The sequence below is a fragment of the Pseudophryne corroboree genome, chromosome 3 (genome assembly GCF_028390025.1).
Source record: "Pseudophryne corroboree isolate aPseCor3 chromosome 3, aPseCor3.hap2, whole genome shotgun sequence".
Taxonomy (NCBI): domain Eukaryota; kingdom Metazoa; phylum Chordata; class Amphibia; order Anura; family Myobatrachidae; genus Pseudophryne; species Pseudophryne corroboree.
In genome coordinates, this window is record NC_086446.1 from 535757967 (window position 1) to 535864508 (window position 106542).

The window sequence follows — 106542 nt, forward strand, 5'->3', positions numbered from 1 at the left end:
GGGCAACTGACTCCACGTTATCTCTCTCCCTTCCCTTGTCTCAAGTGAGTTGGATTTCTGTATGGTGATCAGCCCGAAGTCTGTGCTCCAGAAACTCTCAGCTTCTTACAGCCACACTGACTCTCGTCCCTGGTCACTTGTGACTTTACACTTCATTGCAGTTCGGCCTATGGCTAGCTGATGCCCCAAGTGCAAATGTCAGCCCCATGATTGAAGTATGGATGGCTATCGACCGTCGATGACTCAGAATCATCGATGGTTTATGGCCGATATAGAATACGTTTGCCATCGATGGGGAAGAATCAGATGGTTTCCCTCCATCGATGGAAAGGTATAACCAAATATTTCATTTTATTTTTTAATGTGGTGCCGGGACACAGAGCATAGCTCCACCCCTGACACATGTGACACCACGCTCCTGTATTCTGATTGGCTCATGAACGTCAGTGAAAAAACAGGGATGACCATCGATAGTGGTAACCATCAATAGTTATCTACTTCATACTTGGCAGCCATCGATGGTTACTTTCCATATCGCCATCTATGGTTACCATCGATGACAAACACACCAATGGCCATCCCTAGATTGAAGGAAGTGAGGGGAGGAGCATAAGTCACAAGGCAGGAGTAGAGGTCAGGGGGCGACTGCTTTCGTGCAGTTCTACCTGGGACTGCAGGAACAAGTCAAGTTGGCATCTTTAAGATTTTGGATAAACAATGTCTGAGCCACCACAGCTGGTGACTGTTCCCAATAGGAGCTGGCACCTGAAGCAGAAACTCAACCTGCTCCATCCACACTATGCCCCTTCCTATAACTAATAAAGTAATATATGTTGCCCCTATGTAGAAAAAAATAATAGTGTCCTCTTCTCAAAATATGGTGTTTCCATAGTAAATAGCTTTTCTTGATCCAATGTATTTAACATTGTGAATAAAATAAAATGTAGACAAGATGGATTACACGCTAGTGATTCTCAGCACAAAACAAGTGAGTAATCCAATGTCACCTGTTGTGATCATCTGTTATGTCACACATAGTGACATCATAAGGCATGTAACCTATTATGTAGTCACCAGGATGTTGCCTATTGTGATACATTTTGATTTTAAACATAGTGATGTCACCTATGGTTAACTCATCAGTTGTGTTACTAATTGTCATATAGTCAGTGATATCACTCATTGTGGTTATGGCCAAGGTGATAGTTATGTCAATCTTTGTGATATCACAATGTCCTTTATTGTGATGCTGGCTGTGTCCCAATTGTGATGTCAACCACTGTGATTTATTCTGTAATGTCACTCATTTTCATACCCTGTGATGTCATCGGTGATTTCACCTATTATGATGTCAAGTGTGATGCCAGTCATTATATTGTCACTATTACTATATCCAGTATTGTGAGGTCACCTTTGGTAATGTCACCCATTGTGAGGTCATCCATATTGTCAGTTATGCCAGTCTGTCAATGTGATGTAAAAGCGATGTACTCATCGTTATGATGCACAGATTGCAATGTCATCCATTTTGAGGTCATCAGTAGTGACATCTATTGTGATATCACCAATTGTAGAGTCAGTCATTGTGACGTGTGTAAATTCACCCATTGTGATTTAATCAGTGGTGCCACACACTATGATGTTTATGAACACTGCCTGGTATGTGCAGTGTAATCAGTGGGATGATGCAATTGCAAGTGTAAAATATAGTCCCCAAAAAGCTGCAGTTTCAGTCAAATGCAAATAGCTCAATTATAGCAAGATGCCTGCAGGTTGGCACCCGGTTTCTGCATTGTCTGAATAGTGGAGCAGGGAGTCTGTGGTAATCAGGGTCGGATTGGGATCGAAAACCAGCCCAGGAAATTTATGAAAGCAGCCCTAATAGGGGTGGGGGTCTGTTGAGGGGGTGGAGTCTGAAGTGGGCGGGATTACTGCTCAGAAGGCATGATTACATGCAGGTATGAATGTGCGCGCTGCAAAATGTTAGGGGTGTGGCTTAATGGGGAAGGGGCGTGGCCACATAATAGTGCCAATTCACTTTACACCACACAGCAGTGCCGCTTATACACATTGCACCAGGTAGAACCCTTTATACACACTGTGCCAGGTAGAGCATGTTATACATATTGCGCCAGATAGAGCATGTCTACACTTTGCGCCAGGCAGAGCAAATTATACACATTGCACCAGGTAAAGCACATTATACACATTGCACCAGGTAGAGCACATTATACATATTGCAACAGGTTAAGCACATTATACATATTGCACCAGGTAGAGCACGTTATACACATTGCACCAGGTAAAGCACATTATACATATTGCACCAGTCAGAGCGTGTTATACACATTGCACCAGGTAGAGCGCGTTATATACTTATACATATATATGTAACTGCAGCAGAGCCCGGCACTTCTGATAGACGTTACAACGGCCCCGGTGCCATCCTAAAGTTAGATAGGCAATTTGTTAGAGGCAGCACCACTCACTGGACTTATACATACAAATAAAGACACTGCACAACCACCAGACAACCATTGCGGAGTTTAATCCTTCATCAGAGTACTCTGATGAAGGATTAGACTCCGAGACATTAGTACTGTGCTGGTGGTAGTGCAGTGTCTTTATTTGTATGTGTAAGTCCAGTGAGTGCCGCCACTAACAAATATATATATATATATATGTGTGTGTATATATATATATATATATATATATAGAAAAATCCACAAAAGAAGCCGCTTCACACTTTCTATTATAATCGATGCTGGTGCTCGGTCAGTGTAATAATGTAGAAAGTTCCAAGAGTAGCCACCAGAGGGATCAAACTCAGATAGACCAGCACACTGCTTATTGCATTAAAGCAGTGTGCTGGTCTATCTGAGTTTGATCCCTCTGGTGGTTACTCTTGGAACTTTCTATATATATATATATATATATATATATATATATATCTCCTATATATTAGCCCAACTCTGTGATTCTGTGCCTGGCCGTAACGCTGGGCGGAGTCACAGGCACAGATCTGGGCAGGAACAGTCCCCTCCCTCTCTCCACCCAGTCCCCTCCCCATCTCCGCCCAGTCCCCTGTCTCCCTTCTCCCCGTACACTCTCTGCCCCTGGTGACATCGCAGCCGCTGACTGTGAGCGGAACTCACACTACCCGCCTCACAGTTTTGCGGCTGCCGCTGAGTCAGGGGGACATGCTGAGCACTCGCAGCCGCACTCGCCCCCCCTCCCACCCGCTGCAACCACCCGCATCTGCCCCCCACCCGCGGCACTCCCTCCCTCTCCCCCTCCCGCAGCACCAACATCCGCGGCATCCACCCGTCACTTACTTTTATAAGACCCGGTGCGGTCGCGGGTAAAAAGGGGGCGTGGCTTCGCGTCCCGACCCCCCGTTTTCGGCACATTGTGGGTCGGGGGATACGGCCTTCACCCGGACACTGCTGAATCTGCAGTGCTGGCTTCTGCACTGTGACAGGAGCCGGCACTTTGGTGTCACCCCTCAGAGGGTAACACCCGGGTGCGGCCCGCACCCCCCGCACCCACGTTGTGGCGCCACTGCTCCTGCCCCCTCCCACACCCGTAGCATAAACACCCGCCGCATCCACCCACCACCCGTGGCACTCCCGTCCCCTCCCCCACCCAGAGCACAAACACCCGCGCCACCCACCCGCGGAACTCCCGCCCCCTCCCCCACCCATAGCACCAACACCCGCGGAAACCAACCGCATTCGCCCCCCACCCGCGGCACTCCCACCATCTCCCCCACCCGCAGCACCAACACCCGCGACACCTACCCGCGGTACCCACTGCATCCACCCACCACCCGTGGCACTCCACCCCCTCCCCCACCCGCAGCACCAACACCCGCACCACCCGTGGCACTCTGCCCCCTCACCCACCCACAGCACCAACACCCGCTGCCCCCCCCTGCGGCACCCAACGCATCCCCCACATCCGCTCCCACCTGCGGCACTCACGCCCCCACCCGTAGCTCCCACACCTGCAGCACCCCCCGCCCCACCCCCCGCCCCTCCCCCACCCACTGCAACCCTGCCCCTCCCCCATACCCACCTCTCCCCCCCGCTGCACTCTTCACCCAACCCGCACCACCACCGCATCTGCCCCTCCTGCACCCACCCCTCCCCCACCCGCACCACCGCCCCAATCCTCGGAACCCCAGCAGCAGCCTCCCACCACCCAACTGCACCACCACTGCTCCAGCCCCTGCCCCCTCTCCGCACCTGTCCCCCCTCCCCCATCCACGGCACTCCCACACCAGCTTCTCCCACCGCCCTCCCACACCCACATCACCCCTGCTCCCAACCCCCCACCGATGGCACCCCCGCCCCTCTCCTATGCACAGCACCGCTGCTCCCGCACCCCCACCCCTCCCCTACCTGTAGCACCCGCCCCTGCAACCGTGGCACCCTCAAACACCCCCCCCCCCAAATGCACCACACCGGCAAACCGCCCCCTCCCCCACTCGTGGCACCCCCCCACTCCACCACCATACCCACCTCTCCCCCCGCTACACCCCTGCATCCTCCACTCCACCACCGCATCTGCCCCTCCTGCACCCACCCCTCCCCCATCCGCAACACCCCTGCTCCTGCACCCCCTCCCCCACCCACGCCACCCCCCCAACCCTCGGAACCCCCGCAGCCGCCTTCCACCCCCCATCCGCACCACCACTGCACCCGCCACTGCCCCCCCACACCTGTCCCCCACCCATGGCACAACGCCCCCACGCCCAGAACCCACCCCCTCCCCTACCCACGGCACTCCCACACCAGCTTCTCCCACAGCCCCCCCAACCCTCCCAAACCCACATCACCCCTGCTCCCAACTCCCCACCCATGGCGCCCCGACCCTCCACTACGCACAGCACCCCTGCTCCCGCACCCAAACCCCTCCCCTACCTGCAGCACCACCCACCCGCCCCTGCAACCATAGCACCCTCACACCCACCCACCCCCAACCGCACCAACCCGGCAAACTGCTACCTGTGGGCACTGTGTATAAGCGCCTCTGCTACCTGGGGGTATTGTGTGTATAAGCGGCTCTGCTAGCTGTGGGCACTGTGTGTATAAGCGTCTCTGCCCCCTGTGGGTATTGTGTGTATAAGCGGTTCTGCTACCTGTGGGTAATGTGTGTACATGTGGCTCTGCTACCTGTGCCCATTGTGTGTTTAAGCCACTCTGCTACATGTGGGCACTGTGTGTATAAGCGCCTCTGCCCCCTGTGGGTATTGTGTGTATAAGCGGTTCTGCTACCTGTGGGTAATGTGTGTATAAGCGGCTCTGCTACCTGTTGGTATTGTGTGTATAAGCGGTTCTGCTACCTGTGGGTATTGTATGTATAAGCGGCTCTGCTACCTGTGGGCATTGTGTGTATAAGCGGCTCTGCTACCTGTGGCCACTGTGTGTATAAGCGCCTCTGCTACCTGTGGGTAATGTGTGTATAAGCGGCTCTGCTGCCTGTGGCCATTGTGTGTATAAGCGGCTCTACTACCTGTGGGTATTGTGTGTATAAGCGGCTCTGCTACCTGTGGGCACTGTGTGTATAAGCGCCTCTGCCCCCTGTGGGCACTGTGTGTATAAGCGGCTCTGCTACCTGTGGCCATTGTGTGTATAAGCAGTTCTGCTACCTGTGGCCATTGTGTGTATAAGCGGCTCTGCTACCATTGGGTATTGTGTGTATAAGCTGCCCTGCTACCTCTGGCCACTGTGGATACGTGGCTCTGATACCTGTGGCCACTGTGTGTATAAGCTGCGCTGCTACCTGTGGGCGCTGTGTGTATAAGCTGCGCTGCTACCTGTGGGTATTGTGTGTATAAGCGGTTCTGCTACCTGTGGGTATTGAGTGTATAAGCGGCTCTGCTACCTGTGGCCATTGTGTGTATAAGCGGCTCTGCTACCTGTGGCCACAGCACTTTGGTATCTTATCTACAGTGCATTGCTGTTACTCATCTGGTACTTCATAATGCAGACACTAGCAATATATACTACACTCTACACTATGTTATTCATTGTGCCCTGCGGCCACTCTGCACGCCCTCACAAAGGCCTACGCCCCCTTACAATATTTACCCACTGCCATAAAAAAAAAAAAATCAGGTAATACTCCATCTAAAAACAATTATAGCACAGCTGAAGCCCGTGCAGGGGATAACGGGTCGTAGCCTCTTGCAACGGTATTTTCTCTCTAACCCCTTGCCTCTCTTTGTCCTCTCCCTACCACCCTGACTCTCCCTATCCTTTACCCATCGCACAGCGTTTCTGCACATTCCCTTTCTCCCCCCCTACACATCTCTATCTTATCTCAACTGGACACCATTTCTGTATGCCCTCTATACTGCCCTGCGTTTCTGATTCTGTTATCTACCGCCCTGCGTATGTTCAAAGGCGTGCAGAGGTTAACGGGGCGTAGCCCCTAACGACGGTGTGAAGAGCGCCGGTAGGGCGCGATGAATCACCTAGTATATATATATTATACATACAGAAAATTCAGCACTCACTATAGCAAGCTCACTTATCCTCACAACATCAATAAATAAATGATGGGGGTTTAGCTAGTGAATTGGCTAACTCTTATTAACTAATTTATCTATTAACTATTTATTAATTAATAAGCGTTAACCAAAGATTAACCCTGTAAACTCAACTGTCCTAAACCTGTGTCAGCTGTTTCTTAGTAATTTATCAGCCAGTGTCAGGTTACTAGTGTACCTTTAAAAGCCATAAGGTATGTGGCAGGTGCACATTAAACCTAGTGGGCATATTTGCAGTTATATTATGTGTGATACAGTTGCCAGGTTTTAATTTTTAAGACTCTGTGATAGTGTAGGACCTGCAAGAAGGTGGGGTACCTTGGCGATCGGTTTGCAGGCTTCCGTGCATTGGCCAATTCACTAACTAAACCCCCATCATTTATTTATTGATGTGAGGATAACTGAGCTTGCTATATTGAGTGCTGAATTTTCTGTTTGTATATATTTAAGTTGGTGGCCATGGGCTACATGCACCCCACCCTATGAGTGGTGAGTGCAGACATTGCACCCCGCTTCTGGGGTGGCGAGTGCTGTGGTTTTATATGTGTGTGTGTGTGTGTGTGTGTGTGTGTGTGTGTGTGTGTGTGTGTGTATATATATGTATATATAATATATATATATATATATATATAATTAGATCTAAGGACAGGCAGCACTCATGGGTCTTGTGATAGAAAAGTGTGTATTTCAAATCACATAGAAAAGTCCAACGTTTCGGGGGTCAGCGCGTGTGACAAAGGGGTTGCTGAGCACCGAAACGTTGGACTTTTCTATGTGATTTGAAATACACGCTTTTCTACCACAAGACCCTTGAGTGCCGCCTGTCCATTGATCCATGTTTGATTATCCAGCACGGAGGGCACATAGCATTTTCACGGAGTGCCGGACACCGCTTGTTTTATTTTATATATATATATATATATATATATATATATATATATATATAAAATGCAGCTACTTATTTTAAATATGGCAGGCAGACTATATAATTATTAAATGTGGTGCAGACAGTACTTACTGACTGTCACACAACTGGTGTGTGACGCTGTCAGAATTGGCTGTTTGCCGCCTCCAGCTTTGCCTGCTAGCAGCAGCCGCTCCTTTACACAGTGTGACGGGGAGGCGAAACACGCAATGCCACTGGACGAGAGGCGGATCTCTGCACTGCAAAGTATTATGGTGAGGAGGGGCTGCTGCGCATGCGCAGTATCTCTGACTGTGGTCATTTTTTAAATGCTTCACTGACCTACTGCGCATGCGCAGAAGCTTCAGTTAACGCCACCTCGCTGGTGGCTTGCATGAGTGGTGACGGCCAGCCAGTGAGGGGACGACCGGACCGGCCAAACGGAATCTGGTCCGGCGTCCGGCATACCAATCCGCCCCTGATCTTAACTATATTGTGTACAATCTAGTACATAGTATAGTCAAAATCTCACATAGTCAAAATCTCAAGTAAAGATAGTCAATGTTGGTGGTTCAGGGCTCCGGGGAGTTCAGTGGAAATCGCAAAGTGAAAATCAAAGATAGTCAAAATCTCACCGTGTGTATTAGAAAAAATTTTTTTGTTTGTTTTTATATTCTGTACTCTTTGGTGAAATCTAAGCAGCATTGTCCTGCCAGAAACACTACAGTCTTCAATAGATTGAGTCTTCAGAGTCCATGTCTTTACTGGATATAATGTACACCGAAAACTTAATAGCTTCTGCTTTAAAAAAATTATTTTGGCATTTAGAGAATGGGTTTTAAGGAATAGAAAACTGGCAACATTTATGAATATATTAGAATATCATCCACATAAATGATCACACAATAGTCCAAGTTAAAGCGAAAAATGTAACTGACAGAGGGGGTAATTCCAAGTTGATCGCAGCAGGAAATTTTTTAGCAGTTGGGCAAAACCATGTGCACTGCAGGGGGGCAGATATAACGTGCAGAGAGAGATAGATTTGGGTGTGGTGAGTTCAATCTGCAATCTAAATTGCAGTGTAAAAATAAAGCAGCCAGTATTTACCCTGCACAGAAACAAAATAACCCACCCAAATCTAACTCTCTCTGCAAATGTTATATCTGCCCCCCCCCTGCAGTGCACATGGTTTTGCCAAACTGCTAAAAAATATCCTGTTGCGATCAACTTGGAATTACCCCCAATATTCTGGAAAGTGGAAACAAAGAAAATAAGCTGGAGCAGTGAGCTCCAGTGAAGAAAACCCCCATAACAAATAGCAGGCGTTATTATCTTAATGGTAAAGACCAAATAGGAGGAGCTATTATCTAAACGTGAAATATCAAATGGGAGGAGTTATTATCTGAACGGGAAAGACCAAATAGGAGGAGTTATTATATAAATGGGTGAGGTCCTCAGGTCGCCAAATTGGTGTATATGGGAATTAAGAAAAAGGAACAAATATCATGTGTATTATCTTCTAAACAGTATGAGACCTAGAGGATGAAAGATAGTGGAGCAGTGATATAATGGATGGGGAACAAAGTCCCTCCAATTCAAAGCTAACTTGAATTGATAACCAGGGAGAATTTAGAATGCGGTATACTCTAAGTGTCTGAAAACCTAGGACAAGGGGGGGGGGTCATTCAGACTTATTGGCACACTGCCTTTTTTCGCAGCCGTGCAATTGGGTCTGAACAGCACATGCACCGCAATGCGCAGGCGCATCTGCTGCCGGCGACGGGGATCGCCAGGTAGTGACAGAACTTACGAAGAAAGCGATCGCAAGAAGATTGACAGGAAGAAGGCGTTCATGGGCGGCAACTTACCATTTTCAGGAAGTGTCCAGGAAAACGCAGATGTGCCTGGCTGTTACCAGGGAGGGTTCCTGACGTCAGCTCTGTCCAGGATCATCGCAGCGGCTGAGTAAGTCCTGAGCTGGGCAGAGACTGCACAAATTTTAGTTTATGCAGAGCGTTCGTACCACTGCACAGCAATTACCCCCTCCCATGTAGGCGGCGACTACCTGATCGCTGCGGTGCAAACAATAGCGTGAGAGTGATCAGGTCTGAATGACCCCCATGGTATATATTATTTGGGTGTACTTTTAAATAATCAATGTAACATTTAAAAAGTATTTCATAATCAAATATAATTATTTTCCCAGCATTACTGCCTTAGTCAGCTGTGCCAAAGGTATTGTGTCCACCTCTGTGATTTACTGCCCAATAACATTCAGTTTCTCTTATATACAGTACGGATGGTGTAATGGTTAGCATTACTGCCTCACAGCGCTGAGGTCATGGAATCGATTCCCACCATGGCCATAACTGTGGGGAGTTTGTATATTCTCCCCGTACTTGAGTGGGTTTCCTCCGGGTAAAACAGTTTCCTCCCACAACCCAAAAATATACTGATAGGTTAATAGGCTTCAAACAAAAATTAACCCTAGTGTGAATGTGTCTGTGTGTACATGTGATAGGGAATATAGATTGTAAGCTCCACTGGGGCAGGGACTGATGTGAATGAGCAAATATTCTCTGTAAAGCGCTGTGGAATATGTGTGCGCTATATAAATAACTGGTAATAAATAAATAAAATAAATATACACTCTTGCTTAGTATAAGTGATGGTGAATCACCTCTCTGACAGAGTGTATTTATATGCAGGATGGGAAACAGACCTCTGGGAAATGTTGTGTCATTGTACTGCAAAAGTTATTTCCAAGAAGTGTGTTCTCCTGAATCATAGTAGCTTCATATTGTCCCTTAGGCAGAACTGACAGAACTTCCTGTTTGACAACACAAAGTCGTAACCCGCAGCCAGAAAACATAACCGCCCACTGTCCCTAGTTTCCAGAAACTGTCCCAGGTTTTAAAGTTTTGTCCATGAAAATGTATGTATGAATCAGTACCGAATCAACTACACACTAGAATTTCTCTTTTTCTATAAGATATAGGGGGTAATTCAGACTAGGCAGCGATCGCAGTCTGAAGCCCTTTACGCGAGCGCACCCCATGTAGCCCAGTGAGATGCGAAAACATCTCACGGCTGTGATCGCCTCTGCCTGATTGACAAGCAGAGGCTGTCGCGTGGCGGGAGGGGGTTTGCCAATGGCGTTAGAATGCAGGCGTGTCCGGACCGTTGTGGTGGTGGTGGTCACACATAGCTGCTGCGACCCAGGATGCAGCGGGTAGCTGCCTGCCAGCGCAGCTAGTCTGCGCAGGCATGGAGCTACTCGCCAGGAGCAAAAGCATTGCCGCCGTGCAATGCTTTTGCACCCATGCGGGGGTAGGGGGGGCAGGGCCTAACATGCGGGGCGGACTAGCCCTGTGCTGGATGTCCCCCCGCATGTCTGAGTACCTGATTGTAGATGTGCTAAATTTAGCACATCTACGATCAGATTCCAAAGACCGCCATAATTCTCAGCTATTTTCATTCTATAGGGTCTGCAAGGTAATATTTAACTACAGTATTATAATTACTAAAAAGAACTTGGATCTCCTATCCACTGCGCTTTCTCGCTATACAAACTCAAAAAGAAAGGGATAAACCTCTACTTATCTGAAGGGGTTGGTATTTTTCCATGCATCCCACCTTCTTCTTGTTAGAATATAATACGAGTATTAGTAGACGGTATTATTCCGATGATCCCAATAAAACCATGTAAGAGAAAATAAAACACAATCTAGTGTAATACCATCACATATATCCCTTCATCGGATAAAAATACAGTATGGATCCAAATATTCCAATCTATAAAAAGTAGGGTCCACACACATATATATATATATAAAATACAGTTATTTAATACTAAAAAGATTCCAATTATGCAGTGTGCTTCAGTCACATAGATATATGACACATGTCCACTTTAACATCCAGTAATATGTGAGGGTGGCTTCCTACCAGATTTGGGAATTTTGAAGTGCTTATAAAAAAGCTGTGCAGATGTTACAGCAGTCCCATGGAAAGTCAGCCTCAGTGGTCAGCACCTCGTCCTTTCCTCGTCTGGTATGTCCGTCACTGGTCCTCACCATCAGCCAACGCGTTTCGATCAGATCCGCTGATCTTTGTCAAGGCATATCCTGGTGGCCTCCTTTCCCAGCCTTTTATACCCATCCTAACTAGAGGTTCCTAATTACTGGGAGGAGCCACTCTCACTTACAATTAACAAAGTTTTTACATCCATTCAATTGTCAAATCCTAATCTAACATCCAGACACTACTCTAGGGAATAATGCAATATCTCTTTATTTCATAATAAGTATTAAAAAAGTCCACATAAAACGAGTTATAAACATTAAATATAAATTTGCGATGACCGGAAGTGCCCTGTGCAACCAGGAACAACTTCCGTCTATACTCTAACATAAGTTCCACACCGCAGGAAGACGGTATCCTATCCTTCCGCATTCACGTCACATCACATCACGTGACCGTTTCGTCACGTGATCGGGACCGTCCGTGTTAGTGTAGTACTATCTCGTCTCAAAGTATATCCGATCACGTGGTGCGCCATAGCCGGAAGTCCCGCGGCCGCCATTTTAGAAAGTCTCGAGGAGGTTTTCACAAATTATTATCTCATCACTATAATTCCACCAGCGTAAACGGGCGGAAATACATATGTCGCCATATTCCTTCCTGGAAAAACGGGATTTTGCTTTAAGTATCAAAACAATGATCATAGATATACATGAGATCTTATTTACATGAATTTTCCAATGCCCACGGTTCACATCCCCATAGTTGGTATGGGAACACGTTCTAAAAGATATTAATACATAATTCCAATACAGTACCATTTACTTTAGGACGGAACTCAATTAAGGAACCATTTGACCTCAAAATCTTTATTCAGGCCCCCCGGGATTAGGGTCTTCAATGAATATATGTATTGCATTTCTGTTTTCGCCAGAATTGCAGCTACATTGTTACACCTCCAGTTCCCCTTTATTTGTTTTAGTGCTCCAAATACCTTTAACTGTTTAATATCCTGGCCATGAACATATTTAAAATGGGATGAAAGTGCATGTGTTTCAACACCATTTCTGATGTTGCGCAAATGCTCTGTAAATCTTGTTTTTAAATTCCTGCTAGTTCTACCAATGTAAAACAGGTCACAGTTGCACCCCAAATAATAGATCACATTCTTTGAGGTGCAAGTTATAAATTCATTAATTTTATTAACTTGCCCGTTTATTTCGATTTCCATACATTTTGCTGTCCCTCTAACCTCCTTGCACATACAGCAAACCCCACACCTAAAAAAACCTTTTGATAGAGTGCGGGTATTTGCTTTCGGAGGTGACATAGCACTCCTAACCAGCTTATCTTTAATGTTCCTGGCTTTCCGATAAATAAATTTAGGTTTATCAGGCAACAGTTTTTCCAATAGAGGGTCACCCTTCAAGATCATCCAATGATCCTTAATTATTTTCTCTATCTGTTTGTGTTGGGTATTATAACTTGTAATAAATGCCAAGGAATGGTTCTTATTTCCATCCAATACCAATGTTTTCCTTGATGGAAGTAATAGATCCTTTCTATCAATACTTTCACATTTAGTGATAGCTTTTTCAATGCTCTTATCACTGTAACCACTGTTCTTAAATTTCTTAACCATTACATCGGCCTGTTCCCTATAGACCTCATTATCCGTGCAATTCCTCTTTAATCTTTGTAGTTAGATTTACTAAATGTTTATGTGGAAAATGGACAACTTAAAACCCGTAACTATACAAAGTCAACTGATTCGGGAACATATATCCACACTAATAGCTGCCACCATGTCAATTGGTTAGAGTCTATACCCCACAGCCAGCTACAAAGATTAAAGAGGAATTGCACGGATAATGAGGTCTATAGGGAACAGGCCGATGTAATGGTTAAGAAATTTAAGAACAGTGGTTACAGTGATAAGAGCATTGAAAAAGCTATCACTAAATGTGAAAGTATTGATAGAAAGGATCTATTACTTCCATCAAGGAAAACATTGGTATTGGATGGAAATAAGAACCATTCCTTGGCATTTATTACAAGTTATAATACCCAACACAAACAGATAGAGAAAATAATTAAGGATCATTGGATGATCTTGAAGGGTGACCCTCTATTGGAAAAACTGTTGCCTGATAAACCTAAATTTATTTATCGGAAAGCCAGGAACATTAAAGATAAGCTGGTTAGGAGTGCTATGTCACCTCCGAAAGCAAATACCCGCACTCTATCAAAAGGTTTTTTTAGGTGTGGGGTTTGCTGTATGTGCAAGGAGGTTAGAGGGACAGCAAAATGTATGGAAATCGAAATAAACGGGCAAGTTAATAAAATTAATGAATTTATAACTTGCACCTCAAAGAATGTGATCTATTATTTGGGGTGCAACTGTGACCTGTTTTACATTGGTAGAACTAGCAGGAATTTAAAAACAAGATTTACAGAGCATTTGCGCAACATCAGAAATGGTGTTGAAACACATGCACTTTCATCCCATTTTAAATATGTTCATGGCCAGGATATTAAACAGTTAAAGGTATTTGGAGCACTAAAACAAATAAAGGGGAACTGGAGGTGTAACAATGTAGCTGCAATTCTGGCGAAAACAGAAATGCAATACATATATTCATTGAAGACCCTAATCCCGGGGGGCCTGAATAAAGATTTTGAGGTCAAATGGTTCCTTAATTGAGTTCCGTCCTAAAGTAAATGGTACTGTATTGGAATTATGTATTAATATCTTTTAGAACGTGTTCCCATACCAACTATGGGGATGTGAACCGTGGGCATTGGAAAGTTCATGTAAATAAGATCTCATGTATATCTATGATCATTGTTTTGATACTTAAAGCAAAATCCCGTTTTTCCAGGAAGGAATATGGCGACATATGTATTTCCGCCCGTTTACGCTGGTGGAATTATAGTGATGAGATAATAATTTGTGAAAACCTCCTCGAGACTTTCTAAAATGGCGGCCGCGGGACTTCCGGCTATGGCGCACCACGTGATCGGATATACTTTGAGACGAGATAGTACTACACTAACACGGACGGTCCCGATCACGTGACGAAACGGTCACGTGATGTGATGTGACGTGAATGCGGAAGGATAGGATACCGTCTTCCTGCGGTGTGGAACTTATGTTAGAGTATAGACGGAAGTTGTTCCTGGTTGCACAGGGCACTTCCGGTCATCGCAAATTTATATTTAATGTTTATAACTCGTTTTATGTGGACTTTTTTAATACTTATTATGAAATAAAGAGATATTGCATTATTCCCTAGAGTAGTGTCTGGATGTTAGATTAGGATTTGACAATTGAATGGATGTAAAAACTTTGTTAATTGTAAGTGAGAGTGGCTCCTCCCAGTAATTAGGAACCTCTAGTTAGGATGGGTATAAAAGGCTGGGAAAGGAGGCCACCAGGATATGCCTTGACAAAGATCAGCGGATCTGATCGAAACGCGTTGGCTGATGGTGAGGACCAGTGACGGACATACCAGACGAGGAAAGGACGAGGTGCTGACCACTGAGGCTGACTTTCCATGGGACTGCTGTAACATCTGCACAGCTTTTTTATAAGCACTTCAAAATTCCCAAATCTGGTAGGAAGCCACCCTCACATATTACTGGATGTTAAAGTGGACATGTGTCATATATCTATGTGACTGAAGCACACTGCATAATTGGAATCTTTTTAGTATTAAATAACTGTATTTTATATATATATATATATGTGTGGACCCTACTTTTTATAGATTGGAATATTTGGATCCATACTGTATTTTTATCCGATGAAGGGATATATGTGATGGTATTACACTAGATTGTGTTTTATTTTCTCTTACATGGTTTTATTGGGATCATCGGAATAATACCGTCTACTAATACTCGTATTATATTCTAACAAGAAGAAGGTGGGATGCATGGAAAAATACCAACCCCTTCAGATAAGTAGAGGTTTATCCCTTTCTTTTTGAGTTTGTATAGCGAGAAAGCGCAGTGGATAGGAGATCCAAGTTCTTTTTAGTATTTGGATAACGCATTTGGGGTGAGGGTAGCACCCCTTTTTTGGATCACCATTCGCCTGCTGCTGGAGAAGCGCTTTTTCTATAGGTGTACTCTTTACCATTGTTGTAGTATTATAATTAATTTCAAGATACATGACATTAGTGTTCATAGTAGCAACAGGCACCTGTCACAACCTGTTTAGTTTCTCTTTCCTGCCTGGGGTGTCGCTCCCTGCTCTGGTGCTTCTAGCACACAGTGGTTTGTATCTCACCAGAGTGTGCTAAAAAAAAACAGAGCAGAGAGTGACACCCCAGGCAGGAAAGAGGAACTGCATGGGCTGTGAAAGGTGCAGGGTGCTAGAATGATAACTATGACATAATGGATTTTGGGATACATAGATGCACTGGATCAACAGCATAGTGATCTGATAAATGGTATTAAAATGTTGGAAACTATGTAATCAGATACCTGCCTTTATTTAGGCTGCATTGGTCTAAGAGTTAAATAGTACTGGACTGATTACTGTGGACTGTAGTAAATATCTGTTATCTAATGTTTCACCGTGTCTTTAAGTAAACTCTGACTCCTTATAACTGCTGCCAGTTCAACACAGTTTAACTTGGGTGCTAAACTACACAGAGACCATTAATTCCTACACTCATCTGTGACACCATGTACAGACTTACAGCTGGGCATATGGATCAGTGATCACTTTGTGACATTCAGAAAACCGCTATGCAGCAAGTAGAGATCTAACAGAGATAATAATAAAAATAATGCCTGTGTCAGTATACTAGCAGAGTTATCTAAACCTGGTCGCAGCAGCAAATTTGTTAGCTAATAGACAAAACCATGTGCCCTGCAGGTGGGCAGATTCATACCTCCCAACATTGGGACCAGCGGAAGAGGGACACTTTTTGTGCGCAGCGGAGCTGTGCCCACCTGAAAAGGGGCGTGGCTTTGTGGGAGTGCCGCGATCGCGAGCTACGCCCCTGTTTTTCGTCACTATAGGGGCATGGCCAGCGCTCTGTGAGATGCTGGCATGCCCCTTGTCCCTCCGTCTCTAGTGAAAAGACTATTCACTGCTGCTCTGCTAGACTGTCCCATGAAAATCGTGACAATTGGGACTTGCAGAGAAAGTTATATTTGGGTGGGTTATTTTGTTTCTGTGCAGGATAAATACTGGCTGCTTTATTTTTACACTGCAATTTAGATTTCAGTTAGAACACACCCCACCCAAATCTAACTCTCTCTGCACATTATATCTGCATCCCCATAGCCCCTTCTGCAGTCCACATGGTGTTGCCCGGGTGGTCTTCATGTTGCCGGCAGCCGGGCTTTCGGCGACCACCATATCGGCGCTGGAATCCCAACTGCCGGCATACCAACATCTTTTCTCCCTCTTGGGGTCATTTGCGCTCGCCCAGCTGTCGGTATTCCGGCGCCGGTATGCTGGTTGCCGGGACCCCGACCGCTGGCAAACCATACTACACCCGGTGTTGCCCATTAGCTAACAAATTGCTGCTGCTATCAGATCTGTATTAGGCCCTAAATCTTAATGCAGATCACAGGCTCTGGCAGTTAGAAGCTCCCTCATCCTCCCTGTACATCACATGACCATAGGGAAAAACAAAGGCTTAGTGTATCACTGAAATAGAGGGGACACACAGCACTGACATGTGACAGGAGCCAGACTCGCTTTCTGAAGATGCTTTGTACTAAGGAAACGAGACTGAACTTCAATCTTCTAAAAGTATCTACAGCTGAAATAATGCAGTAATAACGTTCACACTGTCTCACAGTTACATGCTTCCACACCTTCCGTTCAGTATCCCATCACTCTTTCAGCTAATGTAATGTTATGGGATGGTTTGTGATGTATTTAATGTTCATCATGGTATCACTGATCTCAGGAATATGAGTTTACCCTTCAAATATTATAGATTTATTAGTCAATGTTAGATATTTCTGAAAGTATTGCCAATGCCATTATACGTTTAAGAGTCAGTAAAAAGTAGTGTCGGACGCTTTGTGTGCATGGAAACATACATGGATGTACAAGAGGAAATGCAGAACTGCACTTATCTATAGGGGGAATTCCAAGTTGATCGCAGCAGGAATTCTGTTAGCAACTGGGCAAAACCATGTGCACTGCAGGGGAGGCAGATATAACATGTGCAGAGAGAGTTAGATTTGGGTGTGGTGTGTTCAATCTGCAATCTAATTTGCAGTGTAAAAATAAAGCAGCCAGTATTTACCCTGCACAGAAATAAAATAACCCACCCAAATCTAACTCTCTCTGCAAATGTTATATCTGCCCCCCCTGCAGTGCACATGGTTTTGCCCAACTGCTAAAAAATTTCCTGCTGCGATCAACTTGGAATTACCCCCTATGGCAGCTGCAACACTCCTATCAGCTTGTGACGTAGCAGTCACCACTATCACATGCAGCCCTATACCTGGTGCTGAAACACTCCATCTATCAGCTTGTGACGTAGCAGTCACCACTATCACATGCAGTCCTATACCTGGTGCTGGAACACTCCGTCTATCAGCTTGTCACGTAGCAGTCATCCCTATCACATGCAGCCCTATACCTGGTGCTGGAACACTCCATCTATCAGCTTGTGACGTAGCAGTCATCACGATCACATGCAGCCCTAGCTGCAACACTCTGTCTATCAGCTTGTGACGTAGCTGTCACCACTATCACATGCAGTCCTATACCTGGTGCTGGAACACTCCCGTCTATCAGCTTGTGACGTAGCAGTCATCCCTATCACATGCAGCCCTATACCTGGTGCTGCAACACTCTGTCTATCAGCTTGTGACGTAGCAGTCATCCCTATCACATGCAGCCCTATACCTGGTGCTGCAGCACTCCGTCTATCAGCTTGTGACGTAGCTGTCACCACTATCACATGCAGCCCTATACCTGGTGCTGCAACACTCTGTCTATCAGCTTGTGACGTAGCAGTCATCCCTATCACATGCAGCCCTATACCTGGTGCTGCAACACTCTGTCTATCAGCTTGTGACGTAGCAGTCATCACGATCACATGCAGCCCTAGCTGCAACACTCTGTCTATCAGCTTGTGACGTAGCTGTCACCACTATCACATGCAGTCCTAGACCTGGTGCTGCAACACTCTGTCTATCAGCTTGTGACGTAGCAGTCATCACGATCACATGCAGCCCTAGCTGCAACACTCTGTCTATCAGCTTGTGACGTAGCTGTCACCACTATTACATGCAGTCCTAGACCTGGTGCTGCAACACTCTGTCTATCAGCTTGTGACGTAGCAGTCATCACGATCACATGCAGCCCTATACCTGGTGCTGCAACACTCTGTCTATCAGCTTGTGACGTAGCTGTCACCACTATCACATGCAGTCCTATACCTGGTGCTGCAGCACTCCGTCTATCAGCTTGTGACGTAGCTGTCACCACTATCACATGCAGTCCTAGACCTGGTGCTGCAACACTCCGTCTATCAGCTTGTGACGTAGCAGTCATCCCTATCACATGCAGCCCTAGACCTGGTGCTGCAACACTCTGTCTATCAGCTTGTGACGTAGCAGTCATCCCTATCACATGCAGCCCTATACCTGGTGCTGCAACACTCGGTCTATCAGCTTGTGACGTAGCAGTCATCACGATCACATGCAGCCCTAGCTGCAACACTCTGTCTATCAGCTTGTGACGTAGCAGTCATCCCTATCACATGCAGCCCTATACCTGGTGCTGCAACACTCGGTCTATCAGCTTGTGACGTAGCAGTCATCACGATCACATGCAGTCCTATACCTGGTGCGGCAACACTCTGTCTATCAGCTTGTGACGTAGCAGTCATCCCTATCACATGCAGCCCTATACCTGGTGCTGCAGCACTCCGTCTATCAGCTTGTGACGTAGCAGTCATCCCTATCACATGCAGCCCTAGACCTGGTGCTGCAACACTCTGTCTATCAGCTTGTGACGTAGCAGTCATCCCGATCACATGCAGCCCTATACCTATCACATGCAGCCCAGTGCCTAACCCTGACCCTCCGCTCCCTGCAAAATGCCAGCATGTCAACATCGTAACTGTTAGCTCTGTAAACCTCGATACGGTGACACATATCCCTAATTATAGGTTACTATGTACTGCTTTGTAAAGAATCCATAAGGGCTGCTTCTCTACGCATCACCAATATATATGCTAAGTGCCAAACAGATATCGCACCAGCTGAATGAAAAGGTATATGCAACTGCGATCTTGCATAAAGTGTTATTTCCCATGCGTTTCATTGCATAAAGTGATTTCCTATGAGGGATTTCATAATATCTATTTAGTTTTGTTTTTACTTTGTGTTTTGCTGCAGTGGTGCATCAGTTGGGTTCTGTGTATTTTATATTATTATTATTATTATTATTATTACTAGCTGGGATACCCGACCTTGCCCGGGTTGAAGAATGGACCTTGAAGTACATCTTCAGCCTTCAGTTTTGTTTACATTGTCCTCGCCTATAACTCCATTCCATTGATCCTGAAAAGGACGCCACTGTTTTCCAACATGGTTTTAGCTGTGAAAAGGCCCCATCTAGCCATTTCTACAGAGTATTTACACACTTACCTCAACACTATGTGGAAATCAATGGCAGAAATATTCATCCTGTAAAGTATATTTGAAGGAACTGACGACTCTCACTGGAAAGTGGCAGCATTGATCCTACTCGATGCTTGGCTTGACCCTGACCTCTACATTTTTTTTCATGCATGTATGTTGGATCATCCACTGGACTTGTTGTCCGAAGGATGTCATTTGGAGAGCAGAGTTATATTTTTGAATGTCTGAGCAAAACACTTTTGATTTATTGTGTGTTCCAGCAACCAGAGACTTCAGTGGCCCAGGTGGTCCAAGAGTGGTGGTGGTTTCACCTTGCCCCCACAGCAACACATACCGAGTGCTTCTCTGCCCCATGTCTTAGCACTGCAGTGCTTGCATTGCCTGGACATATTCCCCATATTTACCCCCATATCATGCTGGATATTTGCATTATAGTAAAAATGCAGCATGTTTCAAGTCTTGCCATGGTTATAACTGCAGTTAAACTGCAGAGAACGGCAGTTTTTTCAGCATTAGCAGATTGTTGAATTTGTGTTGCAACTGGAGACCCATGGCTCTCAAGGCTGCAGTTTGTACCGCATTGGCTGACTGGTGGGTTTATCTTGCAGCTGATGACTTCAGGGCCCTGGATTTAGCAGTTTGTACAGCCTTGATTGACTGATGTGTTTGTCTGGAAGCTGCTGACTCCATGTCCCTTGAGGCTGCATGTCTAGCAGCATCAACTGACTGCTGTGTTTATCTTGCAGCTGGGGACTCCATGACCTTGGATGCTGTATGTCTAGCAGCATCAGCAGATTGCCGAGCTAGCCTTGCATTGAGGTATTCTCTGAAGTGGCTGCTTGTCTCTCCTGTTGAGCTGCCAAGCGTGCTTGTACTTCCTCTGAAGTCTCCTCACATCTTGCCACTCTTACTTTTAGCAGCTGAGGAGCTGTGACTCAGACGGGATAAAAAAAAATTCTGGTGGCATGGCTATTCTGGAACATAGGGCCTACTTCAGATCTGATCGCAGCAGCAAACTTTTTCTTTAATGGACAAAACCATGGGGGTAATTCCAAGTTGATCGCAGCAGGACATTTGGGCAAAACCATGTGCACTGCAGGGGAGGCAGAGGTAACATGTGCAGAGAGAGTTAGATTTGGGTGTGGTGAGTTCAATCTGCAATCTAAATTGCAGTGTAAAAATAAAGCAGCCAGTATTTACCCTGCACAGAAACAAAATAACCCACCCAAATCTAACTCTTGCTGCAAATGTTATATCTGCCCCCCCTGCAGTGCACATGGTTTTGCCCAACTGCTAAAAAATTTCCTGCTGCGATCAACTTGGAATTACCCCCTATGGCAGCTGCAACACTCCTATCAGCTTGTGACGTAGCAGTCACCACTATCACATGCAGTCCTATACCTGGTGCTGGAACACTCCGTCTATCAGCTTGTGACGTAGCAGTCATCCCTATCACATGCAGCCCTATACCTGGTGCTGGAACACTCCATCTATCAGCTTGTGACGTAGCAGTCATCCCTATCACATGCAGTCCTATACCTGGTGCTGGAACACTCCGTCTATCAGCTTGTGACGTAGCAGTCATCCCTATCACATGCAGCCCTATACCTGGTGCTGGAACACTCCATCTATCAGCTTGTGACGTAGCAGTCATCCCTATCACATGCAGCCCTATACCTGGTGCTGGAACACTCCATCTATCAGCTTGTGACGTAGCAGTCATCCCTATCACATGCAGCCCTATACCTGGTGCTGGAACACTCAATCTATCAGCTTGTGACGTAGCAGTCATCACGATCACATGCAGCCCTAGCTGCAACACTCTGTCTATCAGCTTGGGACGTAGCAGTCATCCCTATCACATGCAGCCCTATACAGTACCTGGTGCTGGAACACTCCATCTATCAGCTTGTGACGTAGCAGTCATCACGATCACATGCAGCCCTAGACCTGGTGCTGCAGCACTCCGTCTATCAGCTTGTGACGTAGCAGTCATCCCTATCACATGCAGCCCTATACCTGGTGCTGCAACACTCTGTCTATCAGCTTGTGACGTAGCAGTCACCACTATCACATGCAGTCCTAGGCCTGGTGCTGCAGCACTCCGTCTATCAGCTTGTGACGTAGCAGTCATCCCTATCACATGCAGTCCTAGACCTGGTGCTGCAACACTCTGTCTATCAGCTTGTGACGTAGCAGTCACCACTATCACATGCAGTCCTAGGCCTGGTGCTGCAGCACTCCGTCTATCAGCTTGTGACGTAGCAGTCATCCTTATCACATGCAGTCCTAGACCTGGTGCTGCAACACTCCGTCTATCAGCTTGTGACGTAGCAGTCATCCCGATCACATGCAGCCCTATACCTATCACATGCAGCCCAGTGCCTAACCCTGACCCTCCGCTCCCTGCAAAATGCCAGCATGTCAACATCGTAACTGTTAGCTCTGTATACCTCGATATGGTGACACATATCCCTAATTATAGGTTACTATGTACTGCTTTGTAAAGAATCCATAAGGGCTGCTTCTCTACGCATCACCAATATATATGCTAAGTGCCAAACAGATATCGCACCAGCTGAATGAAAAGGTATATGCAACTGCGATCTTGCATAAAGTGTTATTTCTCATGCGTTTCATTGCATAAAGCGATTTCCTATGAGGGATTTCATAATATCTATTTAGTTTTGTTTTTACTTTGTGTTTTGCTGCAGTGGTGCATCAGTTGGGTTCTGTGTATTTTATATTATTATTACTGGCTGGGATACCCGACCTTGCCCGGGTTGAAGAATGGACCTAGAAGTACATCTTCAGCTTTCAGTTTTTTTTACATTGTCCTCGCCTATAACTCCATTCCATTGATCCTGAAAAGGACGCCACTGTTTGCCAACATGGTTTTAGCTGTGAAAAGGCCCCATCTAGCCATTTCTACAGAGTATTTACACACTTACCTCAACACTATGTGGAAATCAATGGCAGAAATATTCATGCTGTAAAGTAAATTTGAAGGAACTGATGACTCTCACTGGAAAGTGGCAGCATTGATCCTACTCGATGCTTGGCTTGACCCTGACCTCTACATTTTTTTTCATGCATGTATGTTGGATCATCCACTGGACCTGTTGCCCGATGGATGTCATTTGGAGAGCAGAGTTATATTTTTGAATGTATGAGCAAAACACTTTTGATTTATTGTGTGTTCCAGCAACCAGAGACTTCAGTGGCTCAGGTGGTCCAAGAGTGGTGGTGGTTTCACCTTGCCCCCACAGCAACACATACCGAGTGCTTCTCTGCCCCATGTCTTAGCACTGCAGTGCTTGCATTGCCTGGACATATTCCCCATATTTACCCCCATATCATGCTGGATATTTGCATTATAGTAAAAATGCAGCATGTTTCAAGTCTTGCCATGGTTATAACTGCAGTTAAACTGCAGAGAACGGCAGTTTTTTCAGCATTAGCAGATTGTTGAATTTGTGTTGCAACTGGAGACCCATGGCTCTCAAGGCTGCAGTTTGTACCGCATTGGCTGACTGGTGGGTTTATCTTGCAGCTGATGACTTCAGGGCCCTGGATGTAGCAGTTTGTACAGCCTTGATTGACTGATGTGTTTGTCTGGAAGCTGCTGACTCCATGTCCCTTGAGGCTGCATGTCTAGCAGCATCAACTGACTGCTGTGTTTATCTTGCAGCTGGGGACTCCATGACCTTGGATGCTGTATGTCTAGCAGCATCAGCAGATTGCCGAGCTAGCCTTGCATTGAGGTATTCTCTGAAGTGGCTGCTTGTTTCTCCTGTTGAGCTGCCAAGCGTGCTTGTACTTCCTCTGAAGTCTCCTCAGATCTTGCCACTCTTGCTTCTAGCAGCTGAGGAGCTGTGACTCAGACGGGATAAAAAAAATTTCTGGTGGCATGGCTATTCTGGAACATAGGGCCTACTTCAGATCTGATTGCAGCACCAAACTTTTTCTTTAATGGACAAACCAATTTTTTAGTAGTTGGGCAAAACCATGTGCACTGCAGGGGAGGCAGAGGTAACATGTGCAGAGAGAGTTAGATTTGGGTGTGGTGAGTTCAATCTGCAATCTAAATTGCAGTGTAAAAATAAAGCAGCCAGTATTTACCTTGCACAGAAACAAAATAACCCACCCAAATCTAACTCTCTCTGCACATGTTATATCTGCCTCCCCTGCAGTGCACATAGTTTTGCCCAACTGCTAAAAAATTTCCTGCTGCGATCAACTTGGAATTACCCCTCATGTCCAGTGCAGGTGGGGCAGATGTAACATGTGCAGAGAGAGAGATAGATTTGGGAGGGTTATATTGTTTCTGTGCAGGGTAAATACTGGCTGCTTTATTCTTATACTGCCATTTAGATTTCAGTTTGAACACACTGCACATGTCACTCTGCACATGTCATATCTGCCCCACCTGCAGTTCACATGGTTTTGACCATTACAGAAAAAGTTTGCTGCTGCAATCAGGTGTGAATTAAGCCCTAAGGGGTCTATTTACTAAGCCTTGGATGGAGATAAAGTACCAGCCAATCGGCTCCTGTTATTTTTCAAACACAGCCTGTGACATGACAGTTAGGAGCCAATTGGCTGGTACTTTATCTCTATCCACTTTTTCTCCATTCATGGCTTAGTAAATAGACCCCAATGTCTGCTGTTGTGCTTTAACAGTGAATGGTCCTGAAAAGGCTGAGATGTGAAAAGAAGTAAACTTAATTTGAATGTGTTTTTTTTAAAGGGGGAAAGGTTTGTTGAAAAAAAACCACAGAAGTCATTCACACTTGGATAACTTGGACAACAATGCATATTAGGAGTAAATGACAGACATGCATATTCTCTGACTGTTTAGAATGGGGTATATCAGGAGCAGACTGACTTAGAGAAAAGAAATCGGTATTGCTTCCAAAATCACTGTGGTTTCAAAAATCACTGCAGAACAGAAATCTTTGCAGACCAACATTGGAGACCATGGCTAGTAACTGTCAGTGCAGGTGCAGTATGATCCTCCGACTCGCTGCTCCGATGGAGCTCTGCCTGCCTCTCAAAGGTACATATAGGCCTGTGTCTTCAGAACAGTGCATTTTTTGGCACTTGGAGATATCCTGAGCGAAGTTGCTTAAATGAATATTTAAATTCAGTGACTCCAGTACCTAGTTGGTGGCCACCATGTAGACCTGACAAAGTTCAAACCCAGGCAAAAACCTAATCCTGGTCAAACTTCAGCACCATGCCAAGAACTACTATAAGGGCCTGAGCCCCTTTTTCTTGCGTTTGGTATCTCATTTTACGACGGTTGTAACAGTGGCTGTAGATATACAAAGACTCCCAATCCTGTGTTCATTTTCGGCAGTGTTTCCTCAACAATGTTCTGGGTCTCATATATACAAAACGCTATATTCATCCATTATTTCAGTTTAATACATAAACTTTCATCGGGCTATATATCCCTGATGAAAGTTTATGTATTATACTGAAGCATTGGAGCAAAACTAGCTTTTTTGAATCCTGTGTAGCTATACACACACACACACACACACACGCACGCACGCACGCACGCACGCACGCACGCACACACACACACACACACACACACACACACACACACAGTACTTGTTAATTGTAGGCCTCTTTTGACAAGGCGTAAAGATGCCAGATTGCAGCTAAACTGTACTGGGGTTTTTTTTCTGTTTGTTTTTTTACAGTATAATTAACAATTACTAGGTTTGTAGCAGACTCCATATGCCCAATCAGTCTGGAGCTGCGGGTCATAGTGGCCCTCATTCCGAGTTGTTCGCTCGCAAGCTGCTTTTAGCAGCTTTGCACACGCTAAGCCGCCGCCTACTGGGAGTGAATCTTAGCATCTTAAAATTGCGAACGAAAGATTCGCAATATTGCGATAAGACATCTCTGTGCAGTTTCTGAGTAACTCGAGACTTACTCGGCATCTGCGATCAGTTCAGTGCTTGTCGTTCCTGGTTTGACGTCACAAACACACCCAGCGTTCGCCCAGACACTCCTCCGTTTCTCCGGCCACTCCCGCGTTTTTCCCAGAAACGGTAGCGTTTTTTCACACACTCCCATAAAACGGTCAGTTTCCGCCCAGAAACACCCACTTCCTGTCAATCGCATTACGATCACCAGAACGATGAAAAAGCCGTGAGTAAAATTCCTAACTGCATAGCAAATTTACTTGGCGCAGTGCGAACATTGCGCATGCGCACTAAGCGGAAAAACGCTGCGATGCGAAGAAATTTACCGAGCGAACAACTCGGAATGACCCCCATAGTCGGAGGGGGCAATGACCTGAGGTACACGGATTATTGGGGAGAGGGTTATTGTGGTCAGCCCAGACCCATCAGGACAAATGATTTAATGAGTGGATAAGATCTGAGTTTCTGAGCCTTACTTACTGACAGATTTAAAGTATGGGTGTGGCCGGAGACTCTGGCTGCCACATGGTTAATGGCGGCCACGACACGTAAGGGGTTAAACCCCAAGTGCCCAGCGCTATTCTGAGGACAATAGGCGCTTGGCGCCACTTTTAAACTATGCACTGGCGCTAGGCGCCATCTTTAAATGTATTGTGGGTGCTAGGCACCGGGTATTTAAAATATGTTTAATAATGTGTCATATGATATATCGCTACGCAGTGCGCAGTTGGAGAATGATGGACAGTTATAGAACTGCATGGACAGGGCACTTATGAGAAAAGTACAAGGTATTTTGTTTCTAAAAGACCTTGACGATTGTTGTTCAGCAATTTGTACATAGGAAGTCATATGTTAATTGTCCTAGCTAAAGCAGGATGTGGATTAGCAGGCATTTTGGTGGGTAAACATTCTCTTTCATGTACAAACGAAGGGTTGGAAAGAAGACTGTGCTTTCAGCATCCCCTTTGGTGTGATAACTCAAAACTGGTTTTGCATGGAGACACAAGTGGCTGCTAAGTCAGATTGTGTTTTACAAATGCAAACTAGTGGGTTTCGTGTAACAACAGTTTGATGTAATATTTCCTAGGCTGTATTATGTAGGATGCAGATTATGTTTAATTTATAAGAATGTTGTCTTTGTGTGAGAGGATGAATGCAATTGAAATTAAAGTTATATTTACATTTGTGAAAGAGACAGGAACATGATAATCAGATTGTGTTTGGGAAAGCCACTGGTTTGGTTATATATGAAGAGGAGCAGAAATGTGCTTTATCTAATTCTTAACTTTTGAAATGTAACTTGTATTTATTTATATTTTGTGCTATAACCTGATTGGTTGGAGAAGACAGGGAGGGCTTACCCCCCCTGTGGTACTGTGTGTAGAACTGAGATAAAAAGAGGAGGCCTGAGAGCCTCCAGTGTGTATTATACCAGTTTCATTTTGCTGTAACAGCTTGCTGTATTGCTGAGTTCTTTTCAGAACTATTTGTTGGCATTAAAACATCATCTGCCTCAAGAGGATTGCGTCATCTTGTGACCTACAGGGCTATGCGAAACCTAGCCCCGTTCACCGGCTGTCCAGGGTGAACCAGCGTCTTCTAGTTCCACTTTCCGCCAGCTACCGGTAGAGGCCTAGTCAAGCGACTAGTGGGGATTCGTCAACACAACACAGGTGTGGTAAGGCAGCGTGTCGGCACATACAGAGCAGAACCGTGGTTCCAAACGCCACGGCAGGTTAGGAGTTTGGTGGTGGCAGCATAAACCCACCCATGGCGCAGTGGGTGGAGTCAGTAACAGGCGGTTACTGACGGTAAGCGGGAATCCCCTATGTGGCCAGGTCCCGTGTGACCTAAACATCCATTCTGTGCACTGGGGCGGGACGCGAAAGCGGTGAGGGCTTTTCGTACGGGACCGTCTGGTCACAATGGGAATAGCCGGTAATATTTGTGTTTTCTTCTCTTCCTTCTCTTTCTCCCTATAGTATTAGAATTTATTTGGCATAATGTAATTATATTAGTAGAGGCTCTCCCAAATTGGTTGCACTGAAGCCCACAAACCTTAACCCAGCCCTGCCCGCACATAACCACAAGAATGTCATACAGGGCTTGGAGTACAATATTTCTTGTCTTTGTTCCAGTCCACACACACCTTCCTTACCAGCAACTACAATTGTTATTCTGTATCAAGAGCTCTACACGGCTCTTAAATTGTAATCTGGACAGTGAGATTTTTACTTTCTGTGTCATGTTCTTTTACGCAATTTGTTTGTATTAAGATCCACTCGATGCTATATAAATATAAAATAATAATACCCTATACAGAGTGTCTGGATTAACTGTGTGTTTGCACAACAAGCATGAGGATTTGTAAGCAGGTTTTTCCAGCTTGTTATAAGAGGTTTTTTTTCCTTTTACATTCATAATGTTTTATCTGAATGTCCGAACGGATATAACTTCAATTTTATATACTGAATGCCCATTTAATGTGTTCCTTTTTATGCTATAATATTATATATATCTTATACTAAAATGCAATGAATTCACATATAAATGACTTTGTGATCAGTTATAAACAAATTCTCAATTTTCTGTTGGGAGAATATGTAAATGTTTGCTTTATTTTCCCTAGTACAGGGAAAACTGTAAAGGTGCATACACACGGAGCGATATAACTGAGCGATTTTGACTATATAGTCAAAATCGCTCAGAAAGTTAGTGCAGATCGCTCCGTGTGTACACAGCCAGCGATAGCGATGCGCGTCCCCGCTAGGTCGCTATCGCTGGGAAAAATAGTCAGTGCAGGCAAGTCAATTTTGGCTATGTCGCTGCAAAAGTTAGTCAAAATCGCTAACACTTTAAGAGGCCAGCGATTTTTCCCAGCGATAGCGATGTGCAGGCGGCGGTGGTGCGGGCGGCGGCGGGTTGTGACGGCGGGTTGCGGCGGCGGCGGTGGGTTGCGGTGGCGGTGTGGGCGGCGGCGGGTTGCGGCAGCGGTGCGGGCGGGGGAAATTTACCTTTCTATTGCAGAGTTTGGCAGCGGAGCGGTACCAGTTTCAAAAATGGCGCCTCAGCGTCATTTTTGAAATTCAAGATGGCCGCCGCGAGCCAATCACGGCTCGCCGCGTCATCGCCCCGCCCCCTCCCGCTGACTTATATAAGTCAGCGCGAGGCAGCGGCTGTCAGTCCGACGGCGGAGGAGGAGCGGAGAAGAGCTCCTGAAGACGCCGTGGAAGTCCTGGATGGGCGGCGGCTATGCAAAAGAGCTTAGCAGCCGCCGCCCACCAGGTGAAGATGCTGGAAGTCCTGGGAAGGCGGCGGCCATGCAAAAGAGCTTAAAGGCCGCCGCCTCCCAGGTGAAGACGTCGTGGAAGTCCTGGATGGGCGGCGGCTATGCAAAAGAGCTTAGCAGCCGCCGCCCACCAGGTGAAGACGCCGGAGCAAGACCCCAGAAGCCCTGGGGAGGTGGCGCCCCCCCAGGTGAAGACGCCGGAAGCCCTGGGAAGGCGGCGGCCATGCAAAAGAGCTTAAAGGCCGCCGCCCCCAGGTGAAGACCCAGTTTAATAAAGGATTTTTAAAAGAATGTGTTGTGTGTTTTTTTTAATATTTTCTTTACAGGTGGACTACAGGTGCCAGCGGGCCCTTTATGTCCGGGCATGCTGGCACTTGTGGTTCTCCAAGTGCCAACATGCTGGGGCAGGCTTGCTGGGACCTGTAGGCCTCCTGTAAAGAACAATATTACTATTGAAAGGCTATCAGCCTCCCATCCACCGGGCCACGGATGGGGGGGACAGCCTCGGGCTTCACCCCTGGCCCTTGGGTGGCTGGAGGGGGGGACTCCTTGATTTAAGGGGTCCTCACTCCTCCAGTGTACCCCGGCCAGGGGTGACTAGTTTGGGGGGTAATGGCACGGCCGCAGGGACCAATATAAAAGTGTCCCCCGGCTGTGGCATTATCTCCCTGGCTAGTGGAGCCCGGTGCTGGTTTGGAAAATACGGGGGGACCCCTATGTCTTTTGTCCCCCGTATTTTTTAAACCAGGACCGGACGCAGAGCCCGGTGCTGGTTGTCTAAATATGGGGGAACCCTACTCATTTTTTCCTCTGTATTTTAACAACCAGGACTGGCTCAAAGAGCCCGAGGCTGGTTTTACATAGGAGGGGGGACCCCACGCAAATTTTTTTTTTAACTTTCAGCTATTTAAATACCAGCCACCCTGTAAAATCGTCCTATATATGACACTCATCCCCTTATTTAAATGAGATAGTCAAAATCTCCCATAGCCAAAATCTCCCATAGCCAAAATCTCTTGCATAGTTAGACAAAATCTCTGGTAAAGTTAGTCAAAATCTCCTACTGCCAGTTCAAGGGAAAAGTTAGTCAAAATCTCTCATAGCCAAAATCTCTCCGTGTGTATGCACCTTAAGACAGATTTTTTTTGTTGGTTTATGAGTCATATGAATAGTTTATGACTGTATAACCTTTGTCTGATCTTGTTCAGATTTTGAGACTGAGCAAAAACTCAAATTACATCATACCTTCTGTAAGTAATCCATGCTATTCTATTGTGAGGTGATGACACACAAATAAGACTGACATGATGGCCTTTTAAATGTAATTATTAGAGGGGGAAGTCATCAGAATACCGCCAGTCAAAATACCGATGCTAGGATCCCGACTTGCAGCCTAACGTCAGAATGCAGATGAGCCTGGGAATCCCGGCGTCAAAATACCAACGCCGGGAATCCCGATCATCTGCCTGGGTCTTCAGCCGCGGGGTGTGTGTGTGTGTGTGTTTGAGTTTAGGCATTGGAAGGGGGGTTAGGGTGTAGGGACGGGAAGGTTAGGGTTAGGTACCAGGGAGGGTTAGGTTTAGGCACCTACAAGGAAGGGTTAGGGTAGGGGGCAGGGGTGGATTAGTAGCTTAACTACGGGGCTGTCGGGATTTTGATGGCAGGGATGCCGTTGTCGGTATTCTGACCGACGGAATCTCGTCCATTGGAATTACATACTGAACCCATTAGAGTTGGTACAGACAATGGTACTAGGCCAGGGGTGGGCAATTAATTTCTATAGTGGGCCACATGAAAATTCTGAACTGTGTTGGAGGGCCGAACCAATGATGCTGATGTTTCTTGCGGTGGTTTATACCGCCACTGTTAGTACGTGATTCTATACTTAATTGTATGTGGTTGTCCTAATATATTTGTGGTTTTATGCACTGTGGCGCACACCCCTTCTTTTTAATTGAGTTGCACACATTACCTGACGGTGGATACGGGAATATGGGGAAGACGCCAACCTAATTAAGAAGGTCTTAAGTGCACCAGATCCAGCGCTGGGTATTTATAGGAGAAAATTAAGAGACAATCGAACCTGGGACTTGTAGTTCCACAAGCAGTACTTGTTGTGCTGACTGAGCGGCGCGCTGTCAGGCAAGGGAGGATGACGGAGGTATCAGGAGGCGCCTTGAGAACATGCTGGCGGTGACTGACAGGGGAGGCGGCCAATAAGGAACGATTGTGTCCTGCAGGATGCACTGTGAGTCACTCGTCCTGTGTGCACCTCAGCCAATAGCATTTCAGTATTGGCTGAGGCACACACAGGACTGTGATTCACAGCGCGTCCTGCAGGACCCGAGCATCCATGGTGCAGGGAGCCTGTGGGAGGAGAGGGGCCGGACAGGGATTGCCAAAGGGCCGCATGTGGCCCGCGGGCCGTATTTTGCCCAGGTCTGTACTAGGCCTATACAGAAATCTTAACTCATGTGAGAGTACGTAACCGACAACTTAAGATGAATATTTGCTTCCTTAACAATTATATTAAATCACACAAGAAAAAAAAATAAAATAACAAAAGGAACACATTTAGGATTAGTGTGACTTAAGCTTCTTTGTCTCCTAATATTGAATACATAAATCGTCAGCAAGGAGTCCTCTAAACGGCAATGCTCCATAGAAGAATAACGGAGGTTAAGCAACACGGTTATTATAAGCAGAATAGTTGTGAATAAGACAAATGTTATGTTATGGCTCTTATACTGGGTACACACTAGACGATATTCTGAACAATATGCCCGATTCCGACATTTCGGAACTACCTATCGTTCATATCATCCAGTGTGTACCCACTATGTCATTGACGATGTGTGCTCCAGCGGATTGCCAACGGCATCCCATCGTCCGTACATCCAGGTCAATCTGGGGATGTCGTTGACAATATCATGCATTTGCCTCTGCTCCCCCTCGTGCCATCATTCGTGGCATCAGCAAGTGTGTGTGCTGCCCGTCGGGACACACCGCACCCGATATCACTGGGTACATACTATCATCTAGTACGTACCCAGCTTGACTCTGTAAAGTGAAACTGAGGTTAATTAGACTGTGTACTTGTGCTGAGCATAAAAAAAACCAATGATTAACTCATGGGTACATTTTACTGTAAAAAATAATTTATTTTTTATAAAGAGTTTTGCCAATGCATGGAGAGTTATTAAAATTAGTGAAATGTGCAATATTTTGTTTAAGATCAACTTGGATTTTTACTAGAATGTAGCAGTAAACGCAGCATAAATTACTATGAGCCAAAGTTTTGCTCAATTAAGATCTTCCCTTTAAGTAACCCATACAGAGGTACCATATTGATCATGAGACTTGCAGCTATTCCAAAAAATATGAGAACCCTTTTCTATTGTACTATTACTGTTTACATATAACATGTTGTTATTTACTGCTGTTGTACAAAAATAAATAAATGATATACTGTATTCCGCAAATGCAAAGTCTTCTAATAAAAAAAAACAAGGTATGATTTGTGTGATATTGATGTCTCAATTGGATAAGCCCAAAAGCGTCAAATCGGGGTGAAAAATGCTTAAGCAGCAAAGAGTTAAATGCATCCAAATCCTTCATGAAAGATATTCTAAACAATAGATGACTTACTGTAATGTAAATAACATATAAAAGAATGGGCACAGAAGACGTTAATAGTACTGATATTTTGGATGACCGATCAGGCAAAAATTTTGCCATATACTACAAGACAGCCATGTCTAATACAGTGCACAGTAAGATGGATAGTGTCATTTTTATTTTACTATGAGTACCATAAATAATAACAAGAATACAAAAAATATCTTCTCATACACAAGAAGGTTTAAGGGATAGAAGTTCCTCTAAAGATTAGCATTACTCCCACAGGAAAATAAGCAATCTCTGCTGATAAAGGAGAAGTTGGTATACAGTTTACTGGGAATGTAAAGGTTAATAGTTGTCAAATAATCTAGAAATGACATCACATGGAGTTCTGTTACCACTGCTCAACATATTATTTAGTTCTAAAGCTTTGGCTTTATTAGAATTGTTTTTGCTTTTCAACAGACACTAAGCGGCCATAACTTAATTGTATCATGTGATCATTGTTAATTCTCCTCCTGCCAAAGCTCAGTCTAGTAATATCTGATTGTCAGTGTATTTGTGCATCACGGGTAATGCGGACACTTAAAAATCAGTGTGACTTTTGATCACTGGAAAACAGTTGATTCGGCAACGGCTGGTTTCTGGAATGCACTGTACAGGCACAGCTGACTGAAAGATCTAGTTTTATCCCGTTTTTGTATTTCGGCTTGCAAAGACTTTACCAACAATGTTTGGGGGCAACTTGCAAAGGAAGAAAACAGGAGTGGGACATATAGAACAGTTAATAGAAACACTGCACAATGTTTAGGTAAATGCAGTACAGGTATGCAGAGAATCAATTCCAGGGTAAACAAGCTGACAAGGCTTGTAGTGATAAATTCCTGCAATGTATGTCTCTGGAGTATTTTACAGCCTATAATCGCACTTCTGAGTCACCTCTATGTGGCAATGTTCCTCATAAGACTGCTAGACTTTAGTGTTGTGCAATAAAGCAAGGTTCTAACATTAGTGAATATTGACACCTTTATAGGATCCACGTGGTCAACCCTTGACCTTTTTGAAACCTCATCAATTTTCTATTTGTATCCTGTTGCTGGAGTACCTTATTGCTATTAAATGTACTTTTGTATAGCTTACAAACTCCATCCACGGTTCCATGAAGAGCGTTTATAGAGCTCATAGATAAAAGGGTTATTGCCAGAATAGCCCCACTTTTCCACTCTATGCATGGTTAGCTTTTCAGCTGAATAATAAGACACAGTCCTCTTACAGTCCTTCCTACACCCTTATCTCATCCTCCTCCCCTTCTTCATCCATAAAGGAAAAGTCTCTTGCTCTTCTTGGTTTCTCCTCTGGGATTCCTGTTGTACCCCTGGAAACTGAATGGCTCTCTTTGGTGGTGGGCTTACTTTTGTGGCTTCCGCTAGACATGGAACCACTTTCTTGGTCAGGGACCAGTGTTGCAGGAATTACTGAAGAAGGACCTGTCTGTCTAGATGAATTAGAACTTTGGCTATAGTTTGTCCCATGTCCATCCAGCTCATCAAGGCTGCAATCAAGATCTTGCTCCCACTGACCCTTTTCCATGACGCTCAATATGTCCCCCAACATAGATGGGCCCAAGTCAATGTGAAATGACATGATGGACTCTGCATGTTTCATGCCATGGCTACTTTTAGGGGCTGTCTCTCGCAGCTCTGTTATTTCTCCAAATTCTACCTCTGTTAAAGTGGGGTCTTGAATGGGTACTGGGCTGCTAGCAGAAGCCCCATTTATGTGTTGTTGCTCCTCAGGCATCTTCTTGACTGGGCTGGAGGACAGACTCTTGGGCATCTTTTTTCTGGATGAACTCTTTTCTGATTCCTTTTCAGTCAGCTGTGGCAACGAAACAGCATTCTTCACAAAGAGGGCAGAGTCTCTGAGTGACCCTAACATGTCTCTGCGATCAGTTCGTGTCACTGAAAGAGAGCGCTTGCTACTCCTGAAGTGTCGGGATAACAGCCCTGGTTTGGAGGTCGATTCTTCTGGCTCTGTCTGCTCATCTCCTTTGCTCAGAAATGATGTGTCTCCAAAAGCATCTCCTGCTCTTCCTATGTGCATGGTGTGACGGAAATCTCCCATGGGTGCACTAATCATTTCCGCCGTGAGGTCAGCCCGCGAGCGCCTCTTGGATGCATTGGGGTTTGTGACCAGCTGCTTCAGAATTGGCATCTTGGCTATTTAAACAACCCAATATTAATTTATTGTAAAAAAAAAATCTGTTGTAATTTCCTCAATACACTTAGCAGTCAATGGGTATAGTGTTCTCATGCAGATAATGAGTTAGGACTGAAGCAAATTTCCTTGAGAAACTTTAAGGGAGTTCCCAAGAAGGCAATATGTTATTCTTGTAGAGGCAAGATTACTGTGAATCACGATCATCCAACATATCCTGTGATAGAAAACAGCAAAGAAAGAATGTCAGCTTCTGATATAACTACAAAATACATAACAACAATTTACACAGAACAGTACAGTATAATATACAATAACCTACATAACGAAGGACATCTGTGTAAATTAGGCCAGATTTAACAACAAGTGATATTCTAGTTGTCGCTTGTTACTAATTTTAAATGGTGCTCAAACCAATCAGCTCCTAACCATCATTTTTCAAACACATGACCGTTATGAGCTGACTGATTGTAAAATCAACCCCTAAATATAATATATTAAAGTGTCCTGTTTTGAAACTGGCCCAGTTGCAATGCAGATACAGAACAGTCTCTCTGCTGACATAACAGTGTGAGAAGAATGGGAAACAGGCTGATGTTAGGAAAAACAAATCACAGAATGGACAAAGAGCAGATAGTGGAGCAAAACAAATAGGTAGAGGAAAGTTATAATGGAAGGGCAAATACTGCAGTAGAATAGGGAAGGCTACAGTGACTTGGAGAAAGTCCTTTGTGGTGACAATAGAAGTGGCATAATAGCAGTATCAGCCAATGTGGATGCTACAGGCCTCTGAATCTCACTGAGGCCTGTAGCATCCACTTAGTATATTGGGCCTAATTCAGACCCTGTCGCTGATGTGCTAAAATCGCGATTTTTGCACATCTGCAAGGTCCTAAACTGCGACCTGGAGGGGGGCGGGAACGTAGGCAGTGGGCTACTTGAAACATGCGAAAGCATCACCACCTTTTCGCATGTCTGCGTGTGTGTGTTTCCAGATATATTGTTTCCTCAATCCACCTTAAGGGCCCTACACACCTAGCGACCTACCGCTGAGCTGCCCGACGGACAATATGGCAGACGGGCGACCCGGCGGCGGGGGGAGTGAAGTTTCTTCACTCCACCCATCACCCGGCTCCACAGCACTGCATGCTAATATGGACAAAATTGTCCATATTGGCCTGCATGTTTAAACGAGCACCAGCAATGACGAGCACCGGCACCAGCAATGACGAGCGCGGGGCCGTACATCGTTCATCACTGGTGCATACACACTGAGAGATATGAACGAGATCGTTTATATCTTTCACTGGTATCGACTGTGTAGGGCCCATAACTTTGCCCATACATTACAGATATATTTCAATGATTTGCAGATTATTTTCAGTTAAACAAATCTGCAAATCTTGAAAGACTCATCAGTCCACTTGATCTGTGAAATTAAACATGTTGAAAAACCTGATCTAATAATTCCAATCGATTTGTGGCCGAAACATTGCAGATTTATTGACACAATCTGTCAGACTGTCCCAATTTATTACTGATGTATGGGCCCCTTAAGATAAAAAACCAACCAACTAGCTTCTGTCACTTTTCAAACACAGGCTGTAGCATGGCAGTTAGGGGCTGATTGGCTGGTACTTTATCCACTTTATCTCTCTCCAAGGCTTAGTACATAGACCCTATTCGGGGAAATGTATTATAGTGGCATATATTGTGCCGCTATAGCTCTTCTTGTTTCTCCTCTTTACCGAGGCATATTAACATCTCGTTTGCCGGAGTGGGGGAGACAGATAAAGTAACAGCCAATCAGCTCCTAACTATCATGATACAGGATGTGTTTGAAAAATGACAGGAACTGGTTGGTTGGTACTTTATCTCCGTCCACTTTGTCTCTCTCTGAGGTTAGTACATAGCTCTTTTAGACCTTACACTGCTTGCCAAGTACTGCAAAATTGCATATAAGTGCAGAGATGCCTAAGCCAAGTGTTTCACAAATCTGGTTGTTGTGGATCTCTGTCTTTTTTTTCCAATCCTCTAGCTGGAGCCCAGGGACGCTAATTATTGGCTGACACATTTTAAAAGATCCACAGATGGTACTAATTATTTTGATTAGTTGTTCTTGAGGAGACCATAAAAATATGCAAGTGAGTGTCGCTTGAGCCTGGATTTGAGAAACACTAGTCTAGGCTAATGAATGTGCCATTAGCCTACTAACAAAGCGGTGTTGCATGAAGACAGATCAAAGTCCCTTCAAAATACTGCTATGGGGTCTTGTCTTGACTCGTTATACCGTTGTATGCTGGTACATGGTTTGTACTGTCCATGGGTGGGCACAGCAGTAACAATTTTGTAGAGTTTAAGGTTTCAGCATAAGGCTTATATTGTAAGTATAAAATTACAGGTACTGTACAGTTGCAGAAGAAAATGAATTTAACAGCCTTGGTGAGTACATGGAGTGTTGCTACTGGGAAAATAACAGAGGTGTAATGTTATGTGAAAGAATAAAAGGTTGATGACCAAACTTTCATATCTGCCCATAAACAGATTGTCCAGAAGATAATTTCTGGGGCTGCATAAATAAATATATATTGTTTATCGGTCTAACATAGTACAATAGCTTACTTTATATTTATATATTCCTAGCAGTTGCCCTGGTAATACTTTAAGGTCTGACAGGGTTGCCCAGAATCTCTAGGAACAATCAACCTAGATTAACCCAGAGGTCCCAAAAAACTGTTATCTCATTTTTCCTTAGCGCTACTTTGCCCTGCAAATCAAACCCTAATAAAATTCTGCCATAATAAAACAAATATATATGTTTGCTCCATAGACTCAAAATATCATGTGGAATATTATGACTACAGAAAGAGAGCATGTGCCTGGAGAATGAGAGCTTGGAGTCAGGGCCGTAACTAGGTGTGTGCGGAGGCGACACCGCACATAGCGCTGCAGGGTAGGGGGTGCTGTTGGCAGCAGTTGTCAATTATTATCTGTTTTAATTACTTTCACTTGCAGCTTCCCCACTTTTTGAAGTCCAGCATCTTCTGACCACCGCTGTCTCCTTCCCTGACCCCTTCTGTCACTAATACCTATACAACAGACATGAACTCAACTTGAGATTTCTTTGTTATTCAGTCACACTGTCCATTACATTTCAAGATACTGACATACCCAGGATTCGAACACATTGCCTGTGGCATTGCAGTCAGACAATCTATTCATTGAGCTACTTGCCCTTGCATAGAAAGGTAGATAATTCTAAGCTGGAGAATTCTGTAAAAAATTGGATGAGTGGCTACACACTATGGGAAGCAATCACAAGATCGCTTGTTGGGATCCAGGTGGTCACAATGCCGACACCGGAATACCGACAGGCGGTGAAATGCCACCACCGGAATACCCGCGCCTCAGGCTTTTCTCCCTCTGTGAGTGTCCACGACACCCATAGAGGGATAATAAATCCTGTGGTGAACGCAGCGAGCCACCGTGCCCGCAGCGCAGCGAGACGCATGGGGCTTTCTAGCGCTTGCCCCGCTGCCGGCATATTGGTGGCCGGGATCCCGCTGTTGGTATCCTGACATCCAGGATACCGGCTGCCGGTCATAGGTATGTATTTCGCACACTACATACATTAGATCAGCTCAATTGCAATGCTGATTAATTTTTTACAAAGCACTAGTAGCTTCATATAGTGTTCATAATTTTTATGCCGGATCAAGTAGCTAGATAAGTAGGGTGTTTCATTAGAATTCAACAGGCAATGGGTTTGAATCCTGCATATGGCAGTATATTGAAATGTTATACTTAACAAAGGGTATTATAACTGAATAACAAGCTCTCAAGTTAAGTGCACAAATGTGGTATAAAGAGGATTGTGTCCAAATCCATTTTCTTGTAGTGGTCTATAAATGAGTGTTATTTATATATATATATATATATATATATATATATATATATATATATTATATACATATATAATTTCCTTATTGAAACAATTGCACATAATTAATGGTGCTCCCTTAAAGCTGTTCCACAAAGGTCCAGGATAAACAAAACTCCGTAAAAAAGGGCACTCACAGTTACAAATAAACACATGAAATTTTATTTTCACCCAAGTTGGGCACTTTGTAATAAAAATCTCAAAGCATGGTGGCTCAGCTTCAATATCAAATAGATCCACTGTCCTATTATGCTGCAATTTCATAGATGTCACCGCTATTTAATGCATCGTTGCATGAGCTTTCTCTGGGATCAGTCGTCCTTATTGGAAAAAATGGGGGAGGGGGGGGATGGGGTGCGCCAATTCTCTCTCTGGCACAGGGCACAAAAAAGTCTAGTTATGGCTCTGCTTGGAGTGTTGTTACTGGATATAGGAAACAAGGAGTGATGTGACTGGGGAATGGGAGCAGACAGGAGTGTTGTGACTGGGGAAAGGGAGGGTGGAATGCTGTGACTGAGAAATATAAGGTGAGAGAAGTTTTGTCATTGGGGAAATGAGGGTGGAGTGTGACAGCTGAACTGGAGGGTGGAGTGATGTGACTGGGAAATATAAGCTGAGAGAAGTTTTGTCATTGGGTAAAGGAGGGTGGAGATTGACAGCTGAACTGGAGGGTGGAGTTATGTGACTGGGAAAAAGGCGCAGAGAGTTGTGTTGTGATTGGGGAAAGGAAGAGTGGAGTGCTGTGACTGGGAAATGGGAGCCCAGAGCAGAGTGGAGTTTGTGATTGGGGAAAGGGAGGGTGCAGTGTTGTGACTAGTGAAAGGGAAAGTAAAATGCTGTGACTAGGAAATAAGAGCAGAGAGGAGTTTTGTAATTGGGGACATGGATGAAGTGTTGTGACTGGGCAAAGGGAGAATTGAGTATTGTGAATTGGGAATAGGAGCAAAGAAGAGTGCTGTGATTGGGAAAATAGGATTTTAATTACCTACCGGTAAATCATTTTCTCGTAGTCCGTAGAGGATACTGGGGATCCATTTAGTACAATGGGGTATAGACGGGTCCACTAGGAGCCATGGGCACTTTAAGAATTTGATAGTGTGGGCTGGCTCCTCCCTCTATGCCCCTCCTACCAGACTCAGTCTAGGAAACTGTGCCAGAGGAGACGGACATACTTTGAGAGAAGGATAAAGGATCGTGCTGAGATTTTGAACCAGCACACACAAAAAAGAGGAAAGTGTTGCTAGCCAAACTTGAAACAGGAACAGCAACAGCTGAACAAACCAGAATACTTAACCAAATAACAGTGCAGGAGGAACGAAGCACTGGGCGGGCGCCCAGTATCCTCTACGGACTACGATAAAAGGATTTACCGGTAGGTAATTAAAATCCTGTTTTCTCTTACGTTCTAGAGGATACTGGGGATCCATTTAGTACCATGGGGAAGTACCAAAGCTCCCAAACCGGGTGGGAGAGTGCTGAGGTACCTGCAGAACTGATTGACCAAATTGAAGGTCCTCAGAGGCCAAAGTATCGAACGTGTAGAACTTTGCAAACGTGTTCGAACCTGACCAAGTAGGTGCTCGGCAAAGCTGTAAGGCCGAGGTCCCCCGGGCAGCCGCCCCAGAAGAACCCACCGACCTAGTCGAGTGGGCCTGTACAGATTTAGGAACTGGCAATCCTGCCGTGGAATAAGCATGCTGGATAGTGAGCCTGATCCAGCACGCAATTGACTGCTTCGAAGCAGGACACCCAATCTTTTTGGGATCGTAAAGAACAAACAGCGAATCCGATTTCCTGTGACGAGCTGTTCTCTTCACCTACACCGTCAAAGCCCTCACAACATCCAAAGACTTTGAAGTAACAAAGGTGTCGGTAACCACCGGAACCACAATGGTTGATTGATGTGAAACGCAGACACCACCTTAAGAAGAAATTGCTGACGAGTCCTGAGTTCAGCTCTGTCCTCATGGAAAATTAAATATGGGCTCTTGTGAGACAACGCCCCCAGCTCCGACACACGTCTTGCTGAAGCCAAGGCCAACAGTGTGACGGTCTTCCACATAAGATATTTTACGTCTACCTCTTGTAATGGTTCAAACCAGTCTGATTGGAGGAACTGCAGTACTAAATTGGAGATCCCAAGGTGCTGTGGGAGGCACAAAGGGAGGTTGGATGTGCAGAACCTCTTTCAAAAATGTCTGGACCTCAGGGAGAGAAGTCAATTGTTTCTGAAATAAAATGGACAATGCCGAAATCTGGACTTTTATGGAGCCCAGACGTAGGCCCACATCCACACCCGACTGCAGAAAACGCAGGAAACATCCCAGATGACATTCTACCGCAGAATATTTTCTGCTCTCACACCAAGAGACGTATTTCTTCCAAACATGATGGTAATGTTTATACATAACCCCCTTCCTGGCTTGGATCATAGTTGGGATGACCTTGTCAGGGATGGCTCTCCTGGCTAGAATCAGCCATTCAACTTCCATGCCGTCAAACGTAGCTGTGTTAAGTCTTGATAGACGAACGGGCCCTGTTGCAGAAGATACTCGCAAAGAGGTAGAGGCCACGGATCTTCGAGGAGCATCTCCATAGGGTCCGCATACCAGGCCCTTCTTGGCCAGTCCGGAGCAATGAGAATTGCTTGAACCTTTTCCATTTTTATTCTTTTCAGAATTCTTGGGATCAGCGGAAGTCGCGGAGACGCGTACACCATCTGATAGACCCATGGAGTTGTCAGAGTGTCCACCGCCACTGCCTGTGGATCTCTTGACCTGGAACCGTTGGTTGGAAGGTTGACAAGGAACCGCTTGAGCTTCTTGTGGAGACGAGAGGCCATCATGTCAATTCGTGGATATCCCCACCGTCGTGTCAAGCACCTGAACACTTCCGCGTGAAGGCTCCACTCTCCCGGCTGCAGGTCGTGTCTGCTGAGGAAGTCTGCTTCCACAGCGTATTTTTCTGCCCAGAGGAGAATTTTTGACACCTCTGACATTGCTGCTCTGCCTTTCGTTCCGTCCTGTCGGTTTATGTACGTCACTGCTGTCACACTGTCCAACAGAACCTGAATGGCCCGATCTTGAAGAAGATAAGAGGCCTGCAGAAGTGCGTTGTATATAGCCCTGAGTTCCAGAATGTTGATTGGAAGGACGACTTCCTGACTTGACCATCTTCCTTGAAACTGCACCCCCTGGTTGACTGTTCCCCAACCTCTGAGGCTTGCGTCTGTGGTTAACAGTATCGAATTCTGAATCCTGAACCGTCAGCCCTTGATTAGGTGAGAAGTCTGTAGCCACCACAGAAAGGAGATCCTGGCCTTTGGCGACAGACGGATCCTCTGGTGCACGTGAAGATGCAATCCGGACCATTTTTCAAACAGATCGAGCTGGAAGGGTCTTGCATGAAACCTGCCGTACTGAAGCGCCTCGTAAGAGGCCACCAATTCCCCCAGATGGCGAATGCATAGATGCACCAATAACTGGGTTGGTTTCAGGACATCCCAAACCATCGACTGGATTACCAATGCCTGTGTCCAGTATCATTCCCAGAAATGGGAGCCTCCGAGTTGGCTCTAAGTGAGATTTCGGAAGATGTAGAATCCACCCGTGATCCAGGAGTAGTTTGGTTTTGAGGCCAATGCTGTCCAACAACCTTTCCCTGGACAGTGCCTTTATCAGAAGATCGTCCAGGTACTGAATTATGTTCACTTCCTGCTTGCGAAGGAGAAACATCATCTCTGCCATCACCTTGGTGAACACCCACGGTGCCGTGAGGAGACCAAATGGCAAAGCCTGGAACTAGTAGTGACAGTTCTGCAGTGCAAACCGTAGACAAGCCTGGTGAAGTGGCCAGATCGGAATGTGAAGGTACGCATCCTTGATATCCAGAGACACTAGGAATTCCCTCTCCTCCAGACCTGAGATCACCGCTCTCAGAGACCCCATCTTGAATTTGAACACTCGTGTTGTGAGCCACGGCTGTGGCTCATTCCTGTTTTGCATGTCAGTTAGGTATTTTATGTTATTCTTCTGTTCATGTTCCCCGTGGGTGTCATGGGGTGCTCGGAGCTCACCCTTAAGGAGGGGATACTGTTATGAACCACAGGTAGTGGTTCATTCCTATTTTATGTTTATAAGTAGTCTTGCAGGCCAGGATTTCCCGTTGCTCTGTTTAAGAATACTCTTGGTTGCTGCCGCTGGTTAGTCTGCAGCTTGTTCCCATGTGTTCAGCCTCACCTGGCTGCTAATTGCATCTTGTCAGTTTGGAGTCATGCAACAGGGCAGCTGCATGATATTATTAATTAGGCCTCTCTGTTATAGGCTGGCTCAGTGCAATTCACAGACGCTGGTGATATTTCTAGGTTTCCAGTCTGCTTGAGTTCTGAGCTTGTTCCTGCCAGTTCCTGAGCTCCTGTGTAGCAGTGTCTGTCGGGCTGCTTCCTGTGTCGATTCCTGTGTCAGTCCCTGTGTCGATTCCTGTGTCTGATCCCGTGTCCTGCTGTTAAACGTTCCTGTCCTGAAGTCCAGTGGCTTTGCCTGTGCCTGGTCAAGTTTCTGGCTTCTTGGTGTCCACCGGTCTGTCGTTTGGGATTCTGCCTGTCCTCCAGTTCTGAGAGTCTGTGTCGGCAGCATTGGGGGTTCCTGTCCGTTTGCCAGTATTCGTACCGGTTCCGTGAGTAGCGGCTCTGCCGCGTCCGTCGGCCTAGGCCGCTGTATTCCGTTATTATTTCTGTCACTGGTGTTTTGCAGAGGGTTCTGCTTATGCTGTCACCGCCGGTCCACAAAAGTATTGTGTCGGCGTGTGGTCAGCATTTCCTTTGTTGTTCTCTTCCTTTGGCGGCAAGCCGCACATAATTTGGTTTTAGGTTTGTTAGTAGCCCCTGGCCTTGTTGTTTAGTTAGAGGGCCCCTTGTTATCACCCTGTCTCGGTTCACTCTTTGTCTCTCATTAAGACCTGAGGGGGCATCGAAGTTGGGCAGACGTAATCCGCCCTTCAAACGCGGCTGCCATGGGCTCAAGCAACCATAGTCTCGCAAGAGTGTACTGACAGCACGGGCGAGACAACGGAGATAGGGCGCCAGGGGCTATTCCCTTTCCATTCCCCTTTCCCAGCATTACGTCCTGGTGCTCTGGACTCACTTCATAACATCTCCCTTGTTCTGAGCACCAGGAACCTAACACTCGTAAGTACGGGTTCAACGATTTTAGATTTAAAATCGGCCTTACTGAACCGTCCGGTTTCGGTTCTACAAACAAGTTGGAATAACATCCCTTGTTTTGGAGATGCGGTGAAACTGGAACAAAGACCTGAGTCTGTACCAGTTTTTGAATGGCATCCTGTAAGGTTATACTTGCCTATTGTGAAACGTGTAAGCCTGATTTGAAGAATCTGTCAGTTGGGAGTTCCTGAAACTGTAGTCTGTAGCCCTGGGAAATAAGATCTATGACCCAGGGAGCCTGGCATGTTATCCAGATGTGACTGAAAAACTTTAGTCGGGCTCCCACCTGCCAGTCCTCCAGGCATCGCGGTCCACTGTCATGCTGAAAGCTTTAAGGAAGCAGAGCAAGAGCTCTGTTCCTGAGAACCGGCAGCTGCTGGTTTACGTGGTTTACCTCTAGCGCCTCTGGTGGCTGTAGAAGAACCTCTGATAGCTTCTATAAGAGCCTCTATTCCCTGTGACAGAGCAGCATCCCCCCTTCTGAGTCCCCCTCCCCCTCCTCCATGTCTGACCCTTGATCATCCGAGACTGCAGGATATGGGAGAGAACGTTTTTGCGGATAAATGGTAGGGGTCTGAGACGCTGGTTTGGGGACTGAGTCTCTTCATAAACTCATCCACAGACTGTCTTAAGTATTGCGTCTCTTTCTCATTGCGGGACAATTTAGTAGAAATATGGGAAATCATTCCTTTAATAGAATCCAGCCATGCTGGTTCAGCCCTGCTAGCCTGGGAAGGTGCACTACACTAAGTACACAGTAGTGAGCCCCTTGGGGAAGAGGAACACTCTGCCGTACATGAAACGCACACTTTGCCTGACATATTGTAAATGTGACAGCACACACACACACACACGAGAAAAGGTCAACAGCACAATTAACCCACAAATTGTCCTTCCAGGGGGACACAGAGATATTATGGAGCCAGCACACCGTACCCTTATCGCCAAGCCAAGCTTAGCCGGGTTGAAGACTTAGTACCCAGATTGGGGACTTAGTACACTAACAATCGCTACCCCCCTGCTATGACCCCCTGGTACCGCTAAGGTAATATGGAGTCACTCCGGAGGAGCTGCGCGTCCCTGTCCGTCAGCGTCTGTGCCCACTGCAGAGGAAAAAATAGGATTTTAATACCTACCGGTAAATCCTTTTCTCTTAGTCCGTAGAGGATGCTGGGGATGCTTCAAGAACCATGGGGTATAGACGGGATCAGCAGGAGACATGGGCACTTTAAGACTTTGAATGGGTGTGAACTGGCTCCTCCCTCTATGCCCCTCCTCCAGACACCAGTTTAAGGAACTGTGCCCAGGGAGACGGACATTTCGAGGAAATAATTTATTGTTAAACCACGGTGAGCGTCTTAACCAGCTCACACTTCAAGCATGCCGCAGAACATGGCACTAAACAGAACAACAGCCAACGGCATTAAGAATATGCAGCAATATGCTGACATAAAACATAACACAACCTGTGTGTAAACACAACCAATAACAGCAGAACGCATGCCACGGCATGAATAACGTCAGCATCAGACTGACTTAAACGCAACACAACATGTGTGTAACCATAACCCAATAACTGCAGATACAGTACGCACTGGGATGGGCGCCCAGCATCCTCTACGGACTAAGAGAAAAGGATTTACCGGTAGGTATTAAAATCCTATTTTCTCATACGTCCTAGAGGATGCTGGGGATGCTTCAAGAACCATGGGGTTTATACCAAAGCTCTAGAACGGGCGGGAGAGTGCGGATGACTCTGCAGCACCGATTGACCAAACAAGAGGTCCTCATTAGCCAGGGTATCAAACTTGTAAAACTTTGCAAAAGTGTTTGAACCCGATCAAGCAGCTGCTTGGCAAAGCTGCAATGCAGAGACCCCTCGTTCAACCGCCCAGGATGAGCGCACATTTCTGGTAGAATGGGCCTACACCGATATCGGTAACGGCAATATCAGCCGTAGAATGAGCATGCTTAATCGTATTACCGATCCAGCGTGCAACAGTCTGCTTGGAAGCAGGAGCCCCAATCTTGTTGGGAGCATACAGGATAAACAGATCCTCCGTTATCCTAATCTGAGCTATACTGGCGACCTAAATTTTCAAAACTCTGACCACATCGAGAGACTTCAATTCCACCAAGGCTTCGGTAGCCTCCGGTACCACAATAGGTTGGTTTATGTGAAATGATGAAACCACTTTTGGCAGAAATTGCTGACGAGTTCTCAACTCCACTCCATCTTCATGGAAGATTAAACGGGGCTCTTGTGAGTCAAAGCCGCTAATTCAGACACCCGCCTTGCGGCTGTCAAGGCCAACCGCATGACCACTTTCCAAGTGAGGAATTTCAACTCAACCTTATGTAAAGGTTCAACCAATGAGATTGCAGGAACTGCAACACCACGGTAAGATCCCATGGTGCCACAGGGGGCACAACGGGAAGTTGGATGTGTAACACTCCTTTTACGAAAGTTTGAACCTCTGGAAAGGAGGCCAATTGTTTTTGGAAGAAAACCGACAAGGCTGAAATCTGAACCTTAATCAAGCCCAACTTAAGACTCGCATCCACACGATCTTGTAAGAAAAATGGAGAAAATGACCCAACTGGAATTCTTCCGTAGGAGCCTTCTTGGATTCACACCAAGACACATACTTTCTCCAAATACTGTGGTAATGTTTTGACGGTACTCCTTTTCCGCCTGAAGAAGAGTAGGATGACTTCACTGGGAATACCCTTTCGGGCTAGAGTCCGGCGTTCAACCTCCAAGCCGTCAAATTAAGCCGCGGTAAGTCTTGGTACACGGACGGCCCCTGCTGTAACAGATCCTCTCGCAGAGGAAGAGGCCAGGGATCTCCTATGAGTAATTCCTGAAGATCTGGATACCAGCCCTCCTTGACCAGTCTGGAACAATGGGGAACACCTGAACCTTTGTTCGCCTTATGATCTTTAGCATCTTGGAAAGAGTGGAAGTGGAAGGAACACATAGACCAACTGAAACACCCCCGGTGTCACTAGGGCGTCCACCGCTATTGCTTGAGGGTCCCTCGACCTGGAACAATGTCTCTGAAGTTTCTTGTTGAGGCGAGACGCCATCATGTCTATTTGAGGAATTCCCCAACGACTTGTCCCTTCTGTGAAAAACTCTTGATGAAGACTCCACTCTTCTGGATGGAGAACGTGTCTGCCGAGGAAGTCTGCTTCCCAGTTGTTCAAACTTTGAACGCTCATCGCTGACAGAGCATGTATATGTTTCGTCGCCCAGCGGAAAATCTTTCTGGCTTCTGCCATTTCTTGCTCCGTTCTAAACGGCCCTTAACTCTAGACCGGGAATGTGGTGACAAGTATCCCAACTTGACCCTCTTCCTTGAAAGTTTTTCTCCTGTGTGACAGCTCCCACGCCTCGAAGGCATGCATCCGTGGTCACTAGGATCCAGTCCTGGAACCCGAACCTGTGCTTAGGAAATGAGAACTGCGCCGCCACCACAGGAGTGAAATTCTGGTCGTGAAAACAGGATCATCCCAGGTGGGAACCGGACCGCTTGTCCACTGGTCCCGCTAAAAACACCCTGGCATGTAACCTGCCCACTGAAAAGCCTCGTAGGCCGCAACCATCTTTTTTAGCAACTGAATGTATTGATGGATGGACACTGTTGCAGGTCTGACCAGACTCTGGATCCTCAGAGCCTTTTCCACTGGAAGAGAACAACCACTTGGTTACTTGACCTCGCCGTAATCAGGAGAGCATCTCAGTATAGAATAATAATAACAACTCCTTACTATCGAAGGACAACCATCGTACCGCCCTCACCTTGGTGAAATTGGTAATGACAATCCTGAATTGCAAATCCCAGGTAAGCCTAATGCGGAAGAAACCGTAATTAGACCTCCTGTCTCCTTTTTCAGATTGGAGTTCCCTGCCATGAGAGATCCCATCTTGGATTTTAATTTCTTTAAGTAGAAATTTTGGGATTTCAGATATAGTATTAGTTTGACCGAGCCGTCCGGCCTCGGGAGCACGAAAAAACTTGAATATCAGCCTCCCTTTTTTTTTTTTGTGACCGGGAGAGCAGGACAATGACTTGATCCTGACACAACTCTATTGCGTCGCATACTACCTCCCCGTCCAGAGGAGAATCGGTAAGCTCTATTTGAAAAATCAGTGAGGGGAAAGTCTGGAAACTCCAGTATGTCCCCCTTGGGACTCTATTCTTAAACCCCACTGGTCCATGTCCGTTCCAGGACTGACTGAAGAGTTTTAGACGTGGTCTCACCATTTTGGGCTCCCTCAAGATAGACCCAGCATCATGTGGTGGATGTGGCAGAACAGAGGATGATTTCTGCTTCCACGAACTTGAAAAGGACGCTGACCTCTTACCTTTTCACCTTCCTCTACCTGCAAAGAAAGGGAAATCCGTATCTATTCGGCCGAAATGACTGCATCCTACAATAATGCATCACCAACCGTTGTGAGGGAACATAGGGCAAGAAGGTAGACTTACCAGTGGCATCTGCCGAGATCAACTTAACAAGGCCATCACCAAACCAGGCTTCACCTTCATAGGGCAGAGACTCTAGTTCTTCTCGGAGTCAGCATCAGCATTCCATTGGTGAATCCACACCGCCCTCCTAGCCGAGACCACCATGGAATTGGCCCGCAAACCCAAGAGTCCTATATCCATTGTGGTCGCACGGCAGTATGCTGCAATGTTATAGATATGACGCAACTTAAGGAGTACCCAATCTCTCCCCAGGGTAACTATCTGGGATGACATGGTAACCGACCATTTCTGCATACAACTACTCCCCCATGCGCATGTAATGCAAGTATATTCAACGTACACGCGGACACATAATTAGAGTATCACATAGCTTCCTGCATACGATCCTTTGTGACAGGGCCCTGTGCAGAACAGGGGGTGACTCTCACTTTATTCTATCCACGGCGGGAAAAGAATAAACACTCGGAATCCTCATGAGGATTTGAAACCATCTTGTCACGGCTGACCCATAGTTCTTTCAACAGAGTGCTCAGCACATGAGAAGGAATAACTTTACCTCAGCATTCATTATAACATTTTTTATATATATATTTATATATATATCTATATACTTTTAAATACACATACACACACACACACATATATATATATATATATATACATACAGAAAAAAGAGGCGGCACTCCCAGCGTTTTTAAAGTGCAAAAAATATCTTTTTAGTCAAGAACGACGTTTCGGGGGGTCTCACCCCGTCATCAGGATAACATGTGCATCTTACAAGAACAAACATTTATACTTACATGCCGCCCGTTCCCCGCCCGCCACCGGCCGCAGTCCACGGACGCCAACAGCTACTTCCGGGTTCAAGACCCTGACGTCACCGGAAACAGTGAGATCACGTGAGTCTGCGCCGGGAGGTCTGAGGGAGACGAGCAGCACGTGTTTACATGTCACCATAGTAACAATACACAAACATGTGAACACACAGATAATAAGAATTTACTTACCGATAATTCTATTTCTCGGAGTCCGTCGTGGATGCTGGGGTTCCTGAAAGGACCATGGGGAATAGCGGCTCCGCAGGAGACAGGGCACAAAAAGTAAAGCTTTAGGATCAGGTGGTGTGCACTGGCTCCTCCCCCTATGACCCTCCTCCAAGCCAGTTAGGTACTGTGCCCGGACGAGCGTACACAATAAGGGAGGAATTTTGAATCCCGGGTAAGACTCATACCAGCCACACCAATCACACCGTACAACTTGTGATCTAAACCCAGTTAACAGTATGATAACAGCGGAGCCTCTGAAAAGATGGCTCACAACAATAATAACCCGATTTTTGTAACTATGTACAAGTATTGCAGATAATCCGCACTTGGGATGGGCGCCCAGCATCCACTACGGACTCCGAGAAATAGAATTATCGGTAAGTAAATTCTTATTTTCTCTATCGTCCTAGTGGATGCTGGGGTTCCTGAAAGGACCATGGGGATTATACCAAAGCTCCCAAACGGGCGGGAGAGTGCGGATGACTCTGCAGCACCGAATGAGAGAACTCCAGGTCCTCTTTTGCCAGGATATCAAATTTGTAGAATTTTACAAACGTGTTCTCCCCTGACCACGTAGCTGCTCGGCAGAGTTGTAATGCCGAGACCTCTCGGGCAGCCGCCCAAGATGAGCCCACCTTCCTTGTGGAGTGGGCATTTAAAGATTTTTGGCTGTGGCAGGCCTGCCACAGAATGTGCAAGCTGAATTGTACTACAAATCCAACGAGCAATAGTCTGCTTAGTAGCAGGAGCACCCAACTTGTTGGGTGCATACAGGATAAACAGCGAGTCAGATTTTCTGACTCCAGCCGTCCTGGAAACATATATTTTCAGGGCCCTGACAACGTCTAGCAACTTGGAGTCCTCCAAGTCCCTAGTAGCCGCAGGCACCACAATAGGTTGGGTCAGGTGAAAACGCTGAAACCACCTTAGGGAGAGAACTGGGGACGAGTCCGCAGCTCTGCCCTGTCCGAATGGACAAACAGATATGGGCTTTTTTGAGAAAAAACCACCAATTTGACACTCGCCTGGTCCAGGCCAGGGCCAAGAGCATGGTCACTTTTTATGTGAGATGCTGCAAATCCACATATTTGACTGGTTTTAAACCAATGTGATTTGAGAAATCCCAGAACTACGTTGAGATCCCACAGTGCCACTGGAAGCACAAAAAAGGGGTTTGTATATGCAATACTCCCTTGACAAACTTCTGGACTTCAGGAACTGAAGCCAATTCTTTCTGGAAGAAAATTTACAGGGCCGAATTTGAACCTTAATGGACCCCAATTTGAGGTCCATAGACACTCCTGTTTGCAGGAAATGCAGGAAACGACCGAGTTGAAATTTCTTTGTGGGGCCTTCCTGGCCTCACACCACGCAACATATTTTCGCCACACGTGGTGATAATGTTGTGCGGTCACCTCCTTTCTGGCTTTGACCAGGGTAGGAATGACCTCTTCCGGAATGCCTTTTTTCCCTTAGGATCCGGCTTTCCATCTCCATGCCGACAAACGCAGCTGCGGTAAGTCTTGGAACAGACATGGTACTTGCTGAAGCAAGTCCCTTCTTAGCGGCAGAGGCCATAAGACCTCTGTAAGCATCTCTTGAAGTTCCGGGTACCAAGTCCTCCTTGGCTAATCCGGAGCCATGAGTATAGTTCTTACTCCTCTACGTCTTATAATTCTCAGCACCTTAGGTATGAGAAGCAGAGGAGGGAACACATACACCGACTGGTACACCCACGGTGTTACCAGAACGTCCACATCTATTGCCTGAGGGTCTCTTGACCTGGCGCAATACCTGTCCCGTTTTTTTTGTTCAGACGGGACGCCATCATGTCCACCTTTGGTATTTTCCAACGGTTTACAATCATGTGGAAAAAACTTCTCAATGAAGTTTCCACTCTCCCGGGTGGAGGTCGTGCTGAGGAAGTCTGCTTCCCAGTTTCCATTCCCGGGATGAAAAACTGCTGACAGTGTTATCACATGATTTTCCGCCCAGCGAAAAGTACTTGCAGTTTCTGCCATTGCCCTCCTGCTTCTTGTGTCGCCCTGTCTGTTTACGTGGGCGACTGCCGTGATGTTTTTCCCACTGGATCAATACCGGCTGACCTTGAAGCAGAGGTCTTGCTAAGCTTAGAGCATTATAAATTTACCCTTAGCTCCAGTATATTTATGTGGAGAAAAGTCTCCATACTTGATCACACTCCCTGGAAATTTTTCCCTTGTGTGACTGCTCCCCAGCCTCTCAGGCTGGGCTCCGTGGTTACCAGCATCCAATCCTGAATGCCGAATCTGCGGCCCTCTAGAAGATGAGCACTCTATAACCACCACAGGAGAGACACCCTTGTCCTTGGATATTGGGTTATCCGCTGATGCATCTGAAGATGCGATCCGGACCATTTGTCCAGCAGATCCCACTGAAAAGTTCTTACGTGAAATCTGCCGAATGGAATTGCTTCGTAGGAAGCCACCATTTTTACCAGGACCCTTGTGCAATGATGCACTGTTTTTAGGAGGTTCCTGACTTGCTCGGATAACTCCCTGGCTTTCTCTTCCGGGAGAAACACCTTTTTCTGGACTGTGTCCAGAATCATCCCTAGGCACAGCAGACGTGTCGTCGGGATCAGCTGCGATTTTGGAATATTTAGAATCCACCCGTGCTGATTGTAGCAGTATCCGAGATAGTGCTACTCCGACCTCCAACTGTTCCCTGGACTATGCCCCTATCAGGAGATCGTCCAAGTAAGGGATAATTTAGACGCCTTTTCTTCGAAGAAGAATCATCAATTCGGCCATTACCTTGGTAAAGACCCCGGGGTGCCGTGGACAATCCAAACGGCAGCGTCTGAAACTGATAGTGACAGTTCTGCACCACGAACCTGAGGTACCCTTAGTGAGAAGGGCAAATTTGGGACATAGAGGTAAGCATCCCTGATGTCCCGGGACACTATATAGTCCCCTTCTTCCTGGTTCGTTATCACTGCTCTGAGTGACTTCATCTTAATTTGAACCTTTGTAAGTGTTCAAAAAAAATTTTTTAGAATAAGTCTCACCTAGCCTTCTGGCTTCAGTACCACAATATAGTGTGGAATAATACCCCTTTTCTGTAGTAGGAGGGGTAATTTAATTGTCACCTGCTGGGAATACAGCTTGTGAATTTTTTCCCATACTACCTCCTTGTCGGAGGGAGACTTGGTAAAGCAGACTTCAGGAGCCTGCGAAGGGGAAACGTCTCGACATTCCCATCTGTACCCCCGGGATACTACTTGTAGGATCCAGGGGTCCTGTACGGTCTCAGCGCCATGCTGAGAACTTGTCAGACGCGGTGAAACGCTTCTGTTCCTGGGAATAGGCTGCCTGCTGCAGTCTTCTTCCCTTTCCTCTATCCCTGGGCAGATATGATCTTATAGGGACGAGAGGACTGAGGCTGAAAAGACGGTGTCTTTTTCTGCAGAGATGTGACTTAGGGTAAAAAACGGTGGATTTTCCAGCAGTTGCCGTGACCACCAGGTCCGAAGGACCGACCCCAAACAAGTCCTCTTCCTTTATACGGCCATACTGTGCCGTTTGGAATCTGCATCACCTGACCACTGTCGTGTCCATAACATCTTCTGGCAGTTATGGACATCGCGTTTATTCATGATGCCAGAGTGCAAATATCCCTCTGTGCATCTCGCATATATAGAAATGCTCTATAGTCAATAAAATACTGTCCCTGTCAAGGGTATCAATATTTTTAGTCAGGGAATCCGACCAAGCCACCCTAGCTCTGCACATCCAGGCTGAGGCGATCGCTGGCCGCAGTATAACACCAGTATGTGTGTATATACTTTTTATTATATTTTCCAGCCTTGTCAGCTGGTCCTTGAGGACGGCCCTATCTATAGACGGTACCGCCACTTGTTTTGATAAGCGTGTGAGCGCCTTATCCACCTTAAGGGGTGTTTCCCAACGCGCCCTAACTTCTGGCGGGAAAGGGTATACCGCCCATAATTTTCTATCGGGGGGAACCCACGCATCATCACACACTTTATTTAATTTATCTGATTCAGGAAAAACTATGGTAGTTTTTTCACATCCCACATAATACCCTCTTTTGTGGTACTTGTAGTATCAGAAATACGTAACACCTCCTTCATTGCCTTTAACGTGTGGCCCTAATAAGGAATACGTTTGTTTATTCACCGTCGACACTGGATTCAGTGTCCCTGTCTGTGTCTGTGTCGACCGACTAAAGTAAACGGGCGTTTTAAAACCCTTGACGGTGTTTTTGAGACGTCTGGACCGTACTAATTGTTTGTCGGCCGTCTCATGTCGTCAACCGACCTTGCAGCGTGTTGACATTATCACGTAATTTCCTAAATAAGCCATCCATTCCGGTGTCGACTCCCTAGAGAGTGACATCACCATTACAGGCAATTGCTCCGCCTCCTCACCAACGTCGTCCTCCTACCTGTCGACACACACGTACCGACACACAGCACACACACAGGGAATGCTCTGATAGAGGACAGGACCCACTAGCCCTTTGGAGAGACAGAGGGAGAGTTTGCCAGCACACACCAAAAACGCTATAATTATATAGGGACAACCTTATATAAGTGTTTTCCCTTATAGCATCTTAATATATATATAAGCATATCGCCAAATTAGTGCCCCCCCTCTCTGTTTTAACCCTGTTTCTGTAGTGCAGTGCAGGGGAGAGCCTGGGAGCCTTCCCTCCAGCCTTTCTGTGAGGGAAAATGGCGCTGTGTGCTGAGGAGATAGGCCCCGCCCCTTTTTCGGCGGCCTCGTCTCCCGCTCTTAACGGATTCTGGCAGGGGTTAAATATCTCCATATAGCCTCCGGAGGCTATATGTGAGGTATTTTTAGCCAAAATAGGTATTCATTTGCCTCCCAGGGCGCCCCCCTCCCAGCGCCCTGCACCCTCAGTGACTGCCGTGTGAAGTGTGCTGAGAGGAAAATGGCGCACAGCTGCAGTGCTGTGCGCTACCTTTAGAAGACTGAGGAGTCTTCTGCCGCCGATTCTGGACCTCTTCTTACTTCAGCATCTGCAAGGGGGCCGGCGGCAAGGCTCCGGTGACCATCCAGGCTGTACCTGTGATCGTCCCTCTGGAGCTGATGTCCAGTAGCCAAGAAGCCAATCCATCCTGCACGCAGGTGAGTTCACTTCTTCTCCCCTAAGTCCCTCGTTGCAGTGATCCTGTTGCCAGCAGGACTCACTGTAAAATAAAAAACCTAAGCTAAACTTTCCTAAGCAGCTCTTTAGGAGAGCCACCTAGATTGCACCCTTCTCGGCCGGGCACAAAATCTAACTGGCTTGGAGGAGGGTCATAGGGGGAGGAGCCAGTGCACACCACCTGATCCTAAAGCTTTACTTTTTGTGCCCTGTCTCCTGCGGAGCCGCTATTCCCCATGGTCCTTTCAGGAACCCCAGCATCCACTAGGACGATAGAGAAAAGATGTGAGAAAAAAGCCCCACAATAAAAATAAGTGCAAAACAACATTATAGTGACAATAAACATTAAAAGCACCACGAGTGGACTGAACTACATGTATAAAGATTAATAATAAAAATACTTAATAGTAACAGGTCCGGAACGTAACAACCATATCTTCATCTAACCTGCACTATTAATCTGATTGTGTATCATGTCTCATAGTTAACTGACTACACTACACAGTATAAACTAACTCTACTACCATGACAGCCACGGAGTCAGTGGATTGGATATATGACGAACTGGACTGTGATACTCCTATTAATGAACATTGGGCAATTAATAAACTACAGTCCAGAATCTGCACATAGTTAAAAATGTATGAAAACGATCTTAGAAAAAACACACATTACTATTTAAATGAACGCAGACAAGCTTAAAGATTCATTCAGCCCCTTGGGGTTCACGGTGTCAAGAGTAAAAATCCACCACGCCTCTAGTTGTAGCAGCTTCTTACCCCGTGGTGGATTTTTACTCTTGACACCGTGAACCCCAAGGGGCTGAATGAATCTTTAAGCTTGTCTGCGTTCATTTAAATAGTTACTATTAAGTATTTTTATTATTAATCTTTATACATGTAGTTCAGTCCACTCGTGGTGCTTTTAATGTTTATTGTCACTATAATGTTGTTTTGCACTTATTTTTATTGTGGGGCTTTTTTCTCACATCTTATCTGTGTGTTCACATGTTTGTGTATTGTTACTATGGTGACATGTAAACACGTGCTGCTCGTCTCCCTCAGACCTCCCGGCGCAGACTCACGTGATCTCACTGTTTCCGGTGACGTCAGGGTCCTGAACCCGGAAGTAGCTGTTGGCGTCCGTGGACTGCGGCCGTTGGCGGGCGGGGAACGGGCGGCATGTAAGTATAAATGTTTGTTCTTGTAAGATGCACATGTTATCCTGATGACGGGGTGAGACCCCCCGAAACGTCGTTCTTGACTAAAAAGATATTTTTTGCACTTTAAAAACGCTGGGAGTGCCGCCTCTTTTTTCTGTATACATTGGGGATTCATTTTCTCATGGAGGGCACCCCAGCAAGTTATTTATTGGTGACGCTGTCCCTTGGAGTGCCGGGTTGTATCGCTCTATATATATATATATATATATATATATATATATACATATATATATATATATATAACACACACACATATATATATATATAATATATATCTATATATATATCCTTTTGTCAGGAACAGCAGAGTCTCTAGTGACGTTAATACATTATTAATGTGTATGAAACCTGTACTGAATGCCGATTTTGTGGATCTAATCAGGAAACAATATGGTCGACATAAGAAACAGTATACGTGTCGATCTCAGGGAGTAGTAACTGGGCAAAATGACATTTTTGCGACCCCGAGGGGTCTGAGGGAAATATATTCTATGAATATGACACCCTCCATAAATATTGCTACGTCTGTGGTCGTGCCACAGACCTATGCAACCTTACTATACATACATATACATATAGGTATAGCCGTTTCTGATATGCATCACATTATCATGCCAATTTTTACCCAGGCAGATATTGTTGGTGCCGACAGGGTCACCCCCACACGTCTGTGTCTCCCATATAGTTTTCTTTTGGGAAAATATACATCTACTTACATGCTGACACTTATTTACATGTACCAAGTACCATCAGGAGTCGGCGGTGCCGGCAGAGTCATTCCCCCAGCCGTTTGTGGCAGAGTACTCAGCCTCAGCTATGCCGACACACGTGTAGCAACACCTACCAACATTACACTGGCTATAAGGGATAGACCTCAGCACATTCTGTCAGGGAAACACAGAAAGAGTTAACCAGCTCATTTTTCAGCGCTCATTATACATTGTGCTTTTTTATTTTTTAACATATATTACACCAACCAACTGTGCCCCCCCTCGTTTTTCACTCTGTACAGTAGTGTGGAAGGACCAGCGCCTCTATGAAGAGAAAATGGCGCTGAAACCAGCTGTGAGGGATAAGCCCCGCCGCCTTAATGGCGCGCTTCAGCCCCGCTTTTTCTTTGAAATATTTATACTGGCGGGGGTTGTATATAGTGCCTAGGCACCTATATTATCTTTTGCCAGTCTTATATGAGGATTTATCTGCTGCCCAGGGCGCCCCCCCGCACGAACTGCACCCTACAGTGCCTGCGTGTGTGGGAGCATGGCGCGCAGCGCTGCCGCTGTGCGGTACCTCAAAGCCGTCACTGAAGTCTTCTTTTCTTCTTCTACTCACCTGTCTTCTGACTTCTGGCTCTGCAAGGGGGGTGACGGCGGGCTCTGGGAACGAGCATCTAGGCGTACCTAGCGATCAGACCCTCTGGAGCTAATGGTGTCCAGTAGCCAAAGAAGCAGAGCCTTGAAACTCACAGAAGTAGGACTGCTTCTCTCCCCTAAGTCCCACGATGCAGGGAGACTGTTGCCAGCAGTGCTCCCTGAAAATAATAAACCTAACATAAAGTCTTTTCAGAGAAACTCAGTAGAGCTCCCCTGTGTGTGACCAGTCTCACTGGGCACAGAATCTAAACTGGTGTCTGGAGGAGGGGCATAGAGGGAGGAGCCAGTTCACACCCATTCAAAGTCTTAAAGTGCCCATGTCTCCTGCGGATCCCGTCTATACCTCATGGTTCTTGAAGCATCCCCAGCATCCTCTAGGACGTATGAGAAATGGCGCTGGTGAGCTGCTGGATCTGCTCATAGTGAAGTCCCGCCCCCTCAGAGGCGCGTGGTCTACCCACTTTTTTATACTGGCTGAGGTAGTTTAGTGCACCTCCCCCAAAGTCCGCCCCCCACCCCCCCACCCGAGTCCCACGAAGCAGGCAGGCTGGTGCCATCTAGTTCTGCCTGAAAGTAACAAACAGAAAAATAAATGCAGAAAACTCTTCAGGAACTTCCATAAGGATGACCGACTCCTCCGGGCACATTTTCTAAACCGAGTCTGGTAGGAGAGGCATAGAGGTAGGAGCCAGCCCACACTATCAAATTATTAAAGTGCCCATGGCTCCTAGTGAACCCGTCTATACCCCATGGTACTAAATGGATCTCCAGTATCCTCTGGGACGTAAGAGAAAAGGGTTGATGGAGTGTTGTGAATGGACAAAGAAAGTGGAATATTGTGACTGGACAAAGAGAGTGGAATATTGTGACTGGACAAAGGGAGAGTGGAGTATTATGACTAGGGAAAGGAAGCACGGAGTGTTGTTGTGTAGCATGTACCTGAGGAAATGAAGTGGTGATTGAGTAAGATATAATGTCATGGCTGGTGATAAGGGCCATGGAATGTGACTGGGGGTAAGGTAGCATGGAAAGTTATTTCTGAGGAAAATTAATACGGAACGTTGTTACTGAAGATATAGTGGAATGTGATTTGGGAATATAAGGGGCAAATATAACAACGAGTGACATTCTTGTTATAACTCATTACAAATGTTAAATGGTGCTCCAGACAATCAACTCCTGTCATTTTTCAAACACATGACAATTAGGAGCTGATTGGCTGGCACACCATTTACCATTCATAACGAATTATAATAAGAATATCACTCGTACAGTTTTACATTACTCCATAACTCCTTGCTTTGCTAAACCAGATTTTGTTACTGTAATACATTTAATAGTGGATGAGACTCTCATCCCATGAAAGCATCTAGAGGGAGATTTTTATCTTTATAATATATTATTAATAGACAGATTTGGGAATTTAAGATGACAGCTGTCAAAACTTGTATCCTCCTAGTAAGACAAAATAGTGATGGAGGTACCCAGGCAGAAAACAAAGGCAGTTCTGACGATCTCAGTCTCTGGTTATATGTGAGGTAGATGACAGGAATAGGAGCCTGCAGGGGCACAGTAATTATATTTTATTTTTGTGTCTGTGTACTCTTGTTTTTATATGTTGTAGTTTGTGATGTTCAGTTACCGTTTTATGGGGGTCATTAAGATCTGATTGCTGAGCTCGCTAAAAATCTTACTCCTCAAGTGCGATAGAATCAGGCTGATTGGAGCCGGAGCTGACACCACACACCCTCCCTGAAAACGCTTGGGCACGCATGCGTTTTTCCAAAACAATCCCAGTAAACGGTCAGTTACCACCCACAAATGGCCTCTTCCTGTCAATCACCTTGCGAATGCCCGTGCAATTAGAATTTTACTCAGGGGTGTAAATTCGACAGCTCCAAAATTGCTGAAGCTAGCTGAATACCCCCCTAAATACACATTAAAGATCTAAAGCTACATATATATTTAGCAAAGGGAATAAGGACATTTAAAAAGGAACAAGGAGCAGATTTAACAATGCATGATATTCTTGTTATCACTTGTCAAGTAAGATAAATGGTGTCCAGCCAATCACCTCCTGTCATTTTTCAAACACATGACAGGAACTGATTGGCTAGAGCACCATGTATCATTCGTAATGAGTTATAACAAAAATAACACTTGTTATCTGCCCCAAAAGTTGCTATTCAAAAAAAATAAAAATCTCTGTGGAAAAGGAATTTTACGTGGGGTTTTAGTCAACTAGGGAACAAAATGCTGTGTGTGGATTGGTATATTCATACGCAGTACAGCTTTATACACGGTCGAGTCACATTATTATGACCACCTCCTACATTTGACGTCAGCAGCGCTTAGCCCATGAGGCACATCACGTGTCATGCGTTGGCTTGGTAGGTATATAATGTGTGTGATAGGTCGTCTGCACACATACACTCGTTGCTTTCATGGGTAAAAGGGGCAATTTATCCGAGTTGCAAAAAGGGATGATTCTGTGGATCTTATGTCTTCTGCGCTGACCTGCAGCCAAACATTACTTCAAAACACAATTAGCTGAGGTATGAGATTTAAAGCTATAGCTAGTGCTCCAATGATTGATTTCTAGAGTGCATTACATGATGATATACCCTGGAAGGCTGCCTAGTTCCCAAATGAACGATCTTGTCATTTGTACAGATGTTACACTACTCACGGAAAAAAAAAAAAAAAAAAGATTTTTGGTACTCTTCACTAATACCCCTTTTACACCAAAATCCCGGGTCTGACCCAGGATTTGGAACACTGTTCCAAGCTGGGTCAGACCCAGGACTCCCCCCATTTCACTGCAGTGTATTCCCGGATCGGCACCGTTTACACTGCACCTGAGTGCAGTGTCTTGTGGGCCGGCGCTTAGAGATGATGTCATCCCCAAGCGCCGTCCCGCACTGCAGATCGGGACTCCGGAGCGTCTCGCCGGGGCAAGCACAGCAATCTGGAAGCTGCTGTGCTGCCCCCAGCCTCCGGCGCATCCAGGCACCAGACATGGCATTGCTGTCTGCATAGACAGCATGTGCCATGTCTCCAGCCGCAGCATGGCAACCAGCATGGCGCCGCTGTCTGCATAGACAGCGTGCGCCGTGACCCCCAGCCTCCCGCCCGCCCGCCGGACACTGCGGTACGGGAGGTCTGCCATGCTGTAAATGGGTGCCGGGTCGACTGACCCGGCTTACCCATTTACACCGCCTCCTTCCCGGGTCTTACACGTGTCCAACCCTGCGTATGTGCCAGGTTGGATTCCCAGGAAAGTGGACCCGGGGTGACCCTTTTACACCACCTGCAGTCCCGGGATTTTGCGCGCTCCCGTGCAAAATCCCAGGATATTACAGGTGGTGTAAAAGGGGTATGAGTGACACATATGTATCTCTCCCTTGATGCTTTCTATGCAGATGCCCACTGTGTAATAAGCCAGTGATAGTGTATAGTGCAACTCTAGGGGTCGATTTAATTATTTTTGCTCCCCCTGTAGGGCATCTTTAGCAATGGGCATCTATCGGAGCTATTCAATTGTTGCTCCAAACAGATGGCAATTACTAATTAAGGTGTCTGTCAGCCCCTGGGTTTAACTGCGGAAGCGGATAAACCCATCTAAAAAGCCTGAATAGGTGTCCAAGTTCTTTCTCGCTCCGCTAGAAGGTGCAAGATTAAAATGCGTCTACAACGGCTAATGGGCGTCTATTGGGGCAACAACTGAACAGTTCTGATAGATTCCCATTCCTTCGGACGGCCAACAGGTGGCGTGCACAATTGAATCTGCCCTTATATATACTAGATCAGTGGTTCTCAAACCCTGTCCTCAGGACCCCAAACAGTTCACGTTTTCTAGGTCACCTAGCAGGTGCACAGGTGTATTCACTACTCAACGGTACATTTTAAAAGATCCACAGGTGGAGCTAATTACATACCCTCCAACATTTTACACATAAAAATCAGTACAAATTAGAAAAGGGGGCATGGCCATGGGCAAAGGGGGCGTAGCCACGTCCCTTTTCCTATACTGTCAATGGAAGTTTGGAGAGCCAAAAGTCAGTACATAACCATAAAAAAAAGGTACTGTACCTGCTAAAAAGGTACAGTTGGAGGGTATGTAATAATTTCACATTCGATTATGTGAGGATGCCTACAGTATAAAACGTGAACTGTGTTGAGTCCTGAGGACGTGGGGTCTATTTATGAAGCAGTGAAAAAAGAGTTGAGAAGTGAGCCAGTGGAGAAGTTGCCCATGGCAACCAATTAGCTGTGTCATACAATTGTATAGTATGCAAATTATAAATGTTACTTCAATGCTGATTGGTTGCCACTGGTTCACTTTTCACTGCTTTATGAATAGATCCCTCAGTCTGAAAACCTATGTGCTAGATTACCAATATGTAGATTACAGTCAAGTTTGCTGGTCAGTAATGACTCAAGATAATTATCTTTACTCAGGAGTGAAAAAAATCTATTGGAGGGACAATATGGTTGTTATTATTATTATTATTGCACAGAGGAAGGTAGCACATTGGCATATGCAGTGAAGGACTGTTAAGCTGGGTATACAGTAGGCGATATATTGGCCATTCGAGCGAACCGCCTGGTGTGTATTCAGTCTTAGGGGGTGGTCTTCAGTATGCCGACTGACGGGATCCCGGCGCACAGTATACGGGCGCCAGGATCCCGACAGCCGGCATACCGACACTTATTCTCCCTCGTGGGGGTCCACGACCCCCCTGGAGGGAGAATAAAATAGCGTGGCGCGCGTAGCGCGGCGAGCCCGCAAGGGGCTCATTTGCGCTCGCCAGACTGTCGGTAAGCCGGCGGTCGGGCTCCCGGCGCCGGTATGCTGGTCGCCGGGAGCCTGACCGCCGGCATATCGTAGTGAACCCATCTTAGGATGTGTCTCATTCTCCCTGTGTGCTTTGCCACTGGGGTGTGCTGCTATTGAGGTGTTTTCAGGAGAAGGGAGGGGATATCTTAGGGCTTCAGAAGTGTTAACCTCTCCCAGCACACCCACAAGTTTTAGGCACACTGGGGATCTTTGGTTATTGGTTTCTAGTCAATTGATTGGCTGGATTCCTAACAAAATGCCTCAATTGTGGGTAGGTAACAAAATTGTGAGTTGATAATTTAAAAAATCAAAACATGTGAACCAAAGCTATAGATTCACCTGTCAAATTCCTACTATTTTAGGCAGCACCAATCTGACTGCATATCTCCAAACTGTCACGCCTGCAGCAGGACAGTCCCGAATCAAAGTCCCTAAAATAGCAGGTTTTGCTGGTAAGGGGTTGATACATATGGGGTGTGCTTATGCTTCATATATGCCGAGCTGATTTATCAGTGGGTACTCGAACTTGATGACCCTTTCAATACAGTGTAAGCAACCCATTGTATTCTGGGTAAATACCTGATACAACTGTAGTGCTGTGGCAAAGCATGTATCAGCAAAATTTCACAAGCCAAACTCTTGCCCAGCAGCACATGTGTAAACAAAAATCCTGAGTTAATTCTGTCCAAACTGCACAATCTGCTAACCTGATGTGCATCAGCTGCTTGGAACCCTGACTGAGCATTTTTTTTATATGAAAGTAATACCCCTCTCACACCGCACAAGTAACCCGGTATCGACCCGGGAAGCCAGCAGCAGCGTCCAATGCCGGATCCCACCCGGGAAGGACCAGTTTCCAATTCCCGGGTGGGATCCGGCACTGGCGGTGTAAAAGGGGTATAAATGGCTTAACATGGATGAACTCCTTCCAGGTCAGGTGCACAGTACAGTGTGCTTTCAAGAGTAATTACACCCACACTTGAACATTAATATATAATAGAATTAAGTTAATTATTGCTTAGGGCAATAAAATAGCTGAGGTAACTGAAGATGTTATATGTGACTAAGGGGTCTAATTTACTAAGCCTTGGAGTGAAAGTGGAGAGAGATAAAGTACCAACCTACCAGCTTCCTGTCATTTTTCAAACACAGCCTGTAACATGACAGTTAGGAGCTGATTGGTACTTTATCTCTCTCCAAAGCTTAGTAAATAGACCCTTTTGGGCCAGATGTATGAAGCTATGGAGAGTGATAAAGTGCAAAGAGAGAAACTACCAACCGACCAGCTCCTGTTATTTTAATCACAGGCCCAAATGTATTAGTCTTAAAAATAAGAATTTACTTACCGATAATTCTATTTCTCATAGTCCGTAGTGGATGCTGGGGACTCCAAAAGGACCATGGGGAATAGCGGCTCCGCAGGAGACTGGGCACAAAGTAAAAGCTTTAGGACTAGCTGGTGCGCACTGGCTCCTCCCCCTATGACCCTCCTCCAAGCCTCAGCCAGGATACTGTGCCCGGACGAGCGTACACAATAAGGAAGGATTTTGAATCCCGGGTAAGACTCATACCAGCCACACCAATCACACCGTACAACTTGTGATCTGAACCCAGTTAACAGCATGATAACAGAAGGAGCCTCTGAAAAGATGGCTCACAACAACAATAACCCGATTTTTGTAACAATAACTATGTACAAGTAATGCAGACAATCCGCACTTGGGATGGGCGCCCAGCATCCACTACGGACTATGAGAAATAGAATTATCGGTAAGTAAATTCTTATTTTCTCTAACGTCCTAGTGGATGCTGGGGACTCCGAAAGGACCATGGGGATTATACCAAAGCTCCCAAACGGGCGGGAGAGTGCGGATGACTCTGCAGCACCGAATGAGAGAACTCCAGGTCCTCCTCAGCCAGGGTATCAAATTTGTAGAATTTAGCAAACGTGTTTGCCCCTGACCAAGTAGCTGCTCGGCAAAGTTGTAAAGCCGAGACCCCTCGGGCAGCCGCCCAAGATGAGCCCACTTTCCGTGTGGAATGGGCTTTTACAGATTTTGGCTGTGGCAGGCCTGCCACAGAATGTGCAAGCTGAATTGTACTACAAATCCAACGAGCAATCGTCTGCTTAGAAGCAGGAGCACCCAGCTTGTTGGGTGCATACAGGATAAACAGCGAGTCAGATTTTCTGACTCCAGCCGTCCTGGAAACATATATTTTCAGGGCCCTGACTACGTCCAGACACTTGGAATCCTCCAAGTCCCTAGTAGCCGCAGGCACCACAATAGGTTGGTTTAAGTGAAATGCTGAAACCACCTTAGGGAGAAATTGAGGACGAGTCCTCAATTCTGTCCTGTCCGTATGAAAAATTAGGTAAGGGCTTTTATAGGATAAAGCCGCCAATTCTGATACACGCCTGGCTGAAGCCAGGGCTAACAGCATTACCACTTTCCATGTGAGATATTTCAAGTCCACAGTGGTGAGTGGTTCAAACCAATGTGATTTTAGGAATCTCAACACTACATTGAGATCCCAAGGTGCCACTGGAGGCACAAAAGGAGGCTGTATATGCAGTACTCCCTTGACAAACGTCTGAACTTCAGGAACAGAAGCTAGTTCTTTTTGGAAGAATATCGACAGGGACGAAATTTGAACCTTAATGGACCCTAATTTGAGGCCCATAGACAGTCCTGTTTGCAGGAAATGCAGGAATCGACCCAGTTGAAATTCCTCTGTAGGGGCCTTCCTGGCCTCGCACCACGCAACATATTTACGCCAAATACGGTGATAATGTTGTACGGTTACATCCTTCCTGGCTTTGATCAGGGTAGGGATGACTTCATCCGGAATGCCTTTTTCCTTCAGGATCCGGCGTTCAACCGCCATGCCGTCAAACGCAGCCGCGGTAAGTCTTGGAACAGACATGGTCCCTGCTGGAGCAGGTCCTGTCTTAGAGGTAGAGGCCACGGGTCTTCCGTGAGCATCTCTTGAATTTCCGGGTACCAAGTCCTTCTTGGCCAATCCGGAGCCACGAGTATAGTCTTTACTCCTATCCTTCTTATGATTCTCAGTACTTTTGGTATGAGAGGAAGAGGAGGGAACACATACACTGACCGGTACACCCACGGTGTTACCAGAGCGTCCACAGCTATTGCCTGAGGGTCCCTTGACCTGGAGCAATATCTGTCCAGTTTTTTGTTGAGGCGAGACGCCATCATGTCCACCTTTGGTTTTTCCCAACGGTTTACAATCATGTGGAAGACTTCTGGGTGAAGTCCCCACTCCCCCGGGTGAAGATCGTGTCTGCTGAGGAAGTCTGCTTCCCAGTTGTCCACTCCCGGAATGAACACTGCTGACAGTGCTATCACATGATTTTCCGCCCAGCGAAGAATCCTTGCCACTTCCGTCATTGCCCTCCTGCTTCTTGTGCCGCCCTGTCTGTTTACGTGGGCGACTGCCGTGATGTTGTCCGACTGGATCAATACTGGCTGACCCTGAAGCAGAGGCCTTGCCTGACTTAGGGCATTGTAAATGGCCCTTAGTTCCAGGATATTTATGTGAAGTGACGTTTCCATGCTTGACCACAAGCCCTGGAAATTTTTTCCCTGTGTGACTGCTCCCCAGCCTCTCAGGCTGGCATCCGTGGTCACCAGGACCCAATCCTGAATGCCGAATCTGCGGCCCTCTAGGAGATGAGCACTCTGTAACCACCACAGGAGAGACACCCTTGTCCTTGGAGACAGGGTTATCCGCTGATGCATTTGAAGATGCGATCCGGACCATTTGTCTAGCAGATCCAACTGAAAAGTTCTTGCGTGGAATCTGCCGAATGGAATCGCTTCGTAAGAAGCCACCATCTTTCCCAGGACCCTTGTGCACTGATGCACTGACACCTGGCCTGGTCTTAGGAGTTTCCTGACTAGGTCGGATAACTCCCTGGCTTTCTCTTCCGGAAGAAACACCTTTTTCTGTACTGTGTCCAGAATCATCCCTAGGAACAGCAGACGTGTCGTCGGAATCAGCTGCGATTTTGGAATATTTAGAATCCATCCGTGCTGTCGTAGTACTATTTGAGATAGTGCTACTCCGACCTCTAACTGTTCTCTGGACCTTGCCCTTATCAGGAGATCGTCCAAGTAAGGGATAATTAAGACGCCTTTTCTTCGAAGAAGAATCATCATTTCGGCCATTACCTTGGTAAAGACCCGGGGTGCCGTGGACAATCCAAACGGCAGCGTCTGAAACTGATAGTGACAGTTCTGTACCACAAACCTGAGGTACCCTTGGTGAGAAGGGCAAATTGGGACATGGAGGTAAGCATCCTTGATGTCCAGAGACACCATGTAGTCCCCTTCTTCCAGGTTCGCTATCACTGCTCTGAGTGACTCCATCTTGAACTTGAACCTTTTTATGTAAGTGTTCAAGGCTTTCAGATTTAAATTGGGTCTCACCGAGCCGTCCGGCTTCGGTACCACAAACAGCGTGGAGTAATACCCCTTTCCCTGTTGTAGGAGGGGTACCTTGATTATCACTTGCTGGGAATACAGCTTGTGAATGGCTTCCAATACCGCCTCCCTGTCGGGGGTAGACGTTGGTAAAGCAGACTTCAGGAACCGGCAAGGGGGAGACGTCTCGAATTCCAATTTGTACCCCTGAGATACTACCTGCAGGATCCAGGGGTCCACTTGCGAGTGAGCCCACTGCGCGCTGAAAATCTTGAGACGGGCCCCCACCGTGCCTGAGTCCGCTTGTAAGGCCCCAGCGTCATGCTGAGGACTTGGCAGAAGCGGGGGAGGGCTTCTGTTCGTGGGAAGAAGCTGTCTGTTGCAGTCTTTTTCCCCTTCCTCTGCCCCGGGGCAGATATGAGTGGCCTTTTGCCCGCTTGCCCTTATGGGGACGAAAGGACTGAGCCTGAAAAGACGGTATCTTTTTCTGCTGCGAGGTGACTTGGGGTAAAAAGGTGGATTTCCCAGCCGTTGCCGTGGCCACCAGGTCCGATAGACCGCCCCCAAATAACTCCTCCCCTTTATACGGCAATACTTCCATATGCCGTTTGGAATCCGCATCCCCTGACCACTGTCGCGTCCATAATCCTCTTCTGGCAGAAATGGACATCGCACTTACTCTTGATGCCAGAGTGCAAATGTCTCTCTGTGCATCTCGCATATATAGGAATGCATCCTTTAAATGCTCTATAGTCAATAATATATTGTCCCTGTCCAGGGTATCAATATTTTTAGTCAGGGAATCCGACCAAGCCACCCCAGCACTGCACATCCAGGCTGAGGCGATTGCTGGTCGTAGTATAAATAAGAATTTACTTACCGATAATTCTATTTCTCGTAGTCCGTAGTGGATGCTGGGGACTCCGTCAGGACCATGGGGAATAGCGGCTCCGCAGGAGACAGGGCACAATAATAAAAGCTTTAGGATCAGGTGGTGTGCACTGGCTCCTCCCCCTATGACCCTCCTCCAAGCCTCAGTTAGGATACTGTGCCCGGACGAGCGTGCATAATAAGGAAGGATATTGAATCCCGGGTAAGACTCATACCAGCCACACCAATCACACCGTACAACCTGTGATCTGAACCCAGTTAACAGTATGATCACAACGAAGGAGCCTCTGAAAAGATGGCTCACAACAAGAATAACCCGATTTTTGTAACAATAACTATGTACAAGTATTGCAGACAATCCGCACTTGGGATGGGCGCCCAGCATCCACTACGGACTACGAGAAATAGAATTATCGGTAAGTAAATTCTTATTTTCTCTAACGTCCTAAGTGGATGCTGGGGACTCCGTCAGGACCATGGGGATTATACCAAAGCTCCCAAACGGGCGGGAGAGTGCGGATGACTCTGCAGCACCGAATGAGAGAACTCCAGGTCCTCCTCAGTCAGGGTGTGCCCCTGACCAAGTAGCAGCTCGGCAAAGTTGTAAAGCCGAGACACCTCGGGCAGCCGCCCAAGATGAGCCCACTTCCTTGTGGAATGGGCTTTTACTGATTTTGGCTGTGGCAAGCCTGCCACAGAATGTGCAAGCTGAATTGTACCACAAATCCAGCGAGCAATCGTCTGCTTAGAAGCAGGAACACCCATCTTGTTGGGTGCATACAGGCTAAACAGCGAGTCAGATTTTCTGACTCCAGTCGTCCTGGAAACATATATTTTCAGGGCCCTGACAACGTCAAGTAACTTGGAGTCCTCCAAGTCCCTAGTAGCCGCAGGTACCACAATAGGTTGGTTCATGTGAAAAACAGAAAACACCTTAAGGAGAAATTGAGGACGAGTCCTCAATTCTGCCCTGTCAGAATGAAAAATTAAGTAAGGGCTTTTATATGATAAAGCCGCCCATTCTGACACACGCCTGGCTGAAACCAGGGCTAATAGAATCTTCACCTTCCATGTGAAATATTTTAATTCCACAGTGGTGAGTGGATCACCAATGTGACTTTAGGAAACTCAAAACAACATTGAGATCCCAAGGTGCCACTGGGGGCACAAAAGGAGGCTGTATATGCAGTACCCCTTTTACAAACGTCTGAACTTCAGGCACTGAAGCCAGTTCTTTCTGGAAGAAATTTGACAGGGTCGAAATTTGAACCTTAATGGACCCTAATTTTAGGCCCATAGACAGTCCTGTTTTCAGGAAATGTAGGAAACGACCCAGTTGGAATTCCTCTGTAGGGACCTTCTTGGCCTCACACCACGCAACATATTTTCGCCAAATGCGGTGAAAATGTTTTGCGGTTACATCCTTCCTGGCTTCGACCAGGGTAGGGATGACTTCATCTGGAATGCCCTTTCAGGATCCGGCGTTCAACTGCCATGCCGTCAAACGCAGCCGCGGTAAGTCTTGGAACAGACAAGGCCCCTGCTGGAGCAGGTCCTTTCTTAAAGGTAGAGGCCACGGTTCTTCCGTGAGCATCTCTTGAAGTTCCGGGTACCAAGTCCTTCTTGACCCATCCGGAACCACGAGTATCGTTCTTACTCATCTCCTTCTTATGATTCTCAGTACTTTTGGTATGAGATGCATAGGAGGGAACACATACCCTAACTGGTACACCCACAGTGTTACCAGAGCGTCCACCGCTATTGCCTGAGGGTCCCTTGACCTGGCGCAATATTTGTCTAGTTTTTTGTTCAGGCGGGACGCCATCATGTCCACCTTTGGTTTTTCCCAACGGTTTACAATCATGTGGAAGACTTCCCGCTGAAGTCCCCACTCTCCCGGGTGGAGGTTATGCCTGCTGAGGAAGTTTGCTTCCCAGTTTTCCATTCCCCGGACCATTTTCCCAGCAGATTCCACTGAAAGGTTCTTGCGTGAAATCTACCGAATGGGATCGCTTTGTAAGAAACCACCATTTTTCACAGGACCCTTGTGCAATGATGCACTGATACTTTTCCTGGTTTTAGGAGGTTCCTGACTAGCTCGGATAACTCCCTGGTCTTCTTCTCCGGGAGAAAACATCCTTTTCTGGACTGTGTCCAGAATCATTCCTAGGAACATTAGACGTGTCGTCGGAAAAAGCTGCGATTTTGGAATATTTAGAATCCACTCGTGCTGTCGTATAACTACTTGAGAGAGTGCTACTCCGACCGCCAACTGTTCTCTGGACCTTGCCCTTATCAGGAAAGCGTCCATATTTCTTTTAGGAAGAATCATCATTTCGGCCATTACCATGGTAAAGACCCGGGGTGCCGTGGGCAATCCAAACGGCAGCGTCTGAACTGATAGTGACAGTTCTGTACCACGAACCTGAGATACCCTTGGTGAGAAGGGCAAAATTTGGACATGTAGGTAAGCGTCCCTGATATCCAGTGACACCATATCGTCCTGGTTCGCTATCACTGCTCTGAGTGACTCCATCTTGATTTGAACCCTTGTATGTAATTGTTCAAATCTTTTAGATCTCACCGAGCCGTTTGGCTTCAGTACCACAATATAGTGTGGAATAATACCCCTTCCCTTGTTGTAGGAGGGGTACTTTGATTATCACCTGCTGGGAATACAGCCTGTGAAATTTTTTTTTTTTCCAATACTGCCTCCCTGTCGGAGGGAGACGTTGGTAAAGCAGACTTCAGGAACTTGTGAGGGGAAGACGTCTCGAATTTCCAATGTACACCTGGGATACTACGTGTAGGATCCAGGAGTCCACTTGCGAGTGAGCCCACTGCGTGCTGAAACTCTTGAGATGACCCCCCACCGCACCTGAGTCCGCTTGTATGGCCCCAGCGTCATGCTGCGGACTTGGCAGAAGCTGTGGAGGACTTCTGTTCCTGGGAATGGGCTGCCTGCTGCAGTCTTCTTCCCTTTCCTCTAACCCTGGGCAGATATGACTGGCCTTTTGCCCGCCTGCCTTTATGGGTACGAAAGGACTGAGACTGAAAAGACTGTGTCCTTTTCTGCTGAGATGTGACTTGGGGTAACAAAAGTGGATTTTCCAGCTGTTGCCATGGCCACCAGGTCCGATGGACCGCCCCTTTATACGGCAATACTTCCATGTGCCGTCTGGAATCTGCATCACCTGACCACTGTCGTGTCTATAAACATCGTCTGGCAGATATGGACATCACATCTACTCTTGATGCCAGAATGCAAATATCCCTCTGCGCATCTCGCATATATAGAAATGCATCCTTAAAATGCTCTATAGTCAATAAAATATTGTTCCTGTCAAGGGTATCAATATTTTCAGTCAGGAAATCCGACCAAGCCCCCCCAGCGCTGCACATCCAGGCTGAGGCGATTGCTGGTCGTAGTATAACACCAGTATGTGTGTATATACTTTTTAGGATATTTTTCAGCTTCCTATCAGCTGGCTCTTTGAGGGCGGCCGTATCTGGAGACGGTAACGCCACTTGTTTTTATAAGCGTGTGAGCGCCTTATCCACCCTAAGGTGTGTTTCCCAACTCGCCCTCACTTCTGGCGGGAAAAGGTATACCTCCAATAATTTTCTATCGGAGGAAACCCACGTATCATCACACACTTTAATTTATCTGATTCAGGAAAAACTACAAGTAGATTATTCCCACCCTACATAATACCCTTATTTGTGGTACTTGTAGTATCAGAAATATGTAACACCTCCTTCATTGCCCTTAACATGTAACGTGTGGCCCTAAAGGAAAATACGTTTGTTTCTTCACCGTCGACACTGAAGTCAGTGTCCGTGTCGACCAACTGAGGTAAATGGGCGTTTTTACAAGCCCCTGACGGTGTCTGAGACGCCTGGACAGGTACTAATTTGTTTGCCGGCCGTCTCATGTCGTCAACCGACCTTGCATCGTGTTGACATTATCACGTAATTCCTAAATAAGCCATCCATTCCGGTGTCGACTCCCTAGAGAGTGACATCACCAATACAGGCAATTTGCTCCGCCTCCTCACCAACATCGTCCTCCTACATGTCGACACACACGTACCGACACACAGCACACACACAGGGAATGCTCTGATAGAGGACAGGACCCCTCTAGCCCTTTGGGGAGACAGAGGGAGAGTTTGCCAGCACACACCAAAAACGCTATAATTATACAGGGACAACCCCTTATACAAGTGTTTTCCCTTATAGCATTTTCACATATGTAATCATATCGCCAAATAAGTGCCCCCCCTCTCTGTTTTAACCCTGTTTCTGTAGTGCAGTGCAGGGGAGAGCCTGGGAGCCTTCCTCACAGCAGAGCTGAGCAGGAAAATGGCGCTGTGTGCTGAGGAGATTAGGCCCCGCCCCCTAAAACGGCGGGCTCTTCTCCCGGAGTTTGTGAGATCTGGCAGGGGTTAAATACATCCATATAGCCTCAAGGGCTATATGTGATGTATTTTAGCCATAAAAAAGGTATAATACATTGCTGCCCAGGGCGCCCCCCCAGCGCCCTGCACCCTCAGTGACCGCTGGTATGAAGTGTGCTGACAACAATGGCGCACAGCTGCAGTGCTGTGCGCTACCTTATGAAGACTGAAAGTCTTCTGCCGCCTGTTTCCGGACCTCTGGACCTCTTCAACTTCGGCATCTGCAAGGGGGGTCGGCGGCACGGCTCCGGGACGAACCCCAGGGTGAGACCTGTGTTCCGACTCCCTCTGGAGCTAATGGTGTCCAGTAGCCTAAGAAGCAAATCCATCCTGCACGCAGGTGAGTTTACTTCTCTCCCATAAGTCCCTCGTAGCAGTGAGCCTGTTGCCAGCAGGACTCACTGAAAATAAAAAACCTAACTTAAACTTTTATTCTAAGCAGCTCAGGAGAGCCACCTAGATTGCACCCTTCTCGGCCGGGCACAAAGATCTAACTGAGGCTTGGAGGAGGGTCATAGGGGGAGGAGCCAGTGCACACCACCTGATCCTAAAGCTTTTATTATTGTGCCCTGTCTCCTGCGGAGCCGCTAAACCCCATGGTCCTGACGGAGTCCCCAGCATCCACTTAGGACGTTAGAGAAATACCAGTATGTGGGTATATACTCTTAAGGATATTTTCCAGCTTTCTATCAGCTGGTTCCTTTAGGGCGGCCGTATCAGGAGACGGTAACGCCATTTGTTTTGATAAGCGTGTGAGCGCCTTATCCACTCTAGGGGGTGTTTCCCAACGCGCCCTAACCTCTGGCGGGAAAGGGTATAATGCCAATAATTTTTTAGAAATTAGCAGTTTCTTATCGGGGGAAACCCCCGCTTCATCACACACCTCATTCAATTCATCTGATTCGGGAAAAACTACGGGTAGTTTTTTCACACCCCACATAATACCCTTTTTTGTGGTACTTGTAGTATCAGAAATGTTCAAAACCTCCTTCATTGCCGTGATCATGTAACGTGTGGCCCTACTGGAAAATACGTTTGTTTCCTCACCGTCGACACTGGAGTCAGTGTCAGTGTCTGTATCGACCTGAGGTAACGGGCGTTTTATAGCCCCTGACGGTGTTTGAGACGCCTGTACAGGTATCAACTGATTTGCCGGCTGTCTCATGTCGTCAACAGTCTTTTGTAAAGTGCCGACACTATCACGTAATTCTTTCCATAAGACCATCCAGTCAGGTGTCGACTCCCTAGGGGGTGACATCACTAACACAGGCAATTGCTCCGCCTCCACACCATTTTCCTCCTCATACATGTCGACACAGCGTACCGACACACAGCACACACACAGGGAATGCTCTGATAGAGGACAGGACCCCACTAGCCCTTTGGGGAGACAGAGGGAGAGTTTGCCAGCACACACCAGAGCGCTATATATATATATATATATATATATATATATATATATATATATAGGGATAACCTTATATAAGTGTTTTTCCCTAATATAGCTGCTGTATATATTAATATGCCAATTTAGTGCCCCCCCTCTCTTGTTTTACCCTGTTTCTGTTGTCAGGACTGCAGGGGAGAGTCAGGGAGCCTTCCTCCAACGGAGCTGTGAGGAAAAAATGGCGCTTGTGTGCTGAGGAGATAGGCTCCGCCCCTTTTTCGGCGGCCTTTCTCCCGCTTTTTTGTGGAAAACTGGCAGGGGTTAAATACATCCATATAGCCCAGGAGCTATATGTGATGTATTTTTAGCCATTTAAGGTATTTTCATTGCGTCCCAGGGCGCCCCCCCCCCCAGCGCCCTGCACCCTCAGTGACCGGAGTGTGAAGTGTGCTGAGAGCAATGGCGCACAGCTGCGGTGCTGTGCGCTACCTTATTGAAGACAGGACGTCTTCTGCCGCCGATTTTCCGGACCTCTTCACTCTTCTGGCTCTGTAAGGGGGCCGGCGGCGCGGCTCCGGGACCCATCCATGGCTGGGCCTGTGATCGTCCCTCTGGAGCTAATGTCCAGAAGCCTAAGAAGCCCAATCCACTCTGCACGCAGGTGAGTTCGCTTCTTCTCCCCTTAGTCCCTCGATGCAGTGAGCCTGTTGCCAGCAGGTCTCACTGAAAATAAAAAAACCTATTTAAACTTTTACTCTAAGCAGCTCAGGAGAGCCACCTAGATTGCACCCTTCTCGTTCGGGCACAAAATCTTAACTGAGGCTTGGAGGAGGGTCATAGGGGGAGGAGCCAGTGCGCACCAGCTAGTCCTAAAGCTTTTACTTTGTGCCCAGTCTCCTGCGGAGCCGCTATTCCCCATGGTCCTTTCGGAGTCCCCAGCATCCACTAGGACGTTAGAGAAAAGTGAGTGATAATGTACCAGCCAATCAGCTTCCTAACTGCCATGTTAGAGGATGTGTTTGAAAAAAGACAGGGGCTGGTTGGTTGGTACTTTAGCACTCTTTTATCACTATCCACTGTATAACTTTTTAAAGCTTAATACATTTGGGCCAATACCTGTAACATGACAGTTAGGAGCTGATTGGCTGGTACTTTATCGCTCACTACTTTATCCATCTCCAAAGCTTAGTACATCTGCTACTGAATCTCTCCAGCTTGTGTGGCTTGCTGCCACCTTTAGAAAAAAATGGAATATGTCTATAAGGCAGTAATATGGGGAGAAGTATAAATTTGAGGCTCATTTCCAAAAAAGATTTAAATGCTATTTTGTGACATAATTGTCCTTATTATTGTGCAAATGCGGGTGGTATTTTTTTTCTTCCAGAAGATTTTTAATTTCTTGAAAATAGCATTAGTTTGCTTATCTTTCCTCGCACAACAAAACCAATCTTCCCAAAATATGCAAACAAAAAATGCTTTTTTTTCTTTTAAACTGCAAGTATGCAAACTAAAAGGGCTCCAATAAGTAATGCACACCCGACAGATCAGTTCAATTGTTTTGCAGATCAAGCGTGACTGCATTACTTGTTGTGCCCATGTGTATCTGGGTTTGATGCGTAAAGTGGCTATATGACAGAGTTTCTGGTAATTTCTGCTCGCCACCTCAGGAGGGTACGAGTAGAAATAAGGGTGGCCACGGCATTTTTCGTAGTTGGCAGAATCAACTGAATAGCTCCGACGGGTGCCCATTACATACAGCCATGCAGAAAACAATTGAATTCCCCCCCTTTGTGGTTTTTGTTTCAACATTTAAACCAACTTTCTGAAACAACAAAAAATCAGAACCTACACATCAAATGACAGGAACCCTTTAGTGATGCCAGACGAGAGATCTGGGCATTCCTAATAATTTCCTAATGTTTTTTGTATTTCTGTGGCAGAGGGTGTTATTTTCTGGTGATTACCAGACAGTAACTATTGCTTACAATATATATATATATATGAATGCCCCACGTATACAGTATAAGTGCCAAAATGGGAAAGACTATGTACATTAAGGGCCCTCCCTCATATGCTGTCTCAACGGGACGTAGTTATGTGATAATACCGATGGCGGGATCCTGCCCGTTTACCAGCCCGACAGTCGGCACGCCAACTGACAGGGACTATTCCCCTTTGTGGGAATAGAATGGGAATAAAACCTGTGGCGAGCGCGGCAATGGGCTTCGTTGCCCTCCTCCACCCGGCAATCTGGATCCCGGCATCGGTATGGTGACTGGCGGGTTCCCAAACGCCGGTCACCCGAATACAACCCGTCCTAACTACTATTTCTGTAGTACAGGTTGTCTGGTGATCACTAAGCACTAAGGGGCAATATAATTTGAAAGTAGGGACTTTCAATATATATTCCCCCATCCCTGGACTGCAGTGCAGTGGTATCCTCTGGTAATCACACATGATCACCATAGGATAACGCCTCAGGAGTCGCATCATTTGCAAGTAGGGAAACCCCTATTTCAAAGGAAGATGCATCTGAGCCTGTGGATGTTAGTATGGCAGATATAAGGCACTTGTAATGCTTTTTCCCCTATTTCTTGCCTTGTCAAGATACATGCAGTTTTCTGCCAGGAAGGGGAGGGGCTTCACAAATTCTTCACAATCCTGGAAAAATTATGTTATCAAACCCTGCCCCCATCTGGCTCTGACGAGAACCATGGCACTATGCAGAGAGAGGCTGGATCACGATTATACAAATCACGTTACTGGGGCCATATTATTCATAAAGGCTGACTAGGCTGAAGCCTAGGGGCCCTGCAGGGACTATGGGCCCATCCAATTTATTTATTTTTTGCTGGGGCCCTAGCGCTCCAATGGTTAAAAGCACTTTACAATCTGCACTGTAGCAAGTCACACTCATACCCCTTTTCCACTACTGAGCACGGGTCGCAGTCGGGAGCCTGACATGGGTGCTACCCGGCAGCGGTCCGGGCTCAGCCCCCTTTCCCACTGCGCTCACCAACCTGGCATATTGCCGGGTTGGTGACACTGCAAGTGACGCAGCAGGGATGGCGCTGGGAGATCACATGATCTCCCAGCACCGCCCTTCCATACAGTGTAAACGGGAGCCGTGTAGCATCGACACAGCATCCATTTACACTACAACCCTACCCGGATCATTCCCGTGTCCTACCCAGGTAGTTACCTGGGTAGGATTGACGGGCCACTTGATCCGGGTTTTTGCAGATCACTAGCAAAAAACATGGGTAAATGCGCGCCCCTGTGCATTTATCCGTGTTTTTTGAGCTAGTGGAAAGGGGGTATTCATCAGCAGAGGTTTGTTTTGAGACAATGGAGGGGAGAGACAGTGGACCAATAGCACACTAGCGTCAGGGTTGTGATGTCATGCTGCCACCTCCTCGTACCTTATCTCGGTCGTGTGTACTCAAATGTTCCCACAGGCCGCTGGAAATAGCCAAAACAGTTATTATTTATACATTTTTTAAAAGAACAACTGGCAGCCAACATGTAGAAGCATAAGGTAGGATTTCAAAAGAGAAAAGAAAAGGGAAGAATGATTGTACTGCGAGAATAGAGGTCAGCAGACTCTGAACTGAGTATCGGTGTCTGTGAGTACTGTAAGTGTAAATGATGGCACAAGCACTGCTACCCAAGCGTCAGCTGTAGTAGGGTAAAGTGCTGGAGAGGGCCCAAAATACCTGAAAGCCTAGGGGTTTGCCCACTTACACTTCTCTTCCACAGAGGCGTAACTAGGGTAGGGCGAGTGGGGCACGTGCCCTGGGCGCCTTGGCAGGCCCAGGAGAGGGGGGCGCCGCCAGCGGCCAGGGCATCATGCCCCACTCGCCCCCATCACGCCAAAATGTGAGGGGAGGAGAGCGCAGCATCTCTCCCTCCCCTCACCGCTGCTGTCAGCACTAGCAGCGCTGCCAGCAGCGCTGCGTGTGTCCGGTCTCCGGCGTTAGCCAATCAGAGCTTGCGGACCGGCTCCTGATTGGCTGCCGGTCCACGAGCTCTGATTGGCTGGCGAACCGGCGCCACACAGCCGCCGGAGACCTGGAGCGGTGAGGGGAAGGAGAGGCGCTGCGCTCTCCTCCCCTCACATAGACACAACAGGCGGTGAGTGACCGGCGGGGGGGGGGGGGGGGGGGGGGGGCGGACGACTCGGGGGAGCACAGTGGGGCATGTAACTGGCACAGTGGGGCATGTATCTGGCACAGTGGGGCATGTATCTGGCACTGTGGGGCAATGTATCTGGCACTGTGGGGCAATGTATCTGGCACTGTGGGGCAATGTATCTGGCACTGTGGGGCATGTATCTGGCACTGTGGGGCATGTATCTGGCACAGTGGGTCATGTATCTGGCACAGTGGGGCATGTATCTGGCACAGTGGGGCAATGTATCTGGCACAGTGGGGCAATGTATCTGGCACTGTGGGGCAATGTATCTGGCACTGTGGGGCATGTATCTGGCACTGTGGGGCATGTATCTGGCACAGTGGGGCATGTATCTGGCACAGTGGGGCAATGTATCTGGCACAGTGGGGCAATGTATCTGGCACAGTGGGCAATGTAACTGGCACTGTGGGGCAATGTATCTGGCACTGTGGGGCAATGTATCTGGCACAGTGGGGCAATGTAACTGGCACTGTGGGGCAATGTATCTGGCACTGTGGGGCAATGTATCTGGCACTGTGGGGCAATGTAACTGGCACAGTGGGGCAATGTAACTGGCACAGTGGGGCAATGTAACTGGCACTGTGGGGCAATGTATCTGGCAATGTAACTGGCACTGTGGGGCAATGTAACTGGCACTGTGGGGCAATGTATCTGGCACTGTGGGGCATGTATCTGGCACTGTGGGGCATGTATCTGGCACTGTGGGGCATGTATCTGGCACTGTGGGGCATGTATCTGGCACTGTGGGGCATGTATCCGGCACTGTGGGGCATTGTATCTGACACGGTGGGGCAATGTAACTGGCACTGTGGGCCATTTTCAGTAGCCACACCCCTTCTGGTGCGTGGTCACGCCCATTTTTTCGGCGCGCACACATGCTTCACGGCTGCAAAAAGTAGCTAGCGAGCGATCAACTCTGAATGACTCCCTATAAGCGTAAACATATGTGAGGAATGTTTGACCATATATGATACTGATACCAACATTGCAGCTTTTTAGGGAACACAAATTTCACCTAGTTTTTGGGGTGCAATCACAGCAATTTTGCATTAGATAAATACATTTGGCATTACAGCAAAGGAGATCAATACAATTTACAAAAAAACAGCTTAGTAAACTACCTACAAATAGGTAAGATGACACATCCTCATTTTTTATGTACAATACCTCTGAATCAGAAAATGCTATTTAATTTGATCGCAGCAGGAACTGTGTTAGCAGTTGGGCAAAACCATGTGCACTGCAGGGGAGGCAGATAGAACATGTGCAGAGAGAGTTAGATTTGGGTGTGGTGAGTTCAATCTGCAATCTAAATTGCAGTGTAAAAATAAAGCAGCCAGTATTTACCCTGCACAGAAACAAAATAACCCACCCAAATCTAACTCTCTCTGCAAATGTTATATCTGCCCTCCCTGCAGTGCACATGGTTTTGCCCAACTGCTAAAAAATTTCCTGCTGCGATCAACTTGGAATTACCCCCCTAGCCTGATGGTCCTATGCCTCTCTTCCAATTGTAATAACTACATTAAAACGATTCTCTTTTCTCGGATGTGAACAGTGATGTTCCAGTGATGTGGAACAGAGTATGACTAACATGACATAGTATTCTCCTGACTCACTGCCGCAGAAATAGAACTTTCTTCAAAAGAGCATAAAAGAAAACATTGGACAGACACCGCTACTAGAACACGTCGCTAGATAGAGCTGCGCCAAGGATGAATACGCTAGTCATTTGTTGTTTTGGCCCGCTTGAAAAATGTTTGACATTCCTGCAACAAAATATCACCAGGAAAGTCTGCTAAATGTCTAACATTTAAATAGAAATTTTCTAGTTAGACACAAATATTTTTCAATACAGGTCATGGGATTACACTGAGCAAAAATAAAACTGCGGGAGCAATTACAACACTTATGGGACATCCTCTACATTTTTGTCATAGAAATGAATTATTTCAATTTGGAGCATTTCACTACTTTATAGCGCTGTAAACTTCTGCTCACTCGATATTGGGTGATCGTGCCATAGACTATATAGGTGTGTACCCAGTTTTATACTACCCTAAGCAAAATTATTTTTGTTACACTGCATTTACTGCTAATTTAACCAAAATGTTTTGGGGGGTTTTTGTGCTGCATCACCTATCATTTCATGACATGTTAGGCCAACTACAAGTAGTACAATAAGGTTGTTTTTTAACCAAACTGCATTGGCATTGTAACGAGACTCAATTTGATCTGGATGCAAAACCCAATAGAAAACTCAGGGGCAGATGTATTAACCTGGAGAAGGCATAAGGAAGTGATAAATGCACCAGACAATCAGCTCCAATATGTAAATTAACAGTTAGGAGTTGACTGGCTGGTGCCTATATCACCTTGCACATATCACTGGTTTATCACTTCCTTATGCCTTCTCCCGGTTAATACATCTGCCCCTCAGTCTGTGAAACCGCCAAGTAACCAGTTGCAGGGATTCTGGTACATCAGGATGCCAAATGCATTCCACACAAAATAGGAGTCCAAGCATCTTAATTACAGATTGATGAGGTTTTATAGTTAGCTGAATAAAATTAGTTTAATTCCATTATGATTTAATTTGGGCAAAATTATCATGTTTGGTTAAACCAGCTGACCAGATATGCCTATGTGTGGACAGCATCGGTATTCATTTTGTTGACGAAACTTTTGACTAAATGTATTTGTTGACTACAGTTTATTTCAAGACTAAAATTAGACTAAAATGAAAATCTGAGCTCTACTGACTAAAAAAAAAGCAACTAAGACTAAAACTACATTTTAAATTCTTGTCAAAATGAACCTGGTAGTAGGGTTTTACATTTTTTAAAGAACAATTGTGTTCTAGATATTTGCAGAAAATAAATATGACCAGCTGTTAAGTAAATATGATTTTGTATTGCACTTGGTTGTTCTAACAAACTTCAGGCATTCATTTGAATATGATATTATGGGAGTAGCATGGTAAGTCAGATTCAGTATGTAGCATATTCTCAGCCTACTGATCCTAGATTGCTAAACACATAGTTAAAGGTATGCAAACTTCTCAAGGAAATTTGAAAGAAATATTCTTCAGCAAAATCCATTAAAGTATCATTAATCTATTTGCAAAAGTTATGACTACAACATTGACTAACATTAGACTAAAATGAAAACAGGATCCACTGACTAAAACGAAGCAAAAGAAAAAGTAAAATGTGACTTTAAACCATCAACAATTTTCCGTAAGCAACTAAAACTAAACCTAATTGAAAATCCTTGTCAAAATTAACAATGGCCAGCATGGATTTTCATGATTGAGATATCCTTATGATCTGGCGTCCAGGGTCCACAATTAGAATGTATATTCAAATATGACAGCAAAACTGTCTGGATTTTACTGTATACTACTCTGTCAATCTGTATGTGTTTTTTTATATATATATATATATATATATATATATACACAACACAATGAGTCCCAGCAGCACTCGGCTCAGACGCTGCACGGCTGTGCCCCTTCTGCCTAGCCCGCTAAGCAGAGGAGGACTGCAGTGCCGAGTGGCCGCGTGGCACTCACAGACTAGTGTCGCACCTACGGGCCATGGTCAGTCAGGAGCACAAGGAGGGCTCATCATTGCTGCGAGTCAGGGACTATTTGAGATTGGGACTGAGGGCCTTAATAATGTTTTTTAGCACACTTAAAAATAAGATTTTACTTACCGATAAATCTATTTCTCGTAGTCCGTAGTGGATGCTGGGACTCCGTAAGGACCATGGGGAATAGCGGCTCCGCAGGAGACAGGGCACAAAATAAAAGCTTGAGATATCAGGTGGTGTGCACTGGCTCCTCCCCCTATGACCCTCCTCCAAGCCAGTTAGGATACTGTGCCCGGACGAGCGTACATAATAAGGAAGGATATTGAATCCCGGGTAAGACTCATACCAGCCACACCAATCACACCGTACAACTCGTGATCTGAACCCAGTTAACAGTATGATAAATTTAAAGGAGCCTCTGAAAAGATGGCTCAACAATAATAACCCGAATTTTTTGTAACAATAACTATATACAAGTATTGCAGACAATCCGCACTAGGGATGGGCGCCCAGCATCCACTACGGACTACGAGAAATAGATTTATCGGTAAGTAAAATCTTATTTTCTCTAACGTCCTAAGTGGATGCTGGGACTCCGTAAGGACCATGGGGATTATACCAAAGCTCCCAAACGGGCGGGAGAGTGCGGATGACTCTGCAGCACCGAATTAGAGAACTCCAGGTCCTCCTCAGCCAGGGTATCAAATTTGTAGAATTTAGCAAACGTGTTTGCCCCTGACCAAGTAGCTGCTCGGCAAAGTTGTAAAGCCGAGACCCCTCGGGCAGCCGCCCAAGATGAGCCCACTTTCCTTGTGGAATGGGCTTTTACTGATTTTGGCTGTGGCAATCCTGCCACGGAATGTGCAAGCTGAATTGTACTACAAATCCAACGAGCAATCGTCTGCTTTGAAGCAGGAGCACCCAGCTTGTTGGGTGCATACAGGATAAACAGCGAGTCAGTTTTCCTGACTCCAGCCGTCCTGGAAACATATATTTTCAAGGCCCTGACAACGTCCAGCAACTTAGAGTCCTCTAAGTCCCTAGTAGCCGCAGGTACCACAATAGGTTGGTTCATGTGAAATGCAGAAACCACCTTAGGTAGAAATTGAGGACGAGTCCTCAATTCCGCCCTGTCAGAATGAAAATTTAGGTAAGGGCTTTTACATGATAAAGCCGCCAATTCTGACACACGCCTAGCTGAAGCCAAGGCCAACAGCATCGACACCTTCCACGTGAGATATTTTAAATCTACCGTAGACAATGGTTCAAACCAGTGTGATTTTAGAAATCTCAACACAACATTGAGATCCCAAGGTGCCACTGGAGGCACAAAAGGAGGCTGTATGTGCAGCACCCCTTTCACAAATGTCTGAACTTCAGGTACTGAAGCCAGTTCTTTCTGGAAGAATATCGACAGGGCCGAAATTTGAACCTTAATGGACCCTAATTTTAGGCCCATAGACAGTCCTGTTTGCAGGAAATGCAAGAAACGACCCAGTTGAAATTCCTGTGTAGGGGCCTTCTTGGCCTCACACCACGCAACATATTTACGCCAAATGCGGTGATAATGTTTTGCGGTTACTTCCTTTCTGGCTTTTACCAGAGTAGGGATGACTTCTTCTGGAATGCCCTTGTCCTTCAGGATCCGGCGTTCAACCGCCATGCCGTCAAACGCAGCCGCGGTAAGTCTTGGAACAGACAAGGCCCCTGCAGTAGCAGGTCCTGTCTTAGAGGTAGAGGCCACGGTTCGTCCGTGAGCATCTCTTGAAGTTCCGGGTACCAAGACCTTCTTGGCCAATCCGGAACCACGAGTATAGTTCTTACTCCTCTCCTTCTTATGATTCTCAATACTTTCGGTATGAGGGGCAGAGGAGGGAATACATACACTGACTGGTACACCCACGGCGTTACCAGAGCGTCCACTGCTATTGCCTGAGGGTCCCTTGACCTGGCGCAATATCTGTCCAGTTTTTTGTTTAGACGTGACGCCATCATGTCCACCTTTGGTCTTTCCCAACGGTTTACAATTTGGTGGAAGACTTCTGGGTGAAGTCCCCACTCTCCCGGGTGAAGGTCGTGTCTGCTGAGGAAGTCTGCTTCCCAGTTGTCCACTCCCGGAATGAACACTGCTGACAGTGCTATCACATGATTTTCCGCCCAGCGAAGAATCCTTACAGTTTCTGCCATTGCCCTCCTGCTTCTCGTGCCGCCCTGTCTGTTTATGTGGGCGACTGACGTGATGTTGTCCGACTGGATCAACACCGCCTGACCCTGAAGCAGAGGTTTTGCTTGAATTAAGGCATTGTAAATGGCCCTTAGTTCTAGAATGTTTATATGAAGAGATGTTTCCATGCTTGACCACAAGCCATGGAAATTCCTTCCCTGTGTGACTGCTCCCCAGCCTCTCAGGCTGGCATCCGTGGTTACCAGGATCCAATCCTGAATGCCAAATCTGCGGCCCTCTAGTAGATGAGCCCTCTGAAGCCACCACAGGAGAGACACCCTTGTCCTTGGCGACAGGGTTATCCGTTGATGCATCTGAAGATGCGATCCGGACCATTTTCCCAGTAGATCCCACTGAAAAGTTCTTGCATGGAATCTTCCGAATGGAATCGCTTCGTAAGAAGCCACCATTTTTCCCAGGACCCTTGTGCACTGATGCACTGAGACCTGTCCTGGTTTTAGGAGGTTCCTGACTAGCTCGGATAACTCCCTGGCCTTCTCCTCCGGGAGAAACACCTTCTTCTGGACTGTGTCCAGAATCATTCCTAAGAACAGTAGACGTGTCGTTGGAATCAGCTGCGATTTTGGAATATTTAGAATCCATCCGTGCTGACTTAGCACTACCTGAGATAGTGCCACTCCGACTTCTAACTGTTCCTTGGTTCTTGCCCTTATCAGGAGATCGTCCAAGTAAGGGATAATTAAGATGCCTTTTCTTCGTAGAAGAATCATCATTTCGGCCATTACCTTGGTAAAGACCCGAGGCGCCGTGGACAATCCAAACGGCAGCGTCTGAAACTGATAATGACAGTTTTGTACTACAAACCTGAGGTACCCTTGGTGAGAAGGATATATTGGGACGTGGAGATAAGCATCCTTGATGTCCAGCGACACCATATAGTCCCCCTCTTCCAGGTTCGCTATCACCGCTCTGAGTGACTCCATCTTGAATTTGAACCTTTTTATGTAAGTGTTCAAAGATTTTAGATTTAATATTGGTCTCACCGAGCCGTCCGGCTTCGGTACCACAAATAGTGTGGAATAATACCCCTTCCCCTGTTGTAAGAGGGGTACCTTGATTATCACCTGCTGGGAGTACAGCTTGTGAATGGCTTCCAGAACTGCCTCCCTGTCGGAGGGAGACTTTGGTAAAGCAGACTTCAGGAACCGATGAGGAGGAAACGCCTCGAATTCCAGTTTGTACCCCTGTGATACTACCTGTAGAATCCAGGGATCCACTTGCGAGTGAGCCCACTGCGCGTTGAAATTCTTGAGACGGGCCCCCACCGTGTCTGAGTCTGCTTGTAAAGCCCCAGCGTCATGCTGAAGACTTGGCAGAAGCAGGGGAGGGCTTCTGCTCCTGGGAAGCGGCTGCATGGTGCTGCCTTTTTCCTCTTCCTCTGCCCTTGGGCAGAAAAGAGTGACCTTTTGCTCGCTTGTACTTATGGGAACGAAAGGACTGAGTTTGAAAAGACTGTGTCTTTTTCTGTTGATGTGAAGTAACCTGGGGTAAAAAGGTGGATTTTCCAGCCGTTGCCGTGGCCACCAGGTCTGTTAGACCAGCCCCAAATAACTCCTCCCCCTTATACGGCAATACTTCCATGTGCCGTTTGGAATCTGCGTCCCCTGACCACTGTCTGGTCCATAATGCTCTTCTGGCAGAGATGGACATTGCGCTTACTCTTGATGCCAGGGTACAAATATCCCTCTGCGCATCACGCATATATAGCAATGCATCCTTTAAATGTTCTATAGTTAACAGAATATTGTCCCTATCCAGGGTATCAATATTCTCAGTCAGGGAATCCGCCCATGCGACTCCAGCACTGCACATCCAGGCTGATGCGATTGCTGGTCGCAGTATAACACCAGTATGTGTGTATATACTTTTCAGGATATTTTCCAGCCTCCTATCAGCTGGTTCTTTGAGGGTGGCCGTATCAGGGGACGGTAACGCTACTTGTTTAGATAAACGTGTGAGCGCCTTATCTACCCTAGGGGGTGTTTCCCACCGTGCCCTAACCTCTGGCGGGAAAGGGTATAGTGCTAATAACTTATTAGAAATTAGCTGTTTTTTATCGGGGGAAACCCACGCTTTATCACACACCTCATTTATTTCCTCAGACTCAGGAAAAACTATTGGCAGTTTTTTCACACCCCACATAATACCCGCCTTTGAGGTATTTGTAGTGTCAGAAAGGTTCAATGCCTCTTTCATTGCCGTGATCATGTAACGTGTGGCCCTACTGGACATTACGTTTGTCTCGTCACCGTCGACACTAGATTCAGTATCTGGATCTGGATCCGTGTCGACCCACTGAGGTAGCGGCCGTTTTAGGGCCCCTGAGGGTGTCTGAGACGCCTGAACAGGCACTAATTGATTTGCCGGCTTTCTCATGTCGTCAACAGTTTTTTGTAAATTGCTGACATTATCACTTAATTGCTTAAACACAATCATCCAGTCAGGTGTCGACTCCCTAGGGGGTGACATCACTAACACAGGCAACTGCTCCGCCTCCACCTCATTTTCCTCCTCATACATGTCGACACACGCGTACCGACACACAGCACACACACCGGGAATGCTCTGATAGAGGACAGGACCCTACTTAGCCCTTTGGAGAGACAGAGGGAGAGTCTGCCAGCACACACCCAGCGCTATATATATACAGGGATAACCTTATATAAGTGTTAATCCCTTATAGCTGCTGTTAATCTAGTTATTTGCTGCCAAAATGCCCCCCCTTCTCTTTTTTACCCTGAATCAGATGCAGTACTGCAGGGGAGAATCAGGGAGCCGTCCTTCCAGCGGAGCTGTGAGGGAATAATGGCGCCAGTGTGCTGAGGAGATAGGCCCCGCCCCTTCACGACGTCCTTAACTCCCGCTTTTTTGTGTAAAATGGCAGGGGAAAAAATACATCCATATAGCCCTGGAGCTATATGTGATGTATTCCTTTTGCCAGCTAAGGTATATGTGTGTTATATTGCGTCTCAGGGCGCTCCCCCCCAGCGCCCTGCACCCTCAGTGACCGGAGTGTGAAGTGTGCTGAGAGCAATGGCGCACAGCTGCGGTGCTGTGCGCTACCTTAGTCTTGAAGACAGGATGTCTTCTGCCGCCGCTTTCACCGGACCTTCGTCTCTTCTGGCTCTGTAAGGGGGACGGCGGCGCGGCTCCGGTGACCCATCCAGGCTGAACCTGTGATCGTCCCTCTGGAGCTAACGTCCAGTAGCCTAAGAAGCCCAATCCACTCTGCACTCAGGTGAGTTCGCTTCTTCTCCCCTTAGTCCCACGATGCAGTGAGCCTGTTGCCAGCAGGACTCACTGAAAATAAAAAAACCTAACTAAACTTTTATTCTAAGCAGCTCTGGAGAGCTACCTAGTTTGCACCCTTCTCGGCCGGGCACAAAAATCTAACTGGCTTGGAGGAGGGTCATAGGGGGAGGAGCCAGTGCACACCACCTGATATCTCAAGCTTTTATTTTGTGCCCTGTCTCCTGCGGAGCCGCTATTCCCCATGGTCCTTACGGAGTCCCAGCATCCACTTAGGACGTTAGAGAAAAAGGAAAGCAATTGGGCAAAATCTTGCTGCACTGCAGGTGAAGCAGATGTACCATATGCAGGGAGATTTAGATTTGTTTATTTTGCTAACAAACCTGAATAACACCCTGAGTGACTGAGTTAGTGCACTGGTGGTATAGGATGGGTATACTGTGCTCACCCCTGATTCCCGCTGCTGCCTGCCAGATTAATAAATAATACATTCGTTGACCCACTCAATCCTGGGTATTCCAGGAATCCTGGTATTGAAAAAAACGACCCGGGATTGGCTCCCCTAATCACTAGCAGTCTACAAAAATAAGAATTTTCTCACCGGTAATTCTATTTCTCGTAGTCCGTAGTGGATGCTGGGAACTCCGTAAGGACCATGGGGAATAGACGGGCTCCGCAGGAGACTGGGCACTCTAAAAGAAAGATTAGGTACTATCTGGTGTGCACTGGCTCCTCCCTTTATGCCCCTCCTCCAGACCTCAGTTAGGGAAACTGTGCCCGGAAGAGCTGACACAACAAGGAAAGGATTTGGAATCCAGGGTAAGACTCATACCAGCCACACCAATCACACTGTACAACTTGTGATAACCATAACCAGTTAACAGTATGAACAACAACTGAGCCTCCTTTTACGGATGGCTCATAACAATAACCCTTTAGTGAAGCAATAACTATATACATGTATTGCAGAGAGTCCGCACTTGGGACGGGCGCCCAGCATCCACTACGGACTACGAGAAATAGAATCACCGGTGAGTAAATTCTTATTTTCTCTGACATCCTAGTGGATGCTGGGAACTCCGTAAGGACCATGGGGATTATACCAAAGCTCCCAAACGGGCGGGAGAGTGCGGATGACTCTGCAGCACCGAATGAGCAAACTCAAGGTCCTCCTCAGCCAGGGTATCAAACTTGTAGAATTTAGCAAATGTGTTTGAACCCGACCAAGTAGCAGCTCGGCAAAGCTGTAAAGCCGAGACCCCTCGGGCAGCCGCCCAAGAAGACCCCACCTTCCTTGTGGAATGGGCTTTTACTGATTTAGGATGCGGCAGTCCAGCCGCAGAATGTGCCAGCTGAATCGTGCAACAGATCCAGCGAGCAATAGTTTGCTTTGAAGCAGGAGCACCCAGCTTGTTGGGTGCATGCAGGATAAATAGCGAGTCAGTTTTCCTGACTCCAGCCGTCCTGGAAACATAAATTTTCAAAGCCCGGACTACGTCCAGCAACTTGGAATCCTCCAAGTCCCGAGTAGCCGCAGGCACCACAATAGGTTGGTTCAAATGAAACGCTGAAACCACCTTTGGGAGAAATTGGGGACGAGTCCTCAATTCTGCCCTGTCCATATGGAAGATCAGATACGGGCTTTTACACGACAAAGCCGCCAATTCTGACACACGCCTAGCTGAAGCTAAGGCCAACAGCATGACCACCTTCCACGTGAGATACTTTAGCTCCACGGTCCTAAGTGGCTCAAACCAGTGTGATTTCAGGAAATCCAACACAACGTTAAGATCCCAAGGTGCCACTGGAGGCACAAAAGGGGGCTGAATATGCAGCACTCCCTTTACAAATGTATGAACTTCAGGCAGTGAAGCCAGTTCTTTTTGAAAGAAAATAGATAGGGCCGAAATCTGGACCTTTATGGACCCCAATTTTAGGCCCATAGTCACCCCTGACTGTGGGAAGTGCAGAAATCGACCCAGCTGGAATTCCTCTGTTGGGGCCTTCGTGGCCTCACACCAAGCGACATATTTCCGCCATATGCGGTGATAATGCTTTGCTGTCACATCCTTCCTAGCTTTTATCAGCGTAGGAATCACTTCATCTGGAATGCCCTTTTCCGTTAGGATCCGGCGTTCAACCGCCATGCCGTCAAACGCAGCCGCGGTAAGTCTTGGAACAGACAGGACCCCTGCTGTAACAGGTCCTGTCTGGGAGGCAGAGGCCATGGGTCCTCTGAGATCATTTCTTGTAGTTCTGGGTACCAAGTTCTTCTTGGCCAATCCGGAACGATGAGTATAGTTCTTACTCCTCTCTTTCTTACTATCCTCAGTACCTTGGGTATGAGAGGAAGAGGAGGGAACACATAAACCGACTGGTACACCCACGGTGTCACTAGTGCGTCCACAGCTATCGCCTGAGGGTCCCTTGACCTGGCGCAATATTTTTTTAGCTTTTTGTTGAGGCGGGACGCCATCATGTCCACCCGTGGCAGTTCCCAGCGATTTACAATCTGTGTGAAGACTTCTTGATGAAGTCCCCACTCTCCCGGGTGGAGGTCGTGCCTGCTGAGGAAGTCTGCTTCCCAGTTGTCCACTCCCGGAATGAACACTGCTGACAGTGCTAGCACGTGATTCTCCGCCCATCGAAGAATCCTTGTGGCTTCTGCCATTGCCACCCTGCTTCTCGTGCCGCCCTGGCGGTTTACATGGGCGACCGCCGTGATGTTATCTGACTGAATCAGTACTGGGTGGTTTTGAAGCAGGGGCTCTGCTTGACTCAGGGCGTTGTAAATGGCCCTTAGTTCCAGTATATTTATGTGTAGTGAAGTCTCCAGACTTGACCACTGTCCTTGGAAGTTTCTTCCCTGAGTGACTGCCCCCCATCCTCGGAGGCTTGCATCCGTGGTCACCAGGACCCAGTCCTGTATGCCGAACCTGCGGCCCTCGAGAAGATGAGCACTCTGCAGCCACCACAGCAGAGACACCCTGGCCCTTGGGGACAGGGTGATCAACCGATACATCTGAAGATGCGATCCGGACCATTTGTCCAACAGAACCCACTGAAAGATCCTTGCATGGAACCTGCCGAAGGGAATTGCTTCGTAAGAAGCCACCATCTTTCCCAGGACTCGCGTGCAGTGATGCACCGACACCTGTTTTGGTTTCAGGAGGTCCCTGACCAGAGATGACAATTCCTGGGCCCTCTCCACCGGGAGAAACACCTTCTTCTGTTCTGTGTCCAGAATCATGCCCAGGAAAAGCAGACGCGTTGCAGGAATCAGCTGCGACTTTGGGATATTCAGAATCCAGCCGTGCTGTTGCAACACTTCCTGAGAGAGTGCTACGCTGACCAACAACTGCTCTCTGGACCTCGCCTTTATGAGGAGATCGTCCAAGTACGGAATAATTATAACTCCCTTCTTCCGAAGGAGTATCGTCATTTCGGCCATTACCTTGGTAAATATTCTCGGTGCCGTGGAGAGACCAAAGGGTAACGTCTGGAATTGGTAATGACAGTCCCGTACCACAAACCTGAGGTATTCCTGGTGAGGTGGGTAAATGGGGACATGCAAGTAAGCATCCTTGATGTCCAGCGACACCATAAAATCCCCCTCTTCCAGGCTTGCAATAACCGCCCTAAACGATTCCATTTTGAACTTGAACTTCTTTATATAAGTGTTCAAGGATTTTAAATTCAGAATGGGTCTCACCGAACCGTCCGGTTTCGGTACCACAAACATTGTGGAATAGTAACCCCTTCCCTGTTGAAGGAGGGGGACCTTGATTATCACCTGCTGGAGGTACAGCTTGTGACTTGCCGCCAGTACTACCTCCCTTTCCCTGGGAGCAGCTGGCAAGGCTGATTTGAGGTAACGGCGAGGGGGAGTCGCCTCGAACTCCAGTTTGTATCCCTGAGATACAATTTGTACAGCCCAGAGATCCACCTGTGAGCGAACCCACTGGTTGCTGAAGTTTCGGAGACGCGCCCCCACCGCACCTGGCTCCGCCTGTGGAGCCCCAACGTCATCCGGTGGACTTAGTGGAAGCAGGGGAGGATTTTTGTTCCTGGGAACTGGCTGCCTGGTGCAGCTTCTTTCCTCTACCCTTGCCTCTGGCCAGAAAGGATGCTCCTCTGACCCGCTTGCCTTTCTGAGGCCGAAAGGACTGCACTTGATAATACGGTGCTTTCTTAGGCTGTGAGGGAACCTGAGGTAAAAAAGTCGACTTCCCAGCAGTTGCTGTGGATACGAGGTCTGAGAGACCGTCCCCAAACAATTCCTCACCCTTATAAGGCAAAACCTCCATGTGTTTTTTAGAATCAGCATCACCTGTCCACTGCCGAGTCCATAATACTCTCCTGGCAGAAATGGACATTGCATTAATTCTAGATGCCAGCAGGCAAATGTCCCTCTGGGCATCCCGCATATATAAGACGACGTCTTTTATATGTTCGAGGGTTAGCAAAACAGTATCCCTGTCGAGGGAATCAATGTTGTCTGACAGGGAATCAGTCCATGCTGCTGCAGCACCAGGCTGAAGCAATAGCAGGTCTCAGTAGAGTACCAGAGTGTGTATACACAGACTTCAGGATAGCTTCCTGCTTTCTATCCGCAGGCTCCTTTAGGGCGGCCGTATCCTGAGACGGCAGTGCCACCCTTTTAGATAAGCGTGTTAGCGCCTTGTCCACCCTAGGGGATGTTTCCCAACGTAACCTATCCGTTGGCGGGAAAGGGTACGCCATCAGTAACCTCTTAGAAATCACTAGTTTCTTATCAGGGGAACTCCACGCTTCTTCACACAATTCATTTAATTCATCAGATGGGGGAAAAGTCACTGGCTGCTTTTTCTCCCCAAACATAATACCCCTCTTGTTGGTAACCGGGTTAATGTCAGAAATGTGCAATACATCTTTCATTGCAGTAATCATGCATCGGATGGCTTTTGTAGACTGTACATTTGTCTCATCCTCATCTACACTGGAGTCAGACTCTGTGTCGACATCTGTGTCTACCATCTGAGCTAGCGGGCGTTTATGAGCCCCTGACGGCTTCTGAGTTGCCTGGGCAGGCGCGGGCTGAGACCCCGGCTGTCCCAAGGCTGCTGTGTCATCGAACCTTTTATGTAAGGAGTTGACACTGTCGGTTAAGACCTTCCACATATCCATCCAATCAGGTGTCGGCCCCGTCGGGGGCGACACCACACTTATCTGCCCCTGCTCCGCCTCCACGTAACCCTCCTCATCAAACATGTCGACACAGCCGTACCGACACACCGCACACACACAGGGAATGCTCAGCCTGAGGACAGGACCCCACAAAGTCCTTTGGGGAGACAGAGAGAGAGTATGCCAGCACACACCACAGCGCTATATAACACAGGGATTTACACTATAAAAAGTGATTTACCCAATAGCTGCTTAAATATCTTATTTGCGCCTAAATTTATGTGCCCCCCCTCTCTTTTTTACCCTTCTTGTATCAGGATACTGCAGGGGAGAGCCTGGGGAGCTGCTTCCAGCGAAGCTGTGAAGGGAAAATGGCGCTGGTGTGCTGAGGAAGAAGGCCCCGCCCCCTCAGCGGCGGGCTTCTGTCCCGCGTTTTATGTAACTTAATGGCGGGGGTTTTTACACATATACAGTTTTCAGACTGTATTATGTGTATTTTAAGTGCCAAAAGGTATTATAATTGCTGCCCAGGGCGCCCCCCCCCCCCCCAGCGCCCTGCACCCATCAGTGACCGGAGTGTGTGGTGTGCTGTGGGAGCAATGGCGCACAGCTGCGGTGCTGTGCGCTACCTTAATGAAGACAGGAGTCTTCTGTCGCCGATTTCATCGCTTCTCTTCTGTCTTCTGGCTCTGCAAGGGGGACGGCGGCGCGGCTCCGGGAACGGACGATCGAGGTCAGGCCCTGTGTTCGAACCCTCTGGAGCTAATGGTGTCCAGTAGCCTAAGAAGCACAAGCTAGCTGCAAGCAGGTAGGTTTGCTTCTCTCCCCTCAGTCCCACGTAGCAGTGAGTCTGTTGCCAGCAGATCTCACTGAAAATAAAAAACCTAACAAATACTTTCTTTTCTAGCAAGCTCAGGAGAGCCCACTAGGAGCACCCAGCTCTGGCCGGGCACAGATTCTAACTGAGGTCTGGAGGAGGGGCATAGAGGGAGGAGCCAGTGCACACCAGATAGTACCTAATCTTTCTTTTAGAGTGCCCAGTCTCCTGCGGAGCCCGTCTATTCCCCATGGTCCTTACGGAGTTCCCAGCATCCACTAGGACGTCAGAGAAAGTACATTACAATTGCTTGATTCATAAAATGGGATGGTCTTCAGTTTGCCGACTGTCGGGATCCCGGCGCACAGTATACCGGCGCCGGAATCCCGAAAGCCGGCATACCGACACTTTTTCTCCCTCTTGGGGGTCCACGACCCCCTTGGAGGGAGAACAGGGGGCTCATTTGCGCTCGCCCAGCTGTCGGTATTCCAGCGCTGGTATGCTGGTCGCCGGGAGCCTGGCCGCCGGCATACCCTACTACACCCCATAAAATGTCACTTTCTATGTAATGATACCCTAAATATAACAAAACTTTTAAGCCCATGTCTTAAGGTTATAAAAACGTAGGATTGTACTACAAAGGCATTATTTTAATAAGTACCACTATTTTGTAGTTGCAGATTTCTGACAATTGAGAACATAAAGACAGATGCTTTCACTGGGTGTAAAAAAATAACTTAATATAAAATGTGAACAATTTATAAAGGCTCAAATGTGCCATTTTATGGCCTGGAAAGGCCTGTGGCTTAAAGAACACATAAGAATCCTCTGTTCTCACTACACTAGACCAATGTGTTGCCTCCACGTCCAGCAACTACTAGAGAGAAATAACATTATACGTAACACCCAAACTTTCTCTAGAGCAGCATCAATATTTTGGATCCTGTGACCGAGCTGTGTCAAAGGAATCCTTTATGCACTGCATCCATCTCCCAGACTGCAGACACCCCTAACTGCCTTCTGCCAAATGAAGCCCAACGTCCCATTTCTACATAAGACAAGGACATACTGTGCGACACTATGGGCCTGATTCATGTTTGTAAGTAAAGCAAAAAAGCAAGCAACCGGGCAAAACCATGTTGCACTGCAGGGGGGGCAGATGTAACATGCAGAGAGATTTAGATTTGGGTGGGGTGTGTTCAAACTAAAATTTAAATTGCAGTGTAAAAATAAAGCTGTCTAACATTTGTGGTCTACATCCAAAAGCAGCCAGTATTTACCCTGCATAGAAAAAATATAAATGTATTTGCTCCTTTTGCATTGCAACATGGTTTGCTTCAGACACACAGTTACGTGCTTTGGGGGTAATTCAGACCTGATCGCTAAGCTGCGTTTTTGTACAGCGGGCGATCAGGTCTAAACTGCGCATGCGTATGCACCGCAATTCGCACAGCCGATCGCAAGGAGATTGACAGGAAGACAGCGTCTGTGGGTGTCAACTGACCGTTTTCTGGGAGTGTTTGGAAAAACGCAGGCGTGTCCAAGTGTTTTCAGGGAGGGTGTCTGACGTCAATTCCTGTCTCGGACAGCCTGATGTGATCGCAGTGGCTGAGTAAGTCCTGGGCTGTGCAGAGACTGCACAAGATCTGTTTGTACAGCTCTGCTACACATACGTTCACACACTTGCACAGCTAAAATACACTCCCCCTGTAGGCGGTGACTATCTGATCGCTGCAGTACAAAAATCACCTGCTAGCGATCAGGTCTGAATTAGCCCCTTTATTTGCCTTACTTGCAAACATGAATCAGGCCCTATGTCTAATAAATAGGCTCTGGGAGTTCTGCAGAGGGACACAAAGCACACCTGCTGCGTTCCAACATTTGCTAAGCACACAATAGTGTTCATATGATTTTATTGACAAAATATCTGGTCATGAATTCCTATGGCACAGGTCCATAGTCTCCTTTTGTACATGATATACAGGCTAGTGCAGAGGTTCCCAAACTGTGTGCCGTGGCTCCCAGGGGTGCCTCGGGACACTTGCAGGGGTGCCCTAGGTTGGTGGTCCAGGACCAATTCAAATTATTCATGGTCAATATAATAGGCAAAACCAGTGCTGGTGCCTGCCAGTCATAAAATACGTGGCCAAACAGAAGCAAATCTTGTCCCTCGCCACACAACTGACCCTAAGGATGACATATAAACGCGATCTACTTAATGTAATATTTCTTTATACATTTCTCAAGAAATTTTTGGCCTAGGGGTGCTGTGAAAAAAATTCTGATATTCTAGGGCGCCATGATTCAAAAAAGTTTGGAAACCACTGAGTTATAGTATATAATTATTTTTGTTATGTTTACTTTTGTGAAAACTGTTCCTGTAAAAATAAATCCTGTAATACATCACAAGTGACTGGGGCAGGATCGGAAGTGGATGATGAAATATTGTCCATAAAGTGCTGTGTTATATGTTGGAACTTTACGACTAAAGGTGTATAATAATAATAATAATGATGATAATAATACCAAATGTCATTCACACAGCTTTGCCCCAGAGCATGGCATGGTATTAAAGAAGGCAGAAATAAACCCGAAAGACCTTCAACATCCAGAAGGTGAATAAAAGACAGGGGTGGTTAGAAGATCACAAATGGAATAGAGATGTAATATAAATAAATTAAAAAAAGCTAGGTGTGTCAAGAATCAGGAATCCGTTACGTGACGCCCATATTTCCCACAATGCCTGTGAGTATTGCCTTTCCTCTAATATTCCCCTTGTAAGACCACTTTTCTGCTGCTAGGTTGGGATGGATACCCTGGCGGACGAGATACCGGCGGTCAGAATAAGGACCCGATGATCAAAATCCTGACTTACCTTCCCCCAGTGGCCCCCTAACCCCTCCTGTTTGCAGCCTAAACCTATCCCCTGTAGCCTAACTCTATAATGCCGGGTTGGTGATCTCCAAGCGCCGCCTGTGCACACACCGTGAACGGAAAAGGGTCGCATCGACCCGGCTCCCGGTCACCCCGCACAGCGAGCCGGCTCGCTACCAGGGTTGAAATAACAGGTCGCTCAAAACGGTATTTTTCCCTTGGCACCTTTCAGACCGAACATGAACATGGGTTATACGCACTCATGTGCCAATAATCTGTGTTCATAGCTGGCGGTCTTAGCGGAGGTATAAGTAGGGTCATTTAGAATAGAGCTGATGTCATTACAGGTTGAGTCTCCCTTAACCAAAATGCTTGGGACCAGAGGTATTTTGGATATGGGATTTTTCCGTATTTTGGAATAATTGCATACCATAATGAGATATCATGGTGATGGGACCTAAATCTAAGCACAGAATGCATTTATGTTTCATATACACCTTATACACACAGCCTGAAGGTAATTTTATCCAATATTTTTTTATAACTTTCTGCATTAAACAAAGTGTGTGTACATTCACACAATTCATTTATGTTTCATATACACCTTATACACACAGCCTGAAGGTCATTTAATACAATATTTTTAATAACTTTGTGTATTAAACAACGTTTGTGTACATTGAGCCATCAGAAAACAAAGGTTTCACTATCTCACTCTCACTCAAAAAAGTCTGTATTTCGGAATATTCCGTATTTCGGAATATTTGGATATGGGATACTCAACCTGTATTTGCAGGGACACAGTACAGTGCAAATGTTAGAAACTAGGGAGTCAAAATAAACTCAGATTTGACAATATTCTTGGCTTGGTATAGCGCCAACATATTAAGTTGCACTTTAAATTGGGAACAAAACATGACATGATTCGGTAATAATAATCAGACAGTGACGTAAGAGGGTCCTGCTCGCAAACTTACAGTCTATAGGGAAATAGGATTTTTTATAAATGAGGATAAGTGCTACATGTTACAAATGGTCCAGACAGTTTGCAAAAGTTGTTGGTGGGCCACATGAACCAGTTACATAGCTATTTTGTCATTGGGTCAGTGGGTTGTCTCACTATAGAAAGAGAACATATGTAAAGTTAGGAACATAGAAACATAGAATGTGGTGGCAGATAAGAACCACTTGGCCCATCTAGTCTGCCCCTTTTTTTTAATCCTTTAGGCAATCTCAACCCTTTTTGAACCTTAATTCTTTGTAAGGATATTCATATGCCTATCCCAAGCATGTTTAAATTGCTCTACAGTCTTAGCCTCTACCACCTCTGATGGGAGGCTATTCCACTTATCCACTACCCTTTCTGTGAAGTAATTTTTCCTTAAATTTCCCCTGAACCTCCCCCCCTCCAGTCTCAGTGTATGTCCTCGAGTTCTAATACTTCTCTTCCTTTAAAGAATGTTTCCCTCCTGAACTTTGTTAAGACCCTTGATATATTTGAAAGTTATCTGAGGATTGTATAAGGGGTGCTAATTGGGCAGAACTGTCTATGGAAGTTATGTTGGTGGGGCTAGAATCTGATAAATTTGCCTGAAGTCGTCACCTTCAAGGAACGCTTGAAGGCAGGAAGGCTAGGAGAATGTCTTTGTATACGAGGGAAGGCATTCCATATAGTAGGTACAACCAGAAAAAAAGTCCTACTGTTTTTTGCATGAATTTTTTACCTTTACCAATGTTTATAAATTAATATTTATTGGAGAAATATTCTAAATGCAAGAAAGTACATTATAATCAAATTAGTGACCATATGAAGGGAATTGTTAATGCAGCAGGATCCAACAAGACAATGGGGTATATGCAATTGCGGTCGAATTCCGGCTGGAATTCGACCGTTTTTAAATTCGACACAATTCGACAGTCACATACCCTCCCGCCGGGACCCGAATTCGACATATTCAATAAAAAACGGATTTGACAGTCCTGCTGTCGAAAAACGGTCCCCTTCTCCAAGTAGACTCCACAGGGTACCTGAAAATAAAATTATACTCACCAAAATCCAGTGTAGATCTGTCCTCTTCTACTTGTAATCCTCGTACTTGGCAAAAAAACAAAACAAAAATCCCGGACCACGCACTGAAAGGGGTCCCATGTTTACACATGGGACCCCTTTCCCCGACTGCCGAGACCCCCCGTGACTCCTGTCACAGAGGGTCCCTTCAGCCAATCAGGGAGCGCCACGTCGTGGCACTCTCCTGATTGGCTGTGCGCGTCTGAGCTGTCAGACGGCGCATAGCACTATGCCGCTCCATTATATTCAATGGTGGGAACTTTGCGGTCTGCGGTTGGCCGCGAGTAACCTCACCGCTGACTCCTGACCCTCTGTGACAGGAGTCACAGGGGGGTCTCAGCAGTCGGGGAAAGGGGTCCCGTGTAAACATGGGACCCCTTTCAGTGCGTGGTCCGGGTTTTTGCGTTTTATTATTTTGCCAAGTACGTGGATTACAAACAAGAAGAGGACAGATGTACACAGGATTTTGGTGAGTATAATTTTATTTTCAGGTACCCCATGGATTCTACTGGTGAAGGGGACCGAGTCGGCGTGTGAACATAACTAAGTATGTGTGTGTCGGCGTGCATGTATGTAATAAAGTTTTACTTTCACGGTGTGCGTGTACTGTTTTTATTTGGGTATTTTTTTTGCAGTAGAACTACAGGTACCTAGCGGGCCCGTTTTTGCTCCGCATGCTGGTACTTGTGGTTCTCCAAATACCAGCTTGCGGGGAGGCTTGCTGAGACTTGTAGTTCTGCTACAAAGAACAATGGGGGTAATTCCAAGTTGATCGCAGCAGGATTTTTGATAGCAACTGGGCAAAACCATGTGCACTGCAGTAGAGGCAGATATAACATGTGCAGAGAGAGTTAGATTTGGGTGTGGTGTGTTCAATCTGCAATCTAATTTGCAGTGTAACAATAAAGCAGCCAGTATTTACCCTGCACAGAACCAAAATAACCCACCCAAATCTAACTCTCTCTGCACCATGTTATATCTGCCCCCCCTGCAGTGCACATGGTTTTGCCCAACTGCTAAAAAATTTCCTGCTGCGATCAACTTGGAATTACCCCAAATATTCTTTATTTTTGTCACTTGGCCATCAGCCTCCCATCCGCAGCCCTTGGATGGGGGGACAGCCTCGGGCTTCACCCCTGGCCCATGGGTGGCTGGAGGGGGGGACCCCTTGATTTAAGGGGTCCCCACTCCTCCAGGGTACCCCGGCCAGGGGTGACTAGTTAGTGATTTAATGCCACGGCCGCAGGGACCGATATAAAAGTGTCCCCCGGCTGTGGCATTATCTCTCTGACTAGTGGAGCCCGGTGCTGGTGTTAAAAAAATGGGGGACCCCTACGTTTTTTGTCCCCCGTATTTTTGTCACCAGGACCGGATGCAGAGCCCGGTGCTGGTTGTGAAAATACGGGGGATCCCCTGTCATTTTCTTCCCCGTATTTTTACAACCAGGACCGGCTCAAAGAGCCCGAGGCTGGTTATGCTTAGGAGGGGGGACCCCACGCATTTTTTTTTCAGGTTTTTTACACATTCCCACCCCTTCCCACTGAAAAACATGCTCTGATCTCTCCATATTATTTTAGTCAGTAAAAAAAAAAAATATTCTTTTAAAAAATATATAAATAATACTTGTGGCTCCTAATAGACAAACCAAGTACATAGGCCCTCATTCCGAGTTGTTCGCTCTCTAGCTGCTTTTAGCAGCATTGCACACGCTAGGCCGCCGCCCTCTGGGAGTGTATCTTAGCTTAGCAGAATTGCGAACGAAAGATTAGCAGATTTGCGAATAGAAATTTCTTAGCAGTTTCTGAGTTGCTCCAGACTTACTCAGCCATTGCGATCAGTTCAGTCAGTTTCGTTCTTGGTTTGACGTCACAAACACACCCAGCGTTCGCCCAGACACTCCCGACTTTTTCCCAGAAACGCAAGCGTTTTTTCACACACTCCCATAAAATGGCCAGTTTCCGCCCAGAAACACCCACTTCCTGTCAATCACACTCGGAGCACCATAACGATGAAAAATCCTCGTTATGCCGTGAGTAAAATACCTAACTTTTGAGTAAAATAACTAAGCGTATGCGCTCTGCGACCCTTGCGCATGCGCAGTAAGCGACTAATCGCAATATAGCGAAACTCGGCAACGAGCGAACAACTTGGAATGAGGGCCATAATCCCTTCTAATATAAATAGATATGCTATTAGCAATAAAAAAACACACAAAAAAACATGTTTTTAAAAAAATTTATTAGATCCCGCCAGCAAAATAAGGCGGATTGAAATTGACGAAATGACTGTCGAAAAGCACTGTTGTCGAATCGACATTCTTCAATTGAATATACTTTTGTCGAAAAGCCGCATTTTTACCATTGCAGACATGTCGAATTTGACAACTGTCGAGTTGCAAAAAGTCGAATTTGAAACAGACGTTTTTTTGTCGAAAAGTACTGTATTGCATTGTCGAATCATTTTTTTGTGTCGAAAATGCCCCGTTTTTCGACATTTGCGGCAATTCAACCGCAATTGCATATACCCCAATACTGCAAATGATGTTTCCACCCACCTTCTAATCAGTAAAGTGTTGGCAATTATGTTTTTTAAGCATGATATTACATATGATATATTGTAAAACTTATAGGGGTGATTCAATATTTTTGTTTGGGCACACAACGTATAGGGCACCCATCACAGCAATTCAATTGTTGCTCCTATCGGGCGCTCATTACTGTTTCTGCACACAAAAGCACAGTTTTTAACCGTGCAAAGCAGCTAAATCCAACTAAAGTCCCGTCTGGATCTACAAAAAGTGCAGTTTGGGCGGACACCTTTCTGCTCGACACCTAAAGGTTGTAAGCAGAAATATCTGCAGCAGCAGCTTGCAACAACTGAAACGCCCCCCGTATGTTAATAGGAAGCTACAAAGGGGCACCCTTGTGAAGGCTGTTAGGCTTACTAAATTGATTATAAGAAAATGAATAACACCATAAGTCAGGAGGCTGCACTAAAATATAAAACTTTGTGGTTACGGAAAGTATAAAATGTATCTAGTATACAAGCAGCAGACTTGCAAATAATTATCAACCCGATCCGCAGAGAGTTGTGGATCAGATCAACAATAGAAATCAGCAATGATTTGAAGTTTGGACATGAGATACTGTATTTTCCAGCATGTCTGACTTTTTGGCCGCATCTGTCATGGCCTAGCGCCTGACATTTCCCCTGCTCCTTCACAGCGAATAAACACCGATATCATGTGGCCATATACTGTGAGATATCAAACAGTGAGCGGGATATACTAACTGGAAAATGGGGTAAACAGTGTTTTTCTGCATTTCCCGTATGTACTAACACCCGGCCGCCGGGTTTCCAATGCGGAGGATGGGCTTCTTTCCGCATCTGTGCAGTCAGAAGGATCTGATCGGATACCTCCCAAAACTCTCCATGGCCACTGCCTCACTCTACGCATGCACAGACAGACTCCCGGGTCATAAACCCAGAAGACCAGGGAACAGCTGCCATCGTAAAGGGCAGCTCTCATTGGGAGAGTGCCCTTTGCAGTAATAATTGCATATGCGATTAGCAGAGCCGGATTATAGGAGGGGCAACAGGGGCGGTCGTCCCGGGGCCCCCACAGATTTGGGGCCACCACACACTGTTCCACCCAGAACTGGCCGCAGCTTTTCACTCAGGAGCACAGCATTTAGCTGTGTCTCCGTTCCCCCACGTCCTCGGCGGCTCAGCTGTTTATTAACAGTGGCCATTTTTTTGCATACATTTTTTTAATGGGGGCCTCCACAATTTAGTTGCCCCTGAGCCCTCACAACCCTTAATCTAGTCCTGGCAATTACAATTAGTAACAATGCGGTAAGTGGCGAGATGTACCGCATATGGTTGGTACATTCGGCCCAGTGTATAGCTGCGATATCTGATGGGTATCAGGCTCTCAGATAAAATGACTATCAGACCGAAAGACAATTTATCTGACAGCATATGCTCGGTACATAGGCTGGTGCAATATTCAGCCTATGAAGTCTCTATGATTCCTAAATCAATAATATCCCAAATTATTGGTCAATAGGCTACACATCATGACTAGTGGTCTAGCCTACAGGTCCGGTATGTTTTACCGTCAGATGAGATGCCGACTGTCAGTATACCGACAGAGGCATCCCAGCAGCCAGTCCCCTTGTGGGCTCGCTGCACTCACCACACATCAGGCCCGGTGGCTCGTTTCGCACGCCACAGGTTATATTCCCATTCGGTTGGTGACGTGGACCCACCAACCGAGTGGGAATACCCCACGTTTGTTGGGATTCCAGGTATTGGTATTTCACCGTCTGTTGGGAATCCGTCGTCTGTCACCATAATGCCGGGTTCCCTACAGCCGGTATATTAACGGCATCCCCAGCCTACAGTACGGCTGTCGCCACTTTCCAGTGTGTATGCTGTTGGTACAGAGAAAATGTTGTGCTCAACATTTTATATTAGTAATACAAATAGGGGGAAAATATATATTTCTTACACTTATACTAAGCACCAGCATCACATGACATCACTGTATAAAACCATGATATTTACATAATAGAAATCAGGTCAGCTCTTGCACATAGCCATCTCCAAGTAATGGCTCCCTGTCAATGCCAGTTTTAAAGAAATCAAAATGCACTGAATCCTTAGGGGATTTGTGCTGGAAGGTTTACTGCTTGCTCATGAGTTCAGAATGAAACAAGACGTTTATATACCCTTACCAGGTCTGCATCTCTGACAATACAAATCTTGCAGTTAACAGCATTGTAACTTAAATATAATTTAAGAAGTAATTTATTTGGCTATCACAAATTAATGTCAAAGTTCCCCTTCAGCCTTAACTATCGGAGATTTGGATTTCCACTCATCACATCAGAAGATGACAACAGCCATAGTGACAGATGGCAGATTCCCAGCTAGGACTGGCTAACTAACCGCAGGCTAAAGTGACACCTAGTCTCACCGGAATTTAATGAAAATCATCCTCCAAAAATGTTTGTGTGTGCGTGTGTATACATCCCACTACTGATTGTGTACATACTGGCATTAATAATTCTGGGAGGGATCTAACTGGATCCCTCTTAGGGGGAAATGTGATGAGAAGCCCATAGGCTTCTATTGAGTAACACCATCTAACCATTGGGTCCAAGCATTCTGGAACTTGGTACATAAGGACATGTGGTCAAAACTAATAAAACAGTATCTTCTGAATTTTGGCCACATTTTCAAAGTTAGTACATCCAAATGATGCGATCTCTCATCTAGGAACCCAGATAGCAAAGAAAGTGAATTATTCCAGGTGTGTGATCATTCTGTAAACTTACATGCATGGGGGTCTGTTTATTAATATCCGGCAGATCAGATGGTCGCCGCCTATAGGGGAGTGTATTTTCGCTTTGCAAGTGTGCGATCGCATGTGCAGCCGAGTGGTACAAAAAAGTTTTTTGTGCAGTTTCTGAGTAGCTCTGAACTTACTCAGCCCTTGCGATCACTTCAGCCTGTACTTGCCTGGAACTGACGTCAGACACCAGCCCTGCAAACGCTTGAACACACCTGGGTTTTTCCAAACACTCCCAGAAAACGGTCCGTTGACACCCACAAATGCCCTCTTCCTGTCAATCTCCTTGCGATCGGCTGTGCGAATGGATTCTTCGTTAAATCCATTGCTCAGCAACGATCCGCTTTGTACCTGTATGACGCGCCTGCGCATTGCGGTGCATGCGCAGTTCTGAACTGATTGCAACGAAAAATCCTAGCGTGCGATCAGGTCGGAATGACCCCCTAGGATTGTAGTGATACATGCACCATCACTAGACCTCATGACCACAGTCACAGATGTCTTCCTAGAGTCACTGCGATGAGCACTGCTAATCAATATATTACATAAAAACCTGTGTATGTAAATATGCTAACAGTATATGCTAGGCGTGTGGCTCCAAATATTGGAGCATCCCCATAGCTGGAGAGTCCAGATAATTCTAGGTCGTACATTCCATGCGTGTTGTGTGTTTATATATCAACAAACGTCCTGCATTCTATTTCGCCGTCACTTTGGTTGTGCTCTTTTACATAACACATGTAACTATTGTTCCTGCACAGTTTGTTTCTGTAACAGAGCCGGACTGATTCCGATGCATTGGTGTTCTGTGGCAGCACCGCTGGCAAACCCCGCAGCATGCATCTCCTAGCTATTAGGGTGTAAAGCTGTGCCCTGTCTCCGGGCTGGCAGCGACCCTCATCTACATGTTCGCACAACAGTCCCAGCTCCGGGAGCCGCCGCCTGCTGCTGCTGATAGCACTGAGCACTATTGTGACAAGAACAGAGGAACTTTAACCCCACTGACCGGGTTATAGATATACAGAGACTGGTGGGATGTGTCCGGCAGATACAGACACAGGAGAACAGGGATCAGACACGGAGTATACACTACAAAGACCCTTCATCCAAGCATCCTACTGAATGGGTACAGAGACCACCCCTTTCCTCAAACAATGAAGTGCAGTCATTTGGATGGAGGCCTTTGTGTCCCTCTCAACACATAGGGAGTTCAGCAAAGGGAAGCAATAGGAGCGGGATCCAGGCGGTGCCCTAGTCCCCAACACCTCCTAGCCCAGTAACCACTGCAGTGCTGAGGTCAGTGCCAAGTGTGCTCTGGGGTAAACCACAGTACCCACATGCCACAAAGCATCACTGTATACTGGTGATCAGGAGCACACAGTCACCCTGCAATGCACGAGCAGCAGCGGACGGCTCACTGAGGATACTGCAACCCAGTAACACAGAGAAACCACTCAATGATTAGAAACGAGAGCTGCCACATGAGCTGCCTTTAACTTTCCGCTTACCTTACACGGCCTCATAATCTAAAACACAGTCCCCGAACACGCAGCACAGATCCACGAGTGGCGAGTACAGACAGCACACAGCACAGCGCTTCTCCTCTCCGCGACTCCCTTTGCTGCAGACTCAGATTTCCGTATGTCTCTGCCAGCAGCAGCCGCCACATAGAGCTGCAGTACAATGCTGGCCACGCCCACCAAGCAGGGAGCCCCGCCCCCTCTCCAGGCTCTCACTACTCGCACAGTCACTTTCTTTCTTATAGTGGCGGTAATAATAACACGCAGTCTGCTGTCTGCTATCCATAAAGACAAATGCAATTACCTGTAACAATAGACACTTTTACTGTAGGTTTCGGAATCACACAATAAAAGATCAGAATCCTTTTCAGAGTGGAGACTATTGCATTAGCTGGCAATTAGTGACAAATAAAGAGCTTACACTGAAGGTGTTATACGTTATAAATACATAGACGGTATAAGTGTTGCAGGTTTTGATCAATTATATTTGTGTGGTGATATTAAAATCTATCTAGAATATATTTTAAAGTGTAAAGTCACTATTTTAGGAATGTGGCTCTTAATACTGGAAACCCCCCACGGTTGGAAAGTACATATAATTCCCTGGTACATATTATTATTATTATTATTATTATTATTATTATTATTATCCTTTATTTAAATGGCGTCACAAGGGTTCCGCAGCGCCCAATTACAGAGTACATAAACAAATAATCAAACAGGAAAACAGCAGCTTACAGTTGATGACAGTATAGGACAAGTACAGGGTAAATAAACATAGTTACATCAGCAGATGACACTGGAATAAGTATCAGGTGGCAGAAGACTGATGGATTTGGTGCAGTTGAAGATTATTAAAGTAAGAAAGGATAAGCACATGAGGGATGAGGGCCCTGCTCGTGAAAGCTTACATTCTAAAGGGGAGGGGTAGACAGACAGGGGTGACACAGATGTGATCTTCCTTCAGTACTTTGTGCAATTTTATGCAAGAAACTAATTTTGCTTAAAATAAATCTTTTACACATGGACTGTCCCCCTCATAGGTAAACAAAGGGATGGGGGGTTCCAGTTGCCAGGAAACCCCCCTTCCCCACAGCCTGGCCAGTGGTCACTACTTGCAGTACAAAAGCGGAATAGAGCTACTGCACATGCCCAGTAGCAGCAGGTTTTCAGACGAAGGGGTATATTCAATTAGGGTCGAAAACTGCCGTCTGTCGAAAAGACTGCAGTCAGGGCCGGTGCAAGGTTTCTCGGCACCCTAGGCAAAACTTCAGCCCCCCCCCCCCCCCCCCTACCACCACCCCCATTGGGCACCACAGGAAAAAATAAAACACACTGGCATCCACAGGAAAAATAATAACAAACACACTGGCCCCTTTTAGGAAAAAAGAAAAAAACACTTTGTCCTCCACAGAATAAAAAACACACACATTTGCCATGACAGGAAAAATCCCACAATGCTCCCCAGTACATAATCTGCATTTACCCATTTATTATTGACAGAACAGCAAATGAATGTGCTCCTGCTAAGTACAAAGGGAAAATGTGATGGCTTCTCCAACATGTGTGCAAGGCCCTATCTTAAAGTATCAAAACTATTGTTACTGTTTACTTAGATAGTGCCACTAATTTGCACAGCGCTGTACACAGAACATCAGAATTCGTATCACTCCCTGTCCCACTGGAATGAGAGTGATATTCCCTAAAATACAAACACACACAGACAATTCCACATAACCTTCCCATGTGTTTTTGGAGTGTGGGAGGAAACAGGAAT

General features: G+C 46.4%; 1 protein-coding gene across 1 annotated transcript; it reads right to left on the reverse strand.

The window, feature by feature from the left end:
* Nucleotides 1-32484: 32484 nt before the first annotated feature.
* Nucleotides 32485-104911, reverse strand: CDC42EP4 (CDC42 effector protein 4). Its single transcript, XM_063961168.1, has 2 exons — nt 104754-104911; nt 32485-35403 (listed from the first exon to the last, which is right to left on the reverse strand). The coding sequence occupies exon 2, from the start codon at nt 35181-35183 to the stop codon at nt 34251-34253; it is 933 nt and encodes a 310-aa protein (XP_063817238.1). The 5' UTR covers nt 35184-35403; nt 104754-104911; the 3' UTR covers nt 32485-34250.
* Between the last annotated feature and the right edge of the window lie 1631 nt (nt 104912-106542).

Coding starts and splice junctions, on each gene's coding strand:
- CDC42EP4 (XM_063961168.1), bottom strand. CDS start 35,183: ATGCCAATTCTGAAGCAGCTGGTCACAAACCCCAATGCATCCAAGAGG.